General features: G+C 55.1%; 1 long non-coding RNA gene across 1 annotated transcript; it reads right to left on the bottom strand.

Annotated features, from left to right (window-relative positions):
* Positions 1 to 3,553: 3,553 nt before the first annotated feature.
* LOC142823384 (uncharacterized) lies at positions 3,554 to 4,448 on the bottom strand. Its single transcript, XR_012898607.1, has 3 exons — positions 4,350 to 4,448; positions 4,079 to 4,183; positions 3,554 to 3,684 (listed from the first exon to the last, which is right to left on the bottom strand). It is a non-coding gene; the product is annotated as an uncharacterized LOC142823384 (long non-coding RNA).
* Between the last annotated feature and the right edge of the window lie 137,148 nt (positions 4,449 to 141,596).

Genomic DNA, 141,596 nt, shown 5'->3' with positions numbered 1-141,596 from the left:
ACATCTCTTGAGTACCTTTAAGGGGACTCGTACCACTGGTCGAGAAGCACTGATCTAGTCCACCCCTGCACCGAGACAGGACCAAGCATGTTTGTCTCACCTCTTGGCTCCTAGGACACGGCTTGAACTAACGCACTTGGAAAGACATTATCGTATATACGCCCAAAGTGCTTCGTCTCAGTGTATTACCATAAAATCTAACTGACCAAACTCTGACCTTTCATTTCCCTGTCACTTGGCCAGCCACAGCCTCACAAGCCTTCGGCATCGATCTCAAAGCCTTCGTCACGCTTTTACACACCTGTGCTGACACGCTTGTGAGCCAGGCACACTTGTGCGACACGTCCCAAAGCACTTGCTCCAGGGCATTACATCGCACTTGCCTGCCTTTGATGGACAGGGAAAGGGAGACCTGAAAGGCCTCTCCAAGGTCACCAGCGCGAGAGTGAGCGCAGAATTGCGGAGCAAGGGTCTAACACACAACTCTGTGCCTTAGTCACTAGGTGGCATTAGATTAGAACCCGGGAGTTCTTACACCCAACCCCCTGCCCCCTCCACTAGGCCATGCTGCTGGCCTCCCGCCTCTCCCCCAGGGCTTGGAGACAGACGGGAGGCTGGAGCCAGCCTGCGCAGAAGGGGCTGTAACGCTTACAGCTCGTTCATGACACTGCCCCTGCGCAGCCCCTCTCAGATCCACACTCGGAACCCACAAGAAACACCCCAAGAGCAGAGATGAAACCGCCACTCACCTGCAGCCCAGCTTCCAGGAAGGGCAAAGCAAAAGCGGAGCTCGCGGATTCCAGCCCAGCCTGGCACCTGCTTCCTGAACTTTGGCCCCTTTCCTCCAAGATAGCAGGAGGCTGCTCTGGGCCTTTTGTGCCCACGACGGGGCAGAAAAGCAAACTCAGCTGTTGGTTCCATCTTGCGGGCAGAGCCCCGGCAGACAGTGGCAGGCGGGGGTATCGACTGACCCTCCAACCCAGGATATTCCCCCCACACCTGGATTCGCTTCCTAGTCATCCCCATCTCCCTGCACGATCCTTGTTTCTCATCCCGCCGCTCCGAGAAATTGTCAGAGCAGGTTGATCCCGACCTTGCCAAGGGCTTAGGTTACATCACAAGGCTTTGCCGCCACAGCTGGCTTGGCTTGGGTGTGTGGCAAAAGCCCTCCCCCCCCCCCCCCCCGCTGGCACAGCTATTCTGGCAAAGCCGCCAGGGCAAATGGCAACTCTGCCGAAAAGCATCTGCTGGCTTTAAGCTCCCTGCGAGCTGTTCTCATCGCTCAGCCATCACCACCACTGCCCTGCCTCTGTCCTGCTCCTCATCCCCGCCCCCATTCCTATCCCCTGCTCTCCTCCATCTCCTCCCCCTTCCCTTCTCCTGCCCCTCCCCATTTCCACCTGCCCTGCCCATCCCCGTCCTCTCCCTCCCCCCGTCTGTCCCCCTCTTATGTGAGGGCTTTGCTGGAAACGCCCCCCCCCCCCCCCCCAAGCCAGGGAGATCTCCCCTCCGGGAACAATTCAGCCCCCCCCATCTCGCTCCCTCCACTCCACAGTATTTCCTCCATTCCCCACAGTTGAAAATTGAGCTCCCCCATCCCCTCAGGTGACAGTCGGGCTCCCCCATACGCAGCTGCCTAGGTAGGCACCTCCGCAGCCAGAGCCTGCCCCTGGCGCCCACGTCCCCTCCCCGACTGCCTGTCCCAGGCGACCACCTGAACCTGCGTCCCCCATTCCCTCAGATCACAGCTCCCTCCCTGACCCTGCACCCCCCGACACCCCTCCCCCAGGCCAGACTCCTCTCTGGCACCCGCACCCCCTCCCCCAAACCTTCTGCTCCCCCTTCACCCAGGTCACAGCTCCCTCCCTGACCCTGCACCCCCCGACACCCCTCCCCCAGGCCAGACTCCTCTCTGGCACCCGCACCCCCTCCCCCAAACCCTCTGCTCCCCCTTCACCCAGGTCACAGCTCCCTCCCTGACCCTGCACCTCCCCGACACCCCTCCCCCAGGCCAGACTCCTCTCTGGCACCCGCACCCCCTCCCCCAAACCTTCTGCTCCCCCTTCACCCAGGTCACAGCTCCCTCCCTGACCCTGCACCCCTCTAGAGCCCCTCCCCCAGGCCAGAGTCCTCTCCTGCGCCCATACCCCCTCCTGGACCCTGCACCCCTATCCACCGCCCCAGATCATACCCCCCCCCCGCACCCAGGCTCCACCCCTAAGCTCCCTTCTGCACCCAACCACCCCGTCCCAGACCCCAAACCCCTCGGTAGAAATGTGGCCCTTGATCAGTTGCCAAAATGGCCCCCCCCATTACAAATTATTGACCAAGCCTGATCCAAATGTTTTTTGAAACATTGTTTAATGAGAATGTAAATACAATTCAATACAATTGGGAGGGTCGGGGGGAGGGGGACGCAGCTGCTGGCTCCTCAGCTCTTGCTGCTCTCACTGGGTGTCTTCCTGCTGCAAGGGAAGCAGAATCCGTCACATTCATCCCTGGGGACTCAGGGGAACTGGCCCCCCCAGCATTTCCACCCTCCTCCCCCCTGCTCTCTGGTCACCCCCCGTCAGGCCCGCAGGGTGAGCTCCTGACCCCCCCCCCCCCAGAGCTCCTGACACCTCGGCCCCCTCCCGCCTCCTAGGACAGTTTCTGTGTTCAGTGCCTCCCCCACCCCCAGGGACGCTCGCAGGGGCAGGAGGGATTCTGCCAGCAGGGACGTGGGGTGGGGGCAGCCTGAGGAAAGGGGCGGGGGACTCTCTGAGGGGATGGGAAGGAGACCCTGGCCCTGCCCCACTCTCCTGATCTGCTCCGGCTGCTCACCATGTATTCCAGGAGCTGATGGGCCTGCCCATGCAGGGCGTGGGCCAGGACCAGCCCGGCCTGGCTGGGGCGCCGCAGGGGGGAGCGGGCAGCGAGCAGAGCCTTGTCCAAAAAGCAATTCTCCTGCTCTGCTGTGAAGAGCTGCCCAAAGACCTGGAATCAAGAGCACAGGAGGTTTCAGCTGACGGCCCAGAGCCCGGCCCCAACTCCTGGGGCTAAAACAGCTTCCTCCTCCCCCAAACTCCCTTCCAGACCCTGCACCCAGACGCTCTCCTCACCCGGCACCCCAACCCCTGCCCCAGGTCACAGCTTCCTCCTGCCCCCAAGACCCTCTTACCCTCACGAGGGCCCCAGCCAGCCCCACCCCCGAGCCCTGCCCTGCCCTGGCAGCGCGTCCTTACCTCTCCCACCCTCACGCTGTTGCTGTGAGCCAGGACCCATCTTTCTTTGTAGTAGTGTCTGCACCACAGGTCCTCTGCCTGGTGGATGTTGAGGCCTGCAAGAGACACAACAGGGTCATTCTGCTGGCAGGTCTGAGCCCTTCCCCTCCCACGGGTCCCTGCAGGCATCCCTGGGCAAATGGAGGGGCACAGGGGGCAGAAGGGGAACACAGAGGGACGCATCCCCCCTTGGGCCAGTCTGGGGGAAAAGGGCTGGGTCCCCTCCCCCCGCCGCCGGCACCCTCAGGGTGTCCCTGGGGCCCAGGTCCCGGCTGGGTTCCTTACCCCTGTGGTGCAGGAGGAGTTGATACAGGCTGTGCACCCCCTCCCGGGCCAGCCGGCTGACGTCTTCGGATGGGTCCGAAATAAAAAGGCCCAGCTGGGCCACGTGGTGACCCATCCTCGGCCAGTCGGCGGAGTTCTGAGGGGAGAGAAGAGGGGGGGTCCCTCAGCATCCTGGGGCTGCACGTCCCATGCAAACGGCCGCCGAGGCGGGTCTGAGCTCAGGGGACGGACAGAGACACCTCCCGGGACGGGGCGGGGCGGGGCCGGCCTTGCGAGGAGACAACCCTGAGCAATGGCCCCGACTGAAGGGTCACTCCGGGGGTGGAACAAGGGGATCCACTGACGGCCACTCCCCAGTCCCCAGGCCCAGTCCCTCAAGAGCCCCCCTGAAGGGCCCAGGGTCGCCCCTCCCCGGGGAAAGGAGAACGCGGCCCATTCCCGGCCCATTCCCGGCCCTGCCTCTGCCTCCCGGGGACGCTCCCAGCCCCGCGCCCTGCAGCCCCAGACCCCCCGGCTCCGAGGTCACTTACGTCAAACCCCGGGAGGGTGGTGGCGACTCCCAGCAGGGCCGTGGTGCTGCCAAGGGCCCTGGCTCGCTCCTGGGGCAGGCGGGACTCCAGCCACGGGCTCAGGTGCTGGGGGGGAAAGAGGCAGGTCAGGACCCGTAGGGAGGTGCCGGTTCTGGGCAGAGCCTGGGGCTCCTCTCGGACTGTGCCCCCACCAGCCACTGACACTGCTCCTCCCTCGCCCCCCCCCCCGAGGAAGCAGGGACAATGGCCCCGTCCCCCCCACGGGGCTCACCTCCATTATGAGCTGCAGCCGGGCGGTGTCTGGGGACTCGGCGAGGAGGCTCGCCAGTAGGGCCTGGAGGTCGTAGGGAAGGGCCCGGATGAACTGCAGCAAGACAAGGGGGAGCCCTGGGTCAGAGGGGGGTTGGGGGATCCAGGCCACCCGCTGGCTCCGGGGTCCAGCCTAGAGCAGAGTCTGAGCCGCCTCGCAGAGCAGGGAGGAGCCCAGGCTGGGCATGGAAGGGACGGGCCCCCCGGGAGAGCAACGGGAAACCTGGAGGGAAGGATCCAAACCTGCAGCTTCTTCCCTCCCTCTGCCACCCCCCCCCCTCCTCTCTGGAGCTCCAGCCCAGCCCGGGAGCAGGGCCCGGAGGGACGTACCTGAGTGTGGATGGGCTCCTGCTTCCAGTCCCCAGACACTGTCTGTCCCACGGCCGCCGTCAGCAGGGGGCTCAGGAGCTGGGCCCGCAGGGGAGGCTGCAAGGTGCTGGCAGGAGAGAGGGGCAGAGACTGTTAATTCAGCAGCAGGAGACAGAGACTTTCCCACTCCCTGGCCAGGGGATCTGCTCTGGGGGGAGTCGGCGGGGGGAGCGGGGGGGTCGGTACCTGAGGCTGCAGGCGGCGTTGAGGCAGTCGGCCAAGACCAGCGGGGGGGGCGAGTCCTCCATGATCTCCTGGGAGACCCAAGGAGACAAAGGGGCGTGTGAGGCTGGGGCCCCCAAGAGACGCTCACGCGGCCAGCGCCCCCACCCAGCAGGATCCAACCCCACTGCCTCCCGCTGCCCTGTAGCCCCCCTGCCCGACACAGGGCCCCTCCCAGCACCCCCCTCCCAAACTGGGACCAGCTCAATCCTTGTCCCCAGGCCGTCTCCTGCCCCTCCCTGCCCTGGTGACCAGCCTCTGAACCTCCTCATCCCTGCTCCCCAGGCGCATCCCCAGCAGCCCGCTCGGCTCCCTTCTAGCCCCCCATGGCCCGGGGAGACCCCTCCCTGTCCCGAATCCCCCTTCCTGTCCGGCACCCCAGACCTGCCCCATTTCTGTGTCCCTCCCTCCTCCAGCATCCCCACCCACCCTCCCCATGTCCACCTCCAGCCCTCCTGGCTCCACCCATCCCGTTTCCAGCACCCCCACCCGCCGCCATGGCCCAGGCAGACCCGCGTCCACCCCACGTATCCCCTCCCCTCCTCCCGGCCGCCGCGACTCGCTTACAACGATCCTGGTCATCATGGTGTCCTTGCAGCAGCGCGGCGCCAGGGTGTCCTCGCCCCTTTGGAGGGCGGCGAGGCAGGCGAGGGGGATGGCCAAGAGGAACCGCTGCAGGGCGGCTGGGCTCTGCGCCCCAGAGAGAGTCCGTGAGCCTGGGGCCTGCCTGCCCCCCACGGACAGCTGCAGGGCTCAGGTCTCCCAGGAGTGGAGGTGGGAGCTGCCGGTTGTCCAAGCACCCACACTCCCCCCCCAACTGCTGCCCCAGGCTTGTGGGGGCCCAGCTGGTGCATGACAAGAGACCCCAGCTTGGGGGGTCCAGGTCATGCAGGAGAAGGGGTCCCAGGGGGATCCCCAGGGACAAGCCCCTCCCGGAGGGGGGGACGTGCTGGGAAGGGGCCGGACAATCTCGGGTCCCCCCCGTGTGGAGAAGGTTCCTACCGTGTCCCGGGTGTGGAGCTGCTCTTCGATGTCGTAGATGGCCCCTTCCTCCACCCGGGAGTCCACCCGCTCCTGGCAGAGCTCCGCCGAGGCGCAGGGGGGCTCTGTGCGGGAGGGAAGGGACCAGGGTGACTCCAGCGGCCAGCAGGGGTCACGCGCCCCCATGTCAGGGACCCAGGGCAGGTTGGGCCCCACACGCCCCTCGCAGGGACCCATCCCCCTGCCACCCTCACATCTGCCAACGCCCTCAGCAGAGCCCCCACCAGGAACAAGAGAGCCAAGCAGCCCCCGCCCCCATCCATTGCCCTGGCTGCGGGGCAGACACTGGGGCTGCCCCTCCCCCCCCCCCCGGGTACTGGGTGAGCCCCTGGGCCCAGCGTGTTCACGGCCCCTCACCTGGGTCTGAGCGGCTGCATGAGGTGGCCCGGCTGCAGCTGGAGGCCCAGGCGCTGCTGCTGACGGACCTGGACCCACAGCTGCAGGGGCTGGTGCGGGGAGCGACGGGCTGGGGGCTCCCGGAGACTGGCAGGTCCCCGGGGGCCGGGCAGGGCGATGCCCCCTGGTGGTAATGGGGGCTGGGCTCCCGGGGCAGGTGTTTCTCTCCACAGAGGAGGCCCCGGAGCCACCCTACCCGGCTCCCCCGCTGGGCTGGGTCCCGCCTGCCCAGCCGCCTCTGGAGCCAGGTCCGGGGGGGCCTGGCCGGTGGGCGAGTCGCCCCGAGCTGGTGGGATCCAGCTTCCCCGCCCGCGGGGACGGAGAAGCTGCTCCCCACCGGCCCTGGGGCCATCTTCAGGGCTTTCTTGAACCACAGCCGAAAACGTTTGGCCATGCTGCAAATGAGGGGAGCAAAGGGGAGCTTGGGGTGCAGCCTGCAGAGCGAAATCCAGGGGTTCCAGCTCCCCAGAGCGACTGCCCCCAGCCCCCAAATGGCCCCTTGCTTATCGGTTCGGTCTTGCACAGGCACTGCAAGGACCTGAGGGTATGTCTACACTACCCCGCTAGTTCGAACTAGGAGGGTAATGTAGGCATACCGCACTTGCAAATGAAGCCCGGGATTTGAATTTCCCGGGCTTCATTTGCATAAGCGGGGAGCCGCCATTTTTAAAACCCCGCTCGTTCGAACCCCGTGCAGCGCGGCTACACGGGGCACGAACTAGGTAGTTCGAACTAGGCTTCCTAGTTCAAACTACCGTTACTCCTCATTCCACGAGTCTCCTGCCCATCAACAGCCCCTTCTTGGCCAATCAGGGGAGAATCTAAGGTGTGGGGGGTGGAGCGTTCTCCCCAAAGACACCGGCATAGACTTGTTCCAGCCCCACCTCCCCAGTCCCCACAATGGGGGCTGCATCCCCCACCCCACGGCTCCTGCAAACCACCCCCCGTCCTTCAGCTAGTCTGTTGGGTCCCAAGCTGGGGGAGGCAGCAAGGGAAGGTCACAGAGGAGGCAAGAACAGAGCAGAAATGTGGGGGGATGGAGGAAAAGGGAAACCAACCAGGAGAAAGCCCCAGTGGCGCTAAGGACGCAGCCCAGGTGAGGAATCACCTTCCGGCCCTTGACCGAGGGCTGGGCCTGCCTGGAACCCAGCCGGCCCCGGGCGGGATCCAACCCCTGGGGGCTCTTACCTTCGTCACAAAGGTGTCGGGATGTGGAACTCACAGAACGCGAAGGAACCGTGAGGAGGAGACGCACCAGAGCTAAAGCAACCGGGGGTCTCCAAAGTCCCCTGGGCCCGCCCCCCGCTTTTATCAGCCTGAGATGTGGGTCCCTCTGTGAGGTCATCACCTCCCCACCTGCCCTTTGCCTTATATGCTGAGGGCTGCCCAAAGCCCCTGTGAGGTCACCGCCCCCCCCCCTCACCCTGCCAGGCAAATGTCCTGCCTCTGGCCACCCCCCTGGGAAGTTTGAGCCATTACTAGGGGTCCCTCCCCCTCCCTCATAGGCTGCTCCCTGCCCTACACTGCAGGCTTCTTGCACGAGAGCTGTTTCACGCCGGAGTTCTTGCGCAAAAGGTCTCGTGCAAGAGTGCCTCCACCCTGCCATAGGCTTTTGCACAAGAGCGTCCATGGCAGTGTGAACGCTCTCTTGTGCAAGAAAGCTCTGATGGTCATTTTAGCCATAAAAGTGTCTTGCTCAAGAAGCCCCTGGTGCCCGTCCACGCTGCCTTCTTGCACAACAGCTCTTGCACAAAGGGGGCTTAGTCATCGTGGGGAGAGGAATAACTCCTGTGCAAGGAGCCCTGTTCTCTGATGCTTTACTGCAAATTTACTTCTGCAAGAACACACGTAGAGTGTAGACGCGCCACAAGTTTTTTCGCAAGAACACACAAAAACAAGCCATGTGGATGTTTTCTTTTTAGGCAAAAGCCCCTTTTTGCACAAGATCGGTCGGCCTTTTTGCAGAAATAGGGATCTTGTGGGAAAAGGGGGTTTTTTGCACAAAAAGTAAACATCCACATGGCTTGGTTTTGCGCACAAACCCCGAGCACAAAAACGGAACGGCAGAAAATATGCAAATGACATTGCGTGTCATAGAGTCCCTCGTTAGCATATTTGTTGCCAAAAAAACTCGTTGTGTAGACGTAGCCTAGGAGAGAAGCGATCTCAGACACAAAGCCCTTCAGTAAGAGGGCATAGCCCTGGGGCGTGGTAGGAGACGTACGGCAGACATGGGAGGTCACTCTCCTAGCTATTTGGCACGGAGGAGGCCTCAGCTGGAGCACTGTGTCCAGATCTCAGGGCCATGCTTTAGGAGAGAGAGTCCAGAGGGGAACTATGAAAAGGGATTAGGGACGTTAGATATTCACTGAGTAGTCAATTAACCTCATGATTTCTTATCAGTTACTTGACTTTTCGATAGTCCCCAGGGGCCAGCTGTCTCAGTCCTGGCTCACGCTGGGTCCGGGACCTACCCCCTCTGCGGCTCTGCATTTACAGTGTGTTAGGAGCCAGGCAGGCAGGCAGCCTCGCTCAGTTCCAGTTTGCACCAGGTCCAGAAGCTCAGACCCAGCCCCCAGGCAAGGGCTGCTGCCAGCTTGTGCTGCTGCCTCTGATACAGAGGCAGCAGTACGGAGTGCCAGGAGGGAACTGGTCTAAAAAGCACCTCCCCTTGCGACCTGGCTGCCTGTCATCCCACGCTGCTGCCTCCGTTTTTGGCGAGAGAGAGCCGCCTGTCTTGAGACACCGGTGGGGAGTCGGATTTTCAAAAGGCAGGTCTCTGTCCTTTGTGAGCCTTCCAAAGCGCTTCGGTGGGGGTGTTGCATAAATTGCAAGGTTTCGTCCCCTTGGAGGCTAGTCTGATTTACCCCAAGAAGAGAGTCACACTTTCAGGCTGGGTCCAACTCAAGTTTACTGGTTGCAACCAAGGTACGGCTAAGGAACTCAATGTTCAGATCAGAGCCGACCCCCAACATCTCATATGCAGGGGTTTTTATAGGGTTCACATCCTTCCTGGTTTAGGTGCCTTAACATGATAGGTTACTTCATTTTTGACGTTTAGCATTCCTATAGGTCAGGTTAATTTTCCCAATGAGGTTAAATACAATGCCTACTTGCTGACTTTGCAGTTACAGCTGTCTTACAGTCATTCACTTTTGCTGAACAATGGGCGAGCCATACTTCCCTTTTTCCTTTCCTGCTTGAGCCGGTCACAAGTTTAAAGGATGTGGAATCTATCCATATCTCTACTTAACAGAAGACTGGTTTCACTTCCCCTCGTCTCCTTATTATAAGTTATTACCTGTGACAGGCCCTAACCTTTGTCATGTCTTACTCCTATACAAATAGCAAATATATCTAAGCATTAGCAATGTATATATATTGTACGTGCCCCTCATAGGGGAATCAATGGCTCCGGGGGATTTGACTTCCCTTTTACACATCAATTCCCCCCTCAAGAGGCTTTCTCTTTCTTATACCTCATCAGTTTCTTCTTTGGCTAATCTTTGGTAATGTACAAGCATTTCACGGTTGACAGTAGTCAATACAGTGCGACATATAGAGGCAATTATACAAGGTATAAAACAGGGCATTAAGCATAATCTAATCACAACAAAACAAAACTAAACAGGAATGTGTACCAACATAGCACAACAAGAGTTTTCCTCTTTTTCTTTGAAACAGTCGTGGTTCAGCATCATGCAGGGGAGAGGTTACTAGCACATCACCCTGTAATATTTCGATTCTTCTGGTGTCCAACAGGTGGGAAAGCAGGACCAGAAGAGAGAGGCTTATCAGCAGTCGGGGTAGGATCATTTTGCAATGGGAAGCATTGGCCAACAGTCAGTTCTTGGCACTTCACAGCGCTGATGGACATAAGAGTCTTTATTCTCTGAGCCAAAAGCCAGCTAGCTCTTTTGGAACCAAGGTTATTTCCTAGGAATAAAGCAAACCATAAAAACAATCCCACGCGGTTGCTTGATACCGGCCTTATCAAAGTGAGGCCTTTTTGGCATGTGGTTGCCAGGGGAACCAGGGTCGCAGTTACTGCTGTAGCATACGCTTCTCAGGCTGACTTAATGATTTGAGTTTGTTAGTCCTTAGCAAGATACCATGGACTGCCTCAGTTTACTCCTATAGTTCTTTTCTCTTGACTTTGGGGTTCTTCTTAATCTACTAGGTTAAATACAACAATTTAAGGGATTTTAATTTACTCTGGAAATGCTGGTACAGCACTATCATTATTATAAATGTTAAAATCTAAACTCTCTACATAATTTGGCAAACACTATTCAAATCCATCCCCAAGATATTTCGTCGCCTTACTGGCACTGCCCATGATTATAGGTTTGACCTCTACTGCCTGGTTGAGTGCTGCAGAGATAGGTGTTTGGCATGGTCCACGGTGTTTCCCTATCTGTGTGTACCTCAGACGGCCAGCCCCGATATATCTTTGGGCATTGGCCACCAACTTCTTGATCTTTGCCTGCAGGGCCAGTAAACCCTCCTCTTGGTACTTACTTCCGCCGTGCCACTCAGCATCTCATGTGTGGTTACCTCCACTACCAAAGTGCGATATGTCCACATTCTATTGACGGTTAGGCCGCTTGATGAGGGACTGTTATGCACACAGACGGATATACAGAGGGGCAGGATGGAGTGATCTGTCTGGGTAGTCAAACACCAGTAGGTACCGTTCATTTGGACCAGCTCGATGTTCATTTGTTTTTCTATGACAACCACATCAAGCCTAGGCAGATTCGTCATGATGTTAAATGGGCAGGTACATAAAATTTCCTTATCAAAGTGGGTGCAACAATCCCTGGGTATAGGGAGGCTCCCACACCTTCAGAATAAGCAATGCCTTCTATTCTATCTATATGCCCTTGCTTTGGTACAAACAGGGAGGTTACCATTCTGATCTGATCTGAGTGAGGAATCCTCAGAGGGACCAAAAACAAATGGTTGTACTATGCCCTGTCCAGGTGGGCCTTTGGGTCCTCATGGATTCTCTCTTTCCCTACTCCCATGGGTAGGCACAGGGGAGATTGGGGACTCACCACCATAAGAACTAAGTGGTAGTGGCTAAAGCTTACCTTATTCTTCAATACTGGCCTTCTAATTTCTTTATTTTACTTCCAATCCAATTAGCTTCTGGTCCAAACATCAGGTTAGGTCTACAGAGCTGGACAGATCCTTCAAACTATTTAGGATCAATTGATTAGCTTGGCTGGTGTGTAGGCCTTTACGGGCACTGGATATTACTGCATTTACAAGTCTGGATTCTCATACAATTTCTGGGCTATGACATAAGTGTTGCTGATAGGGTTACCAGGCTCAAACCAATCTGCGATGGTATCTGCTAAGCCTTGTCATTGCCTAATCAGGCATTTGCCAATTTGATTAACCAGTCTAGCACACAACTGGTCTGTACCAGTGTGGAACATCATCAAGGTAAGGACCAGTGACAGTTGTCCTTGTTCTGGAACAGGGGCCTGTTCAGGGCATGGTGCACAACTGGGAGGCTCCATTTTGTCCTTAAAGTCCTGGTTGATGATATCCAAATGAGGGCAAGTTAGCAATGGCCATTAAAACAAAACTAGTCTGGTGGGAAGGAGCTAGTACTGTCTCCCATCCTTCTGTTGACGTGATGTACTCCTTGCTTCCTTCCAGTTCTTTTTGTTCACCTGTGGAGACATTGTTAACATTCTCCTAGCCTAAACAATTTTCTATTCACAACATTTGCAATACGTATTACAATTAAGACACACAAGACAAACTTGGACAGAACACAAACACATGTCATGACACAGAACCATGGCATTTTGTTGTTGTTTTTCTTCAACTGGCGCCAGCGCTTTCTGATGATCTGAAAGACAAGAAAACATTTCTCTCCCCCCCATCGGGGTGGCCTATTATAACTTAAAATACTGCCTAAGATCTGTTAGGGGACCGGGTTACAGCTAGTTCCTTACCATTTTCATGTGCAAGTGAGCTGCAATTTTCTGAGAACAAGAGCGCTTCATCGGTACTCGTGACCTTCCACTCCCTTGAATTACCTTAGAGTTGCTAGCCCTCCCCAACAGTGGCATGGTTCAGTTTCCCTCTCGTATTGCAGACCGGGCTCTTTTTTTTCCTCTTATGATCTGTCTTGATCCTGCTAAATTACTTTTCTTAATTACACAGATTTGTCTAGCATTAATTTGGTAAGGAGAGTGGGCTTTCTAATTAGCCCCCACACTTCCTAATTCTTTTCAGTATATGATTTTCATAACATCCAGGCTGCAGCAGTTGAGTTATGCTGCTGGCTCTGGGGTGAATCACTTGCTCATGTTCTGTAAGGAGATTTATGTTGCAGAATGTGTCTCCTTGTTAGGGCAGATTTAGTTTTTAGTGATTACATCTTCACATTCAATTTCTACTGGTTGACATTTGGGTGGCTTTTAAGTTACCTTCCCCCATGCCCTCAAGCCAATTATAACGGCGTGTGAGGGAAAGGTTTTAACTGTTTGTTATGTTTTTTCCTCTGGATGTGGCCCCCACTCATATGTTGTGAAACATCTTTGGGTTGCCTGCGTTTCTAGCCGTAGAGGCTGTCATTTTCTATTTGCTAAGAAGGGCTTGAGAATTTCCTGAAGTTGCTTGGATTCGATCCTTGCTCAAATCCCGCATTCCCTTTTCAATCTCATAGCTTAGGAAGGTGCATATTTGGGCCTTCTCTTGTGAAACTTTATATCCCTTCTTCCCTAGGGCATTCAACAGGGGCTCCGTTGCCCTTTTTCCCTTTTGCATATCAGGACTGGTAATCAACAAATCATCAATATACTGGAGGAGAGCTACCTCAGAGTGCTGCCCCCTCCAGTCTTCTAAGTCTTTTTGCAATGTCGTCCCAAAAATATGGGGGGATGACACAAAACCCTGGGGCAACACAGTCCACAACAGCTGGGTTTTGTGATGGGTGTCCGGGTCTTCCCATTCAAAAGCAAATAATTTCCAACTATCTTTGTGTAAAGGTATAGAAAAGAAAGCATCTTTCAAGTCTAATACCGTAAACACTGTTGTGTCTGCTGGAATTTGTGTTAAGATAGTGTGTGGGTTGGGGACCATAGGATGGTCTACAAGAACTTTCTTATTTATTGCCCGTAAGTCTTGCACGAGTCTATAAGAGACGCTATCCGGTTTTGGCATCCCTAAAATAGGGGTGTTGAAGGGAGAGGAACTTTCTACTACCTAGCCATATCTTTTGAATTGTTCGATTAATGGCTTTAAGCCTATCCAGGTGGCTTTTTTTTCTCTCTCAGGGGATATGGCTTTACACCCACAGAGCCTTCTCCTTCAATGAGAGGAATTCTTACTGGAGTCACAAACTTTGCTCGGGCAGGGGTCTCATCTGCCCATACACATGGATTGACTCCTTCTAAGACCTCAGTCCCTTTTGTCTCTAACAGCATCTCAGCTGCACAGAGGGCCATCTGGTAATTTGAGCCCTGTTTCACAGGCAGCTGCACTACATTCTGATCACTACGGAAGAAAATTTTAGCTTGCAGCTTAATTAGCATATCTCGCTCTAGCAGGGCAACTGGGCATGCAGATGAAACAACAAAGGCATGCTCTAGCATAATTTTTTTCTAATCTTCGTGAGGAGGGGTCTACATACGGGTAGCCTGCTTCTCTTTCCCTCAATTCCTTCTATCATCACATGCTTTCCACTTTCTTTAGCTGAAGGGGGTTTTATGGGGATCATAGAGAACGTGGCTCCAATATCCACCAGAGCCTCATAGTCCCTGCCACCCACCCTTATTTTTACCATGGGATCCTTTCGAGCTTTAGCTCGTAGGGTAGTGGCCTTAGATTCCCGTCCCCTTCAACTAGATTCTTCTCCGGAGGATTCTGCCCGCATCTGGCGGTTCTCCGGTTGTCTTTTCTTCCTCTTTGCCTTCTATTTTTGGGCAGTCTCTCTTCCAATGTCCTTTTTCCCCATCAGTGCACACATTCATCAACTGCTACCCGTCCCTTTCCTTTCTGAGGGGGCCCCTTATGGTCCAGCCTCTGGTTGCTGGAGAGTGCTGCAGCCAGCACTGCCATCTGCTTCTGCGCTCTCTTATCTTCCCTCCTCTATTACTTCTCTAAGGGGGTACTGATGGTATGATGATCCTGGATCTGATGGGCCTTTTTGCAAGAAGTATTTTTTTGCCCGAATTGAGTAGTCCACCCTGTTGGCTCAGCCCCCCTCACTTCAGCCTCTGCAGGGGGGGCTGAAGTGAATCCAGGACCAGCAGGAGTCTGATAAGGGGGGGGGTAACTTTTCAGATGTAAGTTCACTTATGATTTCAGAGTTACTGTTTCCTCCTGAAGTGGCGGGAGAGGAACAATTCTCATTCTCTCTAATAGGGCTAGGCCCTCCTGAAGAAGAAGGGGGTTTCCTCTTTTTTCCATAGGGCTCAAATTCCTCATCACTAGAGGGAGCCAGTATTCCAGGGCTTTTACCTCTCAAGGTCTTTGCTTTTGCAGCCATGACCTTACACACACCCATACTACATTTTAATATCCATTTTGGTCGATCCTGGACGTGGAATAACCAACAATCAATATATGGGAAGTGATCCCACTGTCCGTCCCGCGTCACAACGCTATGTGTTAGGGATACCAGGTTTACATCAAAGGAGCCCGTATCTGGCCATCCGACACCAAAAGTAGGCCACTCAAGTTGACAAAATTTAATTAACTCATCTTTTGCCATTTTTACTCTATAGTCACTTTTAAAATTACTAAAATTCTGTAACATGCATCCCAATGGGGTTGCGGAGTTTTCTATCCGGGAACTTCCCGAACCCATGTCTATATATTTATTATACACACACACACACACATGCAGGCAACAAGCTTTCACCACGGCTCCGTGTGTCGATGGAATGACACCACACCAGCTTTTAGCGTCCGAACCCAGAGGGTCCAGCGCTTGGCTGTCTCACTAGAGACACCGGTGTGCCCTTGTGGAACCGTGACACTTAAGACAGGTCTATTAGACAGCAACAAATATAGACAAACAGGGGGCTTGGAGACTCGCTGGGTCACGAGGTTCGGCTGACCCCCCTTGCAATCAAGAAATCCTGGTCATCGGGTTTCCCCTTGCAGGATTCTTGGGGCGGCTGGAGTCAGCTTAAGTCTCAGACCTGGTCAGCGACAGTCATGCTTACACACAAACCTGTGGTTTCACAATTTAGGTTTCCAACAAATCATTAAAACAAAGAACAAGAGTACTCCTACTAAAAACAAAAGCAATCCACTGGAGTTTTCCTAACTCCTCATAACTTCCCCACGCAACCCATGGGTTCATGGTGTTCCTTCTGGGGCTTACAGAGGTTTCTACCATTTTGGGAGCGACCCAATTCCACAATATTGTGTTCTTTCCAATGTTCAGACCTATGTGCTGAACGCAACGCCCCCGGGGGACAAACAAATACTCAGACCTATATGCTGAGTGCAAACTTACAGATCAATATCTGCTAGAACACAGGAATAGGTATACTCACTCCGTCTATACCCCGGCGCCTTCCTCTTTTCTTCGGACCTGACAGCCTCGTGTGACTCATTCAATAGAGACTCCTTTAACTTTCCGGATGTCCCGACTCACGCTTTCGGTGCCGTGACGGACTCAAACAGTCCGGTGCGCACTTCACGGTCACCTACGGTGAATCTTGTCGTCCGACTCCGGAGTAGTCCAAGGGATGTCCCATCTGGGTCGCCAATTTGTTGCATAAATTGCAAGGTTTCGTCCCCTTGGAGGCTAGTCTGATTTACCCCAAGAAGAGAGTCACACTTTCAGGCTGGGTCCAACTCAAGTTTATTGGTTGCAACCAAGGTACGGCTAAGGAACTCAATGTTCAGATCAGAGCCGACCCCCAACATCTCATAGGCAGGGGTTTTTATAGGGTTCACATCTTTCCTGGTTTAGGTGCCTTAACATGATAGGTTACTTCATCTTTGACATTTAGCATTCCTATAGGTCAGGTTAATTTTCCAAATGAGGTTAAATACAGTGCCTACTTGCTGAACAATGGGCAAGCCATACTTCCCTTTTTCCTTTCCTGCTTGAGCCGGTCACAAGTTTAAAGGATGTGGAATCTATCCATATCTCTACTTAACAGAAGACTGGTTTCACTTCCCCTCGTCTCCTTATTATAAGTTATTACCTGTGACAGGCCTTGACCTTTGTCATGTCTTACTCCTATACAAATAGCAAATATATCTAAGCATTAGCAATGTTTGTATATTGTACGTGCCCCTCATAGGGGAATCAATGGCTCCGGGGGATTTGACTTCCCTTTTACACATCACCCTGAAGATCGAACTGAATGTAAGATGCTGCTTTTCTCAGTGCTTAGGCTGGTGTTTGGGTAAAACAGAACTACCAGAGCAGGCTGACAGCAGGGCCTACAGGGATTTCCCATCTACTTGATGCCAGGTGTTATATCATTTGGACTTCCACAGTTTAGAAAGAAATCACTGGAAATACAGAGAGCTTGAGCAGTTGCAAGTGTCCATTTTATTTCATAACACAGAACTAACTAGAACCAGCCCAAACCAGCTGGGCTGACCCTTCGTGACCTAACGCAGCTGCTATAATAAGATCGATATCCACAACCTAATAAACAACACCGGGTTAGAAGCAGGAGCTGGAATAAAGGTTAATTAGAGTTTGTTGTGAAATGCTGACTGCTGGGGGATGGAGTATGGAAAATTTTCATTTCCTCCGTGAAATTTCTTCAAGGAATCTGGAGGGAAGGGGGGGTTCAACAAAAAATGGGTAAAATGGTGAAATATTTTTGAAATATAATATCACTAGATAAAAATAACTTTTCATCTAAAACATGGGGGGAAATGACCAAAATGAACATTTCCAGCAACCATTTTCATATTGATCAGTCATTTATATATAGATTGCTTTTCAAAAAGTTGTAGCAGCAGCTCTGGCATTAACACAAGTTCCCTGGCATTTCAAGCAGAGTTCATATTAATATATTCAGTCTCTTTCCTCAGATTCCACAACCATTGGATTTGACAGGGCCAGCACTCAGGTAAGTGAAAGCGTGAAAGTTAATAATTTATTGACAATACCATAGTGCCAGGATGAAAGAAACTGAACTGTGCAGTTAAGCCAGCATTTTGTAGCTAACAGATTTACCAGAAAATGTGAAGGCTGTCCTTCTTATTGCTATGTTTCCACTATCTTCAAGAAGTATGACTGAGCAAGAAGTGACTGAGCAAGTTAGTAATAATTCTCCTACCTCTCATAGATGTTTTTAAAATCTCAGTCTCAATTTTAATAACTAATTTCCTCCCAGAGATACTACTTTCTCATTTGTTGTTACTGCCGCTCTGCCATTTCTATTGGTCAAACTGGTCAGTCTCAATGATAAAGAATAAATGAACACAAATCAAACATCAGAAATGGTAACACATATAAACCTATAGGGAAACTTTTTAACCTGCTTGGGTGCTCATTCTTGGATGTAAAAGTAATCATTCTTCTACAAAGGAATTTCACCAGCCAATTACAGAGAGAGTGTGCGAAACTGATCTTCATTTGCAAATTTCACACTGTTTCCCTGCGTTTGACATTAACTGGACGTGGCATTATAAAGCCAGTCTCCACTGCCTTTAACACTGCATTTTTACATCAAAACTAAGTATCTGACACTTCTAGCCCATTTGTTTAGCCTCGTTAGCACTGGTCCTACAATTGACAGGTACCTTTCTTTCCTTTTTTTTTTCTGTTATCATTTCTGGGTTTTTCTTATTCCTTTACAGCTCATCTGATGAAGTGGGTTTTGCCCACGAAAGTTCATGCTACTATGTATATATTTTTGTTAGTCTCTAAGGTGCCACAGGACTACTTGTTGTTTTACAAGTTCTTTAGTGACTCAGCCATTTTGATTAAACATTAATTTTGTCGCTCTTGTTTATAAATTGCCTCGGCGGGTTGTGGAATCTCCATCACTGGACATGTTTATGAGCAGGCTAGACAGACACCTGTCAGGGAAGATCTAGACAGTCCTTGGTCCTGCCGTGAGGGCAAGGGACTTGACCTGATGATCTCTTGACGTGCTAGTGTTCTATGATTCTATTATTCTATTTATTATAGGATCTATTGCATTTTCCTCCTGATAAACTTATAAAAGCTCTTATTTCCCATAACTTCTTTGCCTGTATCACCCACACCTGGTCATTACTGCCCTCTGTCTCCCTCTAGAGGTCATTAGACCACCTGTGACGATGCTCAGGTTACTCGGAGTTCTAAGGCACCTCGTTAATGCCTGCTATTACCATGAGGAATCTTCTCTCTGCCTGCTAGGGGTCAGCTGGCTGATCCTATCAGCCACAGGCAACCCATGTGGGCTCCAGTGTTTCTCAGAGAGGCAAGTGCCAGGCAAACTCCAACCCTGAGTACTCTGAGTGGGGCCCCTGTGACATTCAGCATCTTAACCACTTACAGAATTACCAGATCCCAAAGGCCCAGTACCCCGCAGCTTATAGTTACACCTGAGAACACAGCTCAGCATTGTACACAGCACTTAGTTCACGGGAAAAGCACCTGTGAGCTTATTTAACAAAGGAGAGAGATTCAATGGCAGCCGACAGAAATGCTGGAAAAAAGGGTTACATGTCCATCAAAACCAGCCAAAGTCCTTCTCACTGCATTTTAACCAAGATAGAAACTACACCCACTGGCACTTTGTCCCCTTCCCCTGGTAAAGGACCTCAGAGCATCTTTCTGCATTCCTAGATATCTCAGTCCAGTACTTCATTCTTGACCTGTAAAGCAGCCACCCCACCCCCGCTTTTAACATCATTCTCATAATTATCCCCCTGCCTTCTCTCCATTCAGAGGTGCCTCACTATGCGAATAGAGTACTACTGTAAGACACACGATGGTCAGCAAGGGAAATAAGCATCTCCCTCCTCCTTGCCTTGAGCTACAAGGTCTAAAGAACACAACTACCAATAGACACATACCTCCTTCCGTATTCTCTGCACATACATTTAGAAAAGATTATGAGGACCGGTGTGACACACACTTTCATGTGACACTGTTTGGTGAACCAGAAGGTAAACACCAGTCCCATGGGACCCCCGTAACTTTTATACCCCCGTGCCCTCTGCAGACGGCTGCAAGAGGCCCATGAGTTACACCACCCATCCTGGTTAATAAATCTACTTTCCACTAGCTGAGGCTACACAAACTCCCAGTTTTAGATCCAGAAGTTCTATAGACAATCCCGACTGCAGGCAATTTCCTGAGGGATTGCACCCACGTTTTAGCCTTTGCCCATACAGGCAGTCCCTGACTTACGCGGATCCGACTTATGTCGGATCCGCACTTACGAACGGGGCTTTCTCGCCCCGGAGGTTGAGGTGGCAGATTGCTGCCTGCGAGCTCCGGGGCGAGAAAGCCCCGTTCGTAAGCTGCTCCCGGTGCCCCTGGTCTGCTGGAGACCGTCTCCAGCAGACCACAGGCACCGGGACTGAAGCCGCAGCCGCGGCGGGGTCCTGCACCTCTGAGACTTTGCCAGAGCAAAGCCTCAGAGGCGCGGCACCCTGCTGCGGCTCTGCTCCCCGTGTCCCTGGTCTGCTGGGGGGGGCGCAGCTAGTGTGCCCCCCCCCCAGCAGACCAGGCTTTTGTTGTGGAACCTGAGGCAGAGCAGCTGGGGCGCTGCCGATTGGTCCTGCAGCGCCGCTCTGGGCACTACTGGACCAACCCGGCAGCACCCCAGCTGCTCTGCCCCAGGTCCTGATTCAGCTGCTGCTGGTCAGTTTCAGCAGTGGCTGAATCAGGACGCCTGGGGCAGAGCAGCTGGGGTGCTGCTGGGTTGGTCCAGTAGCGCCGAGGAGCGAGGAGCGGTGCTACTGGAGCAACCCAGCAGCACCCCAGCTGCTCTGCCCCAGGCGTCCCCAAGTCAGCCGCTGCTGAAACTGACCAGCGCTGACTACAGGAAGCCCGAGGCAGAGTTGCTCTGCCCCAGGCTTCCTGGAGTCAGCCGCTGATCAGTTTCAGCAGCAGCTGACTTGGGGACGCTTGGGGTTCTTAAGTTGAATCTGTATGTAAGTCAGAACTGGCGGTCAGTTTCAGCAGCGGCTGAATCTGGACTCCAGTTCCGACTTACATACAGATTCAACTTAAGAACAAACCTACAGTCCCTATCTTGTACGTAACCCGGGGACTGCCTGTATATCTCTTCTGCAGCCTTCACAGACTCATTTACACACTAACGTATGTGCCCTTTTTCCACAGGGCTCACAGCCCAGCGGAGACACAGCGGTGACCTGCACAACAGTAGGTCCTTGCACAGACCAGACAGCAGGTCTTTCGCCAGCTGGGGAAACAGATGACTTGCATCCTTATGGCACTGGTGAGCACACCTGGCAAGTACGAACCCCTTTGAGGAGGGACCTAGGTCACACAGCTTAGGTTGGAGTTAAAGCTTCCCCAAAGTGCAGAGGACATTCTGGTTTGGTCTCATCCTAGACATGCTGTTTTAATCTATGTAGGTTCTTATCCCACCCACCCCATGACAGTAACCGTGCAACTTCCAATAGCGCATTAAGCAAGACGACTAATGTCTGTCCCATGGGGTTCATTCTCTCGTCTGGCTGGGGAAATGGATTTTCTGTCCCCTAAAACATTCAGAGCTTATCCAAGAACTTCACCCAGAAATCAGGACACGCGACCTACAATTTTGAATATTTTCCATGAGACAAAATGAAAAATGTGAGGGCTGAAATGAAAACTTTCATTTTGATTAAACAAGGGGGCTCTGCTCCCTGCTCGCTACGCTCACCAAGCTCCATCACTGTGGGTAGGCAGCCCCAGCTCTCCCGCTGGGCCACTGGAGGGTTGGGTCAAGGCTGGCCTGGCTCTCTTCCTCCAACCACCAGGGCATTGGACTGGGCCAAGGCTGCCTGGCTCTCTCCCTCTGGCTGCGAGGGATGAGGGTGTATGACTTCCAGCCCACCCCACGTGATGTGGGAGGAAATGTGGCTCTGCCCCTCCTCCTCCCGGTGTCATCACATCACTCTGTCATCCCATAGAAAACTTTTTTTATATATAGAGAGAGATTAAACTGTTTCCTTTTGATTTAGACCTTTTTCGGGGGGGGGGGGGCATTTTAATGAAAAAGAAAGAACCTTTCCAAACAAAAATGTATTTGGAAGTGAAAAAAAATGAAAACTTTTCTTTCCCAAAATGTTAAAATAGAATTTTTCCCGCGTTTTCTCATATTTTTTTTTTAATTTTTAAACAAAACTTCATCAAAATTAAAAAACGTGGAGTTAATCAGGAATACTGTTCTGGAAGGACTCTCCATGTGAAGAAGCTGTAAGAGGAGAAGCTGGTCAAATGTTTTTGCAATAATACACATACTGAGAATAGAACCATTCCCCCTGTAATGTGTTTTATTCACATAAATATTCTCAAAGCATTCAGTAGGGCTGCTTGTGAGAGCATGATTAGAACACCACCTGCAACCAGGTAGATGTAGAGATGACTGAGGAAGTGATTTTTGGATTCAGTGGCCAAATCAAAAAATCTGGGGAAAAATATGAGTTTAGCTCATGACCAAAACGGATTTTGTTGTTTTTTCTTATGAAATATTTGGGTTGAATACATAGCTCATGTATTTGTGACTTCACGCATGAATGTCAGTTCAAATGAAAAGGCCAACATGAAATATTTTGATACTTCCCTCAAAAGAATCTGTGGGATGTATTTTGAAATATATGTAGGCACTTCCATTCAGGTTATCTCTGGTTCTAACATGTGATCTAGTCTGATGTTCTGCATGGCACAGGCCAGAGAACGGCCACAGAATAATTCCTACAATAGTGCTTAAAAAAACATTCAGTCTTGGCCTACCCCTCTGATGTTGCCATGACTATGAAATGAGCTAGGGTTTTTGTTAACAACCCTATATTCCCTCTGGATTTCAGGTAGTTCTCTTGAGTTGCTGTGAATGTTAATTTCTATGATGTGTCTCTCTCACACCTTTTCTAGATTTTGGCCTCTAACATGGATTCTCTGAGAACACTAGCCCAGGGCTCCACTGTTGCAAACTCTTTGGATTTGTTTTCTTTTTTGTGTATCTGATTTTTTTTTCTTTTGGGAACATATTCCAGCCCTGAGTGACAGATCTGCTTCAGAAGAGTAAGCAATCTGTTCCCAAGCCTCCACTAGCTCAGATCATTCAACCACTAGCTATGCCTTTTTTGGAGCAAATGGTACATGAAGAACACAGATTTCAAGTAGATCAGAATTTCCATCTTTCCTGTTTAACATTCTATCAAACTGTTAATGCAGTGGGGGATGGACTGGGCTATAATCCTGGCTATGCCATCTGATGGCATAATCGAGTCATAGCCACACTCTGAGAGTCAGTTTTCCCAACTGTAGAGAATAACAGTGATCTCCTTTCTAAAGCATTTGTGTAACCACCACAGGCAGAACAGAACCTGGGACCTCTGGGTTTAATGTAGGAGCCTTTACAGCTTGGCTACATCTACTTTTAACACAAGAGTTTTTACGTTAAAGTATTTGTGCAAGAGAGTGTCTACACTGGCATGTGCTTTTGCACACGAGCATCCATGCCAGTGTAGATGCTCTCTTGCGCAAGAAAGCTCCGATGGCCATTTTAGTATGAGGCACATGAGCAGTGAAGGCCCACAGCGTGTGAAGGGACACATCTTGTGAAGGCCCACAGCGTGTGCAAGCATACACTGTGTCAAAGCACACATTGTGTGATGGCAAACATTGTGTGAAAGCACACAGCGTGTGAAGGCAGACAGCCTGTGAAAGTACACAGCGTGGGAAGGCAGACAGCCTGTGAAAGTACACAGCGTGGGAAGGCAGACATTTCATCTCTTCCCCCAGTACACAGTAGCTTGCCAGCCTGCACTTTCATTTCCCTTTGTGTCTATTGCAGAGTGGATGATTTGGCCACTTGACTCCTCTGAAGGAGGGGCTATCCTCAGGCCAATACCCGCGTGAGGCACCACGTTGCAAGCTGCCACGTGCTGTTTGATGCTGCAGAAATGTCTCCACGAGTTGCAATGCAGCCATTTTGACTGTTCTTTTGCCCTTTGCATAATCATAGCCAGGGACCGTTCATGGATGAGGCAGTTCTGCTGCGTAGGGTGCATGTGAACCACCCCAAATGGTCACGAGAGACGAGGGTAGTAAAAAGCTCATTTAATGTATAACCCATTTCAAGGGGTTCTTTGGATTAGGGATGTGAAAGGTTAACCAGTTAACCAGTAAGCAACCAGTTAACCAGGGGCCATGGGCAGGGGAGCTACTGCAGTCCCATGGGACCTGCCACAGACAGGGGCTTCTCCAGCCATCTCCTGCCACAGACAGGGGCTTCTCCTGCCACAGACAGGGGCTTCTCCAGCCATCCAGCTTCTCCAGCCCCACAGAGGGACCCAACCCAGAGAACTCCACAACGGTGTCGCCTGGAGAAGGTGAGTGGGAGAAATGGAGCAATTCATCTCCTGGGGAACAGAGCTCCCCGCTCAGACGCCCTTGGGGCCATTCGGATGTTTGGAGGGGGACGGTCCCTGCACAGCGGGAGATGGACAGACCCTGGGGACACCCAGCTGTGGGGCAGTGGGGATGGGGGCACTGGGCGCGCAGGGCAGGGATTGGAGCACGTCTGGGGAGGGACAGACAGACTCAGACCTTGTCTGCATGAGACCTCGGCCCCAAATGCCCAACCCCCCCGGGGAGCTCAGAAGCAGTCGGGGCTGTGGGAATTAGCGCCCGGATGGGACATGGCCCGTGGGGCAGCCAAGCTCCCCTGAGCTCTGTGGGGCAGGGGGCTCCTCCCCTGCAGAAGGGACACCGCGCCCATTCCAACCCCTCAGGGACTCCAGGGGTGAGTGGCCCCTGACTGGGGCAGGGACCGTCTCTGTGTCTGGTGTCTGTACAGCACCGAGCACGCAGGGCAGCTGGCCCAGGACAGGGCTCCTGGTGATTAGCACGAGTCATTAGGGATTGTGGTTTCCATGGAGCCAGGCAGGGGCCGTATCTCGCTGAGGGTCTCACTGGGACCCATCCTGCGATCCCAGGGACACTGATCCAGCCCCAGTCCCTGTGTCCCATCCTCACTCCAGGGAATTGGCTCAGCCCATGGTGTATAGACACCCTGTATAACTAGCCACAGATTCCGGCTTTCTCACACCCTCCCTGCCCCTGAGTGTCTTTGTTCCACAGATGCCCTCGTGGGCCAAGGGAAACTGCAAGATGTCTTTGTAAGTGCCCCCCAAAACTCCCCAGCTCTGTGCCTTGCCTCACCCCACACCAATGCACCATGCACCCCCTCACTGCATATGAATACCCCCTGCTGTCTGGGATCAGGACTGTCTGGTGTGTGGCTGTGTGTGTTTGTGTGCTGGTTTTGACTCATACACATAGTGACTCTCTTCCCTCCCTACCCCAGGAGCCCAACCCCAGCGCTGAGGGACTCACCTATGCCGAACTGGACCCCCCAGCGCTGCAGACTAAGCGGGGGGCCCTGTCCCCAAACCCATCCTGTATGCCGCAGTCAGCACCTGTCCTCTGCCCCCATAGAGGAAGTCACTAGATTAATGGGGCAGGGAGGATGGTCCCCAGAGAGTGATGCAGTGACACCCCCCAGAGAACAGGCTCAGCTTATGGTCTCTCCTGAATCCCTTCCCCCGCCCGCATCTGGTACTGCCCCACCCAGTCACATGCCTCACCCTCAGTCCCATGGGTACATGCCCTGGTCTCAGATTCCCTCCCCTCTCCCTGGTCTCAGACCCACCCCAATGGGCCCACACCCTGGTCTCAGATCCGCCCCCATTGAAACATGCCCTGGTCTCAGATCCCCCCTGTCCACTCCTGTCTATCTGCAATATTCACTGAGGAAGACGATGGTGAGAGCAGATGCCATAATGGGCCAGTGAGGGGCACCAGCCACACCCCTTTTCCCAGCTCCACCCAGCCTCAAATAAGGAGTTCCACTGCATCCACCACCCCTTGTTTCTCATCTGCAGGCAAAATCTCATGTGGTCACAGTTACCAGAGGTCTCTGCAAAACCGAGGAAACCCTGAAATCATCAGCCTAGCCAAATGTTCAGCAGCACCAGCTTGTCCATGTCTCTGTGGGGAGGGAGGGAGGGAGGTCGTCTTCTTTGGGGAGGGTACACTAGGCTGGGAGCCGGGTTGTCATAATCAGGAGTGCTGACCAGTGTCTGGTGACTAAGGGGTTAACCCTGTAGCTAGCCAAGTATCAGGTGGTAAGTCAATAACAATGCAGGTAGAAAATTCAAACTGAAAAACAGGGGTTTTCTCTCTCTCTTCTGTGTTTGAGAGGTAGAGTAGTCTCTTCCAAGACTGAGGGAAATGGGAGAATGGGAAGCGACTGTCTGGGAAGGAGTACGGCAGAAAGGGATCTAGGGGTTATAGTGGACCACAAGCTGAATATGAGTCAGCAGCGTGATGCTGTTGCAAAGAAAGCAAACATGATTCTGAGATGCATTAACAGGTATGTTGTGAGCAAGACATGACAAATCATTCTTCTGCTCTACTCTGCGCTGGTTAGGCCTCAGTTGGAGTATTGTGTCCTGTTCTGGACACCGCATTTCAAGAAAGATGTGAAGAAATTGGAGAGGGTCCAGAGAAGAGCAACAAGACTCATTCAAGGTCTAGAGAACAGGACCTATGAAGGAAGGCTGAAAGAATTGGGTTTGTTTAGTTTAGAAAAGAGAAGATTGAGAGGAGACATGATAGTCGTTTTCAGGTATCTAAAAGTGTGTCATAAGGGGGAGGGAGAAAACTTGTTCATCTTGGCCTCTGGGGAGGGGGGAGGAGCAGCCTAGTAGATTTTGTGTGCTCCTAGTAGGGGCTGTGGGGTGGGTCAGTGTGGAGCCTGAGCCTTGGGGCCAGATTCAATCAAACCAGTAGCTGGATGCGGCCCCCGGGTCTGAGGTTCCCCACCCCAGCTCTACAGCTTGAGCTAAAAGTCAGTTGTGGAGCAGACTCATGGTATCTCTGTAAGTGTCTAAGTGCCACTATATGGGATAGGGACCCACACCCAGTAGGTGGCTTTCAGGTAGATCAGCCCCACACATGTGTCTGCTGGATGCCCAGGAAGCTCTCAAGTATGAGCTCAAGTCCAGCCCTATCCAGGACAGCACTTAGGCTGTGTCCAGACTTAAGGGTTTTTTCGGGAAAAGTAGCCTTTTCCCGAAAAAACTTCCCCTGCGTCCAGACTCAAGCCGCGTTCTTTCGAAATTATTTCGAAAGAACGCGGCTTTTCTTTCGATGGCGGTAAACCTCATTTCACGAGGAAGAACGCCTTCTTTCAAAAGTTCCTCTTTCGAAAGATGGCGTTCTTCAATGTAAATAGGGCTTCCTTGAAAGAGAGCATCCAGACTCGCTGGGTGCTCTCTTTCGAAAAAGCGGATTGCTCTTTCGAAAGATCCGCCTGCAGTCTAGACGCGATCTTTCGAAAGAGGCTCTTTCGAAAGATGCTTTCGAAAGAGCCTCTTTCGAAAGAAGCCTGCAGTCTAGACATAGCCCTAGGTATGTGCTTCATTTTAAGCACCTGTGGAAAGTTATTTGTGCTGCGCTGAATTGTGATGCTTCCTGGAAGCAGGGCAGTTCCCACAGGAATGTTTCCTGCTTGAGGAACTTGCCCTGGCGGGATGGTAGAACCAGATTTATTTCTAGAAAAAATTATGAACAAAACGTGCCATGGATAATGTCACTGTTTTGATGGGGGAAAAAAATCATGAAACTGAACAAACGTTTTCCTTTGGTCTTACTTTGACTTAGCAGTTTCCTTGTTCAGAACATGACCTAAAATGTCAGCTGGATACACAGAGGGTTTGGCTTTGTTTCCTTTCCAAGCGACGTTTGTCTTCTGTTTCTGCATTTGGAAATCTAAAATGGAACAAGCCTGTTGGTTCTAAACCAAGCAAAACGGTGTCTTCCATATCCAAATTATTGTAGGAAAGACTAAGAAGGTCCTAGCACATGAATTGCTTGGGGGAAAATTTTGTTTTCCTGTAATCGATGTTTGGATAAAAACAAACTTTGGGAAGAAAAATTGGTTGAAAATCTTCAGTGAACTTTTACTCCCAAAGAACAGCAGATAATGTTGACCTGCAGGTAACCGTGAGGTGAGCTTCCAGGTATACTCATGGAAACGTCAGGGGTCACTTACCACAGGACTCAGCCAGGTCCAGCCGGTGGGAACTGGCTGGTGGCTGCTTGGAGGGGCCATTCACAGCGAGGTTCTTTCCTAGGGCTGGATCTAAAGCTCCTGTTGGGAATTGCAGTCCCTGCTGTCCTGGTGCTGGCTGTGGCACTTTGTTTGCTGAGGAAGAAAGGTGGGTATGAGAGTGAGGCCGAGCCGTGTTAGCAAATGTACAGTCAGACATGGCAGAGACACCCCTGAGATCCCCTGTCCCCAGTGTGCCTGGGATGGGGGGAGAGAGATGAGATAGACCCAGTGAAATGATCTTTGGTTTGGGGAGGCTGGGTGGATGCACAGATCAAAGAGACGATGAAAGAGATTGTCCTTGTGATTAGTAATTTGTGTTGCAGTAGCACCCTGGAGCCCCAATCAGGGGTGAGAGCCCCACTGTGCTAGGTGCTGTACAATATTTATTAGGTACGTTACTGTCGTGCCCGGGAGCCCCAATCTGGAATCAGGACCCCCTGTATCCAGAGTTGCACAGATCAGCAATGAAGGGGAGAGTCTCTGCCCCATAGATGGTCACAAACTACGACTCAGCCAGGTGGATGGACTATCAACACGCAGGTCACTAAGGCTTTCCTGCATCAGACCCTAACAACTCTGTGCACAGCTCTGCCCTGCAGCCTTTCCTCACAGGGCCCCCTCGTGTCCAAACACAGGTGCCTGGCTTGGCATTTGCTGAGCTAAGGTGTCTTTATTGGCAGCCAAGCTTTTAAACAGTTCAGGTGTGGATGGGTGATCTGGAGGAGATGCTCTTGTTTCCAGGACCTGGTACACAATTCATTCTACCCCTGCTGGCTCCTCTCTTCGGGTATGTCTACACTACAGCGCTAGTTCGAACTAAGCTAATTCGAACTAACGCGTCTAGAACTAAAAACTAGTTTTGCTAATTCGAACTAGCAAGTCCACATTGAGTGGACTCTGAACAGGGCTTAAGGATGGCTGGAAGCAGTGCCAGCAGGGCATCAGAGGAGGACTTAGAGCGTGGAGATGCAGTCTCAGGCTAGCCGAGGGCTGCGCTTAAAGGGTCCCGACCCCCACCCCGGACAGACAGTTCTAAGGGGTGCCCCGCTTGAAAACCAGTCCTGGCTTGGAGTGCCCGGAGTACCCACACTGGGCACATCACACCACTCAGCCATCAGCCCGGCTGCACTTGCCACAGGCTGCCATCTGGGGAGAGGGGGTAATCGGGGGGCTGCAGGAGAGCTTCCACCCCCAGAAGCCTGCAGAGCCAGCCCAGTCCTCCCCATCGGGGGCTTGTACCCCATTCCTCTCTCACCTCATTCCACTTACCCTTCCCTAGCCCCCCTTCTTATTGATGTACAAAATAAAGATAACGTTTCTTCCAACATTGACTCTGTCTTTATTGAACAAAACTGGGGGAGACTGGGAAAAGGAGGTGGGAGAGGGGAAGATTAAGGCTGGGAGAGGGGAGGGCAACTAACATGATAAGGGGTTGGGAACAGGTCCCAGATGAAGAGAGGCTACAGAGACTGGGACTGTTCAGCTTAGAAAAGAGGAGACGGAGGGGGGACAGGATAGAGGTCTCTAAAAGCAGGGGTTTGGGTGGAGAGGGTGCATTGAGAAAAGTTCTTCATGAGTTCCCATAAAGAAGGACTAGAGGACACCAAAGGAAAGGACTGGGTAGCAGGCTTGAAACTAGTAAGAGAAAGTTGTTCTTCTTGACAAAGCAAATAGTTAACCGGTGGAACTCCTTGCTGCAGGAGGCTGTGAAGGCTACAACTAGAACAGAGTTTAAAGGGAAGTGAGATCAAGTCATGGAGGTTGGGTCCATGGAGTAGTCTTAGCCAGGGGGTAGGAGTGGTGTCCCTGCCCAAAGTTTGTGCAAGGCTGGAGAGGGATGGCACGAGACAAATGGCTTGGTCACTGTCTTTGGTCCATCCCCTCCACGGTCCCTAGGGTTGGCCGCTGTCGGCAGACAGGCTACTGGGCTAGATGGACCTTTGGTCTGACCCAGGACGGCCATTGTAAGCTCAGGGCTCAGGGTCGGGGGTCTCAGTGGACCCCCTTGATTTTCATGCAAACCTGCTCCTGGGTGGCCAGGCTGGCAGCTCTCCTGCCCTAGATGGCCACTTTCCTGTGCCTAGTGCGGAGATCGTGGACGAGGTCCACGATGTCCGCACTAGCCCAGGAATGTACCCGCCTCTTGCGGTCCCGGGCAAGCTTCCGGGAGCCGCCAGCCTGGTCCCGGGAAGAGGGGGTGGGCTGGGGGACATCGGGTGGGTGGCTCTGTGCCGTGCCAGGTGCAGGGTCTGCTGGCTGGGTGCTGGCAGGCTTGCACCTGGCACGGGCACCGTAGCCAGCCCGTGCCCCTTTAAGGGGTCCGGGGCCGGGAGGGGGGCATAGAGTTTCCCTGGTGTTGGCCAGAGTGGCCACCAGGGAAACTTGGGGAGGGCTAGCCTCCCACTCGTTCGAATTAAGGGGCTACACAGCCCTTAATTCGAACTAGTAAGTTTGAACTAGGCTTAAGCCTCGTAAAATGAGGTTTTCCTAGTTCGAACTAAGCGCTCCGCTAGTTCGATTCAAATTCGAACTAGCGGAGCGCTAGTGTAGCGGCTATGAATGTTAGTTCGAACTAACGTCCGTTAGTTCGAACTAACATTGTAGTGTAGACATACCCTTCCATCCTTAGCCAAAGAGGAACAAGCCAGTTAGCCCAGGGAAATAAAAGAAAGGGAGAGCGGTGACGGAAAACCCTGTGTCTGTCATTTTTTCAAATGATCTATCTTGCCTAAAAGCCTGTCAGGGATTGGGCTCTGTTGCAGGAGGTGCTGGCGAAACACTCCGTGGATTTGGGTGCTACAATTCCTGAGTGTCGTCCGCCTTCCTGCCCCCTCCCCCCACCGAAGCGCTTTGGAAGGCTCACAAAGGACAGAGACCTGCCTTTTGAAAATCCGACTCCCCACCGGTGTCTCAAGACAGGCGGCTCTCTCTCGCCAAAAACGGAGGCAGCAGCGTGGGGTGACAGGCAGCCAGGTCGCAAGGGGAGGTGCTTTTTAGACCAGTTCCCTCCTGGCACTCCGTACTGCTGCCTCTGTATCAGAGGCAGCAGCACAAGCTGGCAGCAGCCCTTGCCTGGGGGCTGGGTCTGAGCTTCTGGACCTGGTGCAAACTGGAACTGAGCGAGGCTGCCTGCCTGCCTGGCTCCTAACACACTGTAAATGCAGAGCCGCAGAGGGGGTAGGTCCCGGACCCAGCGCGAGCCAGGACTGAGACAGCTGGCCCCTGGGGACTATCGAAAAGTCAAGTAACCGATAAGAAATCATGAGGTTAATTGACTACTCAGTGAATATCTAACGTCCCTAATCCCTTTTCATAGTTCCCCTCTGGACTCTCTCTCCTAAAGCATGGCCCTGAGATCTGGACACAGTGCTCCAGCTGAGGCCTCCTCCGTGCCAAATAGCTAGGAGAGTGACCTCCCATGTCTGCCGTACGTCTCCTACCACGCCCCAGGGCTATGCCCTCTTACTGAAGGGCTTTGTGTCTGAGATCGCTTCTCTCCTAGGCTACGTCTACACAACGAGTTTTTTTGGCAACAAATATGCTAACGAGGGACTCTATGACACGCAATGTCATTTGCATATTTTCTGCCGATCCGTTTTTGTGCTCGGGGTTTGTGCGCAAAACCAAGCCGTGTGGATGTTTACTTTTTGTGCAAAAAACCCCCTTTTCCCACAAGATCCCTATTTCTGCAAAAAGGCCGACCGATCTTGTGCAAAAAGGGGCTTTTGCCGAAAAAGAAAACATCCACATGGCTTGTTTTTGTGTGTTCTTGCGAAAAAACTTGTGGCGCGTCTACACTCTACGTGTGTTCTTGCAGAAGTAAATTTGCAGTAAAGCATCAGAGAACAGGGCTCCTTGCACAGGAGTTATTCCTCTCCCGACGATGACTAAGCCCCCTTTGTGCAAGAGCTGTTGTGCAAGAAGGCAGCGTGGACGGGCACCAGGGGCTTCTTGAGCAAGACACTTTTATGGCTAAAATGACCATCAGAGCTTTCTTGCACAAGAGAGCGTTCACACTGCCATGGACGCTCTTGTGCAAAAGCCTATGGCAGGGTGGAGGCACTCTTGCACGAGACCTTTTGCGCAAGAACTCCGGCGTGAAACAGCTCTCGTGCAAGAAGCCTGCAGTGTAGGGCAGGGAGCAGCCTATGAGGGAGGGGGAGGGACCCCTAGTAATGGCTCAAACTTCCCAGGGGGGTGGCCAGAGGCAGGACATTTGCCTGGCAGGGTGGGGGGGGGCGGTGACCTCACAGGGGCTTTGGGCAGCCCTCAGCATATAAGGCAAAGGGCAGGTGGGGAGGTGATGACCTCACAGAGGGACCCACATCTCAGGCTGATAAAAGCGGGGGGCGGGCCCAGGGGACTTTGGAGACCCCCGGTTGCTTTAGCTCTGGTGCGTCTCCTCCTCACGGTTCGTTCGCGTTCTGTGAGTTCCACATCCCGACACCTTTGTGACGAAGGTAAGAGCCCCCAGGGGTTGGATCCCGCCCGGGGCCGGCTGGGTTCCAGGCAGGCCCAGCCCTCGGTCAAGGGCCAGAAGGTGATTCCTCACCTGGGCTGCGTCCTTAGCGCCACTGGGGCTTTCTCCTGGTTGGTTTCCCTTTTCCTCCATCCCCTCACATTTCTGCTCTGTTCTTGCCTTCTCTGTGACCTTCCCTTGCTGCCTCCCCCAGCTTGGGACCCAACAGACTAGCTGAAGGACGGGGGGTGGTTTGCAGGAGCCGTGGGGTGGGGGATGCAGCCCCCATTGTGGGGACTGGGGAGGTGGGGCTGGAACAAGTCTATGCCGGTGTCTTTGGGGAGAACGCTCCACCCCCCACACCTTAGATTCTCCCCTGATTGGCCAAGAAGGGGCTGTTGATGGGCAGGAGACTCGTGGAATGAGGAGTAACGGTAGTTTGAACTAGGAAGCCTAGTTCGAACTACCTAGTTCGTGCCCCGTGTAGCCGCGCTGCACGGGGTTCGAACGAGCGGGGTTTTAAAAATGGCGGCTCCCCGCTTATGCAAATGAAGCCCGGGAAATTCAAATCCCGGGCTTCATTTGCAAGTGCGGTATGCCTACATTACCCTCCTAGTTCGAACTAGCGGGGTAGTGTAGACATACCCTCAGGTCCTTGCAGTGCCTGTGCAAGACCGAACCGATAAGCAAGGGGCCATTTGGGGGCTGGGGGCAGTCGCTCTGGGGAGCTGGAACCCCTGGATTTTGTTCATCAGGCTGCGCCCCAAGCTCCCCTTTGCTCCCCTCATTTCCAGCATGGCCAAACGTTTTCGGCTGTGGTTCAAGAAAGCCCTGAAGATGGCCCCAGGGCCGGTGGGGAGCAGCTTCTCCGTCCCCGCGGGCGGGGAAGCTGGATCCCACCAGCTCGGGGCGACTCGCCCACCGGCCAGGCCCCCCCGGACCTGGCTCCAGAGGCGGCTGGGCAGGTGGGACCCAGCCCAGCGGGGGAGCCGGGTAGGGTGGCTCCGGGGCCTCCTCTGTGGAGAGAAACACCTGCCCCGGGAGCCCAGCCCCCATTACCACCAGGGGGCATCGCCCTGCCCGGCCCCCGGGGACCTGCCGGTCTCCGGGAGCCCCCAGCCCGTCGCTCCCCGCACCAGCCCCTGCAGCTGTGGGTCCAGGTCCGTCAGCAGCAGCGCCTGGGCCTCCAGCTGCAGCCTGGCCACCTCCTGCAGCCGCTCAGACCCAGGTGAGGGGCCGTGAACACGCTGGGCCCAGGGGCTCACCCAGTACCCCGGGGGGGCAGCCCCAGTGTCTGCCCCGCAGCCAGGGCAATGGATGGGGGGGGGCTGCTTGGCTCTCTTGTTCCTGGTGGGGGCTCTGCTGAGGGCGTTGGCAGATGTGAGGGTGGAAGGGGGATGGGTCCCTGCGAGGGGCGTGTGGGGCCCAACCTGCCCTGGGTCCCTGACATGGGGGCGCGTGACCCCTGCTGGCCGCTGGAGTCACCCTGGTCCCTTCCCTCCCGCACAGAGCCCCCCTGCGCCTCGGCGGAGCTCTGCCAGGAGCGGGTGGACTTCCGGGTGGAGGAAGGGGCCATCTATGACATGGAAGAGCAGCTCCACACCCGGGACACGGTAGGAACCTTCTCCACACGGGGGGGACCCGAGATTGTCCGGCCCCTTCCCAGCACGTTCCCCCCTCCGGGAGGGGCTTGTCAATGGGGATCCCCCTGAGGCTCCTTCTCCTGCATGACATGGGCCCCCCAAGCTGGGGGCTCTTGTCATGCACCAGCTGGGCCCCCACAAGCCTGGGGCAGCAGTTGGGGGGGGAGTGTGGGTGCTTGGACAACCAGCAGCTCCCACCTCCACTCCTGGGAGGCCTGAGCCCTGCAGCTGTCCGTGGGGGGCAGGCAGGCCCCAGGCTCACAGACTCTCTCTGGGGTGCAGAGCCCAGCCGCCCTGCAGCGGTTCCTCTTGGCCATCCCCCTCGCCTGCCTCGCCGCCCTCCAAAGGGGCGAGGACACCCTGGCGCCGCGCTGCTGCAAGGACACCATGATGGCCAGGATCGTTGTAAGCGAGTCGCGGCAGCCGGGAGGAGGGAAGGGGATACGTGGGGTGGACGCGGGTCTGCCTGGGCCATGGCGGCGGGTGGGGGTGCTGGAAACGGGATGGGTGGAGCCAGGAGGGCTGGAGGTGGACATGGGGAGGGTGGGTGGGGATGCTGGAGGAGGGAGGGACACAGAAATGGGGCAGGTCTGGGGTGCCGGACAGGAAGGGGGATTCGGGACAGGGAGGGGTCTCCCCGGGCCATGGGGGGCTGGAAGGGAGCCGAGCGGGCTGCTGGGGATGCGCCTGGGGAGCAGGGATGAGGAGGTTCAGAGGCTGGTCACCAGGGCAGGGAGGGGCAGGAGACGGCCTGGGGACAAGGATTGAGCTGGTCCCGGTTTGGGAGGGGGGTGCTGGGAGGGGCCCTGTGTCGGGCAGGGGGGCTACAGGGCAGCGGGAGGCAGTGGGGTTGGATCCTGCTGGGTGGGGGCCCAGCCTCACACGCCCCTTTGTCCCCTTGGGTCTCCCAGGAGATCATGGAGGACTCGCCCCCCCCGCTGGTCTTGGCCGACTGCCTCAACGCCGCCTGCAGCCTCAGGTACCGACTCTCCCCCCCCCCCGCCGACTCCCCCCAGAGCAGATCCCCTGGCCAGGGAGTGGGAAAGTCTCTGTCTCCTGCTGCTGAATTAACAGCCTCTGCCCCTCTCTCCTGCCAGCACCTTGCAGCCTCCCCTGCGGGCCCAGCTCCTGAGCCCCCTGCTGACGGCGGCCGTGGGACAGACAGTGTCTGGGGACTGGCAGCAGGAGCCCATCCACACTCAGGTACGTCCCTCCGGGCCCTGATCCCGGGCTGGGCTGGAGCTCCAGAGAGGGGGGGGGGGGTGGCAGAGGGAGGGAAGAAGCTGCAGGTTTGGATCCTTCCCTCCAGGGTTCCCGTTGCTCTCCCGGGGGGCCCGTCCCTTCCACGCCCAGCCTGGGCTCCTCCCTGCTCTGCGAGGCGGCTCAGACCCTGCTCAAGGCTGCACCCTGGAGCCAGCGGGTGGCCTGGATTCCCCAACCCCCCTCTGACCCAGGGCTCCCCCTTGTCTTGCAGCAGTTCATCCGGACCCTTCCCTACGACCTCCAGGCCCTACTGGCGAGCCTCCTCGCCGAGTCCCCAGACACCGCCCGGCTGCAGCTCATAATGGAGGTGAGCCCCGTGGGGGGGACGGGGCCATTGTCCCTGCTTCCTCGGGGGGGGGCCGAGAGAGGAGCAGTGTCAGTGGCTGGGGGGGGCACAGTCCGAGAGGAGCCCCAGGCTCTGCCCAGAACCGGCACCTCCCTACGGGTCCTGACCTGCCTCTTTCCCCCCCAGCACCTGAGCCCGTGGCTGGAGTCCCGCCTGCCCCAGGAGCGAGCCAGGGCCCTTGGCAGCACCACGGCCCTGCTGGGAGTCGCCACCACCCTCCCGGGGTTTGACGTAAGTGACCTCGGAGCCGGGGGGTCTGGGGCTGCAGGGCGCGGGGCTGGGAGCGTCCCCGGGAGGCAGAGGCAGGGCCGGGAATGGGCCGGGAATGGGCCGCGTTCTCCTTTCCCCGGGGAGGGGCGACCCTGGGCCCTTCAGGGGGGCTCTTGAGGGACTGGGCCTGGGGACTGGGGAGTGGCCGTCAGTGGATCCCCTTGTTCCACCCCCGGAGTGACCCTTCAGTCGGGGCCATTGCTCAGGGTTGTCTCCTCGCAAGGCCGGCCCCGCCCCGCCCCGCCCCGGGAGGTGTCTCTGTCCGTCCCCCGAGCTCAGACCCGCCTCGGCGGCCGTTTGCATGGGACGTGCAGCCCCAGGATGCTGAGGGACCCCCCATCTTCTCTCCCCTCAGAACTCCGCCGACTGGCCGAGGATGGGTCACCACGTGGCCCAGCTGGGCCTTTTTATTTCGGACCCATCCGAAGACGTCAGCCGGCTGGCCCGGGAGGGGGTGCACAGCCTGTATCAACTCCTCCTGCACCACAGGGGTAAGGAACCCAGCCGGGACCTGGGCCCCAGGGACACCCTGAGGGTGCCGGCGGCGGGGGGAGGGGACCCAGCCCTTTTCCCCCAGACTGGCCCAAGGGGGGATGCGTCCCTCTGTGTTCCCCTTCTGCCCCCTGTGCCCCTCCATTTGCCCAGGGATGCCTGCAGGGACCCGTGGGAGGGGAAGGGCTCAGACCTGCCAGCAGAATGACCCTGTTGTGTCTCTTGCAGGCCTCAACATCCACCAGGCAGAGGACCTGTGGTGCAGACACTACTACAAAGAAAGATGGGTCCTGGCTCACAGCAACAGCGTGAGGGTGGGAGAGGTAAGGACGCGCTGCCAGGGCAGGGCAGGGCTCGGGGGTGGGGCTGGCTGGGGCCCTCGTGGGGGTAGGAGGGTCTTGGGGGCAGGAGGAAGCTGTGACCTGGGGCAGGGGTTGGGGTGCCGGGTGAGGAGAGCGTCTGGGTGCAGGGTCTGGAAGGGAGTTTGGGGGAGGAGGAAGCTGTTTTAGCCCCAGGAGTTGGGGCCGGGCTCTGGGCCGTCAGCTGAAACCTCCTGTGCTCTTGATTCCAGGTCTTTGGGCAGCTCTTCTCAGCAGAGCAGGAGAACTGCTTTTTGGACAAGGCTCTGCTCGCTGCCCGCTCCCCCCTGCGGCGCCCCAGCCAGGCCGGGCTGGTCCTGGCCCACGCCCTGCATGGGCAGGCCCATCAGCTCCTGGAATACATGGTGAGCAGCCGGAGCAGATCAGGAGAGTGGGGCAGGGCCAGGGTCTCCTTCCCATCCCCTCAGGGAGTCCCCCGCCCCTTTCCTCAGGCTGCCCCCACCCCACGTCCCTGCTGGCAGAATCCCTCCTGCCCCTGCGAGCGTCCCTGGGGGTGGGGGAGGCTCTGAACACAGAAACTGTCCTAGGAGGCGGGAGGGGGCCGAGGTGTCAGGAGCTCTGGGGGGGGGGGGGTCAGGAGCTCACCCTGCGGGCCTGACGGGGGGTGACCAGAGAGCAGGGGGGAGGAGGGTGGAAATGCTGGGGGCCCAGTTCCCCTGAGTCCCCAGGGATGAATGTGACGGATTCTGCTTCCCTTGCAGCAGGAAGACACCCAGTGAGAGCAGCAAGAGCTGAGGAGCCAGCAGCTGCGTCCCCCTCCCCCCAACCCTCCCAATTGTATTGAATTGTATTTACATTCTCATTAAACAATGTTTCAAAAAACATTTGGATCAGGCTTGGTCAATAATTTGTAATGGGGGGGCCATTTTGGCAACTGATCAAGGGCCACATTTCTACCGAGGGGTTTGGGGTCTGGGACGGGGCGGTTGGGTGCAGAAGGGAGCTTAGGGGTGGAGCCTGGGTGCAGGGGGGGGGTATGATCTGGGGCGGTGGATAGGGGTGCAGGGTCCAGGAGGGGGTATGGGCGCAGGAGAGGACTCTGGCCTGGGGGAGGGGCTCTAGAGGGGTGCAGGGTCAGGGAGGGAGCTGTGACCTGGGTGAAGGGGGAGCAGAAGGTTTGGGGGAGGGGGTGTGGGTGCCAGAGAGGAGTCTGGCCTGGGGGAGGGGTGTCGGGGGGGTGCAGGGTCAGGGAGGGAGCTGTGACCTGGGTGAAGGGGGAGCAGAGGGTTTGGGGGAGGGGGTGCGGGTGCCAGAGAGGAGTCTGGCCTGGGGGAGGGGTGTCGGGGGGTGCAGGGTCAGGGAGGGAGCTGTGATCTGAGGGAATGGGGGACGCAGGTTCAGGTGGTCGCCTGGGACAGGCAGTCGGGGAGGGGACGTGGGCGCCAGGGGCAGGCTCTGGCTGCGGAGGTGCCTACCTAGGCAGCTGCGTATGGGGGAGCCCTACTGTCACCTGAGGGGATGGGGGAGCTCAATTTTCAACTGTGGGGAATGGAGGAAATACTGTGGAGTGGAGGGAGCGAGATGGGGGGGGCTGAATTGTTCCCGGAGGGGAGATCTCCCTGGCTTGGGGGGGGGGGGGGCGTTTCCAGCAAAGCCCTCACATAAGAGGGGGACAGACGGGGGGAGGGAGAGGACGGGGATGGGCAGGGCAGGGCAGGTGGAAATGGGGAGGGGCAGGAGAAGGGAAGGGGGAGGAGATGGAGGAGAGCAGGGGATAGGAGTGGGGGCGGGGATGAGGAGCAGGACAGAGGCAGGGCAGTGGTGGTGATGGCTGGCGGCTTTGCCAGAATAGCTATGCCGGGGGGGGGCGGGGGGGCTTTTGCCACACACCCAAGCCAAGCCAGCTGTGGCAGCAAAGCCTTGTGATGTAACCTAAGCCCTTGGCAAGGTCGGGATCAACCTGCTCTGACAATTTCTCGGACCGGCGGGTTGAGAAACAAGGATCGTGCAGGGAGATGGGGATGACTAGGAAGCGAATCCAGGTGTGGGGGGAATATCCTGGGTTGGAGGGTCAGTCAATACCCCCGCCTGCCACTGTCTGCCGGGGCTCTGCCCGCAAGATGGAACCAACAGCTGAGTTTGCTTTTCTGCCCCGTCGTGGGCACAAAAGGCCCAGAGCAGCCTCCTGCTATCTTGGAGGAAAGGGGCCAAAGTTCAGGAAGCAGGTGCCAGGCTGGGCTGGAATCCGCGAGCTCCGCTTTTGCTTTGCCCTTCTTGGAAGCTGGGCTGCAGGTGAGTGGCGGTTTCATCTCCGCTCTTGGGGTGTTTCTCGTGGGTTCCGAGTGTGGATCTGAGAGGGGCTGTGCAGGGGCAGTGTCATGAACGAGCTGTAAGCGTTACAGCCCCTTCTGCGCAGGCTGGCTCCAGCCTCCCGTCTGTCTCCAAGCCCTGGGGGAGAGGCGGGAGGCCAGCAGCATGGCCTAGTGGAGGGGGCAGGGGGTTGGGTGTAAGAACTCCCGGGTTCTAATCTAATGCCACCTAGTGACTAAGGCACAGAGTTGTGTGTTAGACCCTTGCTCCGCAATTCTGCGCTCACTCTCGCGCTGGTGACCTTGGAGAGGCCTTTCAGGTCTCCCTTTCCCTGTCCATCAAAGGCAGGCAAGTGCGATGTAATGCCCTGGAGCAAGTGCTTTGGGACGTGTCGCACAAGTGTGCCTGGCTCACAAGCGTGTCAGCACAGGTGTGTAAAAGCGTGACGAAGGCTTTGAGATCGATGCCGAAGGCTTGTGAGGCTGTGGCTGGCCAAGTGACAGGGAAATGAAAGGTCAGAGTTTGGTCAGTTAGATTTTATGGTAATACACTGAGACGAAGCACTTTGGGCGTATATACGATAATGTCTTTCCAAGTGCGTTAGTTCAAGCCGTCTCCTAGGAGCCAAGAGGTGAGACAAACATGCTTGGTCCTGTCTCGGTGCAGGGGTGGACTAGATCAGTGCTTCTCGACCAGTGGTACGAGTCCCCTTAAAGGTACTCAAGAGATGTCTGGGGGACACGTCAACACAACTGAAATTTGGAGAAAACTGAATTTTAGTTTTCAGTTTGACAGCGCTTTATTCTTTTTGTACCTTTTACACCCAAAAATGCCATCGCCCGCCCGGCTACGATGCAGTTGTTTAAACAAATGTGTTGCAACGGTAGAAAAAAATTGTGTGTGTCTGAAAACTGTAGGTACTGGGGGTACTTACACATTTTTTTTTAAAGGGGGTACATTATAAAAAAAGTTTGCGAAACACTGGACCTATCATGGTCCCTTCCACTCAGACTTTTCTATGATTCTGTGACAGGGCTGGGCGATAATTTTCAGAAGGGGGCCACTTAATGGATTTTGGTATGGGGTCATAGGCCGGCTCCACCCACAGAAGGGGCGGAGCCTGAGGCAGAAGGGGCGGTGTTGTGGACTAGCCCACCCTCAGAGTTCTCCGCGGCTGAGGCTTTCAATTAAAAGCACAGAAAAGAGCTCACAGCTTTGCCACTACTGGCAGCTGTCCAGCGTGGCTACAGCTTTTTAAAGGGCTCGTGGCTCCTGCCCCTGCTGTAACCATGAGCCGTGAATCATTTAAAATTGGATCCTGCTGCCTGAGTCCCCACTTAGAATTCGGCGGCATGGGCAGCAGGATCTAAACAGAAAGCGGCCAGATCACAGTGTTAGGTGGGTTGCATCTTACCCAGCCCTGTTCTCTGAGCTGGTTTCGAAACCTCCGTGTCCTCCTTATGGTCTGACAGCTGCAGATTTACTGCCTGTCTCTCCTCTCGTGGCCCAGCCTAGCCGCAGCTAATGGACTAACTCAGGTTAGCATCACCTGCCCTGTCTTGGTGACTCTTCACAGCTGAACGGCCTGTAAGGCATCGTGCTGGTCTTCTGATCTCTTGGTGACTCCTCTGCCTTCTGTTTATTTCTTTCTCCCTAGCTGGCCGATCAAGTCAAGCCCTGTCAGTGCGTGAAGGCCCCAGGAATTACGAGTGCGATGGTCTCCCATGCCCAAGGTAATCGGCTGGCTAGTAATGGATGGGCTGCTTGGTTATCAGGTTAGGCTGCACAAGCCAGGTCTATGGGACCCTATGGCCAGCTGGCACCTGGTTCACAGCTGTACTAATCTGAAAATGGCTGGAAGACACCACCATCATTAGGCTCCAGAGTCAACAGCACTTGCTCCTCTTGGAGCTACTTGTCCGTGGCAGGCAGCACAGCTTAGCAGCTCATTGGGACGTCTCCTTTCTGTTGTGAGATCTGGGCACTTTAGAATGGCTGTAGCTATTGAAAGCAAAGGTGCACAGCTATAGGCATGGGGGTTTCCAGCTTTATTCACCTAGGTGGCTGATTCCAGGAAGCAAGGGTGTGTGTGTGGGGGGGGGGAGTCCTGTACAGAGGGTTCCCTGGCCCCTCTGCTTCCATGGCTGTGCAACTGCCACCAGGTGGATTAGAACCTGGGACTTTTGGAGCTTAGGGCAGGAGCTGCTACAGCTTGAGTTATAAGTCAGTTGCCTCTCAGCATAGGCTGAAGAGCTCCCTTGTAATAATTGCTTGCTGGAAGTGGTCTCAGTGCCACTCCATAGGATAGTGACCCACATCAGGTGGGTGGGTTACAGCTGCAGGCCTGCTCCCAGCATGCGGATCTGCTCTCTGGGCGGCGTCTATAACTCTGTGGCTCCAGCCCTGCTCCCAGCATGCGGATCTGCTTTCTGGGTGGCGTCTACAACTCTGTGGCTGCAGCCCTGCTCCCAGGACTGGATCTGCTCTCTGCCCATTGGCGTGCGCTGCACATTTCATTAGGGTGTGCACCCAAAGAATGTTTTTAAATGTACTCTTTGACCCCCATTAGCCACGCCTCTGGAGGTAACACTTTCAGGGCAATATGGACACAGGACCAGAAATAAAAGGTGTCATGTGACCTCCCCCCCCCCCAAGGACTTTTCCCACCATCCACTTACCAATAGGGATTAGTTTGGCCCTCACCAAACCCCCCTCATGCAACGATCCTGCAATTGTATTAACCCATGTGTGAGACATTAACTCGGGGGGTGGGGAGGCTGGGTGAAGTGTTCCCTCTAAGAGTTTCCTCCCATGAGCACAATACATTTTGTGTTGTGCACCAGTACTGAGTTTGTGGCTTGTTTGGATGTGCCATGGTGGCACCCAAGTTATTCATAAATATCTTATGAACCACTTACCTGTCCCCTCTGCTGCCCTGTCTCCTTCCCTTCCTCCATCAGCTCCCCTGGTGCCTACTGCCCCCCCAACCCCTCACCCACCTCTGCTGTCCTGACTCCTGCCCTTCTCACGGCCCTCGGCCTTCCCGAGACCTGCCCCCTCCAGCAGCCTTTCTCTCCCCCTGTGCCCACTCCTCCAGTAGCCCCACTCTGACCATGTGAGCTACCCCTCCTCATCCCCTCTTCTAACACCTCCCTCTACACACCTGTCCTGCCTCTCTCCTCTGCTGCTGGTCCCTCCCCTGCAGGTGTCTGCCCTTCTGCTTCACCCCCCGGACTCCCTGGCACCTGCACCTTCCCTTACCCTTGCACCCTCTTGGTGCCTCCCCCTTCCCTCACTGCCCCTACCCACTTTGCCCACTCCCTCACCACCCTCTGCCCCCGTTCCCCTCATGCCCCTGTGCCTTTACACGTGCCTTGCTCCATCTCCGCCTTCCTCATGCCCACCCCTTCTTTCAAGCCTTTTCCCAGCACCTCCTCTTCTCCCCTCTAGCCCCCAAAGCCCTTCCCCTCTCCTCTCCTAGCATCATCCTGTCCCCCCCCCCCCTCACTGACACCTCCCCTCCTGCCCTTTTCCTCATTGTCTCCACTTGGCCCCCGGGCATTTGTCTCTCTCCTACACCCTGACCCTTGGTGCCTTCCCCTTTCATCTCCTGACCTGCCCCCCTCCCCTCAGCACAAGCCCTTTCCTCTCTGACCCTTACCCCCTATTTTTCCCTCCTCTGTTTTTGCACAAGTATTACAGTACAGCATCAGCAAACAGGGCTTCTTCCGGAAGAGTTATTCCTCTCCCCACGAGGAATAAGCCCTCTTGCACAAGAGCTCTTCCAGAAGGCGGCAGTGTAGACAGGCAACATGAATTTCTTGCGCAAAAAACCCCTACGGCTAAAATGGCCATCAGAGCTTTCTTGTGCAAGAGAGTGTCGACACTGCCATGGATGCTCTTGTGCAAAAGCACATCTCTTCCGCAAAAGCACATGGCAGTGTGAACGCGCTCTTCTGGAAGACCTTTTGCACAAGAACTCTTCTGCAAAACAGTTCTTGTGCAAGAAGCCTGCAGTGTAGACAGAGCCCACGAGTTTCAGAGGGGTAGCTGAGTGAGTCTGTAACAGGAAAAACTTAAAACACAACATATAGTCACCTTAAAGATTAACAAACCGTGTCGATGGGATCATGAGCTTTCCTGGGCATAGCCCACTTCTTCAGACGACTGGAGTGTTGTATGTCCAGAACCAAAATGAATAGGGGAGGAAAAAATGGGAGGGGGGAAAAGGAGGCAGGGGGTATGTAAATATCACAGGGAAAACCCAGCTGGTATGTAACGGGCACCACTGATAAGAGTTGTTTGGAATTTCCCAGGAACCGATCGGGGTTTCTTAGGAACAAGTTTAAAAAGGGGTGAGAATCGGGGTGAACTGGGTGGATGCCTGGGTGAGGGTTGGGTCGAACAACGCAGGGAGGGAAAAGCTGGAGCGTGGGGCGTGAGGGCAGGTGAGCGCTGCGGTGAAAGCCACGTGCGCAGGCCGGGCCGGGCCCCTCTCTCCTCCAGCTGACTTGCAACTTCCACTGCCGGCCCACGTGGCCCTCGAAGGGCGGAGCTTCCCCTTCCCTGCGCCCGCCCCTGGGGCCCTCCAGCCAATGGGAAGCGAGGGCTAATGTTGCTGGTGTTTCAACATTCGGAGCCGGCTGGCACAGCTGCTGCCGCGGGCCCGGGGGCTGCGAGCAGGCGGGAGGCGGAGGTGAGGGGCGGGGGGCGGTGACTCCTGGCCCCGCAGCGCAGGGGGGTCCGGGTCCGTCCGGGGTTATCAGGCCGCGCGCTCCCCTCGCTCTTGGAGGCGACGCTGGTGCCAGTGTCTGCTTCAATGCGACCCTACAATAACAAGCCCCAATCGGCCGAGTCGCTGCTTGTTTCACCTCGTGTCCCCCTGCGCTGCAGAAATCCTGCCTGTGCTGGGCCAGCCCCGAGACACGGGGTTCCCCCTGCATTGTAAGCAAGCTGCCCCCTTCTCCCCCATGCTCCCGTTCCCTGAGTATCAGTCCTGCCCCCGCAGCCTGCACAAATCTTCATCCTTTAGGACCAACTAGGAAGGGGAGGGGGCGAGGGATTATTTTCTTTATTCCCACCCCCCCAGCGGAAGGAGCTGTTCTCTGTGTCTGTGTTTACAAACCAAGGAACGTGTTTCTCCCTGGTTTGGGTTGGGTTTTTTTTTTGCCTGTTTCTTGACAAGATTGATTGAAATGTTGGTCTGACTATAATAGTCCCCAAGTTTAGCGCCCTGCCCTGAAGCAGGACGAAATCAACCAAGACCTATGGGTTTGTGTAACCCTGTCTAATTCTTTCTTCCCACCCATGCTTCCCCAGAAGGGATCAGACAGGCTGTACACAGCGGGTGTTTAAGTCTCAGCTTGACAAAGCCCTGGCCGGGTTGATTTAGTTGGGATTGGTCCTGCCTAGAGCAGGGGGCTGGATTTGATGACCTTCTGAGGTCTCTTCCAGCTCTATGATTCTATGATTCCCTCCCCTTTCCTTCACCATCATTAATATCCTTTTGCAGTGAGTTCCAGAGGTTGATTATACACTTCAAAATACGGCCGTTTTAACTAGAGCTGGAAGGAAGTTTTCAGAGGGGGTGTTTTTCCATTGGAAAACACTGATTTTAGTGACCTTTTGTTTGGAAGGGGAAAACTCCACCATTTCAGAACATTAAAATGTAGTTTTCCATTCCTGAAATGACTCTTTGTTTGGTCTCTTTAAGTTTATCTTCCGTAATCCACCGTAATACATTTAAAAATAGTTAAAATCTAAACAAAATGTGAATTTATTTGCAGAACTGTGTGAGATCAGAAAAAAAAGTCAAAATCCTGGAATTGCTAGTCCCAGTTCAACCCTACTTTTAGCCACCTTGGTGCCAGGGATGTAAAATATCATTTAATTAGCTAACCAGTTAAACAATACGTTGAACCAGTTAACCGATTAAATGGGACACGTAGGGCGAGTGGTCCCCCTGCGTGTTAAAGATGGGCTTGGAGCAGCCCCCACACCTACCCCCGTGGCACACTGTTGAGACTGCTGAGCAACCCTACCCGTGGTGTGCCAGAGTGCCCTGTGCCTATGGCTGGTGGAGGGCTGCTCCAGCCCCCACTGGTTAACCATAACCGGCTTACTGGTTAACCATTCACTTCCGAACTTGGTGTCCCCACTGCTAACATTAGGACAGTGGTCCCCAACACGGTGCCCGCATTTGTATGCGCCCGCCAAGTGCTCAGGGCTGGCCTGGCCTCAGGCACGTGGCGCATGTGCGGTGCCGGAGCTGGCCCCGGGCGCATGGTGCACAGTGAGCGCCGGCCCAGGGGGCGCCGCAGATTGGCTGCCGCGCTTTGGCCACGTAGTGCATGGGGGGAGCGCAGGCCCCGGGCGCGTGGCGCTTGCAGGGTGCGCCGGTCCCGGGCGTGTGGCGCTTGGCGGGGGGCCCGGCCCTGGGCGTGCGGTGCTTGTGGGGGGGGGGGCGGCCCTGGGAATGTGGCTATGGGGGGGCCCCGCCCGGCAATGTGGCTATGGGGGGGTCCCCGCCCCCAGGTGCACAATGGGGGTCCCCGCGCTAGGGCGCCCTGTGGGCAAACGGCCACGCCCCTTGGCGCCGGGAAACCTCAAATGGTTGGGGACCACTGAATTAGGAGAAGCCGTTGGCTGCCTGCCCCGCCCTGCCCCATTCCTTCTTTGACATTCCCCTGCTCCCATGGGGGTCACGCTGCCCCCCTTTGAGAGCTGATGCTGAAAAGTGCTGGGAAAGCTCGGGGCGATTATCTGCCTGACCCCGGTGAATAGGAGCTGGCAAAGGCCCTGAAGTGTGACAGACCCTGGAGCTGTGACCGGCCCTTTCACCCAGCAGGATGTGCCGAATGCCCCAGAGGACCAAGGGATGGTGGGCGTGGCACTTCAAGCACACCTTGATTTTCTTCTGTCAGGGCTGGGGCATCGGACCGTCCAGGCTGGGTTCCTGTGATTTCCCGCGCGTGCTGGGCGGATGGTTTCCTGTCCAGTGCAGACTGCCGCTGGTGCGGGACCTCTGCATATAAACGCTGGGTAAGTCCTGGTGGGTTTTTAATGGGCAGTGTCATGTGGGTTGGTAACTCAGGGTGCCCCTGTATAAAACTATGGGACACCAACATCTTGAATACTGTGTACAGATGTGGTCTCCTCACCTCAAAACAGATATTTTGGCCTTGGAAAGGGTTCAGAAAAGGGCAACTAACATGATTAGGGGTTTGAAACGGGTCCCATATGAAGAGAGGTTAAAGCGATGGGACTTTTCAGTTTAGAAAAGAGGAGATTGAGGGGGGATATGATAGAGGTCTATAAAAACATGAGTGGTGTGGAGAGGGTGAATCAAGAAAAGTGATTTATTAGTTCCCATAATAGAAGAACTAGAGGACACCAAATGAAGTTAATGGGTAGCAGGTTTAAAACTAATAAAAGAAAGTTCTTCTTCACACAGCGTGTAGTCAACCTGTGGAACTCCTTGCCAGAGGAGACTGTGAAGGCTAGGACTATAACAGGATTTAAAGAGAAGCTAGATAATTTCACGGAGGTTAGGTCCATAAAAGCCCATTAGCCAGGAGATAGAAATAGTGTCCCTGGCCTCTGTTTGTGGAAGGCTGGAGAAGGATGGCAGGAGACAAATCGCTTGATCATTGTCTTTGGTCAACCCTCTTTGGGGCACCTGGTGCTGGCCACTGTCAGCAGACAGGCTACCCAGTACTGCCGTTCTTATGTTAGGGTTCTTGATTGGGGCACAGGGCAGAGCCCATCGGTTCAGAGCTGCTAAGAGCAGAGTTATTTGCACTTACATCTCAGCCAGACTCCCTCGTATCCCCTAACACAGGGCTGGGGGGATCCTTTTTTGGGTCGGGGGCCACAGAGAAATCCGTCGGGCCTTGTAGGAGTTGGGCGGCAGGAGTGGAGCTTAGTGCCTACGGGGCCAAGGGAAACAGAGAGGGCACCATGTCCACAGGGCCGGGGTGCCATTTTCCCTAGGGCCTCCGGGGGGGGGGGGGGGGGAGTGTGTCTATGGTCTAGGAGCCAGGGCCCACCAAAGATGAATCCGACCCAGGCTCTGGTACATCTCTGCAGCGCTGCCGGCCGGTTCCCCCACCTCTTGGTCCTCAACCCAACTAGACCCGCTTCCTGACGGCTGGTTGCCCCCCGGCCAGCCCCGCTCCCTCCAGCCCCCTCCCAGCCAGCCCTGCTTCCCGGCGGCCGGTTCCCCCCCACCCCCTCTCTTCCAGCCAGTCCCGCCCCCCCCCTCGGCCCCTGCGGTTCGGTATTTTTTTTAAACCATCTGGTAACCCTAGCAGGTGGGGGTGAAAAGTGCATGGAACTGCCCGCACAGGCGCGTCTGGGAATGAGATGCTGCTCTAACATCTCCGCCTCTGTTCACTTCCAGCCCCTGCCTCGTGGCGCTGGCCCCCCCGTGGCCTGGGAGGGCTCCCCAGGCGCACCATGGCCCGGCATAGCAAGCTGCAGAAGCACGTCCTGAGCCTATACAGGCAGTTCCTGCGCACCGGCCGGGAGAAGCCGGGATTCCTGCCTCGCATCCAGGCCGAGTTCCGGAAGAACGCCAGCATCCCCCGGGCCGACGTGATGCACATCGAGTATCTGCTCCGCCGTGGCCAGAGGCAGCTGGCGCAGCTCCGAGACGCGAACACCAAACAGATGGGCACCTTTGTCCAAGCCAAACCGGAGGAGCAGTGACCCCTGCTGGTTGGCGCAAGCGTCTGTCTTGTACTGGGACGGTTGGGGGTGAATTCACAGATCAGCCTTCCTGGTTCTCACATCCCTGTGCACCCCTCGTGTCCAAACACAGGTGCCTGGCTTGGCATTTGCTGAGCTAAGGTGTCTTTATTGGCAGCCAAGCTTTTAAACAGTTCAGGTGTGGATGGGTGATCTGGAGGAGATGCTCTTGTTTCCAGGACCTGGTACACAATTCATTCTACCCCTGCTGGCTCCTCTCTTCGGGTATGTCTACACTACAGCGCTAGTTCGAACTAAGCTAATTCGAACTAACGCGTCTAGAACTAAAAACTAGTTTTGCTAATTCGAACTAGCAAGTCCACATTGAGTGGACTCTGAACAGGGCTTAAGGATGGCCGGAAGCAGTGCCAGCAGGGCATCAGAGGAGGACTTAGAGCGTGGAGATGCAGTCTCAGGCTAGCCGAGGGCTGCGCTTAAAGGGTCCCGACCCCCACCCCAGACAGACAGTTCTAAGGGGTGCCCCGCTTGAAAACCAGTCCTGGCTTGGAGTGCCCGGAGTACCCACACTGGGCACATCACACCACTCAGCCATCAGCCCGGCTGCACTTGCCGCAGGCTGCCATCTGGGGAGAGGGGGTAATCGGGGGGCTGCAGGAGAGCTTCCACCCCCAGAAGCCTGCAGAGCCAGCCCAGTCCTCCTCCCTCACCTCCTTCCACTTACCCTTCCCTAGCCCCCCTTCTTCTTGATGTACAAAATAAAGATAACGTTTCTTCCAACATTGACTCTGTCTTTATTGAACAAAACTGGGGGAGACTGGGAAAAGGAGGTGGGAGAGGGGAAGATTAAGGCTGGGAGAGGGGAGGGCAACTAACATGATCAGGGGTTGGGAACAGGTCCCAGATGAAGAGAGGCTACAGAGACTGGGACTGTTCAGCTTAGAAAAGAGGAGACGGAGGGGGGACAGGCTAGAGGTCTCTAAAAGCAGGGGTTGGGTGGAGAGGGTGCATTCAGAAAAGTTCTTCATGAGTTCCCATAAAGAAGGACTAGAGGACACCAAAGGAAAGGACTGGGTAGCAGGCTTGAAACTAGTAAGAGAAAGTTGTTCTTCTTGCCAAAGCAAATAGTTAACCGGTGGAACTCCTTGCTGCAGGAGGCTGTGAAGGCTACAACTAGAACAGAGTTGAAAGGGAAGTGAGATCAAGTCATGGAGGTTGGGTCCATGGAGTAGTCTTAGCCAGGGGGTAGGAGTGGTGTCCCTGCCCAAAGTTTGTGCAAGGCTGGAGAGGGATGGCACGAGACAAATGGCTTGGTCACTGTCTTTGGTCCATCCCCTCCACGGTCCCTAGGGTTGGCCGCTGTCGGCAGACAGGCTACTGGGCTAGATGGACCTTTGGTCTGACCCAGGACGGCCATTGTAAGCTCAGGGCTCAGGGTCGGGGGTCTCAGTGGACCCCCTTGATTTTCATGCAAACCTGCTCCTGGGTGGCCAGGCTGGCAGCTCTCCTGCCCTAGATGGCCACTTTCCTGTGCCTAGTGCGGAGATCGTGGACGAGGTCCACGATGTCCGCACTAGCCCAGGAATGTACCCGCCTCTTGCGGTCCCGGGCAAGCTTCCGGGAGCCGCCAGCCTGGTCCCGGGAAGAGGGGGTGGGCTGGGGGACATCGGGTGGGTGGCTCTGTGCCGTGCAGGGCTTGCACCTGGCACGGGCACCGTAGCCAGCCCGTGCCCCTTTAAGGGGTCCGGGGCCGGGAGGGGGGCATAGAGTTTCCCTGGTGTTGGCCAGAGTGGCCACCAGGGAAACCTGGGGAGGGCTAGCCTCCCACTCGTTTGAATTAAGGGGCTACACAGCCCTTAATTCGAACTAGTAAGTTCGAACTAGGCTTAAGCCTCGTAAAATGAGGTTTTCCTAGTTCGAACTAAGCGCTCCGCTAGTTCGATTCAAATTCGAACTAGCGGAGCGCTAGTGTAGCGGCTATGAATGTTAGTTCGAACTAACGTCCGTTAGTTCGAACTAACATTGTAGTGTAGACATACCCTTCCATCCTTAGCCAAAGAGGAACAAGCCAGTTAGCCCAGGGAAATAAAAGAAAGGGAGAGCGGTGACGGAAAACCCTGTGTCTGTCATTTTTTCAAATGATCTATCTTGCCTAAAAGCCTGTCAGGGATTGGGCTCTGTTGCAGGAGGTGCTGGCGAAACACTCCGTGGATTTGGGTGCTACAATTCCTGAGTGTCGTCCGCCTTCCTGCCCCCTCCCCCCACCGAAGCGCTTTGGAAGGCTCACAAAGGACAGAGACCTGCCTTTTGAAAATCCGACTCCCCACCGGTGTCTCAAGACAGGCGGCTCTCTCTCGCCAAAAACGGAGGCAGCAGCGTGGGATGACAGGCAGCCAGGTCGCAAGGGGAGGTGCTTTTTAGACCAGTTCCCTCCTGGCACTCCGTACTGCTGCCTCTGTATCAGAGGCAGCAGCACAAGCTGGCAGCAGCCCTTGCCTGGGGGCTGGGTCTGAGCTTCTGGACCTGGTGCAAACTGGAACTGAGTGAGGCTGCCTGCCTGCCTGGCTCCTAACACACTGTAAATGCAGAGCCGCAGAGGGGGTAGGTCCCGGACCCAGCGCGAGCCAGGACTGAGACAGCTGGCCCCTGGGGACTATCGAAAAGTCAAGTAACTGATAAGAAATCATGAGGTTAACTGACTACTCAGTGAATATCTAACGTCCCTAATCCCTTTTCATAGTTCCCCTCTGGACTCTCTCTCCTAAAGCATGGCCCTGAGATCTGGACACAGTGCTCCAGCTGAGGCCTCCTCCGTGCCAAATAGCTAGGAGAGTGACCTCCCATGTCTGCCGTACGTCTCCTACCACGCCCCAGGGCTATGCCCTCTTACTGAAGGGCTTTGTGTCTGAGATCGCTTCTCTCCTAGGCTACGTCTACACAACGAGTTTTTTTGGCAACAAATATGCTAACGAGGGACTCTATGACACGCAATGTCATTTGCATATTTTCTGCCGATCCGTTTTTGTGCTCGGGGTTTGTGCACAAAACCAAGCCGTGTGGATGTTTACTTTTTGTGCAAAAAACCCCCTTTTCCCACAAGATCCCTATGCCTGCAAAAAGGCCGACCGATCTTGTGCAAAAAGGGGCTTTTGCCTAAAAAGAAAACATCCACATGGCTTGTTTTTGCGTGTTCTTGCGAAAAAACTTGTGGCGCGTCTACACTCTACGTGTGTTCTTGCAGAAGTAAATTTGCAGTAAAGCATCAGAGAACAGGGCTCCTTGCACAGGAGTTATTCCTCTCCCGACGATGACTAAGCCCCCTTTGTGCAAGAGCTGTTGTGCAAGAAGGCAGCGTGGACGGGCACCAGGGGCTTCTTGAGCAAGACACTTTTATGGCTAAAATGACCATCAGAGCTTTCTTGCACAAGAGAGCGTTCACACTGCCATGGACGCTCTTGTGCAAAAGCCTATGGCAAGGTGGAGGCACTCTTGCACGAGACCTTTTGCGCAAGAACTCCGGCGTGAAACAGCTCTCGTGCAAGAAGCCTGCAGTGTAGGGCAGGGAGCAGCCTATGAGGGAGGGGGAGGGACCCCTAGTAATGGCTCAAACTTCCCAGGGGGGTGGCCAGAGGCAGGACATTTGCCTGGCAGGGTGAGGGGGGGGCGGTGACCTCACAGGGGCTTTGGGCAGCCCTCAGCATATAAGGCAAAGGGCAGGTGGGGAGGTGATGACCTCACAGAGGGACCCACATCTCAGGCTGATAAAAGCGGGGGGCGGGCCCAGGGGACTTTGGAGACCCCCGGTTGCTTTAGCTCTGGTGCGTCTCCTCCTCACGGTTCCTTCGCGTTCTGTGAGTTCCACATCCCGACACCTTTGTGACGAAGGTAAGAGCCCCCAGGGGTTGGATCCCGCCCGGGGCCGGCTGGGTTCCAGGCAGGCCCAGCCCTCGGTCAAGGGCCAGAAGGTGATTCCTCACCTGGGCTGCGTCCTTAGCGCCACTGGGGCTTTCTCCTGGTTGGTTTCCCTTTTCCTCCATCCCCCCACATTTCTGCTCTGTTCTTGCCTCCTCTGTGACCTTCCCTTGCTGCCTCCCCCAGCTTGGGACCCAACAGACTAGCTGAAGGACGGGGGGTGGTTTGCAGGAGCCGTGGGGTGGGGGATGCAGCCCCCATTGTGGGGACTGGGGAGGTGGGGCTGGAACAAGTCTATGCCGGTGTCTTTGGGGAGAACGCTCCACCCCCCACACCTTAGATTCTCCCCTGATTGGCCAAGAAGGGGCTGTTGATGGGCAGGAGACTCGTGGAATGAGGAGTAACGGTAGTTTGAACTAGGAAGCCTAGTTCGAACTACCTAGTTCGTGCCCCGTGTAGCCGCGCTGCACGGGGTTCGAACGAGCGGGGTTTTAAAAATGGCGGCTCCCCGCTTATGCAAATGAAGCCCGGGAAATTCAAATCCCGGGCTTCATTTGCAAGTGCGGTATGCCTACATTACCCTCCTAGTTCGAACTAGCGGGGTAGTGTAGACATACCCTCAGGTCCTTGCAGTGCCTGTGCAAGACCGAACCGATAAGCAAGGGGCCATTTGGGGGCTGGGGGCAGTCGCTCTGGGGAGCTGGAACCCCTGGATTTCGCTCTGCAGGATGCGCCCCAAGCTCCCCTTTGCTCCCCTCATTTGCAGCATGGCCAAACGTTTTCGGCTGTGGTTCAAGAAAGCCCTGAAGATGGCCCCAGGGCCGGTGGGGAGCAGCTTCTCCGTCCCCGCGGGCGGGGAAGCTGGATCCCACCAGCTCGGGGCGACTCGCCCACCGGCCAGGCCCCCCCGGACCTGGCTCCAGAGGCTGCTGGGCAGGCGGGAACCAGCCCAGCGGGGGAGCCGGGTAGGGTGGCTCCGGGGCCTCCTCTGTGGAGAGAAACACCTGCCCCGGGAGCCCAGCCCCCATTACCACCAGGGGGCATCGCCCTGCCCGGCCCCCGGGGACCTGCCAGTCTCCGGGAGCCCCCAGCCCGTCGCTCCCCGCACCAGCCCCTGCAGCTGTGGGTCCAGGTCCGTCAGCAGCAGCGCCTGGGCCTCCAGCTGCAGCCGGGCCACCTCCTGCAGCCGCTCAGACCCAGGTGAGGGGCCGTGAACACGCTGGGCCCAGGGGCTCACCCAGTACCCGGGGGGGGGGGCGGGGAGGGGCAGCCCCAGTGTCTGCCCCGCAGCCAGGGCAATGGATGGGGGGGGCTGCTTGGCTCTCTTGTTCCTGGTGGGGGCTCTGCTGAGGGCGTTGGCAGATGTGAGGGTGGCAGGGGGATGGGTCCCTGCGAGGGGCGTGTGGGGCCCAACCTGCCCTGGGTCCCTGACATGGGGGCGCGTGACCCCTGCTGGCCGCTGGAGTCACCCTGGTCCCTTCCCTCCCGCACAGAGCCCCCCTGCGCCTCGGCGGAGCTCTGCCAGGAGCGGGTGGACTCCCGGGTGGAGGAAGGGGCCATCTACGACATCGAAGATCAGCTCCACACCCGGGACACGGTAGGAACCTTCTCCACACGGGGGGGACCCGAGATTGTCCGGCCCCTTCCCAGCACGTCCCCCTCTCCGGGAGGGGCTTGTCCCTGGGGATCCCCCTGGGGCCCCTTCTCCTGCATGACCTGGACCCCCCAAGCTGGGGGATCTTGTCATGCACAAGCTGGGCCCCCACAAGCCTGAGGCAGCAGTTGGGGGGGGAGTGTGGGTGCTTGGACAACCGGCAGCTCCCACCTCCACTCCTGGGAGACCTGAGCCCTGCAGCTGTCCGTGGGGGGCAGGCAGGCCCCAGGCTCACAGACTCTCTCTGGGGTGCAGAGCCCAGCCGCCCTGCAGCGGTTCCTCTTGGCCATCCCCCTCGCCTGCCTCGCCGCCCTCCAAAGGGGCGAGGACACCCTGGCGCCGCGCTGCTGCAAGGACACCATGATGGCCAGGATCGTTGTAAGCGAGTCGCGGCAGCCGGGAGGAGGGGAGGGGATACGTGGGGTGGACAGGGGTCTGCCTGGGCCATGGCGGCGGGTGGGGGTGCTGGAAACGGGATGGGTGGAGCCAGGAGGGCTGGAGGTGGACATGGGGAGGGTGGGTGGGGATGCTGGAGGAGGGAGGGACACAGAAATGGGGCAGGTCTGGGGTGCCGGACAGGAAGGGGGATTCGGGACAGGGAGGGGTCTCCCCGGGCCATGGGGGGCTGGAAGGGAGCCGAGCGGGCTGCTGGGGATGCGCCTGGGGAGCAGGGATGAGGAGGTTCAGAGGCTGGTCACCAGGGCAGGGAGGGGCAGGAGACGGCCTGGGGACAAGGACTGAGCTGGTCCCGGTTTGGGAGGGGGGTGCTGGGAGGGGCCCTGTGTCGGGCAGGGGGGCTACAGGGCAGCGGGAGGCAGTGGGGTTGGATCCTGCTGGGTGGGGGCGCTGGCCGTGTGAGCGTCTCTTGGGGGCCCAGCCTCACACGCCCCTTTGTCTCCTTGGGTCTCCCAGGAGATCATGGAGGACTCGCCCCCCCCGCTGGTCTTGGCCGACTGCCTCAACGCCGCCTGCAGCCTCAGGTACCGACCCCCCCCCCCGCCGACTCCCCCCAGAGCAGATCCCCTGGCCAGGGAGTGGGAAAGTCTCTGTCTCCTGCTGCTGAATTAACAGTCTCTGCCCCTCTCTCCTGCCAGCACCTTGCAGCCTCCCCTGCGGGCCCAGCTCCTGAGCCCCCTGCTGACGGCGGCCGTGGGACAGACTGTGTCTGGGGACTGGCAGCAGGAGCCCATCCACACTCAGGTACGTCCCTCCGGGCCCTGCTCCCGGGCTGGGCTGGAGCTCCAGAGAGGAGGGGGGGGCAGAGGGAGGGAAGAAGCTGCAGGTTTGGATCCTTCCCTCCAGGGTTCCCGTTGCTCTCCCGGGGGGCCCGTCCCTTCCATGCCCAGCCTGGGCTCCTCCCTGCTCTGCGAGGCGGCTCAGACCCTGCTCAAGGCTGCACCCCGGAGCCAGCGGGTGGCCTGGATTCCCCAACCCCAACCCCCCTCTGACCCAGGGCTCCCCCTTGTCTTGCAGCAGTTCATCCGGGCCCTTCCCTACGACCTCCAGGCCCTACTGGCGAGCCTCCTCGCCGAGTCCCCAGACACCGCCCGGCTGCAGCTCATAATGGAGGTGAGCCCCCTGGGGGGGACGGGGCCATTGTCCCTGCTTCCTCGGGGGGGGGCCGAGAGAGGAGCAGTGTCAGTGGCTGGGGGGGGCACAGTCCGAGAGGAGCCCCAGGCTCTGCCCAGAACCTGCACCTCCCTACGGGTCCTGACCTGTCTCTTTCCCCCCCAGCACCTGAGCCCGTGGCTGGAGTCCCGCCTGCCCCAGGAGCGAGCCAGGGCCCTTGGCAGCACCACGGCCCTGCTGGGAGTCGCCACCACCCTCCCGGGGTTTGACGTAAGTGACCTCGGAGCCGGGGGGTCTGGGGCTGCAGGGCGCGGGGCTGGGAGCATCCCCGGGAGGCAGAGGCAGGGCCGGGAATGGGCCGGGAATGGGCCGCGTTCTCCTTTCCCCGGGGAGGGGCGACCCTGGGCCCTTCAGGGGGGCTCTTGAGGGACTGGGCCTGGGGACTGGGGAGTGGCCGTCAGTGGATCCCCTTGTTCCACCCCCGGAGTGACCCTTCAGTCGGGGCCATTGCTCAGGGTTGTCTCCTCGCAAGGCCGGCCCCGCCCCGCCCCGGGAGGTGTCTCTGTCCGTCCCCCGAGCTCAGACCCGCCTCGGCGGCCGTTTGCATGGGACGTGCAGCCCCAGGATGCTCAGGGACCCCCCCTCTTCTCTCCCCTCAGAACTCCGCCGAATGGCCGAGGATGGGTCACCACGTGGCCCAGCTGGGCCTTTTTATTTCGGACCCATCCGAAGACGTCAGCCGGCTGGCCCGGGAGGGGGTGCACAGCCTGTATCAACTCCTCCTGCACCACAGGGGTAAGGAACCCAGCCGGGACCTGGGCCCCAGGGACACCCTGAGGGTGCCGGCGGCGGGGGGAGGGGACCCAGCCCTTTTCCCCCAGACTGGCCCAAGGGGGGATGCGTCCCTCTGTGTTCCCCTTCTGCCCCCTGTGCCCCTCCATTTGCCCAGGGATGCCTGCAGGGACCCGTGGGAGGGAAGGGCTCAGACCTGCCAGCAGAATGACCCTGTTGTGTCTCTTGCAGGCCTCAACATCCACCAGGCAGAGGACCTGTGGTGCAGATACTACTACAAAGAAAGATGGGTCCTGGCTCACAGCAACAGCGTGCGGGTGGGAGAGGTAAGGACGCGCTGCCAGGGCAGGGCAGGGCAGGGCTCGGGGGTGGGGCTGGCTGGGGCCCTCGTGGGGGTAGGAGGGTCTTGGGGGCAGGAGGAAGCTGTGACCTGGGGCAGGGGTTGGGGTGCCGGGTGAGGAGAGCGTCTGGGTGCAGGGTCTGGAAGGGAGTTTGGGGGAGGAGGAAGCTGTTTTAGCCCCAGGAGTTGGGGCCGGGCTCTGGGCCGTCAGCTGAAACCTCCTGTGCTCTTGATTCCAGGTCTTTGGGCAGCTCTTCACAGCAGAGCAGGAGAATTGCTTTTTGGACAAGGCTCTGCTCGCTGCCCGCTCCCCCCTGCGGCGCCCCAGCCAGGCCGGGCTGGTCCTGGCCCACGCCCTGCATGGGCAGGCCCATCAGCTCCTGGAATACATGGTGAGCAGCCGGAGCAGATCAGGAGAGTGGGGCAGGGCCAGGGTCTCCTTCCCATCCCCTCAGGGAGTCCCCCCCCCTTTCCTCAGGCTGCCCCCACCCCACGTCCCTGCTGGCAGAATCCCTCCTGCCCCTGCGAGCGTCCCTGGGGGTGGGGGAGGCTCTGAACACAGAAACTGTCCTAGGAGGCGGGAGGGGGCCGAGGTGTCAGGAGCTCTGGGGGAGGGGGGGGGGGGTCAGGAGCTCACCCTGCGGGCCTGACGGGGGGTGACCAGAGAGCAGGGGGGAGGAGGGTGGAAATGCTGGGGGGCCAGTTCCCCTGAGTCCCCAGGGATGAATGTGACGGATTCTGCTTCCCTTGCAGCAGGAAGACACCCAGTGAGAGCAGCAAGAGCTGAGGAGCCAGCAGCTGCGTCCCCCTCCCCCCAACCCTCCCAATTGTATTGAATTGTATTTACATTCTCATTAAACAATGTTTCAAAAAACATTTGGATCAGGCTTGGTCAATAATTTGTAATGGGGGGGCCATTTTGGCAACTGATCAAGGGCCACATTTCTACCGAGGGCTTTGGGGTCTGGGACGGGGTGGTTGGGTGCAGAAGGGAGCTTAGGGGTGGAGCCTGGGTGCAGGGGGGGGGTATGATCTGGGGCGGTGGATAGGGGTGCAGGGTCCAGGAGGGGGTATGGGCGCAGGAGAGGACTCTGGCCTGGGGGAGGGGCTCTAGAGGGGTGCAGGGTCAGGGAGGGAGCTGTGACCTGGGTGAAGGGGGAGCAGAAGGTTTGGGGGAGGAGGTGCGGGTGCCAGAGAGGAGTCTGGCCTGGGGGAGGGGTGTCGGGGGGGTGCAGGGTCAGGGAGGGAGCTGTGACCTGGGTGAAGGGGGAGCAGAGGGTTTGGGGGAGGGGGTGCGGGTGCCAGAGAGGAGTCTGGCCTGGGGGAGGGGTGTCGGGGGGTGCAGGGTCAGGGAGGGAGCTGTGATCTGAGGGAATGGGGGACGCAGGTTCAGGTGGTCGCCTGGGACAGGCAGTCGGGGAGGGGACGTGGGCGCCAGGGGCAGGCTCTGGCTGCGGAGGTGCCTACCTAGGCAGCTGCGTATGGGGGAGCCCGACTGTCACCTGAGGGGATGGGGGAGCTCAATTTTCAACTGTGGGGAATGGAGGAAATACTGTGGAGTGGAGGGAGCGAGATGGGGGGGGCTGAATTGTTCCCGGAGGGGAGATCTCCCTGGCTTGGGGGGGGGGGGGGCGTTTCCAGCAAAGCCCTCACATAAGAGGGGGACAGACGGGGGGAGGGAGAGGACGGGGATAGAATCATAGAATCATAGACTAATAGGACTGGAAGGGACCTCGAGAGGTCATCGAGTCCAGCCCCCCGCCCTCAAGGCAGGACCAAGCTCCGTCTACACCATCCCTGACAGATGTCTATCTAACCTGTTCTTAAATATCTCCAGAGAGGGAGATTCCACCACCTCCCTTGGCAATTTATTCCAATATTTGACCACCCTGACAGTTAGGAATTTTTTCCTAATGTCCAATCTAAACCTCCCCTGCTGCACTTTAAGCCCATTACTCCTTGTCCTGTCCTCAGAAACCAAGAGGAACAAATTTTCGCCTTCCTCCTTGTGACACCCTTTTAGATATTTGAAAACTGCTATCATGTCCCCCCTTAATCTTCTTTTTTCCAAACTAAACAAGCCCAGTTCATGAAGCCTGGCTTCATAGGTCATGTTCTCTAGACCTTTAATCATTCTTGTCGCTCTTCTCTGTACCCTTTCCAATTTCTCCACATCTTTCTTGAAATGTGGCGCCCAGAACTGGACACAGTACTCCAGCTGAGGCCTAACTAGTGCAGAGTAGAGCGGCAGAATGACTTCACGAGTTTTGCTTGCAACACACCTGTTGATACAACCTAGAATCATATTTGCTTTTTTTGCAACAGCATCACACTGTTGACTCATATTCAACTTGTGGTCCACTATGACCCCTAGATCCCTTTCCGCCATGCTCCTTCCTAGACAGTCGCTTCCCATCTTGTATGTATGGAACTGATTGTTCCTTCCTAAGTGGAGCACTTTGCATTTCTCTTTATTAAACCTCATCCTGTTTACCTCTGACCATTTCTCTAACTTGCTAAGGTCATTTTGAATTATGTCCCTATCCTCCAAAGAAGTTGCAACCCCACCCAGTTTGGTATCATCTGCAAACTTAATAAGAGTACTCTCTATCCCAATATCTACATCATTGATGAAGATATTGAACAGTACGGGTCCCAAAACAGACCCTTGAGGAACTCCACTTGTTATCCCTTTCCAGCAGGATTTAGAACCGTTAACAACAACTCTCTGACTACGGTTATCCAGCCAATTATGCACCCAACTTATCGTGGCCCTATCTGGGTGGGCAGGGCAGGTGGAAATGGGGAGGGGCAGGAGAAGGGAAGGGGGAGGAGATGGAGGAGAGCAGGGGATAGGAGTGGGGGCGGGGATGAGGAGCAGGACAGAGGCAGGGCAGTGGTGGTGATGGCTGAGCGATGAGAACAGCTCGCAGGGAGCTTAAAGCCAGCAGATGCTTTTCGGCAGAGTTGCCATTTGCCCTGGTGGCTTTGCCAGAATAGCTGTGCCAGCGGGGGGGGGGGGGGGGGGGGCAGGGGGGGGCTTTTGCCACACACCCAAGCCAAGCCAGCTGTGGCGGCAAAGCCTTGTGATGTAACCTAAGCCCTTGGCAAGGTCGGGATCAACCTGCTCTGACAATTTCTCGGAGCGGCGGGATGAGAAACAAGGATCGTGCAGGGAGATGGGGATGACTAGGAAGCGAATCCAGGTGTGGGGGGAATATCCTGGGTTGGAGGGTCAGTCGATACCCCCGCCTGCCACTGTCTGCCGGGGCTCTGCCCGCAAGATGGAACCAACAGCTGAGTTTGCTTTTCTGCCCCGTCGTGGGCACAAAAGGCCCAGAGCAGCCTCCTGCTATCTTGGAGGAAAGGGGCCAAAGTTCAGGAAGCAGGTGCCAGGCTGGGCTGGAATCCGCGAGCTCCGCTTTTGCTTTGCCCTTCCTGGAAGCTGGGCTGCAGGTGAGTGGCGGTTTCATCTCTGCTCTTGGGGTGTTTCTCGTGGGTCCCGAGTGTGAATCTGAGAGGGGCTGCGCAGGGGCAGTGTCATGAACGAGCTGTAAGCGTTACAGCCCCTTCTGCGCAGGCTGGCTCCAGCCTCCCGTCTGTCTCCAAGCCCTGGGGGAGAGGCGGGAGGCCAGCAGCATGGCCTAGTGGAGGGGGCAGGGGGTTGGGTGTAAGAACTCCCGGGTTCTAATCTAATGCCACCTAGTGACTAAGGCACAGAGTTGTGTGTTAGACCCTTGCTCCTCAATTCTGCGCTCACTCTCGCGCTGGTGACCTTGGAGAGGCCTTTCAGGTCTCCCTTTCCCTGTCCATCAAAGGCAGGCAAGTGCGATGTCATGCCCTGGAGCAAGTGCTTTGGGACGTGTCGCACAAGTGTGCCTGGCTCACAAGCGTGTCAGCACAGGTGTGTAAAAGCGTGACGAAGGCTTTGAGATCGATGCCGAAGGCTTGTGAGGCTGTGGCTGGCCAAGTGACAGGGAAATGAAAGGTCAGAGTTTGGTCAGTTAGATTTTATGGTAATACACTGAGACGAAGCACTTTGGGCGTATATACGATAATGTCTTTCCAAGTGCGTTAGTTCAAGCCGTGTCCTAGGAGCCAAGAGGTGAGACAAACATGCTTGGTCCTGTCTCGGTGCAGGGGTGGACTAGATCAGTGCTTCTCGACCAGTGGTACGAGTCCCCTTAAAGGTACTCAAGAGATGTCTGGGGGACACGTCAACACAACTGAAATTTGGAGAAAACTGAATTTTAGTTTTCAGTTTGACAGCGCTTTATTCTTTTTGTACCTTTTACACCCAAAAATGCCATCGCCCGCCCGGCTACGATGCAGTTGTTTAAACAAATGTGTTGCAACGGTAGAAAAAAATTGTGTGTGTCTGAAAACTGTAGGTACTGGGGGTACTTACACATTTTTTTTTAAAGGGGGTACATTATAAAAAAAGTTTGCGAAACACTGGACCTATCATGGTCCCTTCCACTCAGACTTTTCTATGATTCTGTGACAGGGCTGGGCGATAATTTTCAGAAGGGGGCCACTTAATGGATTTTGGTATGGGGTCATAGGCCGGCTCCACCCACAGAAGGGGCGGAGCCTGAGGCAGAAGGGGCGGTGTTGTGGACTAGCCCACCCTCAGAGTTCTCCGTGGCTGAGGCTTTCAATTAAAAGCACAGAAAAGAGCTCACAGCTTTGCCACTACTGGCAGCTGTCCAGCGTGGCTACAGCTTTTTAAAGGGCTCGTGGCTCCTACCCCTGCTGTAACCATGAGCCGTGAATCATTTAAAATTGGATCCTGCTGCCTGAGTCCCCACTTAGAATTCGGCGGCATGGGCAGCAGGATCTAAACAGAAAGCGGCCAGATCACAGTGTTTGGTAGGTTGCATCTTACCCAGCCCTGTTCTCTGAGCTGGTTTCGAAACCTCCGTGTCCTCCTTATGGTCTGACAGCTGCAGATTTACTGCCTGTCTCTCCTCTCGTGGCCCAGCCTAGCCGCAGCTAATGGACTAACTCAGGTTAGCATCACCTGCCCTGTCTTGGTGACTCTTCACAGCTGAACGGCCTATAAGGCATCGTGCTGGTCTTCTGATCTCTTGGTGACTCCTCTGCGTTCTGTTTATTTCTTTCTCCCTAGCTGGCCGATCAAGTCAAGCCCTGTCAGTGCGTGAAGGCCCCAGGAATTACGAGTGCGATGGTCTCCCATGCCCAAGGTAATCGGCTGGCTAGTAATGGATGGACTGCTTGGTTATCAGGTTAGGCTGCACAAGCCAGGTCTATGGGACCCCATGGCCAGCTGGCACCTGGTTCACAGCTTTACTAATCTGAAAATGGCTGGAAGACACCACCATCATTAGGCTCCAGAGTCAACAGCACTTGCTCCTCTTGGAGCTACTTGTCCGTTGCAGGCAGCACAGCTTAGCAGCTCATTGGGACGTCTCCTTTCTGTTGTGAGATCTGGGCACTTTAGAATGGCTATAGCTATTGAAAGCAAAGGCGCACAGCTATAGGCATGGGGGTTTCCAGCTTTATTCACCTAGGTGGCTGATTCCAGGAAGCAAGGGTGTGTGGGGGGGGGGGGGGGGGGAAGTCCTGTACAGAGGGTTCCCTGGCCCCTCTGCTTCCATGGCTGTGCAACTGCCACCAGGTGGATTAGAACCTGGGACTTTTGGAGCTTAGGGCAGGAGCTGCTACAGCTTGAGATATAAGTCAGTTGCCTCTCAGCATAGGCTGAAGAGCTCCCTTGTAATAATTGCTTGCTGGAAGTGGTCTCAGTGCCACTCCATAGGATAGTGACCCACATCAGGTGTGTGGGTTACAGCTGCAGGCCTGCTCCCAGCATGCGGATCTGCTCTCTGGGCGGCGTCTACAAGTCTGTGGCTGCAGCCCTGCTCCCAGGACTGGATCTGCTCTCTGCCCATTGGCGTGCGCAGCACATTTCATTAGGGTGTGCACCCAAAGAATGTTTTTAAATGTACTCTTTGACCCCCATTAGCCACGCCTCTGGAGGTAACACTTTCAGGGCAATATGGACACATGACCAGAAATAAAAGGTGTCATGTGACCTCCCCCCCCCCCCAAGGACTTTTCCCACCATCCTCTTACCAATAGGGATTAGTTTGGCCCTCACCAACCCCCCCCCCCCCCCCCGTGCAACGATCCTGCAATTGCATTAACCCAACGTGTGAGACATTAACTCGGGGGGTGGAGAGGCTGGGGGAAGTGTTCCCTCTAAGAGTTTCCTCCCATGAGCACAATACATTTTGTGTTGTGCACCAGTACTGAGTTTGTGGCTTGTTTGGATGTGTCAGTGTGGCACCCAAGTTCATAGAATCATAGAATCATAGGACTGGAAGGGACCTCGAGAGGTCATCGAGTCCAGCCCCCCGCCCTCAAGGCAGGATCAAGCTCCGTCTACACCATCCCTGACAGATGTCTATCTAACCTGTTCTTAAATATCTCCAGAGAGGGAGATTCCACCACCTCCCTTGGCAATTTATTCCAATATTTGACCACCCTGACAGGAATTTTTTCCTAATGTCCAATCTAAACCTCCCCTGCTGCACTTTAAGCCCATTACTCCTTGTCCTGTCCTCAGAAACCAAGAGGAACAAATTTTCTCCTTCCTCCTTGTGACACCCTTTTAGATATTTGAAAGCCGCTATCATGTCCCCCCTTAATCTTCTTTTTTCCAAACTAAACAAGCCCAGTTCATGAAGCCTGGCTTCATAGGTCATGTTCTCTAAACCTTTAATCATTCTTGTCGCTCTTCTCTGTACCCTTTCCAATTTCTCCACATCTTTCTTGAAATGTGGCGCCCAGAACTGGACACAGTACTCCAGCTGAGGCCTAACTAGTGCAGAGTAGAGCGGCAGAATGACTTCACGAGTTTTGCTTGCAACACACCTGTTGATACAACCTAGAATCATATTTGCTTTTTTTGCAACAGCATCACACTGTTGACTCATATTCAACTTGTGGTCCACTATGACCCCTAGATCCCTTTCCGCCATGCTCCTTCCTAGACAGTCGCTTCCCATCTTGTATGTATGGAACGGATTGTTCCTTCCTAAGTGGAGCACTTTGCATTTCTCTTTATTAAACCTCATCCTGTTTACCTCCGACCATTTCTCTAACTTGCTAAGGTCATTCTGAATTATGTCCCTATCCTCCAAAGAAGTCGCAACCCCACCCAGTTTGGTATCATCTGCAAACTTAATAAGCGTACTCTCTATCCCAATATCTACATCATTGATGAAGATATTGAACAGTATGGGTCCCAAAACAGACCCTTGAGGAACTCCACTTGTTATCCCTTTCCAGCAGGATTTAGAACCGTTAACAACCACTCTCTGACTACGGTTATCCAGCCAATTATGCACCCACCTTATCGTGGCCCTATCTAAGTTATATTTGCCTAGTTTATCAATAAGAATATCATGCGAGACCGTATCAAATGCCTTACTAAAGTCTAGGTATATGACATCCACCGCTTCTCCCTTATCCACAAGGCTCGTTATCTTATCAAAGAAAGCTATCAGATTAGTTTGGCATGACTTGTTCTTCACAAACCCATGCTGGCTATTCCCTATCACTTTATTACCTTCCAAGTGTTTGCATATGATTTCCTTAATTACCTGCTCCATTATCTTCCCTGGGACAGACGTTAAACTGACCGGTCTATAGTTTCCTGGGTTGTTCTTATTCCCCTTTTTATAGATGGGCACAATATTTGCCCTTTTCCAGTCTTCTGGAATCTCCCCTGTCTGCCATGATTTTTCAAAGATCATAGCTAAAGGCTCAGATACCTCCTCTATCAGCTCCTTGAGTATCCTGGGATGCATTTCATCAGGACCTGGTGACTTGCTGACATCTAACTTTCCTAAGTGATTTTTAACTTGTTCTTTGTGTATCCTATCTTCTAAACTTACCCTCTCTCTGCTTGTATTCACTACGTTAGGCACACCTCCAGACTTCTCGGTGAAGACCGAAACAAAGAAGTCATTGAGCATCTCCGCCATTTCCAAGTTTCCTGTTACTGCTTCTCCCTCCTCACTAAGCAGTGGGCCTACCCTGTCCTTGGTCTTCCTCTTGCTTTTAATGTATTTATAAAAGGTCTTCTTGTTTCCCTTTATGCCTGTAGCTAATTTGATCTCATTTTGTGCCTTTGCCTTTCTAATCTTGCCCCTGCATTCCCGTGTTGCTTGCCTATATTCATCCTTTGTTATTTGTCCTAGTTTCCATTTTTTATGAGACTCCTTTTTTATTTTGAGATTGTGCAAGATCTCCTTGTTAAGCCAAGCTGGTCTTTTGCCATATTTTCTATCTTTCCTACACAGCGGAATTGTTTGCTTTTGGGCCCTTAACAACGTCCCTTTGAAATACTTCCAACTCTCCTCAGTTGTTTTTCCCTTCAGTCTTGCTTCCCATGGGACCTTACCTACAAGTTCTCTGAGCTTATCAAAATCTGCCTTCCTGAAATCCATTACCTCAATTGTGCTGGTCTCCCTTCTACCTTTCCTTAAGATCATGAACTCTATTATTTCGTGATCACTGTCCCCTATACTGTCTTCCACTTTCAAGTTCTCAACTAGTTCCTCCCTATTTGTTAAAACCAAATCCAGAACAGCTTCTCCTCTGGTAGCTTTTTCAACCTTCTGAAACAGAAAGTTGTCTCCAATGCAGTCCAGAAACTTATTGGATAGCCTGTGCCTCGCTGTGTTAGTTTCCCAACATATGTCTGGATAGTTGAAGTCCCCCATCACCACCAAATCTTGGGCTTTGGATAGTTTTGTTAATTGTTTAAAAAAGGCCTCATCCACCTCTTCCACCTGGCTAGGTGGCCTGTAGTAGACTCCTAGCATGATATCACCCTCGTTTTTTACCCCTTTTAGCTTAACCCAGAGACTCTCTACACAGCTATCTCCTACATTCATCTCCACTTCAGTCCAAGTGTGTACATTTTTAATATACAAGGCAACCCCTCCTCCCTTTTTTCCCTGTCTGTCCTTCCTGAGCAAGCCATACCCTTCCATACCAACATTCCAATCATGCGTCCCATCCCACCAGGTTTCTGTAATACCAATGATATCATAGTTGTATTTATTGGTTAGCAATTCCAGTTCTTCCTGCTTATTACCCATACTTCTCGCATTTGTATATAGGCATCTAAGATACTGATTTGATCTTGCCTCCCTGTTGTGCCCTGACCCTCCTTTCTCCTTGCCATTATAGGCCGTAGTCCCCCCCATTTCCAACCCATCTCCCAGTCCCGCACATTCAGCACTTACCTGTGGGCTTTGCTCACCTGCCCCCGACAAACCTAGTTTAAAGCCCTCCTCACAAGGTTAGCCAGTCTGTGTCCAAACAAGGCCTTCCCGCTCCTGGAAAGGTGAACTCCATCTCCGCCAAGCAGTCCTTCCTGGAAGAGCACCCCGTGATCAAGGAAGCCGAATCCCTCCTGGTGACACCATCGTCGCAGCCAGGCATTCACCTCCAGAATGCACCTCTCTCTGCCCGGGCCCCTACCTTTGACAGGAAGGATAGAAGAGAATACCACCTGCGCTCCAAACTCCTTCACCCGTACTCCCAAAGCCCTGTAGTCACACTTGATCCGCTCAGTGTCACACCTGGCAGTATCATTTGTGCCCACGTGGATGAGTAGCATGGGGTAGTAGTCAGAGGGCCGGATAATCCTCGACAATGCCTCCGTAACATCTCGGATACGGGCCCCTGGCAGACAGCATACCTCTCGAGATGAGCTGTCAGGGCGACAGATGGGTGCCTCCGTTCCCCTCAGAAGAGAGTCTCCAACCACCACTACCCTACGTTTCCTCCTCGCAGTGGTGGCAGGAGACTGCTCAACCTTGGTGGTGCAAGGCCTGGTCTCCTCCACTGTGGGGGGTGACTCCTTGTCTCCTGCTGAAAGTAAAGTGTAACGGTTATGTAACACAGTGGGAGGGTTAGGAGCAGGGGTGGAACACTGCCCGCTGCCAGAAGTAACCAGCTGCCAGTGCTCACCCTGCACCACTGCCTCCTCCATAAGTGGCTGGTCAACAGTCCCACATCCTACGACAGTGACCTCCGTGGACTCCACAGGAATACTGTCCAGGAATTCCTCATGGCTTCGAATGCTCCTCAGTCTGGCCACCTCCTCCTGTAGCTCTCCCACCTGCTGCCTGAGAGATTCCACCAGCAGGCACCTTTCACAACGGTTGTCTCCCCCAGCCTGGAGATCACTCAGTGGGAATTGCAAGCCACAAATACAGCAAGACCACACCAGGACCTGGGTAGAGGCATCCATGCTCAGGTTCTCTGTCTGGATACAGGCACAGGTGGAGGAGACAGGAGAAGTACTGGCACAAGCGCTTCGGGTCTTCATCACCATCAGTCACTCCCTCTGCTCAACTCCCTCTTCAACTCCCCTGTCTGCAGTCCCCTGTCCGCTTCGCTCCCCTGGTCGCACTGCTCTGGCTTTTTAAAGCCTGCTTGCCTAGGTCAGGCCTGCCCCCTTCTGAGTCACACAGGGGAAGGCTGAGCCTGAGGCTAATCAGAGGCAATCAAGGGAACAATGGCAGGCTCTCAGTCCCAACTGCCACAGAAGCTGAAACTGAAACTGCTAGCACTCCCTGGAATCAGACTCAATTCACACTTCAAACTGTAAAATTCAAACAGTCAGGCACACACACACACTCACACCACAGCTTGTACTCTCACCGGGTAGCCTCTTCGGCGGTGGGGTCGCTTTGCTCTCCCTCTTCAACTCCCCTGTCTGCAGTCCCCTGTCCGCTTCGCTCCCCTGGTCGCACTGCTCTGGCTTTTTAAAGCCTGCTTGCCTAGGTCAGGCCTGCCCCCTTCTGAGTCACACAGGGGAAGGCTGAGCCTGAGGCTAATCAGAGGCAATCAAGGGAACAATGGCAGGCTCTCAGTCCCAACTGCCACAGAAGCTGAAACTGAAACTGCTAGCACTCCCTGGAATCAGACTCAATTCACACTTCAAACTGTAAAATTCAAACAGTCAGGCACACACACACACTCACACCACAGCTTGTACTCTCACCGGGTAGCCTCTTCGGCGGTGGGGTCGCTTTGCTCTCCCTCTTCAACTCCCCTGTCTGCAGTCCCCTGTCCGCTTCGCTCCCCTGGTCGCACTGCTCTGGCTTTTTAAAGCCTGCTTGCCTAGGTCAGGCCTGCCCCCTTCTGAGTCACACAGGGGAAGGCTGAGCCTGAGGCTAATCAGAGGCAATCAAGGGAACAATGGCAGGCTCTCAGTCCCAACTGCCACAGAAGCTGAAACTGAAACTGCTAGCACTCCCTGGAATCAGACTCAATTCACACTTCAAACTGTAAAATTCAAACAGTCAGGCACACACACACACTCACACCACAGCTTGTACTCTCACCGGGTAGCCTCTTCGGCGGTGGGGTCGCTTTGCTCTCCCTCTTCAACTCCCCTGTCTGCAGTCCCCTGTCCGCTTCGCTCCCCTGGTCGCACTGCTCTGGCTTTTTAAAGCCTGCTTGCCTAGGTCAGGCCTGCCCCCTTCTGAGTCACACAGGGGAAGGCTGAGCCTGAGGCTAATCAGAGGCAATCAAGGGAACAATGGCAGGCTCTCAGTCCCAACTGCCACAGAAGCTGAAACTGAAACTGCTAGCACTCCCTGGAATCAGACTCAATTCACACTTCAAACTGTAAAATTCAAACAGTCAGGCACACACACACACTCACACCACAGCTTGTACTCTCACCGGGTAGCCTCTTCGGCGGTGGGGTCGCTTTGCTCTCCCTCTTCAACTCCCCTGTCTGCAGTCCCCTGTCCGCTTCGCTCCCCTGGTCGCACTGCTCTGGCTTTTTAAAGCCTGCTTGCCTAGGTCAGGCCTGCCCCCTTCTGAGTCACACAGGGGAAGGCTGAGCCTGAGGCTAATCAGAGGCAATCAAGGGAACAATGGCAGGCTCTCAGTCCCAACTGCCACAGAAGCTGAAACTGAAACTGCTAGCACTCCCTGGAATCAGACTCAATTCACACTTCAAACTGTAAAATTCAAACAGTCAGGCACACACACACACTCACACCACAGCTTGTACTCTCACCGGGTAGCCTCTTCGGCGGTGGGGTCGCTTTGCTCTCCCTCTTCAACTCCCCTGTCTGCAGTCCCCTGTCCGCTTCGCTCCCCTGGTCGCACTGCTCTGGCTTTTTAAAGCCTGCTTGCCTAGGTCAGGCCTGCCCCCTTCTGAGTCACACAGGGGAAGGCTGAGCCTGAGGCTAATCAGAGGCAATCAAGGGAACAATGGCAGGCTCTCAGTCCCAACTGCCACAGAAGCTGAAACTGAAACTGCTAGCACTCCCTGGAATCAGACTCAATTCACACTTCAAACTGTAAAATTCAAACAGTCAGGCACACACACACACTCACACCACAGCTTGTACTCTCACCGGGTAGCCTCTTCGGCGGTGGGGTCGCTTTGCTCTCCCTCTTCAACTCCCCTGTCTGCAGTCCCCTGTCCGCTTCGCTCCCCTGGTCGCACTGCTCTGGCTTTTTAAAGCCTGCTTGCCTAGGTCAGGCCTGCCCCCTTCTGAGTCACACAGGGGAAGGCTGAGCCTGAGGCTAATCAGAGGCAATCAAGGGAACAATGGCAGGCTCTCAGTCCCAACTGCCACAGAAGCTGAAACTGAAACTGCTAGCACTCCCTGGAATCAGACTCAATTCACACTTCAAACTGTAAAATTCAAACAGTCAGGCACACACACACACTCACACCACAGCTTGTACTCTCACCGGGTAGCCTCTTCGGCGGTGGGGTCGCTTTGCTCTCCCTCTTCAACTCCCCTGTCTGCAGTCCCCTGTCCGCTTCGCTCCCCTGGTCGCACTGCTCTGGCTTTTTAAAGCCTGCTTGCCTAGGTCAGGCCTGCCCCCTTCTGAGTCACACAGGGGAAGGCTGAGCCTGAGGCTAATCAGAGGCAATCAAGGGAACAATGGCAGGCTCTCAGTCCCAACTGCCACAGAAGCTGAAACTGAAACTGCTAGCACTCCCTGGAATCAGACTCAATTCACACTTCAAACTGTAAAATTCAAACAGTCAGGCACACACACACACTCACACCACAGCTTGTACTCTCACCGGGTAGCCTCTTCGGCGGTGGGGTCGCTTTGCTCTCCCTCTTCAACTCCCCTGTCTGCAGTCCCCTGTCCGCTTCGCTCCCCTGGTCGCACTGCTCTGGCTTTTTAAAGCCTGCTTGCCTAGGTCAGGCCTGCCCCCTTCTGAGTCACACAGGGGAAGGCTGAGCCTGAGGCTAATCAGAGGCAATCAAGGGAACAATGGCAGGCTCTCAGTCCCAACTGCCACAGAAGCTGAAACTGAAACTGCTAGCACTCCCTGGAATCAGACTCAATTCACACTTCAAACTGTAAAATTCAAACAGTCAGGCACACACACACACTCACACCACAGCTTGTACTCTCACCGGGTAGCCTCTTCGGCGGTGGGGTCGCTTTGCTCTCCCTCTTCAACTCCCCTGTCTGCAGTCCCCTGTCCGCTTCGCTCCCCTGGTCGCACTGCTCTGGCTTTTTAAAGCCTGCTTGCCTAGGTCAGGCCTGCCCCCTTCTGAGTCACACAGGGGAAGGCTGAGCCTGAGGCTAATCAGAGGCAATCAAGGGAACAATGGCAGGCTCTCAGTCCCAACTGCCACAGAAGCTGAAACTGAAACTGCTAGCACTCCCTGGAATCAGACTCAATTCACACTTCAAACTGTAAAATTCAAACAGTCAGGCACACACACACACTCACACCACAGCTTGTACTCTCACCGGGTAGCCTCTTCGGCGGTGGGGTCGCTTTGCTCTCCCTCTTCAACTCCCCTGTCTGCAGTCCCCTGTCCGCTTCGCTCCCCTGGTCGCACTGCTCTGGCTTTTTAAAGCCTGCTTGCCTAGGTCAGGCCTGCCCCCTTCTGAGTCACACAGGGGAAGGCTGAGCCTGAGGCTAATCAGAGGCAATCAAGGGAACAATGGCAGGCTCTCAGTCCCAACTGCCACAGAAGCTGAAACTGAAACTGCTAGCACTCCCTGGAATCAGACTCAATTCACACTTCAAACTGTAAAATTCAAACAGTCAGGCACACACACACACTCACACCACAGCTTGTACTCTCACCGGGTAGCCTCTTCGGCGGTGGGGTCGCTTTGCTCTCCCTCTTCAACTCCCCTGTCTGCAGTCCCCTGTCCGCTTCGCTCCCCTGGTCGCACTGCTCTGGCTTTTTAAAGCCTGCTTGCCTAGGTCAGGCCTGCCCCCTTCTGAGTCACACAGGGGAAGGCTGAGCCTGAGGCTAATCAGAGGCAATCAAGGGAACAATGGCAGGCTCTCAGTCCCAACTGCCACAGAAGCTGAAACTGAAACTGCTAGCACTCCCTGGAATCAGACTCAATTCACACTTCAAACTGTAAAATTCAAACAGTCAGGCACACACACACACTCACACCACAGCTTGTACTCTCACCGGGTAGCCTCTTCGGCGGTGGGGTCGCTTTGCTCTCCCTCTTCAACTCCCCTGTCTGCAGTCCCCTGTCCGCTTCGCTCCCCTGGTCGCACTGCTCTGGCTTTTTAAAGCCTGCTTGCCTAGGTCAGGCCTGCCCCCTTCTGAGTCACACAGGGGAAGGCTGAGCCTGAGGCTAATCAGAGGCAATCAAGGGAACAATGGCAGGCTCTCAGTCCCAACTGCCACAGAAGCTGAAACTGAAACTGCTAGCACTCCCTGGAATCAGACTCAATTCACACTTCAAACTGTAAAATTCAAACAGTCAGGCACACACACACACTCACACCACAGCTTGTACTCTCACCGGGTAGCCTCTTCGGCGGTGGGGTCGCTTTGCTCTCCCTCTTCAACTCCCCTGTCTGCAGTCCCCTGTCCGCTTCGCTCCCCTGGTCGCACTGCTCTGGCTTTTTAAAGCCTGCTTGCCTAGGTCAGGCCTGCCCCCTTCTGAGTCACACAGGGGAAGGCTGAGCCTGAGGCTAATCAGAGGCAATCAAGGGAACAATGGCAGGCTCTCAGTCCCAACTGCCACAGAAGCTGAAACTGAAACTGCTAGCACTCCCTGGAATCAGACTCAATTCACACTTCAAACTGTAAAATTCAAACAGTCAGGCACACACACACACTCACACCACAGCTTGTACTCTCACCGGGTAGCCTCTTCGGCGGTGGGGTCGCTTTGCTCTCCCTCTTCAACTCCCCTGTCTGCAGTCCCCTGTCCGCTTCGCTCCCCTGGTCGCACTGCTCTGGCTTTTTAAAGCCTGCTTGCCTAGGTCAGGCCTGCCCCCTTCTGAGTCACACAGGGGAAGGCTGAGCCTGAGGCTAATCAGAGGCAATCAAGGGAACAATGGCAGGCTCTCAGTCCCAACTGCCACAGAAGCTGAAACTGAAACTGCTAGCACTCCCTGGAATCAGACTCAATTCACACTTCAAACTGTAAAATTCAAACAGTCAGGCACACACACACACTCACACCACAGCTTGTACTCTCACCGGGTAGCCTCTTCGGCGGTGGGGTCGCTTTGCTCTCCCTCTTCAACTCCCCTGTCTGCAGTCCCCTGTCCGCTTCGCTCCCCTGGTCGCACTGCTCTGGCTTTTTAAAGCCTGCTTGCCTAGGTCAGGCCTGCCCCCTTCTGAGTCACACAGGGGAAGGCTGAGCCTGAGGCTAATCAGAGGCAATCAAGGGAACAATGGCAGGCTCTCAGTCCCAACTGCCACAGAAGCTGAAACTGAAACTGCTAGCACTCCCTGGAATCAGACTCAATTCACACTTCAAACTGTAAAATTCAAACAGTCAGGCACACACACACACTCACACCACAGCTTGTACTCTCACCGGGTAGCCTCTTCGGCGGTGGGGTCGCTTTGCTCTCCCTCTTCAACTCCCCTGTCTGCAGTCCCCTGTCCGCTTCGCTCCCCTGGTCGCACTGCTCTGGCTTTTTAAAGCCTGCTTGCCTAGGTCAGGCCTGCCCCCTTCTGAGTCACACAGGGGAAGGCTGAGCCTGAGGCTAATCAGAGGCAATCAAGGGAACAATGGCAGGCTCTCAGTCCCAACTGCCACAGAAGCTGAAACTGAAACTGCTAGCACTCCCTGGAATCAGACTCAATTCACACTTCAAACTGTAAAATTCAAACAGTCAGGCACACACACACACTCACACCACAGCTTGTACTCTCACCGGGTAGCCTCTTCGGCGGTGGGGTCGCTTTGCTCTCCCTCTTCAACTCCCCTGTCTGCAGTCCCCTGTCCGCTTCGCTCCCCTGGTCGCACTGCTCTGGCTTTTTAAAGCCTGCTTGCCTAGGTCAGGCCTGCCCCCTTCTGAGTCACACAGGGGAAGGCTGAGCCTGAGGCTAATCAGAGGCAATCAAGGGAACAATGGCAGGCTCTCAGTCCCAACTGCCACAGAAGCTGAAACTGAAACTGCTAGCACTCCCTGGAATCAGACTCAATTCACACTTCAAACTGTAAAATTCAAACAGTCAGGCACACACACACACTCACACCACAGCTTGTACTCTCACCGGGTAGCCTCTTCGGCGGTGGGGTCGCTTTGCTCTCCCTCTTCAACTCCCCTGTCTGCAGTCCCCTGTCCGCTTCGCTCCCCTGGTCGCACTGCTCTGGCTTTTTAAAGCCTGCTTGCCTAGGTCAGGCCTGCCCCCTTCTGAGTCACACAGGGGAAGGCTGAGCCTGAGGCTAATCAGAGGCAATCAAGGGAACAATGGCAGGCTCTCAGTCCCAACTGCCACAGAAGCTGAAACTGAAACTGCTAGCACTCCCTGGAATCAGACTCAATTCACACTTCAAACTGTAAAATTCAAACAGTCAGGCACACACACACACTCACACCACAGCTTGTACTCTCACCGGGTAGCCTCTTCGGCGGTGGGGTCGCTTTGCTCTCCCTCTTCAACTCCCCTGTCTGCAGTCCCCTGTCCGCTTCGTTCATAAGTTATTCATAAATATCTTATGAACCACTTACCTTTCCCCTCTGCTGCCCTATCTCCTTCCCTTCCTCCATCAGCTCCCCTGGTGCCTGCTGCCCCCCCAACCCCTCACCCACCCCTGCTGTCCTGACTCCTGCCCTTCTCACTGCCCTCGGCCTTCCCGAGACCTGCCCCCTCCAGCAGCCTTTCTCTCTCCCCCTGTGCCCACTCCTCCAGTAGCCCCACTCTGACCATGTGAGCTACCCCTCCTCATCCCCTCTTCTAACACCTCCCTCTACACACCTGTCCTGCCTCTCTCCTCTGGTGCTGGTCCCTCCCCTGCAGGTGTCTGCCCTTCTGCTTCACCCCCCGGACTCCCTGGCACCTGCACCTTCCCTTACCCTTGCACCCTCTTGGTGCCTCCCCCTTCCCTCACTGCCCCTACCCACTTTGCCCACTCCCTCACCACCCTCTGCCCCCGTTCCCCTCATGCCCCTGTGCCTTTACACGTGCCTTGCTCCATCTCCGCCTTCCTCATGCCCACCCCTTCTTTCAAGCCTTCTCCCAGCACCTCCCCTTCTCCCCTCTAGCCCCCAAAGCCCTTCCCCTCTCCTCTCCTAGCATCATCCTGTCCCCCCCCCCACTGACACCTCCCCTCCTGTCCTTTTCCTCATTGTCTCCACTTGGCCCCCTGGCATTTGTCTGTCTCCTACACCCTGTCCCTTGGTGCCTTCCCCTTTCATCTCCTGACCTGCCACAAACCCCCACCCCGCAGACTCAGGTTCCCAAAGTTCTGGCAGTCCCCATCACTTGGTGCCTGCGCTGGGTCTGACTCGTAGGGTTGCGAGGTAGACCCTCCCCCCAAAAAACGGACACACTTGATCCTGGGCAGGGGGGAGGGAGGAAGAGGGACTGGCTGGGGGGGGGGGGGCAGGAACTGGCTGGAAGGAAGAGGGGATGGGAAGCAGCTCTGGGGGGGAAGGGCCAGATCCTGACCCTGGCCCCCCCTTCTCCCTCCCCGAGGCCAGTCATGCTGCCCCTGACCCCCCCTTCCTCCCTGAGGCCAGTCGCACTGCCCCCGATCCTGACCCCGGCCTCCCCTTCTCCCTCCCCGAGGCCAGTCATGCTGCCTCTGACCCCCTTCCTCCCTGAGGCCAGTCGCACTGCCCCCGATCCTGACCCCGGCCTCCCCTTCTCCCTCCCCGAGGCCAGCCCTGCTCCCCAGCTCAGTGCGGGCCCCTGCTCTCTCCTTAGCTCAGTCCCACTCTGCCGACGCTGGCTCCCTCCTGGCTCCCTGCTCTGCCAGTCAGGCTGAACTGGGACTTTAGCCTCTCCCCGTTGTTCCTGGGGACTGTCAGTCTCAGGATCTTGATCTCTCATTTCCCCTGCCTTTCACTGAGTTTCAGTAAGGAGCTAGCGGCAATAATGCCTCTACTTTTTCCCCCACTCCTGTGCGGAATACATTTTGTTATGTGCACCAAGGCATGCACGGATGTGCACTGTTACGTCACGTGGAGTTTCACAGCATGGGAAGAAATCAGTGGAAATACAGAGAGCTTGAGTAGTTGCAAGTGTTCATTTTATTGCATAGCACGGAGCTAGCTAGAAAAAACCCAAACCAGCTGGGCTGACCCCCAGTGACCTAACGCAGTTACTATAACAACAAGATCTATGTCTACACCCAGTACACCACATGCACCACCACTAGAAACACATGCTACCGGCTAGCAAACTGGGCAGCATTTGAATGTCTCCTGGCTGGCCGCCCAAGAGCTCAGCTTGCAGGGAACACTGGCTAACCGTCCCCTTCCACCTGGAGAAGGGAGAGACAGGAAAGCAGCAACAGAGCATCTGCCTGGGGGAAGCCCGAATCCCATGCAGGAGTGGAGCCCTGTTCCTTGTTCCAGGCCCTTGCTAGAGTCCCCTCCCGTAGCTGCAGCTATGGCCGGCAGTTTTAAAAGCGGACTTACGCTGGCCCTGCAACCCGAGCGACTCTGTCAGTGGGTGCTTATCACTCCATCACCTCGAGCTGTTTAACCAGCTTGTTTAACCAAGGAGGGAGGGAAAGGGAAACCTTTGGCAATTTGAGGGTTGCGTGCCAATGGAGGGAAAGGGGATGGATAAAAAGGGGCTGAGCACACGGTGCTGCCTCTTTTTAAACCCAGGCCCAAAGATGTCCTGGAATTCTGGGCCACTGGCCTGAAGGAGATGGTCAAACTGCCTGGCAGCTGGACTTTTGGAGTCTTGTTATTCCTGGGCTCCTGGTAGCGATGGCTCCCATTCCAGGGGATTCCTGCCAGGTAGTTTACCTCAGACAGCAGCTTTTATTCCCCCGTGTCACTTCTCCCAGTATCTGAGACTTTGGTCATGGGGATCAAGCATTTAACATGATTCCAAGAGGAACCGGATGGTTCATCTAGCGAGCCAGGCTCACCGATATTTGAGTAGTTAATAAAAATCCCTAGTTGCTGTGTGTAGGTCTAAAAAGGGAAGCTTAGTATCATTAGTCTTATTTTACAGACAGGGAATAACCTCTCCAACCTGTGGGAGAGGCAGGACTAGAACCCAGGTTTCCTGATACCACAGTCAGGGCTTTGTTACCAGGCTACATCCTGTACTAGAAAGGATGGGCCTGAAGCATGGGCCTGGTGTAAGGCCTGAGGCCTGAACCAAAGTAAGCAAGAGTTAGCTGAAGAGAAACAGGCAGGTCGTGTCAAAAGCAGACGGTTGCCTGAAAGTCTTGGGACTTAACCCTAACTGTCTTGCCTGGAAAGGTTGAAACCATAGACAAAAGGTCCTAGAAAGTCTCCAGGAATGCTAGAGAAGCAGGAAGCGAGTTGACAGGAGGCCAGGAAAGAAAATGGAAACAGAATTTGGGGTTTTGAATTGGAAGCAGTGATGTGCCTGTTGTGTGATCATGCCTGGAAGATGTGAATTAAGCCAGGAACCTGGGCAAGCAGAATCCAGCGACTTTCTTGGCTAGGGAAAGACTAAATCTTGGAACAAGAGAGATGTGAGTAGAACAGGGAATTTTTAGTCAGTTGCTACTAGGTTATTTTCTTTATTTTTTTAGTTTGTTGGACTTCTTTTTGCTAAGCACATGTAACTATCCCCCTTTACCCTGGAACTCTTCAAACTGAATCCCAGGGAAGCGATTTTCTGTGTTTTAATCTTTCTTTTTTCAGTTTCTTTGTAACACCTAGCAACCAAGTAGATACGCTGGAGGGCAGTAGACATGCTGGAGGGCAGGGATAGGGTCCAGAGTGACCTAGACAGATTAGAGGATTGGGCCAAAAGAAATCTGATGAGGTTCAACAAGGACAAGTGCAGAGTCCTGCACTTGGGATGGAAGAATCCCGAGCATAGTTACAGGCTGGGGACCGACTGGCTAAGTAGCAGTTCAGCAGAAAAGGACCTGGGGGTTACAGTGGATGAGAAGCTGGATATGAGTCAACAGTGTGACCTTGTAGCCAAGAAACCTAATGGAATATTAGGGTGCATTAGGAGGAGCATTGCCAGCAGATCCAGAGAAGTGATTATTCGCCTTCATTCGGCTCTGGTGAGGCCACATCTGGCGTATTGTGTCCAGTTCTGGGGCCCCCACTATAGAAAGGATGTGGACGCATTGGAGAGGGTCCAGCGGAGGGCGACCAAAATGATTAGGGGGCTGGAGCGCATGACCTATGAGGAGAGACTGAGGGATTTGGGTTTGTTTAGTCTGCAGAAGAGAAGAGCGAGGGGGGATTTGATAGCAGCCTTCAACTTCCTGAAGGGAGGTTCCAAAGAGGATGGAGAGAGGCTGTTCACAGTAGTGACGGATGGCAGAACAAGGAGAAATGGTCTCAAGTTACAATGGGGAAGGTCTAGGTTGGATATTAGGAAAAACTATTTCACTAGGAGGGTAGGGAAACACTGAGATGGGTTCCCTAGGGAGGTGGTGGAATCTGCATCCCTAGAGGTTTTTAAGTCTTGGCTTGACAAAGCCCTGGATGGGTTGATTTAGTTGGGATAGGTCCTGCCTTGGGCAGGGGCTGGACTTGATGACTCCTGAGGTCTCTTCCAGCTCTATGGTTCTATGATTCTAAGTAATGTTTCACCAAGTGTATTTGTTTTGTTAATAGACGTCACATTTTTAAAACCATGATCTGATTCCTGCATCCTAGAGGGCGGAAGGTTCTGTATGCACGTGCCTAAGACAGCAAGCCATACTTCTAGGAGAAATTACAGGTTTTCAAGCTCTCTCTGGAGGGAGTGTCAAGGACAAGGAAGGTACCCCACAGGAGGGAATTCTGAAATGCGCCTGTCTGGTTCTCAAAGGGGTTTGTGCATTTGGATGATGGCAGCAACACCAACGCAAGCCTCCAGTGGCAGGGTATTTTAAAGTCTCTTGTGGGCCCCCACCTTCTGCACTTGGAGTGCCAGAGTGGGAAACAGCCTTGACATGACCCCTCTCCAATTTATCAACATCCATCTGGAATTCTGGTCACCAGAGCTGGGCACAGAACTCCAGCAGCAGAAGTTCAAGTGCCGAATAAAGAGGCTAAGTCGGTTCCCCACTCTGGCACTTGGAGTGCAGAAGGTGTGGGCCCAAAAGAGACCTTAAAATACCGTGTCTCTATGGGCTTCTGCTTCAAAACTCCCCAAGGTCACAGATTCCCTGAGCTTAGGAGGGTTGCTGCCTCTACCCAAGTGGAAAAAAACTTTATCTTCTTGAACGCAGGAAGAAGTCACTTGGGAACGTATTCCAGAAGGGTACCCCAAACTCTTTTACACAAGAGCCAAAAGAAATCTGATGAGGTTCAACAAGGACAAGTGCGGAGTCCTGCACTTGGGACAGAAGAATCCCAAGCATTGTTACAGGCCTGGGACCAACCAGCTAAGTAGTAGTTCTGCAGAAAAGGACCTGGGGGTTACAGTGGATGAGAAGCTGGATATGAGTCAACAGTGTGCCCTTGTAGCCAAGAAGGCTAATGGCATATTAGGTTGCATTAGGAGGAGCATTGCCAGCAGATCCAGAGACGTCATTATTCCCTTTTATTTAGCACTTGGAAAGAAAAAAAGAAAAATGAAAACAAACTGTAATTTCTGATAGCTGTCCTCTTAGTCTTAGGCAGGTATACACAGACCTCCTATTACTTTCCAGGATACAAAATCAGATCATAGCCTTAAAATAGGTGATTATATTAAGAAAACAAAAAGGTATTCATTTGTAAAGCTGACTTGGCTGCTAAGAGTTATAGCGCAACTGAGAAAAGAACAGATTAAAACACAGACAATTGCATCCCTGGGATTCAGTTTAAAGTTATAGTGGGGAGAGGAGGGGATATGGATTTAGCACAGAGGAGTTTAACCAAACAACAAAACAAAAAAATAACCTGATCGCATCTAAATAAACATTCTCTATCTACTCAAGTATCCACACTTCCAAGGTCCAGTCCAATTCTAGGCCCAGGTATTCTTTTTTTTAGGCATGATGTCCCTGCCCAGTTCAATTCATCCCCCCCCCCTCATCCCCTTCCGCAGCTCCAGGATTAAACTCACAAAGAAAAACAGCAGACAGATTCCCTTTTAATGCAGATCTGAACTCTTTCTTCTCACTGGTGCTCCTGGCTCCCTGCCAACACTTTCTAGCTAGCTAGGTTTAACCCTTTAGTCACTGAATACTGGGATGTTCAGAAAAGAACAGTGGGCCTCCCATCCATCACAGAAGCGAGACAGCCTCTTTACTCCTGCTCAAGCGTTTCCTGTTTATACATCCCAGAATTACAATAGCTTTTTAAGCCCCAACGCCACAATGGGAGCTCATGTTCTGCTGATTACCCACCATGACCTCTACATCTCTTTTCCCCGCCCTGCAAGTCTGGCCCACAGAACCATGGGAAGTGGCATAGGCTAGCCTGGGCCAGGGCAAAGGAACACGTGGGCCTTTCTCTTCTCCATCTCTCCCTCTGCATTGCACAGCAGGGCGCAGGAGTGCCAGGGGGCTTTGTGGACGCTGTTTGGCTTAATGCCAGCGAAAGCAGGGTCTACAGGAGCACTTACGGGCTCCTAGTGTTAAGAGCTGTGATGTGGTTGCCTCAGCAGCGTGGCTCAGTGCTTCTGTTCTTGGAGCTCTGGTGTGATCAGTGGTCAGTGCAGGTAACGCAGCCTGCTCCTGCTGCAGATCTCGCTGTTATGCACAAAGACCGACCACAGGCACCGTCTGGTGACAGAGGCACTTGGCCAGGTTTATAGCCGTGTAGTCACAGATCTAGTGTCCTGGATTTGCGGTTACGCGTGCACCAACTCAAGTGCTCCAGGATGAGGAGCAAGTCAGTCAGTAAGTCTCTGTTGTCCCTTCGGCCATGCAAAGGGGGTAAGGCCAGGCACCCCAATATTTATAGCCTAAAATAAACTTGTCTGGTTTCGGACATTTGTTTGCTCCCTCCCCTTGTACCTAGTACCTTGAACGGAAAAATATTAGCGGAGACACTGTTGAGCATCCACTGCGGATGCGCTCGGTGAGGCTAATCTTCGTGTTTTACCTCATCCCCGTTGCAGGGTTCCAGACCAAGGAGGATATCTACTGCCTCGCTTTAGCGAAGGCCCTGTACACTGTGCCCACGCCAGTGACTGCTGGGTTTTATGCACCATGGGGACATTGCAAAAAGCTGCTCTTACACAAAATCAAGGGTGAGTACTGCCCCGGGGAACGTAAGACGGGGAAGGAACCTTGTGGGGATGGGGATTAGTGGATGACAACTATCTCCAAAGAGCCAGAGCCACCCGTACTCATTTGCCGATTATGCAATCGCATAGGGGACCTGAAAATTTGGAGCAGCACTGGGTTTTCATGTCCACTCCACCCACCTGCCTCTTCCTATCCATGGTCTGTGGCTCTGCTTCCTCCAGCAGCAGAAGTTCTAGAAGATCTAGTTAATTTACAAGTGACAAAGTCTGCTCGAGCTACTGGCAGAACATCGACGACATAGTAATGAAGCCATTTAACAGGCATTTGCCAACCTCTGCTAAATGTTTGCTGAATTTACTGTGAGAGTCGACAGGACCTTAGTTTAAAATGTGTTTGTTTATTAGTGTGTGGATGAGGGTTATAAAATCACATCGCTAAAAATTCAACATCCATCTGGGCTGCTGTTGGGCAGATGGGCACCAGTTTAATAGAACGGTGTAGGATCCCATCAATCCTAAGGATGGCTTTGCCAAGAGCTACCCATTCTTGATTGCTTCCCAGAAGGGAGGGATTGTGAAGCTGGAAGACCCTTCAGGAGGAGAGATTTAAGGCACTGCCAGGTACCTAACATATCTTCCTCTTTTATCTCAGAGAACATGGAAAACGAATCGAAGAAGAAAGACCAGGAGGAATTTCAGCGGACGCAGAAGATGCAGCGTGACAACACTTGCCGGGATCTACTCAAGCTCCTGTTACTCATGATCTTCTACCGGCCGGTCCTGACGGAGCAGCAGAAGTGGAGAAGGAACGTGAAACATGTCTTCATCCATTTCAGCGCCTCTGAGTACGCGGGCTGCGACCAGCTCTGGGCAGGCCTCATTACCACACTGTGCGACGGCATCGAAAGCCACTTTGGTCTCCTACCCATGAGCATTTACAGGACCATAGACAGGAAATGTAGCATCATCGAAAGACCAGGGGATCAGGAATGGGTTAGCAAGAAGTTCCTCTTCCTCCCGCTGTGGGTGGCTGTGATCCTTTTGATCATGGTAGCTATTGGGGTGGGTGGTTGTGACGGACCGGTCCGTGTCTGGGCACAGCTTAGGGCGTCCGCTCAGGGCGAATTGCTCAAATCCGGGGCTCTTTACAGTCCCCCTGACTGGCGACCTCTCCAAACAGGCCACAAACCAGTCTCACAGAGCGCTTCAGCAGCCTGCCTGAAGCCTCCCGAGCAAAACCCCTTCGACACCCCAGCAATATCCGTGCCCCAGATGGCCCCAGGCCTATACACAGGTGGGGGGTCCTAGCACCCAATCCCACCTACCCCGAACAAGTTCTGTCCGGTTCCAAGAAACCAGCCACAGATCCCTGGTCAATTTACCCTCTGGACCTTACCCACAAATCACGCTGGGCCAATCCTTTAGGGTGTGTCTAGACTACATGCCTCCTTCGACGGAGGCATGTAGATTAGCCAGATCGGAAGAGGGAAATGAAGCCGCGATTAAAATAATCGCGGCTTCATTTAAATTTAAATGGCTGCCCCGATCTGCCGATCAGCTGTTTGTCGGCAGATCGGGGCAGTCTGGACGCGATGCCCCGACAAAGAAGCCTTTCTTCATCGACACAGGTAAACCTGGTTTCACGAGGCTTACCTGTGTCGATGAAGAAAGGCTTCTTTGTCGGGGCGTCGCGTCCAGACTGCCCCGATCTGCCGACAAACAGCTGATCGGCAGATCGGGGCAGCCATTTAAATTTAAATGAAGCCGCGATTATTTTAATCGCGGCTTCATTTCCCTCTTCCGATCTGGCTAATCTACATGCCTCCGTCGAAGGAGGCATGTAGTCTAGACACACCCCTAGAATCTATATCTAAAGGTTTATTATTACAGGAAAGAAAAGCATGAGAGTAAGGTTATTAAAGTACAGTATGTTACATGCACCGAATCTCCCAGTTCTCGATGCAGGCTCTAGCAGAGATGTTGCAGCTGCTGGTTTAAAAGTTCTTATTGCACATCCTACGATCAGGATGGGTTCACAGGTCTTCCGGGCTCTTCAATCCCTGCAGTGCTGCCTCTGGGATGAAGTGCTGAGCTGAGAACAAAATGGCATCGACCACATGGCCTCTTTATACCCTTCCTGGCCTCTTCTTGTATGCAGCCAGTCACCTGGTCAGAGGCCAATCTCTATGTTTCCTGCTGGCTGCCCTCAGGTGACAAATCCCATTCTTTGGGTGTGTCCATAGCCTATTGAGAGTCATTGTTCCACAGGGCTTTGCTACTCAGCCTGTCCATAGCAATGCTTAACCACATTCACAGAAATATTCAGCTTCCACACAGATTACAGATTCCTACCCACACACATAGACATTATACACTCACATAAATAGCGTATATAGGATTAACAAACAATAATCTCCCATTCAATACCCCACATGGCTCCCCCCATACCAATTTCTGGGGCCAACACCCCCACCTAGGGGTGCAGCAGCGATCTGGCTGCTTCCCTCCAATTCAGCAACGTGACAGTGGTCTCCTCCTAGTGTTTGGGATCCCCATCGGGGATGCCTCGGGAGACGCCATAGCTGTCGTGGAAGGCATTGGGGTGACGGCTGTCAGCATCTCTGCAGCAGCTGCCATACGGCTCACTATCACAGTGGTACGAAACATTATCGTCACCCAGAAGAGCCAGCTGGAGAGACAGATGAACCAGACGGCTCTCAGCGCACAGCTGGGCTTCATGAGCTGCGTGAAAAGCGAAGTCAGGACAATCACTGGGGGTACGTCTACACTACAGCGCTAGTTCGAACTAACTTAGTTCAAATTAGTTAATTCGAACTAAGCTAGTTCGAACTAGCGCATCTAGAACTAAAAACTAGTTCGAACTAGCGTTTTGCTAGTTCGAACTAGCGCGTCCACACTGATTGGACGCAGGGGGGCATTTAAGGGCAGCTGAAACCGGTTCTGGCAGGGCATCAGGTCAGCAGTTGCTTTGTGTGGCTGCTGTCTGAGGCTATCTGAGGCTCGTGCTTAAAGGGACCCCCCTGGACAGCCGGTTCTCAGCTTTTCCTGCTTGCTTGCCAACCTCGCCGAGGGACAGCAAAGCGTCGGTCTCTGTGCCCGTCTGTGTCGGTGCTTCCCTTCGGGGGGGACCGCCGCAGGTGGCAACATGGAGCCACGGCTCGCCCTGCACCTTCTGGTGCACTTTCTGGACTTGCTGCTGCAAGCCTGCCAGCAATGGCTCGAGGCTGCCTGGCACCACCTGGGGAACGTCAGCCCCCTGCCTCTCCGCCTGGCCGCCCTGGGGGCCGTGGAGGAGCCGTGGCGGCGCCCCGGCACCGGCGTGCCCCGCCGCATCTGGCGTCTGGACACCAGCAGCGACTGGTGGGACCGCATCGTCCTGGAGCGCTGGGACGACCGACAGTGGACCCAGAACTTTAGGATGAGGAGGGACACCTTCCTGGAGCTCTGCGAGTGGCTCGCCCCTGCCCTGCAAAGAAGGGACACTCGCATGAGGCCCGCCATCCCCCTCCAGAAGCGGGTGGCCATCGCCCTCTGGAAGCTCTCCACGCCGGACAGCTACCGATCCGTCGGGAACCAGTTCGGCGTGGGGAGATCCACTGTCGGAGCAGTGCTCATGCAGGTACGGCGCTCGTCGGCCACCGAGCCGGGGGGGAGGGGGGCTGCGAGGAGGGGATGGGCCGCCCCAGGGACAAAGGGGGGGGCGGGAGGAGGCGAAAGCGCCCCGCACCGGAGGGGTCGGGCTGTCCCGGCCGTACTACACGCCGCCAGGGGGGTTGCTTCCGGGAGTGGGGCCCGGGGCACTGCCAGGGCACGCACGCTCCCAGCCACCCGGGCGCTCCACTGATTGACGCTTTGCTGTGTCTCTCTCCGCAGGTGGTCAAGGCCATCAACCGGGTGCTGCTCCGCAGGGTGGTCCACCTCGCCGACCCGGATGCCGTCATCCGGGGATTCGGCGCCCTCGGCTTCCCCAACTGCGGGGGGGCCATCGACGGGACGCACATCCCCATCCGTGCCCCGGAACACCAGGCGTCCCGGTACGTGAACCGCAAGGGGTACTTCTCCGTCATCCTGCAGGCCGTGTGTGACCACCGGGGACAGTTCATGGACATAAATGTGGGCTGGTCCGGCAAAGCACACGACGCACGGGTGTACCGGAACTCCTCCGTGTGCCAGCGGCTGCAGGACGGGACCTTCTTCCCCGACCGCCACATCAGGGTCGGGGACGTGGACATGCCCGTCTGCCTGGTGGGGGATGCCGCCTACCCACTGCAGCCGTGGCTCATGAAGCCCTACACGGGGCACCTCAATCCCTCCCGCCAGGCCTTCAATAACAGGCTGAGCAGGGCCCGCATCGTGGTGGAGGGGGCCTTCGGGCGACTGAAAGCCCGCTTTCGATGCCTCCTCACCCGTCTGGACCTGGCCGAGCACAACATCCCTCCCGTGGTGGCGGCATGTTGTGTGCTCCACAATTTGTGTGAGCGGAAGGGGGAGGCTTTCCTGTCAGCCTGGATGGCTGAGGCTGACCGCATGGCTGGACACTACGGTCAGCCCCGCACCGCCGCCGTCCGGGAAGCCCAGCGGGGGGCCATCCGGATCCGGGAAGCCCTGCGGGAGAGCTTCCAGGTGGAGGAGGAGGAGGACTGACCTCTCCCTGCATGCCCCACCGGGGCCTTCTTCCACCCTACCCCCCCCCTTCCCCTTTCCCCTCCCTACCTACTGTCAAATAAAGACACCTGTTTTTCCAACAAAAACGTCTGTTTATTTCACAGAACTGGGGTGGGGGAGGGAGGAATGAAGGTGGGAGAAGGGAGGGGGAAACCTGGGACGAGGGAGCTGGAAGGGGAGGGGAGGGAAGGGAGGAAGGGAAAGGAAAGCTCAGGGGTGGGAGTCCGGCTGCCTCTCCCGTCTCGCCACACTGCGGGTCCGGGGGCGTCGGTGGGGAATGGTTGTGGAAGGGGGGGCAGAGAGGACAGGGGGTGTGGAGGAAGCAGGAGAGGAAGCAGGAGGAGCAGGGGGAGCAGGGGGAGCAAGAGGGGGAGAAAGAGGGGGAGCAGGGGGAGCAAGAGGGGGAGCAAGAGGGGGAGCAGGGGGAGGAGGAAACGGGAAGCGGTCCAGCAGGCTCTGGAGGTGGCCTCGCAGGGCACGGCCCTGCTCCTCCAGGGCCTCCAGACTCCTCTGGCGCAGCCTGAGGTCCTCCTGGACCCAGTGGTCCTGGAGACGGAGCTGTCGGTCCAGGAACCGGAGATGCCGCCTCTGGTAGTCCTCCTGGTTCCTGGCTGACCTGCTTGCCCGGGCGCGGGCGGCTGCTGCAGGCGGTGTGGTGCGCCCTGCAGGCCCCGGTGCTGCAGCTGTGGTGCAAGAAGACCAGCGGTCAATGACCCCAGGGGCCCAGGTGTGTGAAACCCAGCTCCCCTGTGCAAGGCCAGGGCCCCTGCAGGATCCCCAGCTGCTGCTCCGTGGTGGGCAAGGCCCAGGCGCACGGTCCCGGGGCTCCCTCTCGCCCCAGCCCCCCGTACACATAAGGGGAACACGAGGGTACTCACAGGTGGACGCCTCCCCGGCCTCTGATGATGCAGGCGAGCGGCTCTGTGGGGTGCCTCGGGGGTCCCGGGTCCTGGGAAGGCTGGCGGCAGGCTCCTGGCTCTCAGAGCCCTCTTCCTCCTCCTCGGTGTCCAGGAGCGGTCCCTCTGCCCCGGGGTCAATCACGTCCCGGGGGGCAGGGACGGCATGAGGCCCCAGGATGCGGTCCAGGGCATGGAAGTGGGGGCAGGCCTCCGGGTCAGCCCCTGGCAGGCAGGCCCGGGAGTAGGACTGCCGCAAGTCCTTAATTTTGCAGCGCACCTGCTCCCGGCTGCGCTGGTGGCCCCTGGCGGCCAGACTGGCAGCCATGCGTCCATAGACGGCCGCGTTCCGGTGGCTAGTGTGGAGATCGTGGACATTGGAGGCTTCCCCCCAAACCTCGATGAGGTCCACGATCTCCGCACTTGACCAGGCGGGCGCCCGCCTTTTGCGCCCCCGGGCAGGCTCCCGGGAGCCGCCAGGCTGGTCGTGGGGAGCAGTGGAGGGCTGGGAACCCTCGGATGGCTGGCTCATCCTGTGGCAGGTGCAGGCTGTGCAGGCACGGGTGCTTGCAGCCTTGCAACTGGCACAAAGTGAGTAGCCAGCCCGTGGCCCTTTAAGGGCTCCGGGGCCGGGAGGGGGGCAATAGAGTTTCCCTGGTGTTGGCCAGAGTGGCCACCAGGGAAACCTGGGAAGCCTTAGCCTCCCACTAGTTCGAACTAAAGGGCTACACAGCCCTTAGTTCGAACTAGCTAGTTCGAACTAGGCGTTAGTCCTCGTAAAATGAGGTTTACCTAGTTCGAACTAAGCGCTCCGTTAGTTCGAATTAAGTTCGAACTAACGGACCGCTAGTGTAGCGCCTAGGAAAGTTAGTTCGAACTAACGTCCGTTAGTTCGAACTAACTTTCTAGTGTAGACATACCCTGGGTTCCTGCAGTACATGGAGATCTTCCAGCTGCGGGTGGTGCTGGAGATCACCCACTTGGATACATGCAGCCCTGACAAGGTGGTGGGCGTCCTTGATGCCATGAACATCCTCCTCTCAGACGATGACGCCCCTTTCATCTCCATCCTGGCTGTTGACTCCAGCATCATTGTCGACTGCGTGGAAAGCTCCAAGTATATGAGAGGTATGGCCAACAACGGCTACGAGTTCTTAAACCGCATCGTCACCCTGCCCTTCTCTGTCCCTCGGATGGACTGCGACACCAAGCGGAGGCTGATCAGGAATATCATCGCGCGCAAGGAGCAGCTAGAGGCAGAGGTCGGCTTCCGGCAGGATGGCAAGATGGAAGCCAGCTCTGACTTCCTCAACATCTCTCGCTACCATTCGGCCAACCACGATGCCCAGAATCCAGTTGCAGAGGACAGCCAGATACCTCTCATGGTTGGAACCCCAGCGCTGGGAACCGGCAGCTGCGGGAAAGGTATCCGAGCCAAAGACCTCATTCAAGATGCTTTCGACTACCTCCTGGATGACGCCTTGAAGGAATTCATGACAGACAACGTGGTGCAGATGCGGCGCATCGTGAACACCGTCACCATCACCATCAGGCTGCTGGCGAGTAACATCCCCAAGGATGAAGTGTGTCCGAAGAAGGTGGTGGAATGGGTGCTCCTTGCCAACCAGTGGCCGTGCCGTCTGAGCTGGCTCTTGCAGTGCATCGAGGATGAGGAGCAGAGGAGCCGAATGGGCAGCTGCCATGGAAGCCCGCTCCGCCCCGACATGTCTCTGTGGGAGGTCTACGAGAAGTACATGGAAGAGCTGGACATGCTGAAAGGCCAGATGGAAAAGCTGCTGGAACTGGACCAGGATCCCGAGCTGTTCCACACTTTCCTGTGCGGCAGGTTTCGGGTGGAGGAGGCCCTCTTCTACCTCCCCTTCACGGTCAATTTGGACCCATCCCTGAAAAGACAGATGGAGCTGCAACGTGGCAGCCACAGACTGAAACGGACAAAGAAATTCGACAAGCTCAGCGCCTGCACTCTGCTGGGTATGACGGTGGAGGATGTCTGCCGAGAGGTGGGTCACCCTTGGGTTTCCTTCCTTCGAGCAGGGCCAGCTGTCGATAGAATGTCCATGCCTCTTCATCGCAAGAAGCATGTCATTCATGTGACAGCAGCTGCCCACAGATGACGGCTACAGGCAGAGCCATCTTTGCAAATCGTGGGGCCCTGAATAATTGAGGGCCCTTCTGCAGGATTGCCTGGGCCTTTTCCCCTCATGCAGCTTCTGCTGGAGGTCTGGTCGTTCCTACTACCTCCCTACCCCAAGCAGGGCTCAGGAACTAGAGCAGAGTTGCAGATCCTCTCTGCTTGCTAGCTTGCTGCTGCTGCTGATTTGAACCCCGTAGCAGATTTGAACCTAGGCCCTCTAGGAGTGTGTCTAAACTACATGGCTCCGTCGACGGAGCCATGTAGATGAGGCTGATTGGCAGAGGGAAATGAAGCTGCGATTTAAATAATCGTGGCTTCATTTAAATTTAAATGGCTGCCGCGCTCTGCCGACCAGCTGATGATCAGCTGTTTGTCGGCAGATCGGGGCAGTCTGGACGCTTCCCCGTCGACGTGAAAGCCCTTTGTCGACCTCCCCGGTAAACCTCATCCCACGAGGCATCAGGGGGAGGTCGACAAAGGGCTTTCATGTCGACGGGAGCGTCCACACTGCCCCGATCTGCCGACAAACAGCTGATCATCAGCTGGTCGGCAGAGCGCGGCAGCCATTTAAATTTAAATGAAGCCGCGATTATTTAAATCGCGGCTTCATTTCCCTCTGCCGATCAGCCTCATCTACATGGCTCCATCGATGGAGCCATGTAGTTTAGACACACCCCTAGAGGCCTCGACAGCTGGAGCCATGAAGGCAGCTGGCTCCCAGCTTAGGATGTAGAGCTCCCTTGTTCTTATCTCTGGCTGTAAGAGGTCCAATTGCCACACGAAGGGACAGTGAACCACACACACTAGGCGTGTGGATTACACTGCCAGCTGAGAGGAGCACGTGGGGGAGGGCGAAGGGAAAAGCCCTGCAGCAGACAGGACACAGCGTCCCCAGAGACGAACCGGCAGAGGCATATCCTCAGACATACAAGAACACATGGCTGCTGCATTGGGGAACTCAAAAATTTGGTGCCCAAATTTTCCGGTGCCCTATGCAGCTACATATTTCCCATGGGCCTAGGGACAGCCCTGACTACGGGCCCCAGAGCTGAGAGAAAACTGTCCCACATAACTGGTGCATAGGGGGCAAGGCCACAGTCCGGGCTCTGCTAGTTCCCCCACTTTCTGCTGCTCCTGACTCTTGGTTTGCACAAAAAATTTCTGCTTGGAACAACTCGGTTCCTTGCAGCTCTTTCCTCCAACCCCGAAGCCATTGGCTGGCTCTCCCCGGGTTCATCCTTTACGCTCTGAAGTGACTGGTCGGTTTTAAGACTGGGAGACCCGTAGCTGTCTGTTATGCACTCCAGAGAGAAGCGAGGCAAAAACATAAATACTCTTGCTGGAGGCCTGCAGCGTAATACCCCTTATCCAGAATAACACACAAGAACCCTGAGGCTATGTCTACACTGCTAGCTTTTGCCTGCAGAGAGCATGCTAATGAGTGCCAAGAAGTTTCTAATGAGTGCTTCATTAGCATACTCTCTGCCTGCAAAGGCCCGCAGTGTAGATATAGCCTTAGGTTGAGAGGCCCAACTCCACCCCCGTCAGGCTGACTGCATGCTTCCCTCCAGCCTACAAGCAGGGTCAGGAAACCTTCCCTCTTCATTTCAACACACCCCTCCAGTGGTCCCTGCATTGCTAGCTTTTGCCTGCAGAGAGCATGCTATTTCCCCTGCCGTGCCAACTTGCTCAGCGGTGCCCCTAACAGAATCCAAGCACACGGCAGTGGGGTGTGCAGGGTACCATACCTGACCCCACAGCCGGCCGGCCCGCCTTGTTTGCTAGAATCTGAGCAAGCCCAGACAGGTTCCTCTCGGGAGCTATAGCGGACCCTTCCTAGAAACGTGTTTGGCGACATGTTCAGTAGATGCACGGCACTAACGGGTGCTCCCACTTCTCTTCCAGATGGACACAATCGGCTTGAAGGAGGAAAACGTCCCGCTGTACAAACAGAGGCTCAGGGACCATAATCTCAACGGGCGCGCGCTGGTCTACAGTGACAACACTGAAATCAAAGAGGCCCTGCACATGAGTCTTGGCGAATGGACCCTCTTTAGCATCCATTTCCTTGGAGTGTTTCCCCCGGCGAATTTGGCCTCTTCTGTGGTGTCCCCCGTCCCGTTCCACGTCAGGCCAGAGGCTCTGAAGAACATGGTTGCCTTAAGAGAGACTGTGGCGAGAGGGAGCAAGCTCTCTCTGAACAGCTCCAGGGAAGATCTTTGGGAAAAGAGATAACTCTGAATCCTGAACACAGAGGTGAAAGTGCCCTGGTGCGCAGCTCCAGCAAGAACTGCAAAGACCTGGGCTGCAATAGGACAGTACCTGTGAGAAACTGTAAAGTTACTTTCACGGCCGCCTGTACAAAACCAGAAGCAAGATCGGGGCTTTCGCCCACAATGTACCTCCCTGCGTCTCCAGTGACATCGCACGGATGAATCATAGAATCCTAGAGTTGGAAAAGACCTCAGGAGTCATCAAGTCCAGCCCTCTGCCCAAGGCAGGACCAATCCCAACTCAATCATCCCAGCCAGGGCTTTGTCAAACGGAGACTTAAAAACCTCTAGGGATGGAGATTCCACCCCCTCCCTAGGGAACCCAGCCCAGTGCTTCACCACCCTCCTAGGGAAATAGTTTTTCCTAATGTCCAACCTAGACCTCCCCCGCTGTAACCTGAGACCACTGTTCCGTGTTCTGCCATCCCTCACTACTGAGAACAGCCTCTCTCCATCCTCTTTGGAACCTCCCTTCAGGAAGTTGAAGGCTGCTATCAAATCCCCCCTCACTCTTTGCTTCTGCAGGCTAAACAAACCCAAATCCCCCAGTTTCTCCTCATAGGTCATGTGCTCCATACCCCGAATCATTTTGGTCAAGCTCCCCTGGACCCCCTCCAATGCGTCCCCATCCTTCCTGTTGTTGGGGGCCCAGAACTGGACACAATACTCCAGATGTGGCCTCACCAGAGCCGAATAAAGGGGAATAATCACTTCTCTGGATCTGCAGGCAATGCTCCTCCTAATGCCCCCTAATATGCCATTAGCCTTCTTGGCTACAAGGGCACCCTGTTGACTCATCTCCGGCTTCTCATCCACTGTAATCCCCAGGTCCTTTTCTGCTGAACTGCTGCTTAGCCAGTCGGTCCCCAGCCTGTAACAATGCTTGAAGCAATCAGATGACAAGAGAAGAATTAAGGATCCGGGGGGGGGGGAGGAGGGGGGGACTGTACTGGGTCTGAGAGATTTGGGGACATTCATGTCAACGGGGCTGGTGACAGACGTTGTCGGGCCCTGGGTAATGTATGGGAGGGGGTCGGCTCAAGACCCCCTCAAAGGGGCAAGGCTCTAGACCCCCTCAAAGGGGCAAAGCTAAAGGTAGGAGGGGCAAGGCGAGGGCCATTCAGGCCTTAGCGCCACCCACCTTGCACCAGACAGAGCTCTAGGATTGATTTCATTTGCCCGGGTCTCTGGCAGTGGCGGCTGCCATAATAGTCGATACAGTGACCCAGAGGCCTGGACCCTTTTAAATCATCAGCTCCCGAGACAACTGCCCCCTTTGCCTCTCCCCCTCCCCATCCGTGGCCCCTGTCTGTGGGGCTTCAGACCCTGGTGGTCAAAGTATTTTGGTCTGGTTAGTACAGCAGGGGACAGGGAGTTGGGACATACGGGTCCTATTCCTAGCGCTGCCACTGGCTTGCTGTGTTTTTGAACAAGCTGTTCCTCCTTTTTGGGACTCAGTTGCCTCTGTAGTAAGTTGCGGGTTGGTAACATAAAATCAGCAGGCCCGAATAAAGGCCGGTAACATAAAAACAGCAACAGGCCTGAAATCTAGGAAGCAAGACTTTGGCTCAGTGGAACCGCAGGCAGGAAAGAGAAATAGTATAAGCCAGATCAAGCATAAAGGTCCAGGCACAGGTACCAAGCACATTTATAGAATCCTATAAATGGAAGAGACTTCAGGAGTCAACAAAAAATCCTCATTAAAAAAAAATTGTTTGGTGTTCCTCGGTCTTAAAAAGTTTAAGAAACACTCGTCTAGACAGTACTGGGTCCTGCCATGAGGGCAGGGGACTGGACTCGACCTCTCGAGGTCCCTTCCTGCCAGCTACATGTGGCAATGAAACGGTAACTCGAACTAAGTCCTTAGTTCGAATTAACTGTTACATCTCATTCTATAGCCGCGCGGCAGTTACTTCGGGCTAGTGGAATTTCAAAATGGCGACCAGACGGGAACATGCAAATAAAGCCTGGGTTATTTAAATCCCGGGCTTCATTTACAACTCCGGTTGCCTGCTTTGCCTACCTAGCTCAAATTAACGAGCTAATGTAGACATACCCTTATTGACTAATTGAGTAGTCGATGGAAATTCCACCAACTACTGGATTAGCTGATTAAGCGCAATTTAACATCCCTCGGTTGAGCTACCACATATGTTTTAGAAAGACATCCAATCTTTATGGCATGTGTGTAGTTCAACGCATTAAATTCCAAGCAGGTTGCTGAAGTTTCTTTTTTTCATCATGATTGGCAATTTGACCAGCCTTATACAGTAATGGATCTTTACCATTCCTCTGATTTCTTTTGTTCCCGATATATTTAAACATTTCCTAATTATCCTTTATGTTACTGGTTATAGATTTTTTCCCCCAATTTTAGCTTCTCCTATCAACTGTTTGCTTTTTCATAACTCGTATCCTCCATTTTTTCCCATTTGCTTCATATTTTTTTCTTGTGGTGTTTATGACAAAAACTAAAACATAGGACATAAACTTTGAGTCCTATTTATAGTACTTTAGGTTGGTTTAATGGAAAAATGGGTTGATACAGAGTAAATTGGAGTTCAAAATAACCCTTTCTCGGGCAATTTTTCTCTCGAAAGCCTCACCTTTTTCAGCCTCCTTCCACTAACTTCTGATTTTAAATGTCTGGATTGTTAGACATGTGCTCAGGAAAACTTACCTGTCACTAAACATAGATTTTGTTTGTGTTAATTATAGATATGAATGGAGCTAGTTAATCCCTGTTGTAAGATTCCAGTGGAGCCAAAGAAAGTAAACAAGTAACTAATTTGGGTCAATCTTTCTACTTGACAGTCCCTAGGAATCTACCGTTTCAACATTTCCTGGGAACAGAAACACAAGTTAGAACAGTGATAGAAATGTAGCCGTGTTAGTCTGGTGTAGCTGAAACGAAATACAGGACTATGTAGCACTTTAAAGACTAACAAGATGGTTTATTAGATGATGAGCTTTCGTGGGCCAGACCCACTTCCTCAGATCAAATAGTGGATCTGAGGAAGTGGGTCTGGCCCACGAAAGCTCATCATCTAATAAATCATCTTGTTAGTCTTTAAAGCGCTACACAGTCCTGTATTTTGTTACAAGTTAAAACACTCATTAATTTTGGCTTCATTCAGCTTTCCCTTCGAACAAATTAAAAACATAGTTGATAAGTGGCAAAGTTGGTGCATGGGAGTGAAGGACACGTTAGCTCATTATGCCTACACAGGGGGATGTCACACTGGTGTGACCAGTTCCAAGGACAGTTGGGCTGCCATAGAAAGGGATGCAGAGCTGCTCTTCAGGAGCTCCATGGATTAGACCTATACTGCTGTTGAAGGAATTGGGGCTCTCAAATAAAAGAAGTCCCTTGCCTTAGAATCATAGAATCCCAGGGCTGGAAGAGACCTCAGGAGTCATCGAGTGCAGCCCCCTGCCCAAAAGCAGGACCAATCCCAACTCAATCATCCCAACCAGGTCTGTGTCAAACCAGGACTTAAAAACCTCTAGGGATGGAGATTCCACCATCTCCCTAGTTAGCCCATTCCAGTGCTTCCCCATTCTCTTAGGGAAAGAGTTTTTCCTAATATCCAACCTACACCTCCCCCACTGCACCTTGAGACCATCACTCCTCGTTCTGCCATCGTCACCACTGTGAACAGCCTCTCTCCATCCTCTTTGGAACCTCCCTTCAGATAGTTAAAGGCTGCTATCAAATCCCCCGTCATTCTTCTGCAGACTAAACAAGCCCAACTCCCTCAGCCTCTCCTAAGTCATGTGCTCCAGCCTCCTAATAATTTTTGTTGCCCTCCACTGGACCCTCTCCAATGCGTCCACATCCTTCCTGTAGTGGGGGGCCCAGAACTGGACACAATACTCCAGACGTGGCCTCACCACATCCCAATAAAGGGGAATAATCACTTCCCTAGATCTGCTGGCAATGTTCCTCCTAATGCACCCTAATATGCCATTAGCCTTCTTGGCTACAAGGGCACACTGTTGACTCATATCCAGCTTCTCATCCACTGTAACCCCCAGGTCCTTTTCTGCAGAACTGCTACTTAGCCAGTCGGTCCCAGCCTATAACAATTCTCGGGATTCTTCCATTCAAGTGCAGGACTCTGCACTTGTCCTTGTTGAACCTCATCAGATTTCTTTTGGCCCAATCCTTCAATATGTCCTGGACACTCTGCACCATATACCCTACCGTCCAATGTATCTACCTTTCCCCCTAGCTTAGTGACATAGGCAAACTTGCTGAGGGTGCAATCCATCCCCTCATCCAGTCATTAATAAAGATGTTGAACAAAACCGACCGTAGAACCGGTCTTTGAGGTACTCTGCTTGAAACTGACCGCCAGTCCGACATCGAGCTGTTGATCACTACCCATTGAGCCCAACAGTCTAGCCCAATTTCTATCCATCTTACAGTCCATTAATCCAATCCATACTTCCTTAACTTGCTGGCAAGAATAAGTCCAGGTATATCACATCCACTGAATTCCCCATGTCCACAGAGCCAGTTACCTCGTCATAGAAAGCAATCAGGTTCGTCAAGCATGACTTGCCCTTGGTGAATCCATGCTGACTGCTCCTGATCCCTTTCCTTATTCTAAGTCCTTCAAAATGGATTCCTTCAGGATCCCCTCCCTGATTTTTCCGGGGAGTGAGGTGAGGTCTGTAGTTCTGTGGATTGTCCTAAGGAACATCTTGGTACCATTTACCTCCCACAAATAAAGTACATACCGACCTATGTTCAGGACCAGGTCAAAGTTGACAGCATAACAGATAGTAAGTTGACAGTATGAAGACTAGGAAGTAAGCCCCCTTCTGCAAGGTAAGGGACGGTAACCAGGTAACAGGGGGTAGCAACCTGATACATCAGGAATGTATAAAAGTTCACCTCAAATGGTGTTCACCAGCTGACTGTGTGGGGGCACTGGATGGTGCTCAGTGGGTGTTAGGACATTGCCACGGCTTCCATAAAGTGTAGCGGCGCAGCGCTGAGTCTGTTCGCTGGCAACTATTATTGCATGTTGTTACGCAAAAAATCTGCTTGGGCGATTTCGAATCTTATCTGGTTTGTGGTCTCTGGGGACTCTGGGCACGGAGACCACATCCAGCGATAGTGACTCGGCTCTGCAACTTTAGCGAAGAGCCAGGTGGCTTGTACCTCATGCAGTAGAGAAGGCTCCAGACTTACAAACCAGGTAACAGAACTTTTGCGTTCTCCTCCAGCAGCAGGCGCTCCGACACAGCTGGACTGAGTACAACACCTGCAAATAACCCAGTTAGTTAATGCAAGCATAAAGAGAGGCAGCCTGGCCAGATGCAACCATTCATTAACTTCCAGGCCAGAGAGGGCCATTGTGATCTTCAGTCTAGCCTGGCATCCTATGAGGTGCACACAGGCCCTTCTCTTCCACTTGTTTAAACAGAGGCACCCTGGGGCACCTTAAAGACTAACACGTGTATTTGGGCATCCGCTTCCAGGGGTAAAAAACACTTGGACCTGCTTTTCCTCCGCAACAGCTGATGCCCAAATAAATCTTCAAGGTGCCACAGGACTCCTTGTTAGTAATGACTGTTGGGGTTGCCCCTCTAAGGCTATGTCTACACTGCAGGCTTTTTGCACAAGAACAGGTGTTCTTGCGCAAAAACTTGCAGAGTGTCTACACTGCGTGCGTGTTTTTGCACAAGTATTACAGTACAGCATCAGAAAACAGGGCTTCTTCTGGAAGAGTTATTCCTCTCCCCACGAGGAATAAGCCCTCTTGCACAAGAGCTCTTCCAGAAGGCGGCAGTGTAGACAGGCAACATGAATTTCTTGCGCAAAAAACCCCTACGGCTAAAATGGCCATCAGAGCTTTCTTGTGCAAGAGAGTGTCGACACTGCCATGGATGCTCTTGTGCAAAAGCACATCTCTTCTGCAAAAGCACATGGCAGTGTGGACGTGCTCGTATGGAAGACCTTTTGCACAAGAACTCTTCTGCAAAACAGTTCTTGTGCAAGAAGCCTGCAGTGTAGACAGAGCCCACGCGTTTCAGAGGGGTAGCTGAGTGAGTCTGTAACAGGAAAAACTTAAAACACAACATATAGTCACCTTAAAGATTAACAAACCGTGTCAATGGGATCATGAGCTTTCCTGGGCATAGCCCACTTCTTCAGACGACTGGAGTGTTGTATGTCCAGAACCAAAATGAACAGGGGAGGAAAAAATGGGAGGGGCGAAAAAAGGAGGCAGGGGGTATGTAAATATCACAGGGAAAACCCAGCTGGTATGTAACAGGCACCACTGATAAGAGTTGTTGGGAATTTCCCAGGAACCGATCGGGGTTTCTTAGGAACAAGTTTAAAAAGGGGTGAGAATCGGGGTGAACTGGGTGGATGCCTGGGTGAGGGTTGGGTCGAACAACGCAGGGAGGGAAAAGCAGGAGCGTGGGGCGTGAGGGCAGGTGAGCGCTGCGGTGAAAGCCACGTGCGCAGGCCGGGCCGGGCCCCTCTCTCCTCCAGCTGACTTGCAACTTCCACTGCCGGCCCACGTGGCCCTCGAAGGGCGGAGCTTCCCCTTTCCTGCGCCCGCCCCTGGGGCCCTCCAGCCAATGGGAAGCAAGGGCTAATGTTGCTGGTGTTTCAACATTCGGAGCCGGCTGGCACAGCTGCTGCCGCGGGCCCGGGAGCTGCGAGCAGGCAGGAGGCATGGTGAGGGGCGGGGGGCGGTGACTCCTGGCCCCCCAGCGCAGGGGTTACCAGGCCGCGCACTCCCCTCGCTCTTGGAGGCGACGCTGGTGCCAGTGTCTGCTTCAATGCGACCCTACAATAACAAGCCTCTGCTGGGCCAGCCCCGAGACACGGGGTTGCCCCTCGATTGTAAGCAAGCTGCTCCCTTCTCCCCCATGCTCCCCATTCCCTGAATATCAGTCCTGCCCCCGCAGCCTGCACAAATCTTCATCCTTTAGGACCAAATAGGAAGGGGAGGGGGCGAGGGATTATTTTCTTTATTCCCACCCCCCTAACGGAAGGAGCTGTTCTCTGTGTCTGTGTTTACAAACCAAGGAACGTGTTTCTCCCTGCTTTGGGTTGGGGTTTTTTTTTTGCCTGTTTCTTGACAAGATTGATTGAAATGTTGGTCTGACTAGAGTAGTCCCCAAGTTTAGCGCCCTGCCCTGAAGCAGGACGAAGTCAACCAAGACCTACGGGTTTGTCTAGCCCTGTCTAATTCTTTCTTCCCACCCATGCTTCCCCAGAAGGGATCAGACAGGCTGTACACAGCGGGTGTTTAAGTCTCAGCTTGACAAAGCCCTGGCCGCGTTGATTTAGTTGGGATTGGTCCTGCCTAGAGCAGGGGGCTGGATTTGATGACCTTCTGAGGTCTCTTCCAGCTCTATGATTCTATGATTCCCTCCCCTTTCCTTCGCCATCATTAATATCTTTTTGCAGTGAGTTCCAGAGGTTGATTATACACTTCAAAATACGTCCGTTTTAACTAGAGCTGGAAGGAAGTTTTCTGAGGGGATGTTTTTCCATTGGAAAATGCTGATTTTAGTGACCTTTTGTTTGGAAGGGGAAAACTCCACCATTTCAGAACATTAAAATGTAGTTTTCCATTCCTGAAATGACTCTTTGTTTGGTCTCTTTAAAGTTTATCTTCCGTAATCCACCGTACTACATTTAAAAAAAGTCAAAATCTAAACAAAACGTGAATTTATTTGCAGAACTGTGTGTGATCAGGAAAAAAAAGTCAAAATCCTGGAATTTCTAGTCCCAATTCAACCCTACTTTTAGCCACCTTGGTGCCAGGGATGTAAAATCTCATTTAATTAGCTAACCAGTTAAACAATATGTTGAACCAGTTAACCGATTAAATGGGACACGTAGGACGTGTTAAAGATGGGCTTGGAGCAGCCCACACACCTACCCCCTTGGCACACTGCTGTGACTGCTGAGCAACCCTACCCGTGGCGTGCCAGAGTGCCCTCTGCCTATGGCTGGTGGAGGGCTGCTCCAGCCCCCTCTGGTTAACCATAACCGGCTTACTGGTTAACCATTCACTTCCGAACTTGGTGTCCCCACTGCTAACATTAGGACAGTGGTCCCCAACACGGTGCCCGCATTTGTATGCGCCCGCCAAGTGCTCAGGGCTGGCCTGGCCCCGGGCACGTGGCGCATGTGCGGTGCCGGAGCTGGCCCCGGGCGCATGGTGCACGGTGAGCGCCGGCCCCGGGCGCGCCGCAGATTGGCTGCCCGCGCTATGGCCACGTGGCGCATGGGGGGAGCGCAGGCCCCGGGCGTGCGGCACTTGCAGGGTGCGCCAGCCCTCGGTGCGCAGCACTTGGAGAGCACCGGCCCCGGGCGCGCGGTGCTTGGGGAGGGAGAGTGTCAGCGCCAGCGCAGGCCCTGGGCGCGCGGTGCTTGGGGGGGGGGAGCGGCCCTGGGAATGTGGCTATGGGGGGGCCCTGCCCGGGAATGTGGCTATGGGGGGGTCCCCGCCCCCAGGTGCACAATGGGGGTCCCCGCGCCAGGGCGCCCTGCGGGCAAACAGCCACACCCCTTGGCGCCCGGCAACCTCAAATGGTTGGGGACCACTGCATTAGGAGAAGCCATTGGCTGCCTCCCCTGCCCCGCCCCATTCCTTCTTTGACATTCCCCTGATCCATGGGGGTCACGCTGCCCCCCTTTGAGAGCTGATGCTGAAAAGTGCTGGGAAAGCTCGGGGCGATTATCTGCCTGACCCCGGTGAATAGGAGCTGGCAAAGGCCCTGAAGTGTGACAGACCCTGGAGCTGTGACCGGCCCTTTCACCCAGCAGGATGTGCCGAATGCCCCAGAGGACCAAGGGATGGTGGGCGTGGCACTTCAAGCACACCTTGATTTTCTTCTGTCAGGGCTGGGGCATCGGACCGTCCAGGCTGGGTTCCTGTGATTTCCCGCGCGTTCTGGGCGGATGGTTTCCTGTCCAGTGCAGATCGCTGCTGGTGCGGGACCTCTGCATATAAATGCTGGGTAAGTCCTGGTGGGTTTTTAATGGGCAGTGTCATGTGGTTTGGTAACTCAGGGTGCCCCTGTATAAAACTATGGTACGCCCACATCTTGAATACTGTGTACAGCTGTGGTCTCCTCACCTCAAAAAAGATATTTTGGCCTTGGAAAGGGTTCAGAAAAGGGCAACTAACATGATTAGGGGTTTGGAACGAGTCCCATATGAGGAGAGGTTAAAGCGATGGGACTTTTCAGTTTAGAAAAGAGGAGACTGAGGGGGGATATGATAGAGGTCTATAAAAACATGAGTGGTGTGGAGAGGGTGAATCAAGAAAAGTGATTTATTAGTTCCCATAATAGAAGAACTAGAGGACACCAAATGAAGTTAATGGGTAGCAGGTTTAAAACTAATAAAAGAAAGTTCTTCTTCACACAGGGTGTAGTCAACCTGTGGAACTCCTTGCCAGAGGAGACTGTGAAGGCTAGGACTATAACAGGATTTAAAGAGAAGCTAGATAATTTCACGGAGGTTAGGTCCATAAAAGCCCATTAGCCAGGAGATAGAAATAGTGTCCCTGGCCTCTGTTTGTGGAAGGCTGGAGAAGGATGGCAGGAGACAAATCGCTTGATCATTGTCTTTGGTCAACCCTCTTTGGGGCACCTGGTGCTGGCCACTGTCAGCAGACAGGCTACCCAGTACTGCCGTTCTTATGTTAGGGTTCTTGGTTGGGGCACAGGGCAGAGCCCATCGGTTCAGAGCTGCTAAGAGCAGAGTTATTTGCACTTACGTCACAGCCAGACTCCCTCGTATCCCCTAACGCAGGGCTGGGGGGATCCTTTTTTGGGTCGGGGGCCACAGAGAAATCCGTCGGGCCTTGTAGGAGTTGGGCGGCAGGAGTGGAGCTTAGTGCCTACGGGGCCAAGGGAAACAGAGAGGGCACCATGTCCACAGGGCCGGGGTGCCATTTTCCCTAGGGCCTCCGGGAGGGTGGGGGGGGGGGGAGTGTGTCTATGGTCTAGGAGCCAGGGCCCACCAAAGATGAATTCGACCCAGGCTCTGGTACATCTCTGCAGCGCTGCCGGCCGGTTCCCCCACCTCTTGGTCCTCAACCCAACTAGACCCGCTTCCCGACGGCTGGTTGCCCCCCGGCCAGCCCCGCTCCCTCCAGCCCCCTCCCAGCCAGCCCTGCTTCCCGGCGGCCGGTTCCCCCCCACCCCCTCTCTTCCAGCCAGTCCCGCCCCCCCCCCCCCCCCGGCCCCTGCTGTTCGGTATTTTTTTTAAACCATCTGGTAACCCAAGCAGGTGGGGGTGAAAAGTGCATGGAACTGCCCGCACAGGCGCGTCTGGGAATGAGATGCTGCTCTAACATCTCCGCCTCTGTTCACTTCCAGCCCCTGCCTCGTGGCACTGGCCCCCCGTGGCCTGGGAGGGCTCCCCAGGCGCACCATGGCCCGGCATAGCAAGCTGCAGAAGCACGTCCTGAGCCTATACAGGCAGTTCCTGCGCACCGGCCGGGAGAAGCCGGGATTCCTGCCTCGCATCCAGGCCGAGTTCCGGAAGAACGCCAGCATCCCCCGGGCCGACGTGATGCACATCGAGTATCTGCTCCGCCGTGGCCAGAGGCAGCTGGCGCAGCTCCGAGACGCCAACACCAAACAGATGGGCACCTTTGTCCAAGCCAAACCGGAGGAGCAGTGACCCCTGCTGGTTGGCGCAAGCGTCTGTCTTGTACTGGGACGGTTGGGGGTGAATTCACAGATCAGCCTTCCTGGTTCTCACATCCCTGTGCACCCCTCGTGTCCAAACACAGGTGCCTGGCTTGGCATTTGCTGAGCTAAGGTGTCTTTATTGGCAGCCAAGCTTTTAAACAGTTCAGGTGTGGATGGGTGATCTGGAGGAGATGCTCTTGTTTCCAGGACCTGGTACACAATTCATTCTACCCCTGCTGGCTCCGCTCTTCGGGTATGTCTACACTACAGCGCTAGTTCGAACTAAGCTAATTCGAACTAACGCGTCTAGAACTAAAAACTAGTTTTGCTAATTCGAACTAGCAAGTCCACATTGAGTGGACTCTGAACAGGGCTTAAGGATGGCCGGAAGCAGTGCCAGCAGGGCATCAGAGGAGGACTTAGAGCGTGGAGATGCAGTCTCAGGCTAGCCGAGGGCTGCGCTTAAAGGGTCCCGACCCCCACCCCAGACAGACAGTTCTAAGGGGTGCCCCGCTTGAAAACCAGTCCTGGCTTGGAGTGCCCGGAGTACCCACACTGGGCACATCACACCACTCAGCCATCAGCCCGGCTGCACTTGCCGCAGGCTGCCATCTGGGGAGAGGGGGTGTCACATTACCGAATTGGAGGGAAGCAGCCAGATCGCTGCTGCACCCCTAGGTGGGGGTGTTGGCCCCAGAAATCTGTATGAAAGGGAGCCATGTGGGGTATTGAATGGGAGCTTGTTGTTTTCTGATCCTGTGTACACTGTTTATGTGAGTATATAATGTCTGTGTGTGTAGATCTGTAATCTGTGTGGAAACTGAAGATTTCCCTGCATGTGGTTAAGCATTGGACAGGGCCAAGCCTGTGGAGCCTGTGGACATGCTAATTACCTGTGGGACAATGGTTCTCAATGGGCCAAAGACACACCCAAAGAATGGGGGCTGTCCTGAGAGCAGCCAGCAGGGAAGACAGAGAGGCTGAGGACCAGGTGACCTGCTACATATTAGAAGAGGCCAGGAAGGAGTATAAAGAGGCCATGTGGTCGATGCCATTTTGTTCTCAGCTCAGCACTTCATCCCAGAGGCAGCACTGCAGGGATTGAAGAGCCCGGAAGACCTGGGAACCCATCCTGATCGTAGGATGTGCAATAAGGACTTTTAACCAGCAGCTGCAACATCTCTGCTAGAGCCTGCATCGAGAACTGGGAGATTCGGTGCATGTAACGTACTGTACTTTAATAACCTTACTCTCAGGCTTTTCTTTCCTGTAATAATAAACCTTTAGATATAGATTCTAAAGGATTGTCCCAGCGTGATTTGTGGGTAAGGTCCAGAGGGTAAATTGACCAGGGATCTGTGGCTGGTTTCTTGGAACCGGACAGAACTTGTTCGGGGTAGGTGGGATTGGGTGCTAGGACCCCCCACCTGTGTATAGGCCCGGGGCCATCTGGGGCATGGATATTGCTGGGGTGTCGGAGGGGTTTTGCTCGGGAGGCTTCAGGCAGGCAGCTGAAGCGCTCTGTGAGACTGGTTTGTGGCCTGTGTGGAGAGGTCGCCAGTCAGGGGGACTGTAAAGAGCCCCGGATTTGAGCAATTCGCCCTGAGCGGACGCCCTAAGCTGTGCCCAGACACGGCCCGGTCCGTCACAGTGGCGTAGTCGGCAGGATCCACAGATCTTGGTCAATTGAGCTTTGGGATCAGGACCCCACGCTGTCTAAATTTGATTTTTGGTGTTGAGAGTTTGGTTGATTAAAGAGCTGCTGCGATGATCCCGGAATTATATGAGAGTCTGAGCAAAAGTGCTCTGAAGGATTTGTGCTTGGGGAGAGGCATTGCCTTTAGGAAAAGGGCCTCTAAACTAGATCTGGTAGTGTTGTTACTAACCAGAGATGTGAATGAAAGGGATCAGAAGCGAGCCAGGGAAGCTGCTGAAAGAAGGCAGAAGGCAGATGAAGAAATTGCTAAGAGACAGAAGGAGATGGATCGGGAACTTGAGATGAGAAAAGCAGAACATGCAGAGAGAATGGCAGAGTATGCAGAGAGAAGGGCAGAAAGGGCCAGACGTCAGCTTAAGGAAATGGCAGAGCATGCAAAGAAGATGGCCCTAGCCAAGGAGGAAAATGCTAGACTTGACCTCCAGCTTAAGAGACTAAAAGAACAAGAGAGACTGTATCCTCCTGAAGGTTCAATGTATAACTCTGTGGGTATGGGGTATGCTTATGATATGGCAGACGTATTTTACCCAGCTGATGTGAGAACCCAACCCCAAAGCATGTGTGAATGCCAACCTTTTGTGTTACCTGTAGCTAACAGGGAGGTTTGGGAAGGGGGTGCATGTGGGTATGGAAAGTTTCCTGGAGCTGGTCAGTCTCCCTGTAACCAAGGGGAAAGTGTCTCTACATGTGTGCCTGTGGCAGACGGCTGTGTGTCTGTGCAGGGGGGCAGTGAGCCTGTGGGTGAGGGCCCGTCTGATGCCTCAGAGGTGAGGCTGGAATCAGAACCAGGGCAAGAAGAGCCCAGAAATCAGGGAAATGTTTCTCTGGGGCAGCCTGGAGTGGCTGGCCAGAGTGAAGTTTTAGTTGAGGAGTTGGTGGCTGGTGAGGTTTGTGGAATTGAACCTGCACAAGCTGAAATTGAGTTGTGTGAAGCACAGTGGGTGCAAGCTGGCAATTTGGAGGGTGGAAGTAGCTATGGGGAAGGGAAGGAAGCTGTCCCAGTGGCTAGCTGTATGCCTGAGATTAGCCAGGGGTGTTGGGACAAGGGAGAAGCTGTCTCTGGTGGTCTGGCTGTGTGTGGGGAAGAGTTTCTTCCTTTGTCTGAGGAAAGTGCCCCACAGCCTGTGAAGGCTGAGAGCAGTGGTGTTGTCCCAGAGTTGGGTCTGGATATGGCTAAGGCCCAGGAAGGGGGTGGCCCAAGGTTTGTGTCTGCTGGGGAGAGGGATGAGGTGACTCAGGTAGAGTCAGTCAGTGTTTTACCAGAACCCCAGAGACCAGACAGTGGTGACCCTGATATTGTGCCTGATGCTGCTGTGTTGCTGGCAGAGGGGGGAGCGACTCTGTGGGAGCAGGGAGACCCCTTAGCCCGGGCACAAGGAGAGAATGAGGGTGTGTTAACTCTGGTGCCTAATGATGGTGTGGACGTTTACAGCCATCTAGAGAGTTGCACAGGGAGTGAAGGGGCTTCTGACCCTGTCTCTTGTGGGTCTGTCTGTGTGCCTGAGAGGGGATTGTCTATGAATCCACCAGAGGGGCCAGAGATGACTCAGGGAGTAAGGGAATTGCAGGAGGAGTTGGTTGTGGCTCAGCAGGGCAAGGCTGCTGCAGAGCCAGAGACGGGTGAACTGCTGCTTAAGGAAGCTCATAGGGAGGAGAGTCCTGGCAGTGCTTGTAGCAAGCAGTTTGCAGTGACTGAGGGAGGTGACAGGACCTTGCTTGGAAAAGGCATTCGGGAGAAAGCTCTGCCTGTAAACGGCAGCAGCTTCTTGTGTGAGGCACTTGTTTTGGTGCCTGACAGACAGAATTTGTCTGTTAACAGTGACTCCACTGACTTGGGTTTAGGGAAACCCAGTGTGGATGGTGGTGGAGAGGTCTCAGAGGGACTGAGGGTTGTTCCAGATGAGGCAGGAACATCCAGAGAACTGGAGCAGGCTGCTAACCCAGTGACTGTGGGTGACCAGCTTGCTGGGAAGTCAGTGTGTGTGGGACAGGATTGTTCCCAGGTGAATGAGGAGAGTGGGAAGTTAGTGTCTCAGATTCAGGAGAAGGGCTGGGTAGCCAAGTATGCAGAGCAGAACAGCTGTGTGGTCACTCTCCCTAGGATGCAGGAGATGGCAGTTATGCTCCCATCTCTGGATACTGTGGACACTCATACTCAATCAGGGAAGTTGATATCTGGTTCCATGTGGAAACAGAGGTTGGAGAGGGACAGAGGAGAGACTTGGGAGTCTACAGCTTACTGCTGTTACCCCACTGAGTGGGGGAAGGGGGAGAATTCCAGGGCCATTGTGAGCCAGGGAGTCACGCCCAGCCAGCCCTTTATCTTGGTCAGGCCAGAGGTTTCAGGCCTGGAGCCCAGAGGACAAGGGGGAGGGGCAGGACTTGCTTTGGCCAAGAAGATTGGCAGTTTAAACCTGAAGGGCCAAAACTGCAATGGTGTGGGGCCAGAGAAGGGGCCAGACAGAGAATTTCAGTATACACCTGGTATAGGATTGTTCTTGTTACTGATGTAAAATCTTGTAACCAATGTATTATTGTTGCAGAGAATTGTAACGGTATACAGTGTGCATGAGCTTATGAAAATACCATGTAATCTGTCTGGAGATGTACCAAACGACAGATGGTATGTAAGGGGACATTGTGATGTTGCTACTTCATGGTTAACACTTGTAACTAGTCTTGGAACTTCTTACAGGACAAAAAGGGTTCCAGCCAGAAGGTCCTGTGTAAGAAGGGAAACTGAGGCACACCACCATTTTGGTTGGGGAGGCCTGTGATGCCCTCAGTGATGTTACTGGCATCACTTCCTGCATCAATTTTGCGTTGGGGGTGTCACATTACCGAATTGGAGGGAAGCAGCCAGATCGCTGCTGCACCCCTAGGTGGGGGTGTTGGCCCCAGAAATCTGTATGAAAGGGAGCCATGTGGGGTATTGAATGGGAGCTTGTTGTTTTCTGATCCTGTGTGCACTGTTTATGTGAGTACATAATGTCTGTGTGTGTAGATCTGTAATCTGTGTAGAAACTGAAGATTTCCCTGCATGTGGTTAAGCATTGGACAGGGCCAAGCCTGTGGAGCCTGTGGACATGCTAATTACCTGTGGGACAATGGTTCTCAATGGGCCAAAGACACACCCAAAGAATGGGGGCTGTCCTGAGAGCAGCCAGCAGGGAAGACAGAGAGGCTGAGGACCAGGTGACCTGCTACATACTAGAAGAGGCCAGGAAGGAGTATAAAGAGGCCATGTGGTCGATGCCATTTTGTTCTCAGCTCAGCACTTCATCCCAGAGGCAGCACTGCAGGGATTGAAGAGCCCGGAAGACCTGGGAACCCATCCTGATCGTAGGATGTGCAATAAGAACTTTTAAACCAGCAGCTGCAACATCTCTGCTAGAGCCTGCATCGAGAACTGGGAGATTCGGTGCATGTAACGTACTGTACTTTAATAACCTTACTCTCAGGCTTTTCTTTCCTGTAATAATAAACCTTTAGATATAGATTCTAAAGGATTGTCCCAGCGTGATTTGTGGGTAAGGTCCAGAGGGTAAATTGACCAGGGATCTGTGGCTGGTTTCTTGGAACCGGACAGAACTTGTTCGGGGTAGGTGGGATTGGGTGCTAGGACCCCCCACCTGTGTATAGGCCTGGGGCCATCTGGGGCACGGATATTGCTGGGGTGTCGGAGGGGTTTTGCTCGGGAGGCTTCAGGCAGGCAGCTGAAGCACTCTGTGAGACTGGTTTGTGGCCTGTGTGGAGAGGTCGCCAGTCAGGGGGACTGTAAAGAGCCCCGGATTTGAGCAATTCGCCCTGAGCGGACGCCCTAAGCTGTGCCCAGACACGGCCCGGTCCGTCACAGGGGGTAATCGGGGGGCTGCAGGAGAGCTTCCACCCCCAGAAGCCTGCAGAGCCAGCCCAGACCTCCCCATCAGGGGCTCGTACCCCATTCCTCCCTCACCTCCTTCCACTTACCCTTCCCTAGCCCCCCTTCTTATTGATGTACAAAATAAAGATAACGTTTCTTCCAACATTGACTCTGTCTTTATTGAACAAAACTGGGGGAGACTGGGAAAAGGAGGTGGGAGAGGGGAAGATTAAGGCTGGGAGAGGGGAGGGCAACTAACATGATCAGGGGTTGGGAACAGGTCCCAGATGAAGAGAGGCTACAGAGACTGGGACTGTTCAGCTTAGAAAAGAGGAGACGGAGGGGGGACAGGCTAGAGGTCTCTAAAAGCAGGGGTTGGGTGGAGAGGGTGCATTGAGAAAAGTTCTTCATGAGTTCCCATAAAGAAGGACTAGAGGACACCAAAGGAAAGGACTGGGTAGCAGGCTTGAAACTAGTAAGAGAAAGTTGTTCTTCTTGACAAAGCAAATAGTTAACCGGTGGAACTCCTTGCTGCAGGAGGCTGTGAAGGCTACAACTAGAACAGAGTTGAAAGGGAAGTGAGATCAAGTCATGGAGGTTGGGTCCATGGAGTAGTCTTAGCCAGGGGGTAGGAGTGGTGTCCCTGCCCAAAGTTTGTGCAAGGCTGGAGAGGGATGGCATGAGACAAATGGCTTGGTCACTGTCTTTGGTCCATCCCCTCCACGGTCCCTAGGGTTGGCCGCTGTCGGCAGACAGGCTACTGGGCTAGATGGACCTTTGGTCTGACCCAGAACGGCCATTGTAAGCTCAGGGCTCAGGGTCGGGGGTCTCAGTGGACCCCCTTGATTTTCATGCAAACCTGCTCCTGGGTGGCCAGGCTGGCAGCTCTCCTGCCCTAGATGGCCACTTTCCTGTGCCTAGTGCGGAGATCGTGGACGAGGTCCACGATGTCCGCACTAGCCCAGGAATGTACCCGCCTCTTGCGGTCCCGGGCAAGCTTCCGGGAGCCGCCAGCCTGGTCCCGGGAAGAGGGGGTGGGCTGGGGGACATCGGGTGGGTGGCTCTGTGCCGTGCCAGGTGCAGGGTCTGCTGGCTGGGTGCTGGCAGGCTTGCACCTGGCACGGGCACCGTAGCCAGCCCGTGCCCCTTTAAGGGGTCCGGGGCCGGGAGGGGGGCATAGAGTTTCTCTGGTGTTGGCCAGAGTGGCCACCAGGGAAACCTGGGGAGGGCTAGCCTCCCACTCGTTCGAATTAAGGGGCTACACAGCCCTTAATTCGAACTAGTAAGTTCGAACTAGGCTTAAGCCTCGTAAAATGAGGTTTTCCTAGTTCGAACTAAGCGCTCCGCTAGTTCGATTCAAATTCGAACTAGCGGAGCGCTAGTGTAGCGGCTATGAATGTTAGTTCGAACTAACGTCCGTTAGTTCGAACTAACATTGTAGTGTAGACATACCCTTCCATCCTTAGCCAAAGAGGAACAAGCCAGTTAGCCCAGGGAAATAAAAGAAAGGGAGAGCGGTGACGGAAAACCCTGTGTCTGTCATTTTTTCAAATGATCTATCTTGCCTAAAAGCCTGTCAGGGATTGGGCTCTGTTGCAGGAGGTGCTGGCGAAACACTCCGTGGATTTGGGTGCTACAATTCCTGAGTGTCGTCCGCCTTCCTGCCCCCTCCCCCCACCGAAGCGTTTTGGAAGGCTCACAAAGGACAGAGACCTGCCTTTTGAAAATCCGACTCCCCACCGGTGTCTCAAGACAGGCGGCTCTCTCTCGCCAAAAACGCAGGCAGCAGCGTGGGATGACAGGCAGCCAGGTCGCAAGGGGAGGTGCTTTTTAGACCAGTTCCCTCCTGGCACTCCGTACTGCTGCCTCTGTATCAGAGGCAGCAGCACAAGCTGGCAGCAGCCCTTGCCTGGGGGCTGGGTCTGAGCTTCTGGACCTGGTGCAAACTGGAACTGAGCGAGGCTGCCTGCCTGCCTGGCTCCTAACACACTGTAAATGCAGAGCCGCAGAGGGGGTAGGTCCCGCACCCAGCGCGAGCCAGGACTGAGACAGCTGGCCCCTGGGGACTATCGAAAAGTCAAGTAACCGATAAGAAATCATGAGGTTAATTGACTACTCAGTGAATATCTAACGTCCCTAATCCCTTTTCATAGTTCCCCTCTGGACTCTCTCTCCTAAAGCATGGCCCTGAGATCTGGACACAGTGCTCCAGCTGAGGCCTCCTCCGTGCCAAATAGCTAGGAGAGTGACCTCCCATGTCTGCCGTACGTCTCCTACCACGCCCCAGGGCTATGCCCTCTTACTGAAGGGCTTTGTGTCTGAGATCGCTTCTCTCCTAGGCTACGTCTACACAACGAGTTTTTTTGGCAACAAATATGCTAACGAGGGACTCTATGACACGCAATGTCATTTGCATATTTTCTGCCGATCCGTTTTTGTGCTCGGGGTTTGTGCGCAAAACCAAGCCATGTGGATGTTTACTTTTTGTGCAAAAAAACCCCTTTTCCCACAAGATCCCTATGCCTGCAAAAAGGCCGACCGATCTTGTGCAAAAAGGGGCTTTTGCCTAAAAAGAAAACATCCACATGGCTTGTTTTTGCGTGTTCTTGCGAAAAAACTTGTGGCGCGTCTACACTCTACGTGTGTTCTTGCAGAAGTAAATTTGCAGTAAAGCATCAGAGAACAGGGCTCCTTGCACAGGAGTTATTCCTCTCCCGACGATGACTAAGCCCCCTTTGTGCAAGAGCTGTTGTGCAAGAAGGCAGCGTGGACGGGCACCAGGGGCTTCTTGAGCAAGACACTTTTATGGATAAAATGACCATCAGAGCTTTCTTGCACAAGAGAGCGTTCACACTGCCATGGACGCTCTTGTGCAAAAGCCCATGGCAGGGTGGAGGCACTCTTGCACGAGACCTTTTGCGCAAGAACTCCGGCGTGAAACAGCTCTCGTGCAAGAAGCCTGCAGTGTAGGGCAGGGAGCAGCCTATGAGGGAGGGGGAGGGACCCCTAGTAATGGCTCAAACTTCCCAGGGGGGTGGCCAGAGGCAGGACATTTGCCTGGCAGGGTGAGGGGGGGGGCGGTGACCTCACAGGGGCTTTGGGCAGCCCTCAGCATATAAGGCAAAGGGCAGGTGGGGGGTGGTGACCTCACAGAGGGACCCACATCTCAGGCTGATAAAAGCGGGGGGCGGGCCCAGGGGACTTTGGAGACCCCCGGTTGCTTTAGCTCTGGTGCGTCTCCTCCTCACGGTTCGTTCGCGTTCTGTGAGTTCCACATCCCGACACCTTTGTGACGAAGGTAAGAGCCCCCAGGGGTTGGATCCCGCCCGGGGCCGGCTGGGTTCCAGGCAGGCCCAGCCCTCGGTCAAGGGCCAGAAGGTGATTCCTCACCTGGGCTGCGTCCTTAGCGCCACTGGGGCTTTCTCCTGGTTGGTTTCCCTTTTCCTCCATCCCCCCACATTTCTGCTCTGTTCTTGCCTCCTCTGTGACCTTCCCTTGCTGCCTCCCCCAGCTTGGGACCCAACAGACTAGCTGAAGGACAGGGGGTGGTTTGCAGGAGCCGTGGGGTGGGGGATGCAGCCCCCATTGTGGGGACTGGGGAGGTGGGGCTGGAACAAGTCTATGCCGGTGTCTTTGGGGAGAACGCTCCACCCCCCACACCTTAGATTCTCCCCTGATTGGCCAAGAAGGGGCTGTTGATGGGCAGGAGACTCGTGGAATGAGGAGTAACGGTAGTTTGAACTAGGAAGCCTAGTTCGAACTACCTAGTTCGTGCCCCGTGTAGCCGCGCTGCACGGGGTACGAACGAGCGGGGTTTTAAAAATGGCGGCTCCCCGCTTATGCAAATGAAGCCCGGGAAATTCAAATCCCGGGCTTCATTTGCAAGTGCGGTATGCCTACATTACCCTCCTAGTTCGAACTAGCGGGGTAGTGTAGACATACCCTCAGGTCCTTGCAGTGCCTGTGCAAGACCGAACCGATAAGCAAGGGGCCATTTGGGGGCTGGGGGCAGTCGCTCTGGGGAGCTGGAACCCCTGGATTTCGCTCTGCAGGCTGCGCCCCAAGCTCCCCTTTGCTCCCCTCATTTGCAGCATGGCCAAACGTTTTCGGCTGTGGTTCAAGAAAGCCCTGAAGATGGCCCCAGGGCCGGTGGGGAGCAGCTTCTCCGTCCCCGCGGGCGGGGAAGCTGGATCCCACCAGCTCGGGGCGACTCGCCCACCGGCCAGGCCCCCCCGGACCTGGCTCCAGAGGCGGCTGGGCAGGCGGGACCCAGCCCAGCGGGGGAGCCGGGTAGGGTGGCTCCGGGGCCTCCTCTGTGGAGAGAAACACCTGCCCCGGGAGCCCAGCCCCCATTACCACCAGGGGGCATCGCCCTGCCCGGCCCCTGGGGACCTGCCAGTCTCCGGGAGCCCCCAGCCCGTCGCTCCCCGCACCAGCCCCTGCAGCTGTGGGTCCAGGTCCGTCAGCAGCAGCGCCTGGGCCTCCAGCTGCAGCCGGGCCACCTCCTGCAGCCGCTCAGACCCAGGTGAGGGGCCGTGAACACGCTGGGCCCAGGGGCTCACCCAGTACCCGGGGGGGGGGGGGGCGGGGAGGGGCAGCCCCAGTGTCTGCCCCGCAGCCAGGGCAATGGATGGGGGGGGGCTGCTTGGCTCTCTTCTTCCTGGTGGGGGCTCTGCTGAGGGCGTTGGCAGATGTGAGGGTGGAAGGGGGATGGGTCCCTGCGAGGGGCGTGTGGGGCCCAACCTGCCCTGGGTCCCTGACATGGGGGCGCGTGACCCCTGCTGGCTGCTGGAGTCACCCTGGTCCCTTCCCTCCCGCACAGAGCCCCCCTGCGCCTCGGCGGAGCTCTGCCAGGAGCGGGTGGACTCCCGGGTGGAGGAAGGGGCCATCTACGACATCGAAGAGCAGCTCCACACCCGGGACACGGTAGGAACCTTCTCCACACGGGGGGGACCCGAGATTGTCCGGCCCCTTCCCAGCACGTCCCCCCCCCCTCCGGGAGGGGCTTGTCCCTGGGGATCCCCCTGGGGCCCCTTCTCCTGCATGACCTGGACCCCCCAAGCTGGGGGCTCTTGTCATGCACCAGCTGGGCCCCCACAAGCCTGAGGCAGCAGTTGGGGGGGGAGTGTGGGTGCTTGGACAACCGGCAGCTCCCACCTCCACTCCTGGGAGACCTGAGCCCTGCAGCTGTCCGTGGGGGGCAGGCAGGCCCCAGGCTCACAGACTCTCTCTGGGGCGCAGAGCCCAGCCGCCCTGCAGCGGTTCCTCTTGGCCATCCCCCTCGCCTGCCTCGCCGCCCTCCAAAGGGGCGAGGACACCCTGGCCCCGCGCTGCTGCAAGGACACCATGATGGCCAGGATCGTTGTAAGCGAGTCGCGGCAGCCGGGAGGAGGGAAGGGGATACGTGGGGTGGACAGGGGTCTGCCTGGGCCATGGCGGCGGGTGGGGGTGCTGGAAACGGGATGGGTGGAGCCAGGAGGGCTGGAGGTGGACATGGGGAGGGTGGGTGGGGATGCTGGAGGAGGGAGGGACACAGAAATGGGGCAGGTCTGGGGTGCCGGACAGGAAGGGGGATTCGGGACAGGGAGGGGTCTCCCCGGGCCATGGGGGGCTGGAAGGGAGCCGAGTGGGCTGCTGGGGATGCGCCTGGGGAGCAGGGATGAGGAGGTTCAGAGGCTGGTCACCAGGGCAGGGAGGGGCAGGAGACGGCCTGGGGACAAGGACTGAGCTGGTCCCGATTTGGGAGGGGGGTGCTGGGAGGGGCCCTGTGTCGGGCAGGGGGGCTACAGGGCAGCGGGAGGCAGTGGGGTTGGATCCTGCTGGGTGGGGGCGCTGGCCGTGTGAGCGTCTCTTGGGGGCCCAGCCTCACACGCCCCTTTGTCTCCTTGGGTCTCCCAGGAGATCATGGAGGACTCGCCCCCCCCGCTGGTCTTGGCCGACTGCCTCAACGCCGCCTGCAGCCTCAGGTACCGACCCCCCCCCCCCCCGCCGACTCCCCCCAGAGCAGATCCCCTGGCCAGGGAGTGGGAAAGTCTCTGTCTCCTGCTGCTCAATTAACAGTCTCTGCCCCTCTCTCCTGCCAGCACTTTGCAGCCTCCCCTGCGGGCCCAGCTCCTGAGCCCCCTGCTGACGGCGGCCGTGGGACAGACTGTGTCTGGGGACTGGCAGCAGGAGCCCATCCACACTCAGGTACGTCCCTCCGGGCCCTGCTCCCGGGCTGGGCTGGAGCTCCAGAGAGGAGTGGGGGGAGGGGGGGGGGCAGAGGGAGGGAAGAAGCTGCAGGTTTGGATCCTTCCCTCCAGGGTTCCCGTTGCTCTCCCGGGGGGCCCGTCCCTTCCATGCCCAGCCTGGGCTCCTCCCTGCTCTGCGAGGCGGCTCAGACCCTGCTCTAGGCTGCACCCCGGAGCCAGCGGGTGGCCTGGATTCCCCAACCCCCCTCTGACCCAGGGCTCCCCCTTGTCTTGCAGCAGTTCATCCGGGCCCTTCCCTACGACCTCCAGGCCCTACTGGCGAGCCTCCTCGCCGAGTCCCCAGACACCGCCCGGCTGCAGCTCATAATGGAGGTGAGCCCCGTGGGGGGGACGGGGCCATTGTCCCTGCTTCCTCGGGGGGGGTCGAGAGAGGAGCAGTGTCAGTGGCTGGGGGGGGCACAGTCCGAGAGGAGCCCCAGGCTCTGCCCAGAACCGGCACCTCCCTACGGGTCCTGACCTGCCTCTTTCTCCCCCAGCACCTGAGCCCGTGGCTGGAGTCCCGCCTGCCCCAGGAGCGAGCCAGGGCCCTTGGCACCACCACGGCCCTGCTGGGAGTCGCCACCACCCTCCCGGGGTTTGACGTAAGTGACCTCGGAGCCGGGGGGTCTGGGGCTGCAGGGCGCAGGGCTGGGAGCGTCCCCGGGAGGCAGAGGCAGGGCCGGGAATGGGCCGGGAATGGGCCGCGTTCTCCTTTCCCCGGGGAGGGGCGACCCTGGGCCCTTCAGGGGGGCTCTTGAGGGACTGGGCCTGGGGACTGGGGAGTGGCCGTCAGTGGATCCCCTTTTTCCACCCCCGGAGTGACCCTTCAGTCGGGGCCATTGCTCAGGGTTGTCTCCTCGCAAGGCCGGCCCCGCCCCGCCCCGGGAGGTGTCTCTGTCCGTCCCCCGAGCTCAGACCCGCCTCGGCGGCCGTTTGCATGGGACGTGCAGCCCCAGGATGCTGAGGGACCCCCCCTCTTCTCTCCCCTCAGAACTCCGCCGACTGGCCGAGGATGGGTCACCACGTGGCCCAGCTGGGCCTTTTTATTTCGGACCCATCCGAAGACGTCAGCCGGCTGTCCCGGGAGGGGGTGCACAGCCTGTATCAACTCCTCCTGCACCACAGGGGTAAGGAACCCAGCCGGGACCTGGGCCCCAGGGACACCCTGAGGGTGCCGGCGGCGGGGGGAGGGGACCCAGCCCTTTTCCCCCAGACTGGCCCAAGGGGGGATGCGTCCCTCTGTGTTCCCCTTCTGCCCCCTGTGCCCCTCCATTTGCCCAGGGATGCCTGCAGGGACCCGTGGGAGGGGAAGGGCTCAGACCTGCCAGCAGAATGACCCTGTTGTGTCTCTTGCAGGCCTCAACATCCACCAGGCAGAGGACCTGTGGTGCAGACACTACTACAAAGAAAGATGGGTCCTGGCTCACAGCAACAGCGTGAGGGTGGGAGAGGTAAGGACGCGCTGCCAGGGCAGGGCAGGGCTCGGGGGTGGGGCTGGCTGGGGCCCTCGTGGGGGTAGGAGGGTCTTGGGGGCAGGAGGAAGCTGTGACCTGGGGCAGGGGTTGGGGTGCCGGGTGAGGAGAGCGTCTGGGTGCAGGGTCTGGAAGGGAGTTTGGGGGAGGAGGAAGCTGTTTTAGCCCCAGGAGTTGGGGCCGGGCTCTGGGCCGTCAGCTGAAACCTCCTGTGCTCTTGATTCCAGGTCTTTGGGCAGCTCTTCACAGCAGAGCAGGAGAATTGCTTTTTGGACAAGGCTCTGCTCGCTGCCCGCTCCCCCCTGCGGCGCCCCAGCCAGGCCGGGCTGGTCCTGGCCCACGCCCTGCATGGGCAGGCCCATCAGCTCCTGGAATACATGGTGAGCAGCCGGAGCAGATCAGGAGAGTGGGGCAGGGCCAGGGTCTCCTTCCCATCCCCTCAGGGAGTCCCCCGCCCCTTTCCTCAGGCTGCCCCCACCCCACGTCCCTGCTGGCAGAATCCCTCCTGCCCCTGCGAGCGTCCCTGGGGGTGGGGGAGGCTCTGAACACAGAGACTGTCCTAGGAGGCGGGAGGGGGCCGAGGTGTCAGGAGCTCTGGGGGGGGGGGGGGGTCAGGAGCTCACCCTGCGGGCCTGACGGGGGGTGACCAGAGAGCAGGGGGGAGGAGGGTGGAAATGCTGGGGGGCCAGTTCCCCTGAGTCCCCAGGGATGAATGTGACGGATTCTGCTTCCCTTGCAGCAGGAAGACACCCAGTGAGAGCAGCAAGAGCTGAGGAGCCAGCAGCTGCGTCCCCCTCCCCCCAACCCTCCCAATTGTATTGAATTGTATTTACATTCTCATTAAACAATGTTTCAAAAAACATTTGGATCAGGCTTGGTCAATAATTTGTAATGGGGGGGCCATTTTGGCAACTGATCAAGGGCCACATTTCTACCGAGGGCTTTGGGGTCTGGGACGGGGTGGTTGGGTGCAGAAGGGAGCTTAGGGGTGGAGCCTGGGTGCAGGGGGGGGTATGATCTGGGGCGGTGGATAGGGGTGCAGGGTCCAGGAGGGGGTATGGGCGCAGGAGAGGACTCTGGCCTGGGGGAGGGGCTCTAGAGGGGTGCAGGGTCAGGGAGGGAGCTGTGACCTGGGTGAAGGGGGAGCAGAAGGTTTGGGGGAGGGGGTGCGGGTGCCAGAGAGGAGTCTGTCCTGGGGGAGGGGTGTCGGGGGGGTGCAGGGTCAGGGAGGGAGCTGTGACCTGGGTGAAGGGGGAGCAGAGGGTTTGGGGGAGGGGGTGCGGGTGCCAGAGAGGAGTCTGGCCTGGGGGAGGGGTGTCGGGGGGTGCAGGGTCAGGGAGGGAGCTGTGATCTGAGGGAATGGGGGATGCAGGTTCAGGTGGTCGCCTGGGACAGGCAGTCGGGGAGGGGACGTGGGCGCCAGGGGCAGGCTCTGGCTGCGGAGGTGCCTACCTAGGCAGCTGCGTATGGGGGAGCCCGACTGTCACCTGAGGGGATGGGGGAGCTCAATTTTCAACTGTGGGGAATGGAGGAAATACTGTGGAGTGGAGGGAGCGAGATGGGGGGGGCTGAATTGTTCCCGGAGGGGAGATCTCCCTGGCTTGGGGGGGGGGGGGCGTTTCCAGCAAAGCCCTCACATAAGAGGGGGACAGACGGGGGGAGGGAGAGGACGGGGATGGGCAGGGCAGGTGGAAATGGGGAGGGGCAGGAGAAGGGAAGGGGGAGGAGATGGAGGAGAGCCGGGGATAGGAGTGGGGGCGGGGATGAGGAGCAGGACAGAGGCAGGGCAGTGGTGGTGATGGCTGAGCGATGAGAACAGCTCGCAGGGAGCTTAAAGCCAGCAGATGCTTTTCGGCAGAGTTGCCATTTGCCCTGGCGGCTTTGCCAGAATAGCTGTGCCAGCGGGGGGGGGGGGGGGGGGGTTTGCCATACACCCAAGCCAAGCCAGCTGTGGCGGCAAAGCCTTGTGATGTAACCTAAGCCCTTGGCAAGGTCGGGATCAACCTGCTCTGACAATTTCTCGGACCGGCGGGATGAGAAACAAGGATCGTGCAGGGAGATGGGGATGACTAGGAAGTGAATCCAGGTGTGGGAGGAATATCCTGGGTTGGAGGGTCAGTCGATACCCCCGCCTGCCACTGTCTGCCGGGGCTCTGCCCGCAAGATGGAACCAACAGCTGAGTTTGCTTTTCTGCCCCGTCGTGGGCACAAAAGGCCCAGAGCAGCCTCCTGCTATCTTGGAGGAAAGGGGCCAAAGTTCAGGAAGCAGGTGCCAGGCTGGGCTGGAATCCGTGAGCGCCGCTTTTGCTTTGCCCTTCCTGGAAGCTGGGCTGCAGGTGAGTGGCGGTTTCATCTCTGCTCTTGGGGTGTTTCTTGTGGGTTCCGAGTGTGGATCTGAGAGGGGCTGCGCAGGGGCAGTGTCATGAACGAGCTGTAAGCGTTACAGCCCCTTCTGCGCAGGCTGGCTCCAGCCTCCCGTCTGTCTCCAAGCCCTGGGGGAGAGGCGGGAGGCCAGCAGCATGGCCTAGTGGAGGGGGCAGGGGGTTGGGTGTAAGAACTCCCGGGTTCTAATCTAATGCCACCTAGTGACTAAGGCACAGAGTTGTGTGTTAGACCCTTGCTCCTCAATTCTGCGCTCACTCTCGCGCTGGTGACCTTGGAGAGGCCTTTCAGGTCTCCCTTTCCCTGTCCATCAAAGGCAGGCAAGTGCGATGTAATGCCCTGGAGCAAGTGCTTTGGGACGTGTCGCACAAGTGTGCCTGGCTCACAAGCGTGTCAGCACAGGTGTGTAAAAGCATGACGAAGGCTTTGAGATCGATGCCGAAGGCTTGTGAGGCTGTGGCTGGCCAAGTGACAGGGAAATGAAAGGTCAGAGTTTGGTCAGTTAGATTTTATGGTAATAAACTGAGACGAAGCACTTTGGGCGTATATACGATAATGTCTTTCCAAGTGCGTTAGTTCAAGCCGTGTCCTAGGAGCCAAGAGGTGAGACAAACATGCTTGGTCCTGTCTCAGTGCAGGGGTGGACTAGATCAGTGCTTCTCGACCAGTGGTACGAGTCCCCTTAAAGGTACTCAAGAGATGTCTGGGGGACACGTCAACACAACTGAAATTTGGAGAAAACTGAATTTTAGTTTTCAGTTTGACAGCGCTTTATTCTTTTTGTACCTTTTACACCCAAAAATGCCATCGCCCGCCCGGCTACGATGCAGTTGTTTAAACAAATGTGTTGCAACGGTAGAAAAAAATTGTGTGTGTCTGAAAACTGTAGGTACTGGGGGTACTTACACATTTTTTTTAAAGGGGGTACATTATAAAAAAAGTTTGCGAAACACTGGACCTATCATGGTCCCTTCCACTCAGACTTTTCTATGATTCTGTGACAGGGCTGGGCGATAATTTTCAGAAGGGGGCCACTTAATGGATTTTGGTATGGGGTCATAGGCCGGCTCCACCCACAGAAGGGGCGGAGCCTGAGGCAGAAGGGGCGGTGTTGTGGACTAGCCCACCCTCAGAGTTCTCCGCGGCTGAGGCTTTCAATTAAAAGCACAGAAAAGAGCTCACAGCTTTGCCACTACTGGCAGCTGTCCAGCGTGGCTGCAGCTTTTTAAAGGGCTCGTGGCTCCTGCCCCTGCCGTAACCATGAGCCGTGAATCATTTAAAATCGGATCCTGCTGCCTGAGTCACCACTTAGAATTCGGCGGCATGGACAGCAGGATCTAAACACAAAGTGGCCAGATCACAGTGTTAGGAAGGGTTGCATCTTACCCAGCCCTGTTCTCTGAGCTGGTTTCGAAACCTCCGTGTCCTCCTTGTGGTCTGACAGCTGCAGTTTTACTGCCTGTCTCTCCTCTCATGGCCCAGCCTAGCCGCAGCTAATGGACTAACTCAGGTTAGCATCACCTGCCCTGTCTTGGTGACTCTTCACAGCTGAATGGCCTGTAAGGCATCATGCTGGTCTTCTGATCTCTTGGTGACTCCTCTGCCTTCTGTTTATTTCTTTCTCCCTAGCTGGCCGATCGAGTCAAACCCTGTCAGTGCATGAAGGCCCCAGGAATTACGAGTGCGATGGTCTCCCATGTCCAAGGTAATCGGCTGGCTAGTAATGGATGGGCTGCTTGGTTATCAGGTTAGGCTGCACAAGCCAGTTCTATGGGACCCCATGGCCAGCTGGCACCTGGTTCACAGGGAGGCAGCTGTACTAATCTGAAAATGGCTGGAGGACACCACCATCATTAGGCTCCAGAGTTACAGCACTCACTCTTCTTGGAGCTACTTGTCCGAGGCAGGCAGCACAGCTTAGCAGCTCATTGGGACATCTTCTTTTTAGTTGTGAGATCTGGGCACTTTAGAATGGCTGTAGCAATTGAAAGCAAAGGCGCACAGCTATAGGCATGTAGTTTCCAGCTTTATTCACCTAGGTGGCTGATTCCAGGAAGCAAGGGTGTGGGGGGGGGGGGGGGGGGGGGGGGGGGGGGGAGTCCTGTACAGAGGGTTCCCTGGCCCCTCTGCTTCCATGGCTGTGCAACTGCCACCAGGTGGATTAGAACCTGGGACTGTTGGAGCTTAGGGCAGGAGCTGCTACAGCTTGAGTTATAAGCCAGTTGCCTCTCAGCATAGGCTGAAGAGCTCCCTTGTAATAATTGCTTGCTGGACGTGGTCTCAGTGCCACTCCATAGGATAGTGACCCACATCAGGTGGGTGGGTTACAGCTGCAGGCCTGCTCCCAGCATGCGGATCTGCTCTCTGGGCGGCGTCTATAACTCTGTGGCTGCAGCCCTGCTCCCAGGACTGGATCTGCTCTCTGCCCATAGGCGTGCGCAGCACATTTCATTAGGGTGTGCACCCAAAGAATGTTTTTAAATGTACTCTTTGACCCCCATTGGCCACGCCCCCTGACCCCCATTAGCCACGCCCCCTGACCCCCATTACCAAGCCTCTGGAGGTAACACTTTCAGGGCAATATGGACACATGACCAGAAATAAAAGGTGTCATGTGACCTCCCCCCCCCCCAAGGACTTTTCCCACCATCCACTTACCAATAGGGATTAGTTTGGCCCTCACCAAACCCCCCTCATGCAACGATCCTGCAATTGCATTAACCCAATGTGTGAGACATTAACTCGGGGGGTGGGGAGGCTGGGGGAAGTGTTCCCTCTAAGAGTTTCCTCCCATGAGCACAATACATTTTGTGTTGTGCACCAGTACTGAGTTTGTGGCTTGTTTGGATGTGTCAGTGTGGCACCCAAGTTATTCATAAATATCTTATGAACCACTTACCTTTCCCCTCTGCTGCCCTGTCTCCTTCCCTTCCTCCATCAGCTCCCCTGGTGCCTGCTGCCCCCCAATCCCTCACCCACCTCTGCTGTCCTGACTCCTGCCCTTCTGACTGCCCTCGGCCTTCCCGAGACCTGCCCCCTCCAGCAGCCTTTCTCTCCCCCCCTGTGCCCACTCCTCCAGTAGCCCCACTCTGACCATGTGAGCTACCCCTCCTCATCCCCTTTCCTAACACCTCCCTCTACACACCTGCCCTGCCTCTCTCCTCTGCTGCTGGTCCCTCCCCTGCAGGTGTCTGCCCTTCTGCTTCACCCCCCGGACTCCCTGGCACCTGCACCTTCCCTTACCCTTGCACCCTCTTGGTGCCTCCCCCTTCCCTCACTGCCCCTACCCACTTTGCCCACTCCCTCACCACCCTCTGCCCCCGTTCCCCTCATGCCCCTGTGCCTTTACACGTGCCTTGCTCCATCTCCGCCTTCCTCATGCCCACCCCTTCTTTCAAGCCTTCTCCCAGCACCTCCCCTTCTCCCCTCTAGCCCCCAAAGCCCTTCCCCTCTCCTCTCCTAGCATCATCCTGTCCCCCCCCCTCACTGACACCTCCCCTCCTGCCCTTTTCCTTATTGTCTCCACTTGGCCCCCTGGCATTTGTCTCTCACCTACACCCTGTCCCTTGGTGCCTTCCCCTTTCATCTCCTGACCTGCCCCCCTCCCCTCAGCACACGCCCTTTCCTCTCTGACCCTTACCCCCTATTTTTCCCTCCTCTTCCAGCAGCCGCCAGCTGGTCTGTAACAGAGTTCTAGGGTCGCCCTGACTGTGTCACCCTTCTGGTGCTCCCCCTACTCTGTCTGTCTTAGGTTTCTCAGCCCCCCTTTTGGGCCACAAACCCCCACCCCGCAGTCTCAGGTTCCCAAAGTCCGGCAGTCCCCATCACTTGGTGCTTGCGCCGGGTCTGACTCGTAGGGTTGCGAGGTAGACCCTCCCCCCAAAAAACGGACACACTTGATCCTGGGCAGGGGGGAGGGAGGAAGAGGGACTGGCTGGGGGGGGCAGGAACTGGCTGGAAGGAAGAGGGGATGGGAAGCAGCTCTGGGGGGGAAGGGCCAGATCCTGACCCTGGCCCCCCCTTCTCCCTCCCCGAGGCCAGTCATGCTGCCCCTGACCCCCCCTTCCTCCCTGAGGCCAGTCGCACTGCCCCCGATCCTGACCCCGGCCTCCCCTTCTCCCTCCCCGAGGCCAGCCCTGCTCCCCAGCTCAGTGCGGGCCCCTGCTCTCTCCTTAGCTCAGTCCCACTCTGCCGACCCTGGCTCCCTCCTGGCTCCCTGCTCTGCCAGTCAGGCTGAACTGGGACTTTAGCCTCTCCCCGTTGTTCCTGGGGACTGTCAGTCTCAGGATCTTGATCTCTCATTTCCCCTGCCTTTCACTGAGTTTCAGTAAGGAGCTAGCGGCAATAATGCCTCTACTTTTTCCCCCACTCCTGTGCGGAATACATTTTGTTATGTGCACCAAGGCATGCACGGATGTGCACTGTTACGTCACGTGGAGTTTCACAGCATGGGAAGAAATCAGTGGAAATACAGAGAGCTTGAGTAGTTGCAAGTGTCCATTTTATTGCATAGCACGGAGCTAGCTAGAAAAAACCCAAACCAGCTGGGCTGACCCCCAGTGACCTAACGCAGTTACTATAACAACAAGATCTATGTCTACACCCAGTACACAACATGCATCCATTACTAGAAACACATGCTACCGGCTAGCAAACTGGGCAGCATTTGAATGTCTCCTGGCTGGCCGCCCAAGAGCTCAGCTTGCAGGGAACACTGGCTAACCGCCCCCTTCCACCTGGAGAAGGGAGAGACAGGAAAGCAGCAACAGAGCATCTGCCTGGGGGAAGCCCGAATCCCATGCAGGAGTGGAGCCCTGTTCCTTGTTCCAGGCCCTTGCTAGAGTCCCCTCCCGTAGCTGCAGCTATGGCCGGCAGTTTTAAAAGCGGACTTACGCTGGCCCTGCAACCCGAGCGACTCTGTCAGTGGGTGCTTATCACTCCATCACCTCGAGCTGTTTAACCAGCTTGTTTAACCAAAGAGGGAGGGAAAGGGAAACCTTTGGCCATTTGAGGGTTGCGTGCCAATGGAGGGAAAGGGGATGGATAAAAAGGGGCTGAGCACACGGTACTGCCTCTTTTTAAACCCAGGCCCAAAGATGTCCTGGAATTCTGGGCCACTGGCCTGAAGGAGATGGTCAAACTGCCTGGCAGCTGGACTTTTGGAGTCTTGTTATTCCTGGGCTCCTGGTAGCGATGGCTCCCATTCCAGGGGATTCCTGCCAGGTAGTTTACCTCAGACAGCAGCTTTTATTCCCCCGTGTCACTTCTCCCAGTATCTGAGACTTTGGTCATGGGGATCAAGCATTTAACATGATTCCAAGAGGAACCGGATGGTTCATCTAGCGAGCCAGGCTCACCGATATTTGAGTAGTTAATAAAAATCCCTAGTTGCTGTGTGTAGGTCTAAAAAGGGAAGGTTAGTATCATTAGTCTTATTTTACAGACAGGGAATAACCTCTCCAACCTGTGGGAGAGGCAGGAATAGAACCCAGGTTTCCTGATACCACAGTCAGGGCTTTGTTACCAGGCTACATCCTGTACTAGAAAGGATGGGCCTGAAGCATGGGCCTGGTATAAGGCCTGAGGCCTGAACCAAAGTAAGCAAGAGTTAGCTGAAGAGAAACAGGCAGGTCGTGTCAAAAGCAGACGGTTGCCTGAAAGTCTTGGGACTTAACCCTAACTGTCTTGCCTGGAAAGGTTGAAACCATAGACAAAAGGTCCTAGAAAGTCTCCAGGAATGCTAGAGAAGCAGGAAGCGAGTTGACAGGAGGCCAGGAAAGAAAATGGAAACAGAATTTGGGGTTTTGAATTGGAAGCAGTGATGTGCCTGTTGTTGTGTGATCATGCCTGGAAGATGTGAATTAAGCCAGGAACCTGGGCAAGCAGAATCCAGCGACTTTCTTGGCTAGGGAAAGACTAAATCTTGGAACAAGAGAGATGTGAGTAGAACAGGGAATTTTTAGTCAGACGCTAAGGATGTGGACGCATTGGAGAGGGTCCAGCGGAGGGCGACCAAAATGATTAGGGGGCTGGAGCGCATGACCTATGAGGAGAGACTGAGGGAGTTGGGTTTGTTTAGTCTGCAGAAGAGAAGAGCGAGGAGGGATTTGATAGCAGCCTTCAACTTCCTGAAGGGAGGTTCCAAAGAGGATGGAGAGAGGCTGTTCACAGTAGTGACGGATGGCAGAACAAGGAGAAATGGTCTCAAGTTACAATGGGGAAGGTCTAGGTTGGATATTAGGAAAAACTATTTCACTAGGAGGGTAGGGAAACACTGAGATGGGTTCCCTAGGGAGGTGGTGGAATCTGCATCCCTAGAGGTTTTTAAGTCTTGGCTTGACAAAGCCCTGGATGGGTTGATTTAGTTGGGATAGGTCCTGCCTTGGGCAGGGGCTGGACTTGATGACTCCTGAGGTCTCTTCCAGCTCTATGGTTCTATGATTCTAAGTAATGTTTCACCAAGTGTATTTGTTTTGTTAATAGACGTCACATTTTTAAAACCATGATCTGATTCCTGCATCCTAGAGGGCGGAAGGTTCTGTATGCACGTGCCTAAGACAGCAAGCCATACTTCTAGGAGAAATTACAGGTTTTCAAGCTCTCTCTGGAGGGAGTGTCAAGGACAAGGAAGGTACCCCACAGGAGGGAATTCTGAAATGCGCCTGTCTGGTTCTCAAAGGGGTTTGTGCATTTGGATGATGGCAGCAACACCAACGCAAGCCTCCAGTGGCAGGGTATTTTAAAGTCTCTTGTGGGCCCCCACCTTCTGCACTTGGAGTGCCAGAGTGGGAAACAGCCTTGACATGACCCCTCTCCAATTTATCAACATCCATCTGGAATTCTGGTCACCAGAGCTGGGCACAGAACTCCAACAGCAGAAGTTCAAGTGCCGAATAAAGAGGCTAAGTCGGTTCCCCACTCTGGCACTTGGAGTGCAGAAGGTGTGGGCCCAAAAAAGACCTTAAAATACCGTGTCTCTATGGGCTTCTGCTTCAAAACTCCCCAAGGTCACAGATTCCCTGAGCTTAGGAGGGTTGCTGCCTCTACCCAAGTGGAAAAAAACTTTTTCTTCTTGAACGCAGGAAGAAGTCACTTGGGAACGTATTCCAGAAGGGTACCCCAAACTCTTTTACACAAGAGCCAAAAGAAATCTGATGAGGTTCAACAAGGACAAGTGCGGAGTCCTGCACTTGGGACAGAAGAATCCCAAGCATTGTTACAGGCCTGGGACCAACCAGCTAAGTAGTAGTTCTGCAGAAAAGGACCTGGGGGTTACAGTGGATGAGAAGCTGGAGATGAGTCAACAGTGTGCCCTTGTAGCCAAGAAGGCTAATGGCATATTAGGTTGCATTAGGAGGAGCATTGCCAGCAGATCCAGAGATGTCATTATTCCCTTTTATTTAGCACTTGGAAAGAAAAAAAGAAAAATGAAAACAAACTGTAATTTCTGATAGCTGTCCTCTTAGTCTTAGGCAGGTATACACAGACCTCCTATTACTTTCCAGGATACAAAATCAGATCATAGCCTTAAAATAGGTGATTATATTAAGAAAACAAAAAGGTATTCATTTGTAAAGCTGACTTGGCTGCTAGGAGTTATAGCGCAACTGAGAAAAGAACAGATTAAAACACAGACAATTGCATCCCTGGGAGTCAGTTTAAAGTTATAGTGGGGAGAGGAGGGGATATGGATTTAGCACAGAGGAGTTTAACCAAACAACAAAACAAAAAAATAACCTGATCGCATCTAAATAAACATTCTCTATCTACTCAAGTATCCACACTTCCAAGGTCCAGTCCAATTCTAGGCCCAGGTATTCTTTTTTTTAGGCATGATGTCCCTGCCCAGTTCAATTCATCCCCCCCCTCATCCCCTTCCGCAGCTCCAGGATTAAACTCACAAAGAAAAACAGCAGACAGATTCCCTTTTAATGCAGATCTTAACTCCCTGCCAACACTTTCTAGCTAGCTAGGTTTAACGCTTTAGTCACTGAATACTGGGATGTTCAGAAAAGAACAGTGGGCCTCCCATCCATCACAGAAGCGAGACAGCCTCTTTACTCCTGCTCAAGCGTTTCCTGTTTATACATCCCAGAATTACAATAGCTTTTTAAGCCCCAACGCCACAATGGGAGCTCCTGTTCTGCTGATTACCCACCATGACCTCTACATCTCTTTTCCCCGCCCAGCAAGTCTGGCCCACAGAACCATGGGAAGTGGCATAGGCTAGCCTGGGCCAGGGCAAAGGAACACGTGGGCCTTTCTCTTCTCCATCTCTCTCTCTGCATTGCACAGCAGGGCGCAGGAGTGCCAGGGGGCTCTGTGGACGCTGTTTGGCTTAATGCCAGCGAAAGCAGGGTCTACAGGAGTACTTACGGGCTCCTAGTGTTAAGAGCTGTGATGTGGTTGCCTCAGCAGCGTGGCTCAGTGCTTCTGTTCTTGGAGCTCTGGTGTTATCAGTGGTCAGTGCAGGTAACGCAGCCTGCTCCTGCTGCAGATCTCGCTGTTATGCACAAAGACCGACTGTTACGGGGTCCGTGAGTCCACCCCGTCCTGGGCAGTCACACTCCCACGGTTGCCGCCCCGGAAGGTCCCAGTCTCTGTGCCGCGGCGCCGGGTCAGCCCTCCCGGTGGTTGCCCAGAGGATCCCACGAGCGAGGAGGTGAGGGGGTCCGGGCCCTCCCTCTCTCCAGACCCCAGCCCAGGGCCCTAAGGCGGGGGAGATGCTCTTCTCTCCCCCGACCTGGCTGATGGGGCACAGAGCCGCAACGCATCAACCCTCGGGCTCCAGTACACCCGCCCTGGGCTGCTTCCTCACGCCCTCGCTCGTCCGCTCACCAGCTGGCTGGTCTCGCCGCCTCCTCGGTGTCTCTCAGTCTCTGCCTCCAGCGTCCTCCTTCTCCTCCTTCCCCCTGCTTCTGCCTCTCCTGACTTTATACCTGGGGAAGGTGCCGCCCCGCCCCTCCAGAGCACCCACACCTGTGCTCATCCACGGCTCCAGCTTCTCCTCCCCAGCTGTTTCCCCTCACCCCCAGCGTTCTCTCCCTCTCCTGCAGCTGTGGGGCATAGGGCCGGCTGGGGCGCCCGTGGGGCTGCCCGCCCCGAGGCTGGTGGGGTGCCGTTCCTGCCCGGTTGTCCCCACTAACCTTGCCGGGGGGGGGTTCTTCCCCCGCGCTGTCCCGGGCTGCGTCCCTGGAGCCGCCAGCCTGGCGGCATGTCCCGGCTGCCCTGCTGCCTGCGTCCCCGGCGGCAGCAGGTCCAGCCGTGGCGTCTCTTTCTGCCCCGCTGGGGGGGCCCTCCTCGGTGCGGGGTTGCCTCACCCCGTCACCGCCCTCCCCCGTGTTGCTCGGGGTCCCGCCCGCTCGCCCGCCTGCCGATCGGCGCGTCCCGGTTACCCCACCGGACGCGTCCTCGGCGGCGGCGAGACAAGCCGCGCCGCTTTCCCCTGCCTCGCTGGGGGGGGCCCTTCTAGTGCGGGGTTGCCTCACCCCGTCACACACCTCCCCCCTTAAGTCGAGCTCTGGGGGTCCTTTCGTCCCCTCAGCCTCCTTTATACTTCGCGATAGGAAGTCCGCGTTCTGGTGCGCCGCCCCCGGGCGGTGTACCACTTGGAAACAGTACGGTTGGAGAGCTAAATACCACCGCATTATTCGTGCATTAGTCTCTTTCATCGACTGGATCCACTTCAACGGTGCGTGGTCTGTGATCAACAGGAACCGGTCCCCTAGAAGGTAATAACGTAAAGCCTCAATGGCCCATTTAACTGCCAGGGCCTCTTTCTCAATAGTCGCATAGTTCTTTTCGCGATCGAACAGTTTGCGACTCAGGTATAGTATGGGATGCTCCCCCCCTTCGACTTCCTGCGCTAACACTGCCCCGAGCCCCACCTCTGAGGCGTCCGTCTGCAGGATGAATGGTCTTGAAAAGTCGGGTTGTCGTAATATAGGGGCGGACACCAGGCGTCGTTTGATAGTGTCAAATGCCTGCCTGCCCCTTTCGGTCCATCTTACTTTTTGGGGTTGGTTATTCCGCGTCATGTCTGTCAACGGGGCCGCTAGGGTGGCGAAGTCGGCTATAAATCGTCTGTAGTACCCCGCTAACCCCAGGAACTGACGTATCTGTCTCTTGGTTGTGGGTAAAGGCCAATCCCGTACCGCACTCACCTTGTCGACTAAGGGCTTTAGGCGCCCTCCCCCCACGGTGTAGCCTAGATATGACACTTCCCGGCATCCGAATTTGCATTTCTTTGGGTTTGCTGTTAAACCCGCCTCCGCTAAGGTTTTGAGGATGGCCTGCACATGTTTCAGGTGTTGCTCCCAGGTTGTGCTAAATATGACGATGTCGTCAATATACGCGACGGCGAAGGCCTGGTGCTGCCGCAGTATTCGGTCCATGAGCCATTGGAATGTTGCCGCGGCGCCATGGAGCCCGAATGGCATCGTCACAAATTGGTACAGCCCAAAGGGAGTGGCAAAGGCGGTCTTTTCCCTGGCTCCGGGGGTCAGAGGAATTTGCCAGTAGCCTTTCGTGAGGTCAATCGTGGAGAGGTACTGGGCTTCTCCAATACGCTCGAGCAACTCCTCCACCCGGGGCATGGGGTAGGCGTCGAAGCGTGAGATCGCATTCACCCCCCGGAAGTCTATACAGAACCGTAATGTCTTGTCTGCCTTTGGAACCAGCACTATCGGGCTCCGCCAGTCACTATGCGATTCTTCTACCACCCCCCACTGTAACATCATCTGTAACTCCTGTTTCACGGGCTCCCATAACTTCCGTGGTAATGGCCTGAGCGGGTTGCGGACTCTCTTCCCGGGTTCCGTGTCTATCTCATGGGCGGCGAGGGTCGTCTTACCTGGATGGCTTGTTAGCACATGTGGAAATGTCTGTAGCAGCTGTTCCATCTCTTTCCTCTGCGTGGGTGCCAGTTCTCCCTCTATCCAGGGTTTTTCCTCTGGCTCACACCAAGGGCCGAGGTCTAACTCGAGGGGCCGCGGATCCACCAATAGTGCTTCTCGGGGCTTCCACCTCTTTAAGAGGTTTACATGGTATATTTGGGTGTCCTTCCTTTTCCCTTGTAACCTCAGTTCATAGTCCACCTTCCCAACCCTCCGGAGAACCTCAAATGGGCCCTGCCACCTCGCCATCAGCTTGGAATCTCGGTCTGGCAATAGCAACAGGACCCGATCTCCTGGTGCGAATTCCCTCAAACGGGCCCCCTGGTTGTAGCGTCTTTCCTGGTGCTCCTGAGCCCTTTCTAGATTGCTTTTCGCTAACTCCCCCAGTGCTCTCAACCTTTCCCGGAGTTGCAGCACATAGTGGACTGTCCCCCGGGCCCTCGACTCTTGCTCCTCCCAGTTCTCTTTCACCAGGTCTAATATTCCCCGCGGCTGCCGCCTGTACAACAATTCAAATGGGGAGTACCCCGAGGAGGCCTGGGGCACTTCCCTGACAGCAAACAACAGGGCCGGCAACATCTTATCCCATTCCCGGGGGTCGTCATGTATAAACCGTCTTATCATTGCTTTCAGCGTCTTGTTAAATCGTTCTACTAGGCCATCCGTTTGGGGGTGGTACACGGAGGTGCGTAAAGTTTTAATCCGCAGCATCCGACAGAGTTCGCTCATTACCCGGGATGTGACATTTGGGCCCTGATCCGTTAACACCTCCCGAGGGAGCCCTACCCTCGCGAAGATTTTTACCAGCTCTCCAGCGATCACGGACGCCGTGGTGGACCGCAATGGGATGGCCTCGGGATACCGAGTTGCGTAGTCTATTAAAACCAATATAAATTGGTGCCCCCGTCCCGACTTCTCGACCGGCCCTACCAGGTCGAAAGCCACCCGCTCGAAAGGGACACCCACCACCGGGAGCGGGATGAGCGGGGCCCTCGGGATCCCTGCTGGGGCCGTCAGCTGGCACTGTGGGCAGGAGTCACAAAAGTCCCGGACAGCCCGATATACCCCCGGCCAGAAGAACCTTTGCAGCACGCGCTGTTGGGTCTTCTCCCGCCCCAGGTGACCGGCCCAGGGGTGGGCGTGCGCCAATTCCAAGACCCGCCACCTATACCGGGTGGGGACTAATAGCTGGCGGACCGTCTCACGCCCCTCCCTCTCCTGGGTCACCCGGTATAATCGATCCCCGCGTACCTCAAATCGGGGATTCTAGCCATAGGTCTCCTGAGGCCCGTCTCCTTCACCCGGGGCCGTAGCTTGGTCCCAGGCTCGCTGAAGCGAGGGGTCTTCCCGCTGAAGCTGGATGAAGTCCCCTTCGTCTACCTCCAGATTAGACAGCTGGGTATCCTCTCCGGTACCGGCCGGCGTAGCCCCTCCCGTAGGGTGCCCGATAGTCGGGGCCTGGGCTTCTTCCCCCTGCGCCACCTCCGGCACCCTTTCCCCGGGGTCGTCCTCGGGTGATGTCACGGCCTGCCCCCATTGTCGGAGCAAGGGGCCCAGGCCCGGCCAGTCGTATCCCAGCAGGGCGGGGTACGCCAGGTTTGGGGCTAACGCCACTCGCCACGTCTCTGTATGCCGTCCGTCCTCTATCTGGACCCAAGCCGTCGGATAAGGGCGGACGTCCCCGTGGACACACTGCATCCAGATGGGCCCTCCCGTAGCTGCTCCCCCTTCGACCAGGTCTGCCCGTACCATCGTCTGTCCGCAGCCGGAGTCCACCAGTGCCTCCACAATACGGCCCCCCACTTTTACCCTGGCCATCACCTTACTCGGCAGGTTTTTCGCCTTCTGGGCCTCCGAGGTCACCACCCTTCCGAAAGTACAGTCCATTACAGGGCACTCCCGGCGGAAGTGGCCCTCCTGCCCGCACTGGAAGCAGACCAGCTTATTAGGTGGCCCCACCTTCCGTTCGTTGTCTCCCTTGGGGGCGGGCCCCCTCTTCTCCGCCCTGGGCTCTTCTGCTGGGTTCCGCCACACGGGTGCTAACTTCCGTCCCCAGGCTGGCCCCGGTTCCGCCGACTGCCTTCGCTCTCCCCTCCCGGCGGGGCCCTTACTTGCAATTGACGCTCTCCCGGGCGGACCACTCACCGGATTCTTCCCGCGCTCCTCCGTTCCTTCTGCGGCCATAAAATCCTCCATCAACGTCACTGCTTCAGCTAACGTGGAGGGCCGGTGACGCCAAACCCACCTCTGTCCTTCCCCCGGGAGCACCTGTATAAACTGTTCCAAAATGACAATCTCCGCCACCTGCATTCCCGTCTTGGGCTCGGGTTCCAGCCACCGCATCCCGGACTCTTTCAGGCGATGGGCCACTGCGCGGGGCCGGTCTCCTGGTCGGTATCGTTCTTGCCGGAACCGCTGGCGGTACGTTTCGGGGGTTATCCCTACCTGATCTAATATGGCCTCCTTCACTTTATAGTAGTGGAGCGCCTCCCTCGCGGGCAACCCCCGATATGCCATCTGGGCCGGTCCGGACAAGTAGGGAGCTACTATAGTCGCCCAGTGTTCTTCCGGCCATCTTGCCACCGTGGCCACTCGCTCAAAGGTTACGAGGAAGGCCTCCACGTCATCCGCTGGGCCTAACTTAGCTAAACGAACGGGCGGCTGGACCCCTCCCGCTGCGTCTTCTTCCCCTGGCCAGGGGGCTTCCCCTCTCCCTCGTCGGGCCCCTACCGCCTGTTGGTGTTCCGTGAGCTCTCTAACCAGTTGCCGTTGTTGCTCTTGAAACTGCGCCGCCAGCTGTTGCACGATCTGCGTCTGTTGGTGCTGCTGCTGCCGCTGGTTTTCCATCACCCACTCCAACACCTTTGCCGGCTCCATCTGGGCGGCCCCCTTAGAGAGAAGACCACAAACCTCCACCCTTATCCGTGCCCAAGAGCCACCCCTGCTCCGCTAGCGCCCCCCTTCCGTTCGGGGGCCCGTTGCCTACATTCTCCACCACGTGTTACGGGGTCCGTGAGTCCACCCCGTCCTGGGCAGTCACACTCCCACGGTTGCCGCCCCGGAAGGTCCCAGTCTCTGTGCCGCGGCGCCGGGTCAGCCCTCCCGGTGGTTGCCCAGAGGATCCCACGAGCGAGGAGGTGAGGGGGGTCCGGGCCCTCCCTCTCTCCAGACCCCAGCCCAGGGCCCTAAGGCGGGGGAGATGCTCTTCTCTCCCCCGACCTGGCTGATGGGGCACAGAGCCGCAACGCATCAACCCTCGGGCTCCAGTACACCCGCCCTGGGCTGCTTCCTCACGCCCTCGCTCGTCCGCTCACCAGCTGGCTGGTCTCGCCGCCTCCTCGGTGTCTCTCAGTCTCTGCCTCCAGCGTCCTCCTTCTCCTCCTTCCCCCTGCTTCTGCCTCTCCTGACTTTATACCTGGGGAAGGTGCCGCCCCGCCCCTCCAGAGCACCCACACCTGTGCTCATCCACGGCTCCAGCTTCTCCTCCCCAGCTGTTTCCCCTCACCCCCAGCGTTCTCTCCCTCTCCTGCAGCTGTGGGGCATAGGGCCGGCTGGGGCGCCCGTGGGGCTGCCCGCCCCGAGGCTGGTGGGGTGCCGTTCCTGCCCGGTTGTCCCCACTAACCTTGCCGGGGGGGGGGTTCTTCCCCCGCGCTGACCCGGGCTGCGTCCCTGGAGCCGCCAGCCTGGCGGCATGTCCCGGCTGCCCTGCTGCCTGCGTCCCCGGCGGCAGCAGGTCCAGCCGTGGCGTCTCTTTCTGCCCCGCTGGGGGGGCCCTCCTCGGTGCGGGGTTGCCTCACCCCGTCACCGCCCTCCCCCGTGTTGCTCGGGGTCCCGCCCGCTCGCCCGCCTGCCGAGCGGCGCGTCCCGGTTACCCCACCGGACGCGTCCTCGGCGGCGGCGAGACAAGCCGCGCCGCTTTCCCCTGCCTCGCTGGGGGGGGCCCTTCTAGTGCGGGGTTGCCTCACCCCGTCACACCGACCACAGGCACCGTCTGGTGACAGAGGCACTTGGCCAGGTTTATAGCCGTGTAGTCACAGATCTAGTGCCCTGGATTTGCGGTTACACGTGCACCAACTCATGAGTGCCCCAGGACGAGGAGCAATTCAGTCAGTAAGTCTCTGTTGTCCCTTCGGCCATGCAAAGGGGGTAAGGCCAGGCACCCCAATATTTATAGCCTAAAATAAACTTGTCTGGTTTCGGACATTTGTTTGCTCCCTCCCCTTGTACCTAGTACCTTGAACCGAAAAATATTAGCGGAGACACTGTTGAGCATCCACTGAGGATGCGCTCGGTGAGGCTAATCTTCGTGTTTTACCTCATCCCCGTTGCAGGGTTCCAGACCAAGGAGGATATCTACTGCCTCGCTTTAGCGAAGGCCCTGTACACTGTGCCCACGCCAGTGACTGCTGGGTTTTATGCACCATGGGGACATTGCAAAAACCTGCTCTTACACAAAATCAAGGGTGAGTACTGCCCCGGGGAACGTAAGACGGGGAAGGAACCTTGTGGGGATGGGGATTAGTGGATGACAACTATCTCCAAAGAGCCAGAGCCACCCGTACTCATTTGCCGATTATGCAATCGCATAGGGGACCTGAAAATTTGGAGCAGCACTGGGTTTTCATGTCCACTCCACCCACCTGCCTCTTCCTATCCATGGTCTGTGGCTCTGCTTCCTCCAGCAGCAGAAGTTCTAGAAGATCTAGTTAATTTACAAGTGACAAAGTCTGCTCGAGCTACTGGCAGAACATCAACGACATGGTAATGAAGCCATTTAACAGGCATTTGCCAACCTCTGCTAAATGTTTGCTGAATTTACTGTGAGAGTCGACAGGACCTTAGTTTAAAATGTGTTTGTTTATTAGTGTGTGGATGAGGATTATAAAATCACATCGCTAAAAATTCAACATCCATCTGGGCTGCTGTTGGGCAGATGGGCACCAGTTTAATAGTACGGCGTAGGATCCCATCAATCCTAAGGATGGCTTTGCCAAGAGCTACCCATTCTTGATTGCTTCCCAGAAGGGAGGGATTGTGAAGCTGGAAGACCCTTCAGGAGGAGAGATTTAAGGCACTGCCAGGTACCTAACATATCTTCCTCTTTTATCTCAGAGAACATGGAAAACGAATCGAAGAAGAAAGACCAGGAGGAATTTCAGCGGACGCAGAAGATGCAGCGTGACAACACTGGCCGGGATCTACTCAAGCTCCTGTTACTCATGATCTTCTACCGCCCGGTCCTGACGGAGCAGCAGAAGTGGAGAAGGAACGTGAAACACGTCTTCATCCATTTCAGCGCCTGGGAGTACGCGGGCTGCGACCAGCTCTGGGCAGGCCTCATTACCACACTGTGCGACGGCATCGAAAGCCACTTTGGTCTCCTACCCATGAGCATTTATAGGACCATAGACAGGAAATGTAGCATCATCGAAAGACCAGGGGATCAGGAATGGGTTAGCAAGAAGTTCCTCTTCCTCCCGCTGTGGGTGGCTGTGATCCTTTTGATCATGGTAGCTATTGGGGTGGGTGGTCTCCTCCTAGTGTTTGGGATCCCCATCGGGGATGCCTCGGGAGACGCCATAGCTGTCGTGGAAGGCATTGGGGTGACGGCTGTCAGCGTCTCTGCAGCAGCTGCCATACGGCTCACTATCACAGTGGTACGAAACATTATTGTCACCCAGAAGAGCCAGCTGGAGAGACAGATGAACCAGACGGCTCTCAGCGCACAGCTGGGCTTCATGAGCTTCGTGAAAAGCGAAGTCAGGACAATCACTGGGTTCCTGAAGTACATGAAGATCTTCCAGCGGCGGAAGCTGCGGGTGGTGCTGGAGATCACCCACTTGGATACATGCAGCCCTGACAAGGTGGTGGGCGTCCTTGATGCCATGAACATTCTCCTCTCAGACGATGACGCCCCTTTCATCTCCATCCTGGCTGTTGACTCCAGCATCATTGTCGACTGCGTGGAAAGCTCCAAGTATATGAGAGGTATGGCCAACAACGGCTACGAGTTCTTAAACCGCATCGTCACCCTGCCCTTCTCTGTCCCTCGGATGGACTGCGACACCAAGCGGAGGGGGGGCAGCCCATGCGCGCCTGGGATACCCCCCCGCCGGCTTCCCCCGAGGCTTTCAAAGCCGCGGAGGGGCTCCGGCGGGGGGAGGGGGGGCAGCCCAGGCGCTCCTGGCGGCTTTGCTCCCAGTGCCTCTGGTCTGCTGGGGACCATCTCCAGCAGACCAGGGACACCGGGAGCAAAGGAGGCGGAAGGGCGCTGGGGTATAAGATGAAACCCTATCTTTTAATTAAAAAGATAGGGGGTCGTCTTATACACCCAGTCGCCCTATACGCCGGAAAATACGGTAACTCATATGCTTGTGTGGCCCATGGCCTAGAAAGAGTTAAGCTTACCTGAGTCCTTCTGTACTGCTGATTGGGAGCCACTTGTGGTAAGTACCTCCCAGCCACAACCTGCACGCCTGCTCCCTGTGCCAGCCCTGAGCCCACCCAAACTCCCTCCCACAGCCCACACTCTTCATCCCATCTTGTACCCAACACTCTGCCCCAGCCTGAAGCCCCCTCCTACATCCAAACTTGCTCCTAGAACTGACACTCATCATTCCCTCCTGCACCCCAACCCTGTGTCCTAGACAGATGAAAGTGTGTGTGGGAAAGCAACCAAGGGAGGGGGTGGAGTCAGTGGGGCTTTGGGGGAAGGATGGGGTCTTGGGGTAGGGGTAGATTCTGTGTTGCCCTTAAACGCAGAAAGTATTCTTGGACATAAAAAGGTTTGAGACCACTGCTCTAGAGAATGCCCATACATTGAGGCCACATTACAGAGACCTGGAAGTCATCTCAGAGAAGATCGGAGGGGACTGAGTGTCTGTGTGTTAAAGGATAAGTGTGCTTTTCTGCACGTGAACCATTGCGCTGCAACAAATGTGACAGAAGCTAGGTGAGGAAATCTGCATAGGAAACAACAATAGATTTATTGCCTGGCAGTTTTATTAAAAAAGTTATTTAAAAGTTATGCCAAGTACCCTTGCACTTGTGTGCATTACAGGCTGGTCTGTAGGAATTTCTCTAGAGGGGTACTTTTTTTGGACATGTGGACAACAATTCTTTTAAATGATAAAGGAGTTCAAAATAGTCATGCAATGGAGAATTTGAGTGGAAACAGTAATTGGTAAAATGATTTTGTTATACCTTCTGGGATCATGGCAGACCATGGCCCTCCTTCTCCCTCGGCTGCCTCTGTCTGTTGCTGCTCTATCTGCTTGGCAAATGTGGGTGGGGCTTCCAGCCAGTGGGGCTGGACCTGGGCCTGGGCCATACCTCATAGGTGGAGGCACTGTTCTCCTAGCCCTGCCACCCTGCCACTAGCCTTGCCCCACTTCAACCCTGCATTCTCCCATCTCTCTAACACAATGGTTCCCAAATTCTCTTGGCCCGTGACCCACCTGGCTCAACACAAACCTTTCCAAGGGCCACCAGTTGCTAATGGAAACTTGCTGTTAATTACATAATTATGTCCAAGCCATTTTGCTAGTGCCGCAGCAAGGGAGAACAGTGTAATTTAACGAGTAAAAAGGAACTATTCATTTCAATTATTAAACTGATTAAGCACTGCAATTTTCTTAAGTTAGTTTATCAAGCTTCATTTTAAAGAAAGTAACATATTCATTTATGTCCAACGCAAAAGATTCCCATGTTTTCTTTATTTATGGCAGGGGTGGGGAACCTTTTTTTGGGTTGGGGTCCACTGACCCACAGAAAAATCAACTGGGAACTACACAAGTGAAAAGCAAAAAACCCCAAAACAAACCCAAATAAACAAAAAAAACCCCCACTGATGCAGCCCCCAACTGAGAGGCTTCACTTCTTTGGTGCTCCAGCCCCAATGCGCGGGGAGGGGGCGGAGGAGGACAGTGAGGACTGAGGTTCAGGGCTTCCCATAACCCAGATTTACTCCTTTGGGGTTCCAGAGTTAGTGGATTTTGTGACACCCCCCCCCCCCCAGCCCCTGGGTTTAGGACAAAAATGGGGAGTCAGTGTGTGGGACAGGGCTTCCAGTGAGAGGAATGGTGGTTCAAGGTCTGGGTGGGAGGTGAGGTGCCTGAGCAGGCTGAGAGTAGGGTGCCTGGCTGGGGGAGGGATCAAGAACAAGGAACGTTGCAGTGTGTGGCCAGGAAGGAGGGTTCAGTAGCAGGGGAGGGTGCAGGAGCCAGCTGGGGGAAGGTGTCTGGCTAGGGGAAGGGTGCTGGAGCAAGGCGGAGGAATGCAAATGCAGATGAACAAAATTGCAAATGAAGCATGGATTTGAATTTCCCTCATTTCATTTGCATAATTGCATCTGGCCACTTTTTCGAAATACCCTATTTCAAAAAAAGAAACGCTGTCTAGAAACGGTTATTTCCAAAGAAAACCCTTCTTTCAAAATAACTGTTAAACCTCATTTTTTTAGGAGTAAGGATTATTTCGAAAGAAGGGTTTTCTTTTAAAATAACCACGTTTAGACAGCATTTCTTTTTTTGAAATAGGGTATTTTGAAAAAGCAGCCAGGTACGATTATGCAAATGAAGTGCAGGAAATTCAAATACGTGCTTCATTTGCAATTTCATTAGTCTGCATTTGCATTCCTCTCTGGAAAGAGGAATGCAATGTAGACATTCCCTAAATTGGAAACCAACTGGCTAAGCAGAAGTTATGCAGGGAAACACCTTAGGATTACAGTGGATAAGAAGCTGATACTAGTCAAGAATGTGCCCATGGTGCCAAGCAGGATAATTGGGATGCATTAGGAGGAGCATTTCCAGTAGATCTAGGGAAGTGTTTCTTCCCCTTTATTCAGCACTGGTGAGGCCACATCTGGAGTATTGTGTCCAATTCTGGGCCCACCATTACAGACAGGATTTACATGCAATTGATAAAGTCCATCAAATGGCAACAAAATGACTTATGACTTAGGAGGAGAGGCTGAGGAATCTGGCTTTATTTAGTCTACAGAAGAATGAGGGGGTAGGGAGGAATTTGATAGCAGCCTTCAAATACCTGCAGGAGGATTCGAAAGAGGATGGAATGTGTCCGTTCTCAATGGTGACAGATGACAGAATGAGGAGCAATGGTCTCAAGTTGCAGTGGGGACTGTCTAGGTTGGATATTAGAAAATACTATTTCACTAGAGGTGCATTTACACTGCACCCTACCCTCAAAATAAGGGTACATTTTGAAATAACAGGCACATTTAAAGACACGGAATAACTATTTTGGGATACTTCCAGTATCCCGAAATAATGTCGCTGTCTACACGTGGCCTAGGAGGGCAGTGAAGCATGGGAATCAGTTACCTAGGGAGGTGGTGGAAGACTTCGTCCCTAGAGATTTTTTAGTCCTGCTCTGATAAAGCCCTGATTTGGATGATTTAGTTGGGGTTGGTCCTGCTTTTAGCAGGGAATTGGACTTGATGACCTCCTGAGCTCTCTTCCAACTCTAGGATTCCATGATTCTATGAAGATTGACCTCCGGAGCCTTGATCTTCTGGTAAGTAGAGATGTGCCCTAACTGCCTGAGGTTAGGAAGAAGTTCATTTATGTGCAACTTATTCCTTAAACGAGACCATGTACTAGATTCCATGAATCACTAGTTTGATTTAGCACAGTGATTCCTACATGTTTTCCGTGTATAAGCAGAGTTGGTGGAATGCTGCAAAAAAAGTACGGCTATGTCTACACTGGCATGATCTTGCGCAAATACTCTTTAACGCAAGAGTTCTTGCGTTAAAGTATTTACGCAAGAGAGCGTCTACACTGGCATGTGCCTTTGCACAAGAGCATCCGTGCCAGTGTAGACGCTCTCTTGCGCAAGAAAGCTCCGATGGCCATTTTAGCCATCGAGCTTTCTTGCGCAAGAAATTCATGTTGCCTGTCTACACTGGCCTCTTGCGCAAGAACAGTTGCGCAAGAGGGCTTATTGCTGAGCAGGAGCATCACAGTTCTTGCACAAGAAGCACTGATTTCACACATTAGAACGTCAGTGTTCTTGCGCAAGAACTCCCCTCCAGTGTAGACAGGCAGCACGTTTTTGCGCAAAAGCGGCCACTTTGGCGCAAGATCGTGCCAATGCAGACACAGCCTACATGTTCCCTCAAATGTTGAATGGCTATTCATTTTCACTAGGGCAGGTCAAAAACTTCTCTCTAATCTAATTATTAATGGAAAGCTGGACTCTCAATTACATCACATTTTTCACAAAAAGTGATTTTTCACAGAAAATGTCTTTTGTCTACAAATTCATAAGGGTTTCACTCCTATTCAGGAGATGTGGCTATTCTTTAGATCGGGGTGGACAAAAGTCTCTCAGCGGGCTGGATCCAGCCCACTTTGGGCTTTGATCCGGCCCGCGAGGCAATTACAGACCCCTCCTCCTAATTACAGGACTCATGATGGGGAGGAGCTCAGCTGAGCCCCTACATGCCCCACACTGCCACTGGAGAGGAGGCAGCGCCAGGACTCAAGCACCTCTATAGGGCCAGCCTGGAAGCATGGCTACCGCAGCCAGGCAGCCAGGGGCCAGCCCAGGAGACACTGCTTCTGCGGCCACACAGTCTGGGGTTGGCTCTGGAGGATGGAGACGCTGATACCACGGCACCTCCAGGGCTGGACCCGGACGGCCTGGCTGCAGTAGTGGTGCCTCCAGGCCAGCCCTAAGACACAGTAGCAGCACCTTCAGGGCCAGCCCTGGGTCACATAATTGTGGTAGCAGTGACTCCAGGGCGAGCCCCAGGCCATGTATCCGCAGTAGTGGCACCTCTGGGGCTGGCCCCGGGCCATGTGACTGCAGTGCCTCTGGGGCAGCCTGTAGGGCCTGCTGTGTAGCCATGACAGTGGCACCTCCTGGGCCAGCCCCAGGCCATGGTGCCTCTGTGGCAGGTGGTACCTGGGGTCCGGCCGCGTGGCTGCGGCAGTGGCACCTCCAGCCTCTGGGGTGGCCTGTGGCTGCAGTGCCTCGGGGTCAGCCCTGGATCGCATGGCCACAGCCGCAGTGTCTCCGGCCTTCGGAACCACGTGGCCCGCAGAAGCAGGGCCTCCCTCTGGGGCAGCAAAGACAGCGTGGCTGCAGCCATTGCTGCAAGGGAGCACGAAGCCAGGTAAGGTTCCCCCTCATGTCCAGACCCCCTCACTTACACCCTAATCCTGTCATTTACCTCCCCACCAACACCCAGCATCCCCAGCTTATTCCGACACCCTCCTTTGTTCTTTAACCCTCTCTCCTGGCCACACACTGCACCCTCCCTCGTTCTTGCTCCCTCCAACTGGCCAGAAACCCTACTCCCAGCCTGCTTCTGCACCCCAGCTACCTCCCAGATCCTGCACCCTGTCCCTATCCTACTTGCTGGGAGTCTTGTCTCACACACTGTCCCCTTGGGGACAGCCACCACCAGTGTCACAGAGAACGAACCTGGCACCCTTGAACACAGGAAGGATAAAGGGGGCCCTGAAGGTAGGGAGGTTGGAGGGCTCCTTCAGTGTCACAGTGGATAAGGTACCTACCTCTGAAGCCTCATTTTTATCCCTACGCCAGAGTCTAATCCACTAACTCCAGAACTCCAGAAAAATAAGTCTGGTCTATGGGAAGCCTGGAACCTCAGTTTCCCCCTTCACTTTCCCTCACTCTGTGGGGGAAGTTGTGGCCACGAGGAGTAACGGTAATTCGGACTAGGAAGCCTAGTCCGAACTACCTAGTCCGTGCCGCGCGGCACGGGGTTCGAACGAGCCGGGATTTTAAAATGGCGGCGCCCGGCTTATGCAAATGAAGCCCGGGAAATTCAAAGCCCGGGCTTCATTTGCAAGTGCGGTATGCCTACGTTACCCTCCTAGTTCCAACTAGGAGGGTAGTGTAGACATACCCCTAGAGTCCCAGGAGAGAACAGCATTGGCAGTATTTAATGATCACACAGCGGTGTCAGAGCTGTTCACATTTCTCCAGCAGGGAGAAGGGCCATTTGCAATGACCATGCAGAGCGAGAGCCTGGATGGCCAGGTCTCAGCTGAGCTCCTTTGGGCACTAGAAGACATGTTGATCTCATAAACAACTTTGCCATTTGCTAGAAGTGCCTTCTCCTACCAAGTACTGCTGGCCCTTGCCCATGCTATTGGCTCCTCTGTCTCCTGCTGCCTCTCATCCATTTATCCTTCTCTTTTGCTATTTATTTCCTCCCCCTTCTCTTGGGACCCATCTAATTTTCATCCTTCCTGCTGCTGCCACCTCTGCTCCTGCCCTGTCACCCATTTGCTGGTGCTTTCTCCCACTTTTAGCTGTCTCCACCGTCAATTTGCTGCCTTCTGCTGCTGCTATTACCACAGGCTTCTCCCTCCTCCCTTCCTAACTACTCTGTGATTTTGTCCAGGAAGACTGCTGATGCTGGGGGGTCTAGATTGGGATCTGATAAGAGCTGATCCAGCTGCTGTGGCATATGGTGGATCTGGCCAGCAGGAAGGTGTTTGTCTGAGAACGGCCCCCACAGACTCAGGGGATGGGATTGCCCCTGTGCATTCAGCAGGGAGTCTGGAATGATAGGATGGGGAGGGAGTGGAGATGATAACAGATTGGCTATCCAGCTGCCCAGGGGAGTTGAGGCTGGAGCCTGTGCGCACTGAGGAGAAGGTGCTGCCTTGGCTAGCAGTGCAGATGGAGTTAGGCAGTAGCCGAGACCACCCCATTAGAGGGCTTGTGGTCAAGCAAATTACTGCACCAAGCCCTGTTGTGCGCCCACCCACACAGGCTTTTTCCTTGGGCCTCCAGCCTGGGAGGCAGCTGTCCTGCATGCTAGGGGTCACTGAGGGGGGAAATGCAAAGCCTTGCTTCCCATAAGCATTCAGAGACTTTCTCCTTGGCCTGGGTGTTTGCTCAGTACTCTATACCTCACCTACACCCTAACACTGTGCTCCAGCCTAGAGCCCCTTTCCTGCACCCAGTTTCCCTCCCAGAGCTTGCATCTCTTACCCCCTCCTGCTCCCAGAACTCTTGGTTCCAGCCTGGAGCCTGCACCCCCTGTCCCAGCCTAATGAAAGTGTGTGTGTGGGGAGAGCAAGTGATGGAGAGAGCGGGGAATGAAGTCTGTGGAGCCTCAGGGGTAGGGTGGGAGTTGCCCTAATACTTAAAAAATGTTCTTGTGCATAAAAAGGTTGGAGGCCACTGGTGAAGACATTAGGGATGTAGGCAGTTCCCAGGGATGTAGCTTCACTGTGGCAGGGAAACCACTTCCCTGGGAGCCAGGCCAGCAGGGGCTGACAGGCCTGCTCTCAGGGAGGCATCGCTGTGGGCTCAGCAATATAATGCTTATTTAAGAGCATGCAGCATGTTGCCCATGAGATTTTCAGTGGTCACATAGTTACCTATTTAATCAACTTTTAACATCCCTAGTAGACATACCCTGTCTGCTCCATTCACATTCTCACTCAGCATGGGTGCTTGATACGAACAAAGGAATGGCCAGACTGGGTCAGACCAAAGGTGCATCTAACCCAGTATCTTGTCTGCCAACAGTGGCCAACACCAGATACCCCAGAGGGAGGGAATGCAAGTAATCCTCACGTGATCCCACAGATCCTCTCCCCTGTTCAGTTGGAAAACAGTACTTCTCGTGGGCTAGCACTCATCAGGCTTTCTAATGCACTGCAAGAGCCCAGCATATAAATTACTTCTAACATGTTATTAATATTTCTAAACCCAAGCATAACAAATATCTCAGGTCAGGCCTGAAAAAAGTCATTCATTTGGCTTAAAAATCATGAGGTTTTTTAAAAAAATATTATTTTTGGACTGTTTTCTGGATTCTGAGTCATTTGGGTGAACTCATGTCATATTTTAAACTTCTCTGTAATCATGACGGATAGAAACTTACTTTTTGAAGGCAAACACTGAGTTGTACATAATCATGAATCCAAGAGCTAGGGCTTGGAGGAAAAACAAAACTAAACAAAACAAAATCCTGCTAAAGTTGGCCACACACATAGATAATCATACTGTGCTGAGAAGCTCTCAGTATCTGTAGCTCCCACTGACATCTGTGGAAGTTGATGACACTAAGACTTTTGCTCATTGCTTTGGATCCGACATGCCAGCCTTGGAGTTTATGGATGTAGACTGTCGCTCTCCATAGACAGCTCAGCAAGTGTGTGGATACATTTCAAAGTGCTTGCTATTCCCTGCCTACATGTGCTCTGCATGTTAGGAAATAAAACGGGTTTAAGTTGTATTTCCTAATGATTATAGTTGTACAAGTTGACAGGCATATATCACTACACGTTTTTATGAGTCCCTGCCTTTGAGTCAGCCGTATGTGTGTCACATCATTTCTTTAAAAGAACAAACTAACTGTTGGGCTACTGTGTATGCAGGCATGTATGTGCGTGTCTGAAGAGATATCTCCCAAATAAATATCCTTTACTCCTTAATCTTTCATTGTGTCTGTGTAGAGTACCATTGACATGAATGCAGACACACAGATCTATCTGTGTGGATCATTTTGTAGGAGTAGGGCCCAGATCCATAAAGGTATTTAGCCTTCTAACATCCATTGAAAGCAATGGACTTTAGGGCTACGTCTAGACTGCAAGCTTCTTTTGGAATAAGCTTTTCTGGAAGGGTATGTCTACACTAGCCCCCTAGTTCGATCTAGGGAGGCTAATGAGGGTGACCGAAATTGCAAATGAAGTGCAGGATTTAAATATCCCGCGTTTCATTAGCATGTTCCCGTCCAGTCGCCATTTTAGAAATTGACTAGGCCGAAGTAACTGCCCGCGTCTACACGCGGCAGTGAAACGGGATTCCAAATTAAAGCCCTACATTGAATTAGCTGTTATTCCTCCTGCAATGAGGTTTACCAGTAGTTGCTTCTGGGTGCTGTTGCCTAAGGCTAGCTGAGACATGTGCTTA

This window comes from Pelodiscus sinensis, chromosome 33 (assembly GCF_049634645.1).
Source record: "Pelodiscus sinensis isolate JC-2024 chromosome 33, ASM4963464v1, whole genome shotgun sequence".
Lineage (NCBI taxonomy): Eukaryota > Metazoa > Chordata > Testudines > Trionychidae > Pelodiscus > Pelodiscus sinensis.
Note: the sequence above shows the minus strand (reverse complement) of the source record. Positions and strands in the feature narration are given on the sequence as shown.